This window comes from Papio anubis, chromosome 13 (assembly GCF_008728515.1).
Source record: "Papio anubis isolate 15944 chromosome 13, Panubis1.0, whole genome shotgun sequence".
Classification (NCBI taxonomy): Eukaryota; Metazoa; Chordata; class Mammalia; order Primates; family Cercopithecidae; genus Papio; species Papio anubis.
The window spans coordinates 65524870-65668397 of NC_044988.1; the positions used below are offsets into that span (position 1 = coordinate 65524870).

Sequence of the window (143528 nt, forward strand, 5' to 3'; positions counted from 1 at the left end):
CCGCGCCTCTCCGCGCGGGGGGCGGGGACACGCGGCTCGCGCACTGTGGGCGGTGCCCGGCTGGGGCCACGCCTTTTCCGGCCCGCCGCGCGGCCTAGGCTCCCGCGTGTTTAAAAGCGGGTTTGTGGCTACTGCTGTCTTAACTGCTGTGCTTGGTGGACAGACAGGCGAGATGGCGGCGGAGGTGTTGCCGAGTGCGAGGTGGCAGTATTGTGGGGCGCCCGATGGGAGCCAGAGAGCTGTACTGGGTAAAGACTGCAGAGCTGGAGCAGTGCTCCTCTAACCCTACCCCCTTCCGTCTCGGTATCTCAGCTGTCCCCTCGCACTCCGTTAGGCTTCTCCCCAGCGGGGCCAGGACGCCTGTAGTCTCCACCACTCTCCTGGGCTCGGTCGGGGCTGCCCTGTCCGTCTTTCTGTCACTACCGCCCAGCCGGATTGGGACATCCCACTCACCCGCTCCCCAGGGCTGTGTCCAGGACCCTGCTGTCCCCTCACCCACCAGGTCTCCCACCTCCCCCGTTTCCCTCTCTTCACTGGGCAGGGGTTCCTTCTGTCACTTTAGGTGTGGACCAGGCGTCTGCTGTCAGCCTCCTTCCGCGAGACATTCCCCCCTGTCACAGCCCCTCCCCAGGGTTCTCCCACCTCCCTAACCCCTCTTCTCAGCTGGCCCCGGATCTCCTCTAGTTCCCTTTGGGTCAGGACCCGAGCTTCCTTGCCATCCCCATTCTGACACTCACTCCCTCCCAGTGACAGTCTAGTCCCACCGTACATTGTGTGGCCTTCTGCTCTCACCTGATTCTTGGGCTGCACTCTTACAGTCCAGTTCTCCAACGGGAAGCTACAGAGTCCGGGCAACATGCGCTTTACCTTGTATGAGAACAAAGATTCCACCAACCCCAGGAAGAGGAATCAACGGATCCTGGTAAGTGAAGCAGTTGCCAGCTGTCTCCACTCTGCAGGGCTCAGAAGGCGCCTGGGAGTGGGTGGTGTGGGAGGGAGTGAGGGGAGAAACAGGAGAGTAGTAGCAAATGGACCTTTGAAGAACTCTGATGCCCAGCAACTTGGGATGTGAGGACAGGCTCCATCTTTCATTCATTTATTCTTTCAACAAGCATTTATGGAACTTCCTCTGTATCCCTGTGCTGCAAGCTTCTAGGAAAACAGCCAAATCAGGCCTAGCCCCACTCGGAGTTCATACTCTAGAACAGGGTTTCTTAACCTCAGGACTATTGACTTTTGGGGCCAATAATTCTTTGCTGTGGGGGCAGCATCCCTAGTCTCTACTCACTGGATGCCAGTAGCACCAGAGTGGATTTCCCTGGATTGAGAACCTCTGCTCTAGAGAGATGAGAACTGGCTGTGAGGGACACTTTTACACAAAGCTCTGAGGCCACGTGCGGAAGAGTACAGGGCAGAGTGAGCTCAGTGGGAGGAGAGGTCTCTGCCAGAATGCCTTCCTTGGGGAGGTCATGTTGGAGCTGAGCCTTGAAGGCTGGAACGAGGGTTTGGCAGTCAAGGTTTGGTGTTCTAAGTGAAAAGGATAGCGAGGACAAATGCAGAGAAGCAGGAAAGCTTGCTTATGATTGGGGAGTCAATCGGCCATGGTCCTGAGAGTATACAAAGAACAGTCATGGGAGAGATGGGCAAAGAAGGTGAAAAAGGGCTTGGACTTTGGGCCAAAGAGAGATTGCTTACAGAATCACTTTGTTGCATGCCTATAAGTGCTAGAAGCCCAGGGCCTCTCTCTCAAGTCTTGGGATAGAATTCCCCCAAGAGCTTTTCATACCATTTAGAAGCTAGCACCATCTGAGGCTTCTCTTCCAAAAGTTGTCTTGCTTCCCCCGCAGGGACACCCCATATTCCCTTAGAGAGAGTGGAGCTGGATCATCTGCCAGAGATGAACTAGTTCTAATCCATTGTGAGTCTGGATTCAAAAGCCTCAGCAAATGTAGAAAAGAGAGATGATGCTTAATACCTTTCAACATTGGTTGTAAATGGAGTTTCTCCTCTCTGCATTTTAGGCAGCTGAAACAGATAGACTTTCCTATGTGGGAAACAATTTTGGTACTGGAGCCCTCAAATGCAACACTTTGTGCAGGTAATGGCAGGGGAAGGGACAGCGGGAAGGGTGATGGGGTTGGGAGTGGTGGCAGCACTGGCACTGCTGTTTCCTGTCTGTTTTAAGGGCAGTAGGAGCCATCTAGAGCGGTTTACTAGGTGATTCCTGTGTTCCTATTAGACATAGAGCCCTTCCCCTCACCTGTAGACATTGCTGGAAAGGAAAGATAACTTGAATTTCCTAAAAACCTCATTTGTAACCTTGTTTGTTTATAGCTGTCTTATTCCAAAAGGCAGCTCTCTCCATTAATTTGGAATGTGTGACTAGTAGGTCAAAGCTTGCGTGAAGTTTACCTGGGAACTAACGATAGGTAAAGAACTTGGTAGTGTTGAAGGCTCTGGGCTGGGAAAGAGAAGCCTGGGATTCCCATCCCTCTGTGCTGCTGTTTGACTGAGTGGCTGGGTAACTCTGCCTATCACTGACCCCTAGTCTGTACAATGAAGATTGTCCAACCTCAACTATATCGCTCTCGGGGGCTGGCATGATGCAGACAGGGCCCTGTGATGGTACCCAACAATGAACTACAAACCAGGCCCTTTCTGAGCCTTACTGGACCATACTCCAATAGAGGTCAGATTGCTGTATAGGTGCTGAGAACTACTAACCCTGCACTCTCCCCTCTCAACGATGCCCTAGTTCCAACTGGTCTCCTTCCCGTTTACTTGATTTTGCCTCCATAAAACTGTTGTGCCATAAATTCTAGTGTAATTCTAGATTCCTACACCCCAAAAGAGTTTTCCATTATAGTACAGCAGCGAGCCCGAATGTGATCAACTACCAGAATCACCTGGTAGCTTTTTTCTTTGTTTTCCAGAACCTCATATCCTCCCATCCCATCCTATCCTTTCCTTTTCCCTCTCTATGCAGAGAATTGCTGTGGGGTAGGGGTAGAGGGAGATTATTGTTACCCATGAGTAGGTGATGCATTTCTCAGGTGTGTGGGCAGAGAGAAGGTTGAGAACTTTTATTTTATTTTTATTTTATTTATTTATTTATTTTTTTGAGACTGAGTCTTGCTCTGTCGCCCAGGCTGGAGTGCAGTGGCCGGATCTCAGCTCACTGCAAGCTCCGCCTCTGGAGTTTATGCCATTCTCCTGCCTCAGCCTCCTGAGTAGCTGGGACTACAGGCGCCCGCCCCCTCGCCTGGCTAGTTTTTTGTATTTTTTAGTAGAGATGGGGTTTCACCGTGTTAGCCAGGATGGTCTCGATCTCCTGACCTCGTGATCTGCCCGTCTCGGCCTCCCAAAGTGCTGGGATTACAGGCTTGAGCCACCGCGCCCGGCAAGGTTGAGAACTTTTAAACAGGAAAAAGGGCCAGGCGCGTGGCTCACAGCTGTAATCCCAGCACTTTGGGAGGCTGATAGGGGCAGGTCACCTGAGGTCAGGAGTTGGACCAACCTGGCCAGCGTGGTGAAACCCCATCTCTATTAAAAATACAAAAATTAGCCAGGCATGGTGGCATGTGCCTGTAATCCCGGCTACCCGACAGGCTGAGACAGGAGAATTGCTTGAACCCGGGAGGTGTTGTGAGGTTGCTGTGAGCCAAGATCACTCCACTCCAACCTGGGCGACAGCAAGACTCTGTCTCCAAAAAAAAAAAAAAAAGGAAGCTGTACAAATAATACTTTTGAATAATCCGTTATTACTTGTATTATTCCTTCTTTATTCAGGCATTTTGTGGGAATTTTGAACAAGACCTCTGGCCAAATGGAAGTATACGATGCTGAATTATTCAACATGCAGCCACTCTTTTCAGGTAGGTCCCAGTCATGAAAGCTGTCAGAAACAATGCATAGTTTGGGTTTGCTGGATGAGTTGGCTTGAGTTTTAGATTTACAAAACACATTTTGTAGTTACTTTTATTTATTCTGTTTTTTCTGCTTTGTCTATGTTGAGAAAATGGTTTTATATATGTATACTTTTTTTTTTTTTTGAGATGGAGTCCCACTCTGTCACCCAGGCTAGAGTGCAGTGGTGCAATCTCGGCTCACTACAACCTCCACCTCCCGGATTCAAGCAGTTCTTCTGCCTCAGCCTCCTGAGTAGCTGAGATCACAGGCGCACATCACCACACCTGGCTAATTTTTGTATTTTTAGTAGAGATGGGGTTTCACCATGTTGGCCAGGCTGGTCTCAAACTCTTGACCTCAGGTGATCCATCAGCCTTGGCCTCCCAAAGTGCTGGGATTACAGGTGTGAGCCACTGCGCCCAGCCTAGAGTTTTTATTCAGCACACACTTATTGATAACCTAATGTACCAGGCACCAAGCTGGGGCTGTGGATGTGGCAGTAAGCAAGACAGACACAGATCCTGTCCCCATAGTGTTTAGAGACTTGAGATCAGAGGTTCATAAAAGCAAGCTGAGCAGTGATCAGAGCAGAATATTAGAGGACATGTCTGATATAAAATCTTTTCCCTCAAAGAACTGCCTTAATTCTTTTTATTTTTTATTTTTGTAAATTATTTTATTTCTTCCTTGATGATTTCGAGGGTCTATCTTCAAACCAGTACAAATATTTCATACGTAATACCTGGCTATTTTCTAAACAATCGAATTTGTTGCACAAACAATTTGTTGCACAATAAGCTACCTCACATCTTTCAGCAAGAGGTACATTAAATTTGAATAGTAAAGACATTATATAATGAACTAGGACATAATTAAAATTTGCTTTAAATATTTGGGGGAGAGGACACTACACTTCTGCTCAATAAAGAGAAACATTTTTACAGTCCAGAGGTCTTTTATTTTTTAAACACCTATTATGCCATGAATTCATAGGGGATAGGTTCCAGCAGCTCAGGCTCCTTCCCATTGGTTCTCACAAAGTGTGCTTCTCTGGGTGGAGCAGGCTGGTGCTTCAGTTGAACCCAGGTACCTTTCTCTTTGGCTTCTTTCTTTTTCTAATCATCTTTCTTCACGTGTTTCAGGAAGCTTTCTCGCCTCTTAGAGTGCTTAATGTGCTGCATATTAATTCTCTTGGCAAGAATCTTGCCCTTAACTTGTTTGTTTACAACAATGCCAGCAGTGTGCTGGGGAACATTGTAGACTCTTCCAGTTTCGCCATGGTCACACTTGTGGGGCATTCCTTTTTGAACAGTACCCATTCCCTTGACATCTACAATAACACCTTTCTTATAGATTCACATATACGTGGCCAAAGGAACAACTCCATGTTTTCTAAAAGGCCTAGAGAACATGTATCGGGTTCCTCTCCTCTTTCCCTTTCTGTTCGTCATTTTGATGAATTACTGCAAGATGGTGGTTCTGGCTGAAAGGGATCTTTCTTAATTCTTAACTGTTATAGTTGGGGTAAAGAGGTTTTAGAATTTCTGGTAGACAAAGGAAATTGCTTATTAAGTTGTATAGTAACTTTCATGTTGAGGACAAGTCTCTGCACTAATTTGGGGAAGATCTATTTTTTTCCCCTAATCCAGTGGAAGAATTTACATTGCTTCTCTGCTTTGTCATCTTCAAATGCTCAGGGCTAGAGTGAGATCTTCCAAGGGGCTTCTGTTCAAGGGGCTTCTGTTCCTTAAATCTCAGAACTTGAATCTTAGTGATGCCCTTAAATACTGAGAACCATGGCAGGATAGGGTAGTAGACAAGAAAGTATCACTGGGAGCATAGTGAATCTGCCTGATACCTCAGGGGCATTAATTCCAGCTTTATTCCCTCAAAGCAGTTCTTCCATCCCTTTTGAGAATCTGATAAGGACCTGGACCTACTTCTGAGAAACATATGTAATACACAAATACATGGGGTTTTTTTTTAAATATGGAATTTCATATATATATATATATATATATATATATTTTTTTTTTTTTTTGAGACCCAGTCTCACTTTGTCACCCAGGCTGGAGTGCAGTGGTGCAATCTGGGCTTATGGAAGACTCTGCCTCCCGGGTTCAAGCGATTATCCTGCCTCAGCCTCTTGAGTAGCTGGGGTTATAGGTGTGTGCTACCACACTTGGCTAATTTTTGTATTTTTAGTACAGATGGGGTTTCACAACGTTGGCCAGGCTGGTCTCAAACTCCTGGCCTCAAGTGATTCACCCACCTTGGCCTCCCAAAGTGCTGGGATTACAGGTGTGAGCCACCGTGCCCGGCCAAATTGTACACATAATTTTTTTTTTTTTTTTTTTTTTTTTTAGACGGAGTCTCTCTCTGTCGCCCAGGCTGGAGTGCAGTGGCCGGATCTCAGCTCACTGCAAGCTCCGCCTTCTGGGTTTACGCCATTCTCCTGCCTCAGCCTCCTGAGTAGCTGGGACTACAGGCGCCCGCCCCCTCGCCCGGCTAGTTTTTTGTATTTTTTAGTAGAGATGGGGTTTCACCGTGTTAGCCAGGATGGTCTCGATCTCCTGACCTCGTGATCTGCCCGTCTTGGCCTCCCAAAGTGCTAGGATTGCAGGGAGCCACCGTGCCTGGCCCTACACGTAATTTTAAAGGACTCTTGAGTCCTGACACCCATCTGTGAATTTCCTAGGTGTCCCCCTGCTTTGCAAACATATATAACTATATTTAAGTCATCCTCCAACTGTTCTTGTAAAATCCAAGGAGGCAAGGAAAATTGTAATTTAACATGTTGATTAAACACATTTTTGTTTTTATATGTAAGAAATTAGTAAATATGAGTTTATTCTAGCTAGCACACACACAGAGATAACATTTAAGTCCTTACTGTATGCTAGTCACTGTTCCAAGCACTTTCCTTGCACACACCGACTTTCTGGAGTAAGTACTGTTGTTCTTTTTTTTTTTCTTTTTTACCAATGATGAAATTGGCACAGAGGTTAGATGACCTTATCAGGGGTGATGTCTGAGATAACAGGCAAGGCCACTCCAGAGCTTGTGCTGTTGTCAGGCACGGCAGAGCTTGTACTCCAGAGCTTGTGCTGTTGTCAGGCATGGCGGAGCTTGTATTCCAGAGCTTGTGCTGTTGTCTAGTAGGTTATACTGCCCCTTATTTGAGTACTTTGTAGATGATTAGAAAGCATCGTATAAGTAGCACATACCTCATGTTTATGCCTGCTTTTAGGTCTTTCACCAAGAAAGCAAAATTATTTCCTGGAAAGAGCCAAGGATTGTTTTCTAATCCTGTCTCTACCTGGTGAACTGACCTGGGGCAAGTCATTTCATCTGTGGGCTTTCTGTTTTTTAATTTCTAAAATGAAGGGGTTGGGCCAGATGACCCCTTGATTTGGCTCTCTAATTTATTCTCCAAGTTTTTTTAACTGTGTACTAAAGCTACATATTAAATATTCACAGTGTACACTCATGTTAGGCTCAGGGAAGTCCTATAGTAAAGAAATCTATTATTCTTAGAGAGACAAATGAATATTTATTACTATTTGTAGGCCTCCCAATTGACTTTTCTTTCTCTCTGTTTTTGTGTGTTTTGACAGATGTATCAGTTGAGAGTGAACTGGCACTAGACAGTCAGACCAAAACTTACAGAGAAAAGGTGAGTGTGATAGAATTAAGATGTGGGACCTTAAGCAAGTTCCTTCTACACCTTGGGTTTCTCCATCAGTGAAATGAGCTTGTTGAACACAAGGGTCTCCCTGGCTGCTCCCAACTCATTCAGTCTGTTTCTCTGGACAGTTAGTTTGTGCCTGCAGAAGCCTCCTTGGTCCCACAGAGAACAATCCTGCTGCCATCTCGGGCAGCTGAACACAGCTCTGTGCCAGTGTTTGGAGTCGGTTCTCTGGGCTGATACAAGTGTAGCATAATGCTTGTTTTTAGGATTTAGTCCAAGTTTTAGAATATATTGGTTGTAGCCTGAAAATATTCATGTTAAAACAAAGTAAACTTGAGGATTTTCAATGTAGAAGGTCCCTACAAAGGTCATCTCACCCCAAGATGGCAAATTGATTGAGTCTCTGGTGCTATGTGGAGCACTGTATTGAGAAGGGATGTGAGGCTACCTTTTGGCTCAGGGGAAAGAGTCAGTGATCTATTAGCCCTGTCTGTTACGGGTATAGGATGGGAGAATGGTAAATCTATTATCCCTGTCTGTTATGGGTATAGAATGGGAGAATGGTAAGCTGTGTGCTACAGATTTCCCAGCCCTAATCCTAGTCAAGTCTTTTTATCTTACTGATGGAGATGCTACTGATTGGCCAATCTGTTAATATCATTTGGTGCTTACAGCAGTCCTGTGAGGTAAATAGGTGCGATTCAGTCTTATTCACAGGTGAGGTAGTGATAGCTCTGGGATGCTGAGAGTGTCCCCATAGTGACACAGCTAGGAGGGGCAGCGCCTACCTGCCCTGTTCCCAGTAACCAGGTTTATCTCTTACACAGATGGATTCTTGTATTGAAGCCTTTGGTACCACCAAACAGAAGCGAGCTCTGAATGCCAGGAGAATGAACAGAGTTGGCAATGAATCTTTGAATCAGGCGGTGGCTAAAGCTGCAGAGACTATCATTGATACGAAGGGTGTGACTGGTAAGAAGTTGGAACTTGGGGTAAGAGTCTGCCCATAATGACAGCTTTCTCTTCTCTTGAGATCTTTTACCTATCCACAGATGGAATGCTGGGATCTAGGGCTGCATTCCTTTCTGCCTCTTGCTGAAGGCCTTCTCAGGGACAGGCTCTGAAAGTAGTAAGAAACATCCGACATGGCCTTGTCTTCTAGTGATCTCACAGTCAAGTACAGGGACAGACATGGAATGGATACGTGCCTGCCGAGGTCATGGCGCTGGGGTTACAGCCTACAGGGCACAGAGGAGGGAGAAGGCCTCAGGTCTCTCCTTGTGAGTTGCAGGGAAGCTTTGGTCAAAAAGGCTGATGTGTTGATGGAAGTGAGCCTCCAGAGGTGGCATTTCACTTTGGATCGGTGGCTCTGTTTCCGGTATTCAGCCCCTGGAGTATTTAATTGTATTATTTTAAAATGTATTTATTGTTCAAATTGAACATAAAAGCAAGTTTGTGTAAGAGCAGCTTTTCTTTTTACCAGTTTTGGAGATGAGGTCTTGCTGTGTTGCCCAGGCTGATCTTGAACTCTTGGCTTCAAGCAGTCCTCCCTCCTCAGCCTCCCAGGTAGCTAGGATTATAGGCACACACCACTGTGCCCTGGGCAGAGCAGTTTTTCTATTAAGAATGGAATTCTAGTAATTTTTGGAAAATCTTTCCATACCCTATGATTATATAGATTTCAACACTTTCACAAATTTATTTATTTATTTATTGGAGAAGGGGTCTTGCTCTATCACCCAGACTGGAGTGCAATGGTGCAGACATGGCTCACTGCAGCCATAACCTCCTGGGCTCAAGTGATCCTCCTACTTCAGCCTCCCAAGTGGCTGGGACCACACACATGTGTGCCACCACACTCAGCTAATTTTTTTAGTTTTAGTTTTTTGGAGAGACTGGGATCTTTCCATGTTGCCTGGGCTGGTCTCAAACTCCTGGGCTCAAGCCATCCTCCCACCTTCGCCTCCCAAAATGTTGGGGTTACAGGTGTGCGCCACCACACCTGGCCTCATAGTTATTCTTGTAGGACAGTTACAGTGTTATATTCTGAAAGTTTTGTTCCACCTACAATGTGTGGTAAATTTTTCTAGAAGTTAAGCCATTAAAGGCTATTTTGGACATCCCTCACTTTTAGTTTCTCTCATTTTGTATTACAAATGTTTCTGTATTAGCACAGCTGTCTGTCCTAACTCTATTTTAAGTTACCTGAGGGGAATCTTGCCACCTCCACCTTCTCCAGTGCCTAGCTCGTGTTTGTTCATGAGTGAACATGGCAGTCCTGAAGCAGTCAGCCTGATGGAGAGGCCAAGTCACTTTGGCAGAAGCATTCAGACTTGGGGTTTCTGGACTGTTGGTGGTCTCAAGTGTACAGACTGAAAAGAATGTTGGGGAACTGGAAACAAAGAGGGTGATACGTGGATTGTTTCTTTATTGAAAAGCTCTGGTCAGTGATGCTATCCACAATGACTTGCAAGATGACTCCCTCTACCTTCCTCCCTGCTATGATGATGCAACCAAGCCTGAAGACGTGTATAAATTTGAAGATCGTATCCTTCTTGCAGTAGAAAAGCTGCCTTATTTCACAAGTGGAGATGTTTGCATGTGAGTGCACAGTCAGGTTTTCTGAGGGTGTCTGTGTTCTGTGACATTCACAAGAGCTCCATCCAAACCTTTGCAGTTGCTCAGTGCTCTTGCCAGGAGGTTAACTTGGCTTCCTCACTAGCTGAGGGACCAGCCCCTGGGATTCAAATCCATTCCTCAGCAAAATGCCAAATGCCCACAGCTCAGACCTTTGGGGTCACTCTCCATGGATAGTCAAAATAAGACTTTTGAACCAGTCAAATGCCCAAAGTCTAGGGCAGACCACTTTTGTAAAAGGAAGGGTTGGAACTTAGAATGTCACCACTCAATGAGTCCAGTTAGAAGGAAAATGTCTGCAGTGGCTTTGTGATGAGAAAAGGCAGAAAAGCCTGGGCAGGGAATGGGCTCTGGGCTGGGAGTCTGAGAACTGAGTCGCCAAGCTCTGCCCCTATGTGATCTGCCCTGTGTGATCTTCGGCTCTCTGAGCCTCAGTTTACCTGTCTGTGACATGACGCTGCTATGAGATGATCTAGCTAGTTGGATGTTTCTATTTTGGTTGGATTATATTCTTGACCTGTAACTAGTTCTTTCCCCTGCTGAGTATGAAGCTCTTCAGAGCCCATCTGAAGCTTTCAGGAACGTCACATCAGAAGAAATACTGAAGATGATTGAGGAGAACAGGTACCCTTACTTAAGCAGATGGGGATTCTGGGGAGTGCTGTTGGGACACAACAGTAGTCAGACACTGTGCAGGTCCTTTGGGTGTCAGTCAGTGAGGAGGTATGTCTGTTCAGCATTTGAACATTAGTGAGCCAGTGTTTTCTTGAATGTTTGGGCTTCCAGGAGCTGTGGGTCACATTCAGGGGAGATGGTTGGTCTCTGAGTGCATGGGACCTGTGACAGGGCAAAGGGTGGTGAGGCCTTCTACTCTGGGGCTGGGAACCAGAGCTGGCCTGTGTCACCCAGTGTCATGCTGATGCTGATTGTCACTGACAGGGCCCAAATGCTGGCCTGGGAATGGGTGCTGTCCAAAGTGATGGTTTCTCTGTGACGATATGGTAGGCGAGCTTTTCTAACATTCAATTTATGTATTTAAAATATTGTATATTTTAAATAATTCAGAGATTATTTCCTTCTCCCTCCCCTTTCCCATTAAAACAGCTTCTTTTAGGATGATGGTGAGATTTTTTTTTGCTTTTGAGTTTTTTCTTTTAATAATTTGATTTTGATGAAGAGTTGTCAATCTGAGGTTTGTTCCTCCAATTTTTGTTTTTAAATTTTGCTTGTCATTGAAATCTAGCACCTTTCCAGTGCCTTGGAATTACTATTATTACTACTTTTTTTTTTCTTTTCTCTTCAAAGATATTTCCAAAAAAGAGCTCATTACTAGTTCATAGTTGTCTTAATGTGATTGTGACTCGGGCCGGTGCAGGAACGAACTCTGAGCAGGGAGTCTGAAAACTGAGTCCCCGAGCTCTGTCCTAATCTTCCCTTCTTGAAACCTCAGTTTTTCTGTCTGTAAAATGAGGCAGCTATGAGATGATCTTGAAGAGCCTTTTTATCTCTGTGAGTCCAGGGTCTTGCTAGCAGAACAGTGCCTGAAAATAATAGTGAGCATTGACTGAGCCTTAACATTATTGCCAAGCACTGTTCTAAGAGCTTTACTGGCATCATCTCTTAATCTAGAAAAAATCCTTAGGAGAAGAGTACCTGTACTATCATTGGCCCCAATTTATAGATGGAGAAACTAGGGTACCAGATGTCAAGAAACTTGCCTGGCTGGGCGTGGTGGCTCACGCCTGTAATCCCAGCACTTTGGGAGACCGAGGCAGGCGGATCACCTGAGGTCGGGAGTTGAAGACCAACCTGACCGATGTGGAGAAACCCCATCTCTACTAAAAATACAAAATTAGCCAGGCATGGTGGCACATGCCTGTAATCCCAGCTACTTGGGAGGCTGAGGCAGGAGAATTGCTTGAACCCAGGAAATGGAGGTTGCGGTGAGCCAAGATCATGCCATTGCATTCCAGCCTGGGTAACAGAGTGAGACTTAGTCTCAAAAAAAAAAAAAAAAAAGAAACTTGCCTAAGACATTAAATGGCAGAGAAAGGATTGAAACCCAGGCAGGCTGACTACAGAGTGTATGCTCCTGACTATAAAAACAGGTCAGCAAACTACGGCCCACATGCCAAGTCTGGCCTGCTGCCTGTGAGTAAGTAAAGTATAAATAAAGTTTTATTGGATCACAGCCCTGTTCATTTACTTAAGTAATATCTGTGGCTGCTTTTGCACTGCAATGGCAGAGTCAGGTAGTTGCAACAGAGGTTGTATGGCCTCCAAAGCCTAAAATATTTACTGTCTAGCCCTGTATTGATCCCTGCACTAAACCATGTTCCTCCTGTTACAAGGAGTGTTGAGCGTACTGGCCTTCATCAGCTGCTTTTGTTCATTTGTTTTTTTGTTTCTGAGATAGGGTCTCGCTCTGTTACCTAGGCTGGAGTACAGTGGCGCAGACAGCTCACTGGAGCCTTGACCTCCTGGGCTCAGGTGATCCTCCTGCCTCAGGCTCCCGAGTAGCTGGGTCCACAGGAGTGTGCCACCATGCTGGTTAAGTTTTTGTAGAGATGGGGTCTTGCCTTGTTGCCCAGGCTTTCATTAGCTGTTGAGTGTGTCAGGGGTGAGAGGTGCCTGCTGCTCTTGTTGTGAGAGGGAAATAGTTCCTGACAGAGCCCATCTTACCCTGACACAAGCCTCTCTTTCTTTTCCTTGTTTTAGCCATTGCACCTTTGTGATAGAAGCGTTGAAGTCTTTGCCATCAGACGTGGAGAGCCGAGACCGCCAGGCCCGATGCATATGGTTTCTGGATACCCTCATCAAATTTCGAGCTCAGAGGGTAGTTAAGCGGAAAAGTAAGTCTATGGTAAACATTTAATTCTAATTGTTTCCAGTTTATTTGTCTATAATTCTTAGATCAGTTCTAATGAGAGAAGAAAATCAATGTGTCTGTCCAAGTCTTTATTGTCAACTGTGAGATTCCTGCTGGTACTGCTGACATGTCGAGGGGACTTGCCAGACCCCTTTTTCTCTCTGGATCTCCCATTTTCTCATCTGAAAATTGGGGCCACGTTGGATTATATGAGAGTTCAGGGTCCTTCCAGAGCTAACATTTGCTACTTCTATTCTGCATTAGGCAAAGTAGAATATCCAGGTCAAATAAAATGAAAATTTTAAGGGACTGTTAGAACAAACATCAGCCGTGTGTGTGTGTGTGTGTGTGTGTGTGTGTGTGTGTGTAGAGAGCGCTTATGAGTTACACATATGTATCTTGAAAGCTTGTGGCAGGTTTGTGTTGTGTCAGCTTATTTCTAACAGGAGAGCGTCAATCTGATGGTAACCCAGTGTCACCTGTAGCCAGGACGCTTTGTGGGTCACACCCTCATACCTACCCAGAGTTGGAAACCGAGGAGGAGATGTCTGTGGTTTTAGGCACAAGGCGTATTTAGTTGTTGTTACTGTGATTGGGCATCCAATAGTCTATACTCCTGTTTTTCAGTATAGTCATGTGTCACTTAATGATGGGGATATGTTCTGAGAAATGTATCCTTAGGCAATTTTGTCATTGTACAAACATCACAGAGTATATTTGCATAAACCTAGATGGTATAGCCTACTACACACCTAGGCTATATGCTATAAGCTGCTGTTCCTAGGCTGCAAACCTATACAGCATGTTACTATGCTGAATATTATAGGCAATTGTAACACAACGGCATTTGTGTATCTAAATGTATCTAAACAGAAAAGGAATAGTAAAACTATGATATTATAATCTTTTGGGACCGGCTGGGCATGGTGGCTCATGCCTATATCTCAGCACTTTGAGAGGCCAAGGTGAGAGGATCACTTCAGGGCAGGAGTTTGAGACCAGCCTGGGCAACATACCAAGACACTGTCTCTACAAAAAAATAAAAATATTAGCTGGGGTGGTGCACGCCTGTACTCCCAGCTATTTGGGAGGCTGAGGCAGGAGGAGTGTTTGAGCCTAGGAGTTCAAGGTTACAGTGAGCTATGAATGCACCACTGCCTCAGTGACAGCAAGACCCTGTGTCAAACAAAATCTTACAGGACCATTGTCACATATGTGGCCTGTCATTGACCAAAAGAACGTAATGTGGGACATGACTGTATTTGCTTAGTCATGCTTTTTTTTTTTTGAGACAGGATCTCGCTCTGTCACCCAGGCTGGGGTGCAGTCCTATGATCTTGACTCAGTACAACCTCCATCTCCATCTCCTGGGTTCAAGCAGTTCTGCCTCAGCCTCCTGAGTAGCTGGGATTACAGGCGGGCGTCACCATGCCCAGCTAATTTTTGTGTTTTTAGTAGAGACAGGGTTTTTCCATGTTGGCCAGGCTGGTCTTGAACTCCTGACCTCAGGTGATCCACCCTCCTTGGGCTCCCACAGTGCTGGCTGGGATTACAGGTGTGAGCTACCGCACTCAGCTTGTATTTGCTTAGTTCTTTTTTTTTTTAGATGGAGTCTCGCTCTGTCACCCAAGCTGGAGTACAGTGGCTCGATCTCGGCTCCCTGCATCCTCCACCTCCTGGGTTCAAGGGATTCTGCCTCAGCCTCCCAAGTAGCTGGGGTTATAGGTGCCCGCCACCACACCTGGCTAATTTTTGTGTTTTTAGTAGAGACGGGGTTTCACCATGTTGGTCAGGCTGGTCTTGCACTCCTAACCTCATGATCTGCCCGCCTTGGCCTCCCAAAGTGCTGGGATTACAGGTGTGAGCCACCATGCCCAGCCAGTTTTTTTTTGTTTTGTTTCGTTTTGTTTTGTTTTGAGATGGAGTCTCACTCTATCGCCCAGGCTAGAGTGCAGTGGCGCAATCTCGTCTCACTGCAACCTCTGCCTCCCGGGTTCAAGCTGTTGTTCTGCCTCAGCCTCCCGAGTAGCTGGGATTACACCATACTCAGCTAATTTTTGTATTTTTAGTGGAGGTGGGGTTTCACTGTGTTGGCCAGGCTGGTCTTGAACTCCTGACCTCAGGTGTTCTGCCTGCCTTGGTCTCCCAAAGTGTTGGGATTACAGGTGTGAGCCACTGCTTCTGGCCACTTAGTTCTTATTTTCACATTCCAATTCCAGCTTTCCCCGTCTCTCCCTGAGCTTTCAGCACAATTTTTGTTTTCTAAGGTCATGTTAAATCTGCGTCCTTAGGCCTCCGGCTGTGTTTTCTTGTCACTGCCCCATCACCAGCATCTCTTGTGCAGGACAAGCTGCAGGCTGAAGCACACCAAGCATGTTTTCATTTCGATGTGGCCGTTCTGCTTTGTGGGCCCTGCTTCTCTTACCACCTGGTTCTGGTCATACAGTGGCTCAGCTCCTGGCTTTTCTCTCAACTCATGGTGGAGGTGTGGCCTGAGGGTTTTGAGAGAAAATGATCAAACTCAACTTTGTGTTGTAGGTGCCTTGGGACCTGGAGTTCCCCACATCATCAACACCAAACTGCTGAAGCACTTTACCTGCTTGACGTACAACAATGGCAGGTCAGGGGGTGGTTTCTGGGACTTTTCCTGTGCAGGAGAAAGTAGGTGAGGGTCGGGAGTGAGCAGCAGGGGCTTGGACTCAATTCCATGTCCACAGAGATGCAGTGCTGAAGAGACTGCTGCCATTTGGAAGGCTCCTGGGGCCCCAGTAAGTTTAGCAAACGCTAAATATGACATACTCTGTCCTTTTTGGAAAAGTATTACTTTTGGGGAATCTTAGAAGCTCTGGGAAGTCCTCCAATAAAGACTTGTTTTACTTCACATACTTTTGAAGAGCCCTTCCTGATGTCCCACAGAGCTGGTGTTCTGCGGAAAGGCAGTGTTGCAGAAAAGGGCAGCCCAACTCGGTGACTCAGGAAAGACCCGCAAGCGTTGCCCCGGGCTTCCTTCCTGCCATTTGCCTGGAGTATGTTTTCTGCTCTAGAGTGTGCTTGGAAGAATCAGCACAGCTGATTTCGGGATGATTGTTTTCCCAGCAGCCCTGCTGAGCAGGCGGGGACAGACTCAGCGCTAGCGGTGTCTAGGGAGAGTGTAGGCCCAGCCTTCTCTGTCTACCTCAGAGGGAAACATGGACTGGCCCACTGCTCCACTGTGCGCGAGGCCCAGGAACCTTGGAAGGGCAAAGAAGTCACCCACATTCCTTTTCCTTTCCTGAAGTTGGGAAGACATTCAGTGCATATGAGAATAGGGTTGGATGTTCTTATTTTGCTTTTGGAGAAATTGAGAGTTTAATTTTGTTTCTCCTTTATTGCCACTGATTTTCTAGATTACGGAACTTAATTTCGGATTCTATGAAGGCGAAGATTACTGCATATGTGATCATACTTGCCTTGCACATACATGACTTCCAAATTGACCTGACAATGTTACAGGGGGACTTGAAGCTCAGTGAGAAAAGGTGAGCACAACAGAATAAAGAGCTCCCTGCAGGGTGCCTTGATGTCTTATTTCTGGTACCACTGGAAAGCATGAGGCACCACCAAGGGGACTGAGGATGTTTAAATGTGGGAACAACTTGGAACTAGAGGACTATTTTCAGTGAATGAATCATTGACTGAATGAGTAACGAGACATTACTGAGTGCCTTCTCTGTGCTAGGCACGGTCTTAAATTATGTCATTATCTCACTGATTTCCCTAGAAAACAATTGAAAAATCAGGCTCAGAAAAGTACATGACTTTCTCAAGGTTACACAACCAAGAGGGGAGTAGTTGGCCTTGAGACCTGAGCCTTTCCATAACATTCTGTTCCTGAATAACCAGGCAGCCTCCATTCTCTGAATTGCTGTCACAGGGGAGCGGGATTCTGTATGGGTCTGAGGGGTGCAGCCCAGGGTGGAAGTTGTGGGACAACCCAATTTGAGCTTAGTAAGAAGAGCTTCCTCACAATCAGATGGAAGGATTTGCCAGGGGAGGTGTTCAAGGCCAGGTGGAACCTCCGTTTGGCAGGGATGTCATGTTTGCACTTCTCTGACCAGACTGGGAGAGCTGGTGGTGGAGGTGACCTTTTCGGCTCCGGCTGGCCTTGTAGAGGAGATTCAGACAGTAGGGGCAGAGCTGCCCAGGAACCGTGGGGTCAGCTGATCTTTGTCAGTGATTTAGGGGCATCTGACATCCGGGAACCCAGAGGGTGTCTAGGAGAGCCTGTGAACACACCTCTGTCTGGACTCTGTAGCAGTCCATGGAGGGACTGTTCTGAGGGCTGTCCACAAACTGTACCCACAGGCAGTGAGGCTGAAAAAAGAGAACAGGTACTTGGAACCTGTCAGATTCTACCAAGTGCTCAATCCTGGTTGCTAAAAGTTTGGTTATGGGAGGTAAAAAAAAACTTGCTCACAGGGCTCTGGATACCCTGGTTTTTCATCACCCATATGGATCTTTTTGAAGGGCAGCACATTAAAATGAAATTGGCTGATGGTTCCCAGTGGGTGAGGGGACCTTGCCTGCCTCTCTGCCAGGGGCTTTGCGCCTGCTGGCAACCTTTGGGATTCTGTCTTTATGGCCTGGAGCATGAATGTGTGCTACCTTTGGCCGAAGCCCCCTGAACAGTCACATTGAGGGGTCTCTCCAGTTGTTCTGTTTGTGTCTTCCTTAGGATGATGGAGATAGCCAAAGCCATGAGGCTGAAGATCTCCAAAAGAAGGGTGTTCGTATCACTGCAGTGAAGAAGATCACAACCGGGCACCCTGTCCTTCCATCGTCACCAGACCTCAGACCGTCTGGCAAAGCGGAGGAAGATTACCTAGATGCATACTTTCCAGACAGGGCATTTTGGCTGCATCATAGCCACTGGCTGGTCCTATTCATTTCCATTTTTATGTTTTTTTTTTTTTTTTTTTTTTTTTTTTTTTTGAGACTGAGTTCGGCTTGCAGCCCAGGCTGAGGTGCAGTGGCTTTATTCCTCAGCTCACTGCAAGCTCCCGGGCCTCCCGGGTTCACGCTTTACTCCTCCGCCTCAGCCTCCTAGTAGCTGGGACTACAGGCTCACCATCTCACTCGGCCATTTTTGTATTTTAGTAGAGACGGGTTTCACTGTGTTCGCCAGGATGAGTCTTATCTTCCTGGACTGCGATCTGCCCATCTCGGCCTCCCAAAGTGCTGGGATTACAGGCTTGAGCCACTGCGCCCGGCCCCATTTTTATGTTTTAAAAAGGAAAGGTGCAGGGATGGTGGCTCACACCTGAAATCCCAGCACTTTGGGAGGCTGAGGCGGGAAGATCACTTGAGCTCAGGAGTTTGAAACCAGTCTGGGCAACATAGGGAGACCCCATCCGTGGGGGGTGGGGGTGGGGGAATGTCAGGCCTGGTAGTATGTGCCTGTAATCCCAGCTACTCGGGAGCCTGAGGCAGGATGATTACTTGAGCTTGGGAAATCGAGGTTGCAGTGAGCTATGATTGCGTGGCCACACTCCAGCCTGGGTCACAGAGTGAGACCTTGTCTCAAAACAGTAACATAAGGAAAAAAGAAGCCTTGCTTTGGCACAGGTATGAAGCCAGAAGCGAGCATCTCAATTGTGCTTGTCTTATGCAGAAATATAAAGTGATGGCCAGGTTGGACTTCATCTCTCTCCTTTGGCATTACTGCTGTGATTATAAATGGCAGATGTTTCTCATGTTGGTTCACCTGTGTGGGGATTTGGGAGGATGGGGCTTGGGGGAAAGATCTCACCAGGCTGGGTCAAACCTAATGGATGAAGGTTTCCAAAGAGAAATGTGAAGTGGTGTTCCTAGGTCTGGAAAGGTCAGTGGAGCACGTGGTAAGGAAGGAGGATCTGGCTCAGCATGCCTGGGAAATGACACTTCAGGCTTTATCAGAAGGTAACTGGGTCACCAGTGTGATGGGGAGCTGCCACAGGCCAGTAGGATACAGCCTGTTGTAATGGGGTGGAGCCAAGTCAGAGGAAGTGGTGACCCAATTTCTCTGCCTGGCTGAGGCCACATAGAAGGCAGGGGTCAGCTCTGAAGGCCACACTTTGAAGAGAATGAATCAATCAGTGTTAAGTTCAGAAAGTCAATTGCTCTCGGTATCTTAAGAAGAAAGGATTTTAATGTACGGATAAGGTGCTGTAGAATCGTGAGAAGGGCCAGAAGACTGGGAATTGGAAGGTTGCCGTCGGGACTGCTGAATTCAAGAACACACTGCTGGGGCTGCCTTCGGGGACTCAGAAGCCACTTCTGCCCCATAACTGCTCCTGGAATTCATGAAGCTGAAGATTCACCACTGGGCTGCTGATTTCAGCTACCCATGCTTTCTTCTTTTTCTTTTTATGTTTTTGAAACAGAGTCTCGCTCTGGAGCCCAGGCTAGAGTGCAGTGGCACGATCTCACTCACTGCTACCTCTGCTCTCCGGGTCCCAGTTCAAGCAGTTCTCCTACCTCAACCTCCTGAGTAGCTAGGATTACAGGCATGTGCCACCATGCCCAGCTAATTTTTTTGTATTTTTAATAGAGATGGGGTTTCACCATGTTGGCCAGGCTGGTCTTGAACTCCTGACCTCGTGATCCACCCGCCTTGGCCTCCCAACATGCTGCGATTACAGGCCTGAGCCACCGCGCCCAGCCTACCTATGCTTTCAAAGGTCCTGTATTTCTACCACCTTGTCACCAGAGACAGCCAAAAGGTCAAGCAGCTGGCCTCCACCTTGCTTCCTTCTGGTGCGCATATGTAGGAGCCTGATTTGCATGTAGAATCCTAGCAGCAAGGGAGTCTTTGAAATAGGTTTCAGCTCGCCAGCCTCTAGTTACAGGAGGCATTCTGGAAGGACATGAATGGGTTATAACTGCCAACCAATTGTATGTGCCACTGAGGAGATGGAGAAGCTGTGTCCAGAGGGGTGCTATAAGGACCGGAGTGTGACACAGGAAGGCTTAGGTACGTGGCCTGGGCCCAGTCTCAGATCTCCAGGGTCCTGCTTCAAGTGGGAGCAGTTGAGATCTGTGATACTCAGCGCCTGGGAGGCCAGGTCAGTGAAGGAAGGGAGACAGAGCTCAGCTCCTCTGAGAGGAGAAGTTTACACAGCACCTGGGGCCCTCCATTTGGGAGTCACGGTGGAAAGGAGTCTTGGCTGAGTTTTGGGGCAGGTGCACCTTTTTTTCTTTGTGCTCTGGGATGCCCTCGGAGCCGTGCTCCTCTGCTTTGTCCCCAACCGCCTCTGGCCCTGGGTAGGAGGCACTTGGAGCATACTTTGTCTTCCTCCAGCAGAGGTGTGGGCAGGGAATCTACTTACCTCTTGTTTTTCTTTAAGCCGTTGTGAAAATCAAGTATGTGACTCTTCCTTGGAAAAAATAATCCCAGAAAAGGACTTCTAATACATCCTCAGGTTGTGATTAATTTTAAAATTCAGATGGGTTTGACACTTTGAGGCTGAATTTCTGGAAATGACTGGACAGAGCATGTGACTGGGACCCGCTGAACAACCTCTGACCTAGTGGAGAAGCAGGTGGTGTGACTGGTGGTATGGATAGGGAAAGACTCGGTGGGCAAATACTTGTCATGTTTGTCAACAGGTGTATCTTGCTAAATGTCGGGGACACATTCCCAGGGCTAAAAAGCAAATTTCTGTATATTAGGACATTGTGAATCCTTAGGAAAGGCTCAGAAGAGGGCTCTACCTAGCACAATACCTGACATAAAAGTGGTCAGTGTCTGCAGAATGAGTCAGACTTTCCTTGCAGGGTTATTAGGTAGAAAACACTTGCAGAATAATGGAATTGTACTAGGGTTTCTTCTGGCTGTAGAAGCCCATTTGTTTACTAATAGCTTCCCAGAAGATAACTTGATCTCACCAAGCTATTTGCCAGAATGTCTCCTGATGGCCTCCTCGAAGAAAGGGGGACTGTGAGCCAGATGCTGGTGCCCTGAAGATTTGTAATTTGTGGGATAGTCTTAACTTGCAGGGTTCGATTAACAGAATGAAGTCTGTTCCTTGGAGGGAAGTCTCTGCTTGCTGCCCTGACCTGTTGGACACTGTTAATTGGGATGGGGTCTAAGAAGGCATAGTTACCACATTTGCAGGAGACCCTAACCTGGAAATAGTGAATTACATAACATTCTTTCAAGTGTCTTCTCTTTTCAGAAAGTATTTTGGTACAGTTACACAGAGAAAACTTGCAAGAACTCTTGTATATCCTTTACCCAGATTCTCCAACTAGTAATACTTTGTCCCATTTACTATTTGCTTTAGATATTTTGAGATTTGTCTTTGAACTATTTGAGGAAAACATCCTACCCTTTTACCCATAAGTACCTTTCAGTGTATACATCCTGAGAATCAGGACTTTCTCTTCCATAACCACGGTCTACCAGATGCAGGGAATAAGACACTAATACAATACTATGACTTAGCCCACAGTTCATGTTCAAATTTCACCAATCACCATGCCTCTTTGGTCTTGCTCAATCTGAAACAGTTCAGATTTGTATTGGATTTTCTTGGCTTTGACATTTTGGAGAGTGAGGTGTTATTCTGTAGGTTGTCTGTCAGTTGACATTTGGGGCTTCCCTGTGATCGGATCAGGATTTCCATTTTTGGCAGGATAGCACAGAAGTGATGCTTCACCCAAGTGCATCACATTAGGGGCCCAGGATGTGGGGCTGTGCTTTCCTTGCTGCTGTTAACTTGTATTAGTTAAGGTGTTTTCCCCTTTGTGAAGTTACTGTTTTTCCTTTTAGTTCATAAGTAATTTGTGGAGGGATACTTTGAAACTAAGTATCCTGTTCCTCATCAAACTTTCACCTACTAGTTTCAGCCTCAATGGATGATTCTTGCTGAATGCATTCCCAAGATGGTTGCAAAATGGTGATTTTGTAAATTATCATTTCTTCTAATTATTGGCATGCTCTTATAAGGCAGAGCTTGTTTCTCGCCCTTAGAAGTTTTGTGTTCATTTGGTTATCGGCATAGACTCAAGAGTCTTGTGTTCTGTGTGGAGTCTGTTACTGTGATTCCTTGTGATGCCCGGATTGTACGTATTTGGCCAATCTTGAGTTCCTTCAGGAAACCTCCTGGATCCCATCATTTTAAGGGTGCTTCCTTTCTGACATAAGATATTCCAGGCCTACCTTGTACTTTCCCTGCTGCAGCCCTGGAGTCAGTCTTTTGTTTTGGTTTTGATTTTTAGAGACGGGGTCTTGCTCTGTCAGTCAGGCTGGAGAGCAGTGGTGCAGTCAGCTCACTGCACTCCTGCGCTCAAGCCATCCTCCTGCCTCAGCCTCCTGAGTAGCTAGGACTATAGGCATGTACCACCATGCCCAGCTTTGAATCAGTCTTTTATCCAAGGAGCTCTGGCCTTTTAGTGGAGAATAGCAGATGACATGAATGATGGGCCCAAAGCAGGAAGTGAAATGCAATCCTGACTGCCAGACAGATGGGATCTTCAGCTGCACTCAGGCAACAACTGGGCTCAGAGTAGAGGTGACAGCTCCGCGATGGGTAGCTCAGGCTGCACCAGGAGGCCATGCTAGCTTTGACTTCATTTTAAAAGCACACTAACCACAGCTGATAGGCTCAGGAGCTCCATGAAGGGCACCCTGCAGAGGTCTGGAGGGTAGTGAGAAGGTCCCAATGGGGCGAGCATGCCTGTGTCAGGAGGCTGATCAGGGTAGGAATAAGCCCAGCATGCCCCAGTGAGCTCACCATGAGGAAGCATTTGGAGAGAGCTTTCTCTGTGTTGTTGGAAGGGAGATTGAAGAAGGGGAGCCCAGGGGTGCTGTTGACAGTATAGGCTCATGTGCTGTTCCAAGGCCCAACTCTGGCTCTTGCCTGGTCTGGCCATACCACATCCACCATGTGCTGTACTTAGGACCGCCTTTGGACACCAGGGCAGTGGCCTCACCAAAACCAGGAGGCTTAGATGATGAAATCATACTGGTGTTTGCTGTGCTTATACATTCCCATCAGCAGACATCAGTGTTGGGGCCTGACTGACCAACAGGTAAGTCCAGGGAGGACACAGTATAAGCTGCTACTGTAGACCGAAAGCAAATGATTCCAAGGAAACACAGTACCTTAGAGAATTCTCTTTAGATCCATGAGTGCTGCCCATGGAGCTGGGCCATTCCTCCTAAGACGCAGGACAGGACTCCTCCATTTTGCCGCTTTGGGCTTTCCAAGACCTACCCAGGCCACTGGAATGAGTCTCGAGAAATGACCAGAGTGGTGAAGAGACACCCTGCAAACTGGCACATATGAGAGGAACCCAGGAGGGCAGCAGACCCCAGGGGGATGAGGGTGCTGCCTGCAAATATCTGAAGAGTTGTCACAGAACAGAGTGAAGAGATGTCCTTTGGGGGCCCCAGGAGGTAGAGATTCTAGGAATGAAGTTGGGTTTGTTTCCTCATTTGTCTGCTTGTCTGTGCACCCATCCATCCAACACTTAGTGAGCTTTGTGCTGGGCATAGAGAATCAACAGTGAACAAGATGGGCAAAATCCCTGCCCTAAACCAACAGACTGAAAATACAGAGGATTCTGTGCCATCTGCAGGTGGTGTGTGGCTGAGTGGGCACAGGAGCATGGAGAAGGAGCACTTAACTGATACTTGCAGAGACCGGGGAAGGTGTTCCACAGAAGTAGTGACTAAGGAGCTTCTGAAGGAGGGGTAGAATTTAGCCAGGGAGAGAGACTTTGGCTCAAGTAAACAGTTAGATGGGCTGGGTTTTCTTAGGTAGGTCTGACCTGTTGTGCAAAGCACTCTCACTCCCCGATTCTTCCCCAAATGCACAAGAGCCAAGGTGGGTGTTGTTCTTCCCACTTCTGCCTCCAAATGACCTGGAGGGAAATTGTGTCCCAGCTGTTCCCTTCCTTGCCACCTATGCCCCAGGTGATAGCCCTCCCCACACCTCTCCCCTACAAGCTCTTAACATCTGATAGGGAACTTGCCCCTACCAGGTCTCAGGAGCATCAGCACTCCCAGCCTCCAAAATGGGGACAATGACCTCGCCAAGTCAATGTTTAATATATTATTGACAGAACTTAAGATGATTGTAGGTGGCTCAGGAATGTAGCAAAGTACTCGTGTTCTGCCGGTTAGGCTAAGTTGCAGTGACAAATGACCCTCAAATGTCTGGTTTCAACAGAAGTTCATTTGCACATGTCTGTCAGCCAGCAGGCAGCTGGGGCCCTGCTCTGGCTTAGCTTCACCCCGGGACTCAGGCTGCCATGTCTGACACATGGCGGTCTAATGGCAGAGGGACACGCGATCGGGGCAAGTTCTGATGGCCCTTAAACTTCTGCCTGGAAGTGACCATTAACCACTTCTGCCCACATTCACTGGGCAAATCAGGTTACATGGCAACATGATAGGGCATGTTACTCTCCCTGAGGGGCAGCAAATATTAGTAACTACCAAAACAAGTGAATATTTTCATTTTAATAGTTTAATGTAATTTATATAAAAAGTCTTTTCAGTGTGTGAAAAAAAGACATGTTGTAGGATGGGATCCTGGAATGGAAAAAGGACATTAGGTAACAAACTAAAGAAATCTAAGGCCAGGCACAGTGGCTCATGCTTGTAATCCCAGCACTTTGGGGCATCAAGGCAGGCGGATCACTTGAGCCCAGGAATTTGAGACTGGGCTGGGCAACATGGCAAAACCCCATCTCTACAAAAAAATACAAAAATTAGCCAGGTGTGGTGGCGCATGCCTGTAGTCCCAGCTACTCAGGAGGCTGAGGTGGTAGGATCACCTGAGTGAGCCTGGGGAGGTCAAGGCTGCGGTGAACCATGATCACGCCACTGCACTCCAGCCTGGGCAACAGAGTGAGATCCCATTTCAAAAAGAAAGAAATCTGAATAAACTATGGACTTTAGTTAGTAATGTACCAGTACTAGTTTATGAATTTTTACAAATGTACACTGATAGCATAAGATGTTAATAACATGGAAAGCTGGGGGTGGCAAGGGTAGTATGGGAACTCTGTCGTAACCATCAATCTGCTCAATTTTTCTGCATATTTAAAAGTTCTAAAAATTAAGTAGATTTAAAGGAAAAAGTACTAACTTCTCAGGTGACATATGGATATAGCAAAAATTCTAAGATTCTAAGTGAAGTTGGAGAAGTGTGCTCCCGGGTCTGAGGTCCCTAAGCTGACGGTCCAGTGATCCACGGGGACAGCCTGTTTCTGTTGTCTTCACAGAGCCCACTGGGCAAGCAGGCAGGAGTGGAATTATAGCCCGATCGAGCCCCCCAGCTCTCTATCAGGAGCTGTCACAGGAACCAGCGGACCCAACAACATAGCCCCAGGACTCTCCTGTCTCCTCCAGAGGAAACAGTGCTGGACCTGGCCGTCTGGGAGCCCCAGGGTATGCCCAGACCAAGGAAAGGCTTCCCAAAGTGCCTCTTTTAAAATATAGAACTTTATTTTGGTTACTGAGGTTTTTGTTACTGTTGGTTCACAGAAAAGTCATTTCTTAGAAAATAGTAAAGGCAGCATTTTCTACAGCGACTCACATTGGGGCCACCAAACAAGTGCAAAGGAAGCGCCAGGGATAGAAGAGGCCAGCACTCTTGTGCCCAGTGTTCTCAGGGAGAACCCAGTGCTCCTGGCTCCCTCTCCCCTCTCCCATCCCACCCAACAGAGCAGCACCTAGGGCCAATAGAACCAGCCATGCAGCCATGTGCACGACAGTGACCCCAGCAGGCTGGTGAAGGCCCCATAGGAAAGGCCGAGTGGGAGGGGATTGTTCAGGCTGAGCTGGCCCTGCATCCAGCCCCCTTCCTCAAGCAGTGGGGTCTGAGCTCGCCTGGCTTTGGGACTTGGACATATTCACAGTACGGTTCAGTAAAGTCCTCTGGGAGCTGGCCTTCCTCTCCTCACTCAGGCCACTCATCCCACCCCAGCCCCAGGCTGAGATCTGGGGACACGGAGTCAGATGTGGCCCTACCTAAGGGAGCACACAGGTGAGTGGGGGGTCAGGCTATGGACCCAGATAGCTCAAGGACAAGGCAGAAAGTGCTCAGTACCCTGAGAGGGAGCAGAGAAGGCTACTGAGGCCGAGAGGGGGAAAGAGGGCGAGGAAAGCTATGTGGAGGTGGCAGTGTCTTGGCTAAACCTTGAGGAAAGGAGGACACGGAGATGGGGGAGAAGGGCATGCCAGGAGGAGGAAAAAGCATGAGCCAAGGCACAGAGTCGGGAGGCTCGGGAGGGTCAGTAAAGGCCAGTGCTCATCCATGAGAACACAGATGCAAACGAGAGGCCCAGGTTCCCCCATCTGGACAGCCTGGTGCCAAGAAGGGTGGCTGGTGTGGGCGCGCTGACGTGGGGTTTGAAACCTCCTGCATTTGGGAGCCTTTGGCGATGGAGTAGAGCCTTGTGCATCCCTGTCCACCCAGCCGAGCACCTGCCTGCACGCTGGAGCCCCACCTGTTTGTGTGTCCCTTTCTCATCCCTGGGCAGCCTTTCCGTGCGGCCTCCTGTTGCTCCCACGTCCTCCCTCCCTCCCAGGTCCATGTCCAAGTCCTCAAGTCAACCAAACTCAACTCCTCCAGCCTCCAGAGACAACTGGGAGGGTGTGGTAGGGTCGTTGGAGAGATTGAGAGGGACACAGGTCCAGCAAAGGGGAAAATTCTGGGGCAGTTGTCTCTCTCCACCTCACTAGAATCACTTCCCACCATCAGAAGTAAATCTGTTCTTTCCTGAGAAGAGTCTGGGTTTGGTGTGTGTAAAACACGGTTCCTTAGAACTCAAAGAAAATCCTGACCAAAAGCTTCAGCATTTGAGCTTCCCCAGCTCTTCACAATCTTTACAGACGTTGAGTGACTGGAAACCCACCAACTTCTATCCCTTCTTGAAAACCATTTCCCACTTCCTTCTTGTTACGGGATGTGGAGCTGAAGTGTTCTGGAGGATCTGTGTTTTGAAGGCCTGGGACCCATTTGTTGGTGGGGGGGAGGGGAGGGGCGGAGTCTTCTCAGGCACTATTTCCACCTTAGCTCCTCTGAGCACCCATCCAGGCTTGGCCCTAAAGCAGGTCTGGGTCCTCACAGGATGGTGCAGAAGACACTGCGGTTGCTGTGGTAACCACCTTCCACCCGGGCTGTGATCCTTGTTGCCATGGCCGTCACCTTCTGCCCATTGTGGGCTGCCGAGGGGCGTCTCAGAGAGGTTTCGAGGTGGGGCCGTGCTGGCGGGTTCACCAGGCACCACGTATCAGACCTGGAGGTGCAAAACAAAAGTCAGTGAACTTCTGAGGGGTCTGCAGTGCTGGCTGAATGCCCTGCACAATCTTAACTTTGGTTCCAGATTGGTGGATCCAGGTGTTTAAATCTGGATGTAGGTTTTATCTTCCAGTTTAGTGTTAGCCCCAAGAGGTGGGAGGATAAGAAACTAAGGGGCAAAAGCCCTGCATTCCACGTCCGGCTCTGCCTTCAACTCTGCATGTAGCCTTGGACAAGGTCCCCCCTACAGGCCTAAATTTTCCCACTTTTTTTTGAGACACAGTCTCACTCTGTTGCCCAGGCCGGGGTGCAGTGGCACAATCATGGCTCACTGTAGCCTCAACCTCCTGGGCTCAAGTGATCCTCCCACCTCAGCCTCCCAAAGTGCTGGGATTATAGGCTTGAGCCACTGCACCCAGCCGATTTCCCCTCTTTAAATAAGAATCTGGATAAGATCATAGGGTGGGTGTTGTGAGATAGGGTCTCATTATGTTGCCCAAGCTGGTCTTAAACTCCTGGGCTCAAGTGATCCTCTTGCCTCAGCCTCCCAAGTAGCTGGGATTACAAGTGTGTGCAACAGTGCCCAACTTTTCCTCTTTCATTTCTTTTCAGCTGTATGACCACAAATGTTTATAGAAGCTTTATTCATAATCACCAAAAACTGGAAACTACCTAAATACCCTTCAGCTGATGAGTGAATAAACTGTGCAGTACACCCATACAGGGGAAGACTACTCAGCAATCGAAAGGAATGAATGCCTTACATGCAACACCATGAGTGAATCTCCAGCATGTTAGGCTAAGTGAAAGAAGCCAGACTCAAAAGACTACATACTGCAGGATTTCTGGGTTTTATTTTTATTTTTTTTTTGAGACGGAGTCTCGCTCTGTTACCCAGGCTGGAGTGTAGTGGTGTGATCTGGGCTCATTGCAACCTCTTCCTCCCAGGTTCAAGTGATCCTCCTGGCTCAGCCTCCCAAGTAGCTGGGACCACCGTTGCGTGCCATCACGCCCAGCTAATTTTTGTATTTTTAGTAGAGACGGGGTTTCACCATGTTGGCCACGCTGGTCTCGAAATAACCGACCTCAGGTGATCCACCCGCCTCGGCCTCCCAAAGTGCTGGGATTACAGGCGTGAGCCACTGCACCCGGCCACAATTTCTTTTATATGACATCTGGGAAAATGTAAATCTACGGAGGATAGAATTTAGTGGGTTTCCAGTCACCCAAACTCTTGTAGAGAGTATGGAGGGCTGGGAAAAATAAAATGATAGTGAAGCTGTGGTCACAGTTTCTAATGCCTGAGTTACAAGGAACCAACTTTACACGCTAAATCTCCATTTGCTTAAGGCAACACGTTGTCTCATATGTATTTTTATGATAATGATGTTACAGTGAAAGGATTAGAAAGTTGTGGACGGAATCAGAGGTTGGTTACTAGCATGTGAGTAAAAAGGCCTAAGCATGTTGGGAGGACTGTGTATATTTGAGTTTGGCAGCAGGGGATCAGTACTGAAAAGGAGATGAAATGAGAGGCTGGAAAAGACAATTAGGACCTCAGGGTACACAGTGCACAGTACCAGCGCTGCCTCTGGCAAAGTCCGGGCTGTACCCTGTACCCTGGGGTCTCCAAAGGGGAGGAGGAGGTGGATCCCAGGGAGTCCACAATATAATCTGCTGGGATGTGGGAAGAAAATACTAGAATTTTGATTTTTTTTTAACTTTATACTTTAACATTTTCTATTTTGGAGACAGTTTATAATGTAAATAATATACTGCTAGAATAAACACATAGAAGTTATAAATAGGTATACCAGTGAGGCACGGTGGCTCACACCTGTAATCTCAGTACTTTGGGAGGCCAAGGCAGGTGGATTACCTGAGGTCAGGAGTTCGAGACCAGCTTGACCAACATGGTGAAACCCCATCTCTACTAAAAACACAAAAATCAGCCAGGAGTCATGGTGGGCGCCTGTAATCCCAGCTGCTCAGGAGGCTGAGGCAGGAGGATTGCTTGAACCTGGGAGGAAGAGGTTGCAGTCAGCCGAGATTGCACCACTGCACTACAGCCTGGGCAACACAGCGAGACTTGGTCTCTAAATAAATAAATAGGTATACCTACATCAGGGGGTTTCTTCAAAGAATATTTTTTCCTGAGTGTGTGTGTAATACAAAAAGTATGGAGATCATTACTACAGAACATGAAGATCCATGAGAGGTTTTTAACCATGGATACGATGTGACCAGAGCTCTCACTTAGAAAGATTAAGCTGGCGGGATACATGGGACAACTTCCAGAGTGGAGCAGGGGGTAGCCATGAGCAGGGAGACTGGCAGGAGGCTGCTGCGGGGGGATAGGTGACATTGGCAGTGCAGGAGTGATACCAACTACAGCAAATATCAATGTGATTTTACAACCAGAATGGGAAAGCAAAAGCACGGACCAATCAGAACACAGCCCGTGCAGAGGCAGCTGGAACAGCTGTGCACTGCAGTAATATAGGCGGTACAGGTTAGGGCAAGCGGTGCTGAGACCTGAAGTAGGGTGGCAGCAGTTGGGGAAGAGGAGGTGCCGGAAAAGGGAACATTTTAGAAGCAGAATCAACAAGACCTGGTGAGTGACTGGACATCTTCAGATTAGGGAGAAAAAGGGAGCAGAAGTTTTGTTGTGAGAACACTGGATGGTGATGTCGCTGAAATGGGGAACGTGAAAGGACAGAGAGGTCTGGGGAAGATGGGTGGCAGCAATTGTGATACACTGAGGCAGAGCGACTAAAGGACAGCAGCAGCAGCAACTAACATTTTTACAACCCCTCAGAGATTCAGACAGGTCGCATGATCTTATTAAATGGATTTTACTAAGGTTCAGAGATGTGAAGTAAGTTGCCCAAGGTCACACAGGCAGTAACCTGCAGAGCTGAGATTTGAAACCATGTACCCCTGACTCTTAAAAAGCTTGTTCCCTCCCGGCGAATCCTCAGCCCCGGCCTGACACAGAGCCAGGCACAGGCCTTTTTCTGACTGGAGTCGACAGCTGGCAGTGTTGCAGGGAGCCCGGGCAACCATAATCCCCGGGTGTGGGCCTGGCTGCTTCGGGGAGCTTACTGTGGCTCTAGAGGACTGGTTCAGGCAACCCCAGGCACTCACTTTTTCTTGAAGACCAGGAACTTGTTGTTTTGCATGACACATTCTCGGTTGTTTGAGATCTGCTGAAAGATGGTCTTATTTGTTTTGCCCTGGAAGATGATGTTTTCCTGCACCAGGGCCTTGGCACGGCCCCGCACTGCAATGCCATAGGCCCGGAATGAGTGGATCCGGTTCTTTATTACCTGGGAGAGGCAGCCAAAGATTGTCACACCTCAGGGACTCATAGACTGAGCAGGCAAGTGAATGATCAGTTCTAAAACCGAGGGGCAGGAACATGCTAGGCAGGTCAATGAAGAGCCTATGAGCTCAAAGAAGGGCACCAAGAACAGTCTGGGGGAGCCAGGGAAGGCTTCCTGGAAGAGGTGATAGTTAAGTTGTAGGCATTTATGAGATGCAGAACAGGGAGAGCTGTTGCAGAAGGAGAAACAATATGCAAAGGCCTGCAGAGAGGGGACGTAGTGTCAGAAGTCAGGGCCACTGACAACCCAGCTGAGACAAAAGTGTGTCCCTCTCTCCCTTCCTCTGCTCCCGCGGTACTCAGAGGCAAAGCCCCAGAATTCTTCACTCCCTGCCTAAAGTCACTAACCTATGAAGCTGCAGAACTGTAAAAAGGCTTTAGGCAACCCAGCAATCCCACTACTGGATGTCTACCTAAAGGAAAAAAAAAGTCATTATATGAAAAAGTCATATGCACATGCACGTTGATAGCAGGACAATTTACAATTGCAAAAATATGCATTCAACCTAACTGCCCATCAGCCAAAGAGTGGATAAAGAAATGTGATACAGGCTGGGTACAGCAGCTCGTGCCTGTAATCCCAGCACTTTGGGAGGCCAAGGCAGGTGGATCACCTGAGGTCAGGAGTTTGAGACCAGCTTGACCAACGTGGTGAAACCCTGTCTCTACTAAAAATACAAAATTAGCTGGGCATGGCGGCACATGACTGTAATCCCAGCTACTTGAGAGGCTGAGGCAGGAGAATGGCTTGAACCCAGGAGGTGGAGGTTGCAGTGAGCCGAGATCATGCCATTGCACTCCAGCCTGGGCAAGAAGAGTGAAACGCCATCTCCAAAAAAAAAAAAAAAAGAAATGTGGTATATATATGTATATATATATACACACACACACCACAGAATACTACTCAGCCATAAAACAGAATGAAATAACAACCTTTGCAGCAACTTGGATGGACTTGGAGGCCTTTATTCTAAGAGAAGTAACTCAGGAATGGAAAACCAAATATCCTATGTCCTTACTTGCTTACTACTTATAAGTGGGAGCTACACTATGAGGATGAAAAGGCATAAGAAAGATATAATGGACTTTGGTGACTCGGGGGGAAGGGTGGGAGCAGGGTGAGGGATAAAAGACTATATATGGGGTACAGTGTACACTGCTTGAGTGACAGGGGCACCAAAATCTCAGAATTCACTACTAAAGAACTTACCCATATAACCAAAAACCACCTGTACCCCCAAAACTGTTAAACTAAAAATAAAAATAGAGCCTTTGGGATCATAATTCCACAAGGGCAGGGACAAGGTCTGTTTGGCTCCACAGTGAAACAGGGCTCTGCATAGAAAGGTGCTCAGAGCTCAGTCTGGCGGGGAGACAAATAGGTAAAGGAAGAGATACCAAGCACTGTGGAGAGTGCTCTGTGAGGACCGAGCATAGTGGAGAGTGCTGTGAGGACCGAGCACGGCGGAGAGTGCTGTCAGGACTGAGCACAGTGGAGAGTGCTGTGAGGACCCAGCACGGCAGAGAGTGCTGTGAGGACCGAGCACGGTGGAGAGTGATATGTGAGGTAGGGGTGGGCAAAAGCACCAGACAAGGGGTACCTCAAACAGCCTCGGGTGGTAGGTGGGGGCTTAGGTACTCTTCCTGAACAGACACAGCTAAGCTGCAGGACTGTAGTGCAAGGGGGGCAGGGGATATGTGGGGTATATAGGGAAGAGTGTGTGCAAAGTCTCCAAGGCAGGATCTCTCTCCTCATTAAGCATCTACTGTACACCAGGCACTGTGCAAGATTCTGTTAAGGAAAGAGAGCTGAAATAGTCTGACCTTGACCTGGAGACCATGAAGATACCTCAGGAGGCTCCCAACGCCATGACAAGGTGACACCCCATCCCTGGCTTCCTGCTGGTGAGCCCTTGTTCATCCTTCAGGACTCGGTTTCTCTGTCCCCTCCTGTGGGAAGTCCCACCCACATTTCCCAGGCTGAGTCCTGGGAGGAGGGATACTGTCCCTTGTAGTGCTGAGTGATTACGGTTCTGTTCTCAGCAGAGGCCACGAGGACTGTCCCAGGGTTGTGCCCTGTGTGGGCACCACATGTCACACACACGCACACATACTCACTTTAGTGTCGGACCTAGGCAGCAGCTGCAGCCCGCTGCCCCGATTGCCAATGATATCGTTTTCAATGACGATGGTGCTGTCGCCCTTGGTGATAATGCCATGGCCTCTGTTGTCATAGATACCATTGCCCCGGAGCTCCACTTTGCACTGGGCCTCAACCTTGACCCCACTTTGCCGGTTGCAGGAGATGCTGTTGTTGGCCACTCGGGTGGGTTGGCTGCTCTGGGCCACAGTAATGCCTCTGTCCCCATTCGCGTGGATCACATTGGTGATGACATGCAGTGCCTCGCTGCTCTGGACATAGAGTCCTGAGGCTATGGGTGGAGGGGTTGGAAAGCACAGGGGGGGTCCCAGGGTCAGCCCTGACACCAGCAGTCAGGAAAAGCCTTCCCTGAATTGTGCACTCCAGGAGAACAGAGTGGAGAAGAGGCAGCAACACTCAGAACCACCCCTTGAGTTTGCATCTTCCAAGCTGATGAAACAGGAGGAAATCCAGGTGCATCAACAAAACTCTGGTTCTTCTGCATGAAGTCCTTATTCAGTGTAGCCGGGGAAACATGATGTGAGAAGGCTCCTCTGGCCTGAGCTCCCACCATGTGCTTGAATGCCTCCAGCACCACCGCCATCCTACTGCCACTTCCACCTCCCTGATGGGGTGCCCACTCCCCCTCTGGACAGGCAGATCTACTCGTTAGAAGGTTTTGCTTTGCTCTCCTTCCTACACTAAGCTGGAATCTGCCTCCCTACTGTTTGGGGAAATTTTCTTCTTAATGAAAATTCTGTAATTTTGGAGTAGAAAACTTACTAAGCGAAGAAATATGTGTCAAAAATGTGTTAGAAATTTGGGAAAGGGAAACTGATGCTTGGGGTTGTGTGTACTCAGAGACACTAGGTACATTAAGAGAAAAGCCCCAAGTCAGCAGGATTAGAGCCCCATGGCTTGCCAGGAAAAGACAGCAGGGCAGCCAGACCTGGGGACGAGGAGGGGAGGGCTCTGCGGTAGGTCCCTCTGCCCACCACTGCCCCAGCCCCTGTTGGGGCAGTGCTGGGGGAGGTCGTGTGCAGGATGACTGGGGTCCTGCAGCAGTGTGGAGCCACGAGCCTGCAAGCTCAAATCTCTTCGTGGCACCAGCCTTGTTGCTTCTCCTGGCTTGGTTGAGAACAACAAAAATAAGTATTTGTGAATGTAGGTGGCTTTGCCTGTCGTACCGGACAGACAGCATGGCCACATGGAGGAAACTGACCTGGGAGGGGACAGAACTCATTTTCCGAATAATTGGGTTAGGGCTGCTGGTTATCCATCTCCCTGTCCTCTACCACTACCACAGGCAAGTGCTTACCAGGCCCAGGAATCTTGTTTTGTTTTGTTATTTTTGTGACAGGGTCTTGCTTTATTGCCCAGGCAGTAGTGCAGTGGCACCATCATAGCTCACTGCAACTTCAAACTCTGAGTCCTGAGCTCAAGCATCCTCCCACCTCAGCCTCCCTAGTAGCTGGAACTACAGGTATGTACCACCACGCCCAGCTAATTTGAAAAAAAATTTTTCATCTCAGTAGAGATGGGGATCTCTGTGTTGCCTAGGCTGGTCTTGAACTCCTGAACTCAAGCGATCCTCTTGCCTTGGCCTCTCAAAGTGTTAGGGTTACAGGTGTGAGCTCTGCACCTGGCCCAGGAATCTGTTCTTAATAAGCCTTCCTCCAGTTCCCGACCCACCCATCCATCCTACCCTCCAACCCCCACCCCACAGTGATTTTGATAATCAGCTAGCTTTGGGAGCCCTGGAGTTAGATGAACTACACAGTAATTTTTTTTAATTCAAGAAATATCAAACATCTTCTAACATCTTTTTTTTTTTTTTTTCTTTAAAGACAGGATCTCACTCCTGTTGCCAGGCTAGAGTGCAGTGGTGCAGTCATACCTCACTGCAGCCTTGAGCTCCTGGGCTCAAGTGATCCTCCTGCCTCCTGAGTAGCTGGGACCACAGGCACATGCCACCAGATCCAGCTAATTTTTCTTTTTCTTCTTCTTCTTCTTCTTCTTTTTTTTTTTTTTAAAGAAACCAGGTCTTGTTATGTTGCCCAGGCGGGTCTTCAACACCTGGCCTCAAGCAATCCCCTCGTCTTGGCCTCCCAAAGTCCTGGGATTACAGGCGTGATCCCTGGCACCTGGCCTCCATTTTTCATCAGGTTTAGGATAACATAGATTTAAAACATTTTTATTTTCTGCCTAGGAAAGAAAACTCATTGCCGATTCAACCATGATATGCATCTCAGGAGAGGTGTTAAATTGTGAGAAATGTATCCTAGCATTGATTAAAAGTGTATGTGCCAGAGGTGGGATTTGGTACTGCAGGGACAGGGGCACTGAGCTGGGTGGACTTCAGTTCTTTGTCTCAAGTTCATGGCCTATCAGTGTTGATGGAACAGCCACAGAAATAAATACAGCCATAAGGCCCCATAACAAATGCCACTGGGGCTGGGGAGGGCCTGGTTCAAAGGAGGAAGGAATGAAGGGATACATTCACAGCAGGTTTTGAAGTTCACGTTAGTTTGGGACATGCGGATGGGAGAAACGGCATGAGTGAGCTCAGCAGGTTAGGAGGCAGGAAAGAATGGATTCAAGTTTAGTGAATAAATGCAGGGGGATTGGGGATCAGGCTGGAAGTGGCTGATGAGGCCTGAGGGCAAGTTGGGATCAGTCTGCAGAAGGCCCTGCCTGGCGGCTGCACCGTCTAAAAATTAAGGAGTGCCTCTGCTCAGCCACCCCACTGTCTGGGAAGTGAGGAGCGCCTCTGCTCAGCCACCCCACTGTCTGTGAAGTGAGGAGCGCCTCTGCCTGGCCCCCACACTGTCTGGGAAGTGAGGAGCACCTCTCCCTGGCCCCCACACTGTCTGTGAAGTGAGGAGCGCCTCTGCCTGGCCACCACACTGTCTGGGAAGTGAGGAGCGCCTCTGCCTGGCCCCCACACTGTCTGGGAAGTGAGGAGCGTCTATGCCTGGCCCCCACACTGTCTGGGAAGTGAGGAGCGCCTCTCCCTGGCCCCCACACTGTCTGGGAAGTGAGGAGCGCCTCTGCCTGGCCACCCCACTGTCTGGGAAGTGAGGAGCGCCTCTGCCTGGCCCCCACACTCTCTGTGAAGTGAGGAGCGCCTCTGCCTGGTCCCCGCACTGTCTGGGAAGTGAGGAGCGCCTCTGCCTGGCCCCCCCACTGTCTGGGAAGTGAGGAGTGCCTCTGCCTGGCCACTGTGCAACCCTCCAAGTGTGAAGTGGCGACCTTGTGTGTGATCTTTCTGCCCCCCCAAGTTTGCATTTTTGACATTAAAGTTTACTTTTAAATTAACATTAAATTAAAAGTTTTAAATTAAAATTAAATTAAGAGTTTTAAATTGGAAGAAAAAAAAAACAGTGGGGAGCCATGAAAGGTTCCTGAGCAAGGGCTGAGGGGGTACACTCACCTCCATTGTGATTAATACTGTTAGACTCAACAAGAGCTATGGTGATGGGCCGGCGCAGTGGGTCGTCCTCCTTCTCCAGCTCTGTCTCCCAGAGGATGGCGTCCCCATCCTCGCTGAAGTTCTCTTGAGCCCTATGGCCTCGAGGTAACTCGCTGGAGCCATCCTTCTGGCTAAACACTGCCACTCCATACAGGCCATTGTAGCTGACGTGGTTGCTGGTGACGTGGGGGAGGCTGGACGACATCATCCACACACCACAGCCCTTGTTAGCTGGAACAGTGAGAGGAGCTGGTCACCGACACTGAACTCAGGTGAAGCGGCACCTGAGTCTCCCTGAGAGGGGAAGCAAAAGCCACTGGCCTGGGAGAGAGTCCCTGACTTGCTAATGACCTCGGACAAGCCACTTGATGGCTCTAGCTGCAGACTTCACCTTCACACAAGAGGTCGTCAGGATCAGGTGAACCTTACAAGCTTGGCTCGTTCCGTACAGTGTGAAAGTGCTCTGAGGACTGTCAGGGCCACATGTCCACATCAGAAGCACATGAACCCATAGTGACAGTGCCAAGGGGGCACCAATCCTTCCCTGCATAGGAGGCAGCCTCAGTTGGAATCCCAGCCCTACCACTTGCCAGCTGTGAGACCCTGAGCAAGTTACCAAACCTTTCTCTGTCCCTCAGTTTTCTCATCTTTCAAATGGGGTTAACAACTGTGCCTCCTTCAGAAGGCAATCATGAGGATTAAATGTGATTGTGCATAGAAAGGGCCGAGCAGAGAGGTGAGCCTGAGTCACCTTTATTATCATCACTGTATTATTAGAGCTACAGTCCAGACAGATGAAGGCTCTGCCCAAAGTCACTGAGTGAGAATAGTTTTCTTCCTGTGATTATCTTGTTTTCCCATTATATTTTCAGTTCTCTGGATCAAAAGAAAGGATGAGAAGAGTTAGATGCACATGAGCCAGGGCTGAAATGGTCCTGTTCTTAAGACATGACACAACTCCTGTCTTTTGCTATTTTAAAAGGGGATAAAGCCTTCTGCTTTGCTAACGCCCAGGGTCAATCTGGACTACAACGTCATTTATAAGAGGCTCTTTGTTCTGAGAGGGCCTGGGTGACTGTGGCCTGAGAATGCCTGTTCAGATGAGGTCTTTGAGGCACGGGGAAAGGCAGTGACCTTCTCAGGACCCACAAGCTGGAGATGGAAACTGGGTTTCCTGCCTCCCTGGCCCGGTTGGGAACAAGCTCCTCACCGTAGATGGTATTTCCTTCTATGAGGCCTTTGCCTTCGTCTCCCACAACCACGCCATCTGAATAGCCAAAGCAGATGAGGTTACTCCTCAGAACCGGGATCCCTCCACGGCGGATGTCCACACCTCCCCACTGATTCTCACGGATGACATTTTCTATGGAGAGAAGCAGAAAAGAAGGTCAGTACCCAAGGGCCAGCTCCAGTGCTGGCAAATAGGACTTGAACAGTTTCGATCAAGGCCACTCCAGACGAGGAGGCCCTGGCCTTACCCTGCCAGCAATTAGCACTGTAAATCTTGTCTGCTGTCTGACGTTTCAGGGACTTATCTGCTGCCCCCCAAGGGCAAGGCTTGTGTCTATCTTGTGCACTCCTATCTCCCCGGCACCTACTTTACCCAATGGCCTTGAGGACTGATGATTAAAAATGAACTAGTTTTGGCCGGGCACGGTGGCTCATGCCTGTAATCCCAGCACTTTGGGAGGCCAAGGCGGGTAGATCATTTGAGCCCAGGAGTTCCAGACAATCCTGGGCAAAATGGTGAAACCCTGTCTCTACAAAAAAATTAGCCAGGTGTGGTGGTGTGCACCTGTAGTCCCAGCTTCTTGGGAGGCTGGGGTGGGAGGATCACTTGAACCCTGGAGGTCAGGGCTGCAGTGAGCTATGATCGCACCACTGCACTACAGCCTGGATGACAGACTGAGACCCTGCCTCAAAAAAAAGAATAAACTAGCTTTGGTGAGTGACACTGGTATCCAAAAAACCAACCAACCAAACAAAAAGGAAACGAAACAAAGAATAGGCTGGACATCTGTAACCCCAGCACTTTGGGAGGCTGAGGTGGGCGGATCACCTGAGGTCAGAAGTTCGAGACCAACCTGACCAACATGGAGAAACCCTGTCTCTACTAAAAATACAAAATTGGGCATGGTGGCACATGCCTGTAATCCCAGCTACTCGGGAGGCTGAGGCAGAAGAATCACTTGAACCTGGGAGGTAGAGAGGTTGCAGTGAGCCAAGACTCCGCCACTGCACTCCAGCCTGGGCAGCAAGAGTGAATGGAACTCTGTCTCAAAAAAAAAAAAAGAATAAACTGGCTTTAGAGCCCTCAGAGGCAGAATGTGGCCATCTACCCACAAGCCTGTGAGAAGGCGCTAGCCTCACCTGTCCTTCTCAGCCTCAGCTCTGACCACACCCATCCCCTCCTCCTCCTGGGAGCCACCATCTCTCAGGGGTAGGTGAAAGAGTCATGGGTCAGAAGGGTAGTCCATGACACTGCTGCTCCAACACTGGCAGGGAAGACGCAGCCTCTTGGGACTGAGGTGCAATGGTTCAGGAGCCTGTGTGACTGGCCTCTTCCTGTCTCCATGACCCCACTGCAGGCCCCTTGCGCACCACACTCCAGTCCCACAAGTGATGTCCACTCGGCCATGCTAAGTCTGTTCTCACAGGCGGCCCTACACGGAAGGTTCTTTCCCAGCTCCTCCAGCCACTCCCACTCAGGATCTGGCTTCCTTGTCACCTTCTCAGAAGGCTGCCCTGACCACACAATCCCAAATGCCCACCCAGTCCCTCTATTGCCTTAATTATCCATAGAGCACTTGTCACCCTCAGATAGGATGTTTTCTGCTCATATATGTAGGCTTTGATTTATTTATTCGCTTCTTCTCCTAAAATGTCAGTGGCTGAGAGCCTTGTTCACTGCTGCACCTGTAGCTTCTGGAATACGGCCTGTATGCAACACGTGCTCAATCTATGTCTGGTAAGTGCAGTCAACGGGATTCCCTGGACTAGCATTTGTGGAATCCCTTTCATACCCCAGGCCTAGCTCTGCTCTGTGCTGAGGCTACACTGATGTACCAGACAGACTTGACCCTCGCCTTGTGGAATTCACCGCTTTATAACAGAGGAGACGGACACCACAAACCACTAAGAAATTAAGTCAAAGGCCCTAGAGAGGAGGCATCCTGGGTATAGTGAGTGTATCTGTGTCCGATGGGGAAGTCAGGGAAGGTTTCCCTGAGGAAGTGACAATTAAGCTAAGTCCCAAAGTATAAGCAAGGGTTAGCCGGGTGGAGGTTTCCAGAGCAGGCAGAGGTCCGAACAAAGACCGAGGAGGGATTCAGATAGGTGGCTGGGCATTGGTGCTTCTGAAACATCTGTGAGGCACCTGGTGATGGCCTGTCGACTCTGGGCCTGGAAGGAGCAGACACCCACACTGTGCTAGGCCCTCCTGTAAGAAGCACGGCCACCATGCAGCTGGTGTCCCTGAGCTCCAGCCCACAGTCAGAGAAAGAGGCCGTCGTCTGTGGGGGTAAAGGAACAGTGTGAGGTCCTGAAGCTGGGAGGTGATGCCAGGGGACCTTGTCCTGGCTGCCAGGTGCCAGGCAGTTCCATCCATACCTGTGATGAGGCCTTTGCCGTTCTCATTCACTGCTATGCCGGCAGCACGGCCCTTGAAGATGTGGTTCCCGCTAAAGTGGAAGGAGAACAAAACAAAGAGGTGAGCCCAGGGCATCAATGTCATGCTTCCAGGAGACTGCCTTCTTTCGTGGAAACCCTGTCTCTACAAAAAATCCAAAAAATTAGCCAGGTGTGGTGGTGTGCACCTGTAGCCCCAGCTTCTTGGGAGGTTGGGGTGGAGGATCACTTCAGCCTCCCTATGGCTCAAGTCCACAGCGGCATAAAAGCATTTCCCAAAGTCCCTTTATAATCCAAGCATATAAAATGTTTAGTTGTCACTGGGACAGCTTGACCAAAAACTAAACCCCCAACTATGCTATACACGCACAATGATATCCAGTTCACTGTAGCCTCACCTGACTGTCATCTACATATATACCCATGCATATATATATATATATGTATATATATATATATATACACACACACACATATTTTTTGTTTTGTTTTGTTTTTGAGGTCTTGCTCTATTACCCACGCTGGAGTGCAGTGGCACAATCTCAGCTCACTGCAACCTCCACCTCCTGGGTTCAAGCGATGTTCGTGCCTCAGCCTGGATTACACGTGTGCAACACTACATCCAGCTAATTTTTTGTATGTTTTGTAGAGATGGGGTTTTGTTATGTTGCCCAGGCTGGTCTCGAACTCCTGGCCTCAAGTGATCCGTCCGCCTCAGCCTCTTAAAGTTCTGTGATTATAGGCATGAGCCTCCGCGCCTGGCCTTATATGTATTTTATCCAACCCTCAAATGTTTGAGCCAGAAAATGTTTACAATTTTTTTTTTAAGACATGGGTTCTCGCTATGTTGCTCAGGCTAGCCTCGACCTCTTGCACTCAAGTGATCCTCCCACCTCAGCCTCCCAAGTAGCTGGGACTACCGGCGTGAGTAACTGAGCCCTGGCGTATTTTTACTATAAATCTCACCTCCAGAAAGGATCCGTGGCCACTTGGAGAAACATGTATGTGTGTACATGGGGCAGGCAGAATAAAGATACAGGAGGGATGAGAAAACATTTAGAAGAAGCAGACAGATCAGCATACTAAGAGCCCGGGATGGGATATTAACTGCAGATGAGCACAATTTGAGTCCTGTGCTTCTCTGCATCCAAGGAAAAAAGAGAAACATAATAGGTTATGTAACTTTCTGTTGCAAAAATATATGCTATGGTTTGTCTCATCCAGGCCATTTCAGGGATCTTAAACTTCATTCTGTATCCTGCTCCAGACTCTTATCTCTCATTGCAAAGAAACAAAGGAAAAAAGCACAACTTATTCTCTCAAGATGACTATGTTTTATAAACCCAACACTGATCTGATTATGATGTTCCTCACCCAAAACTCTTTAATGGTTCCCCAGCATCTCCAAGGTAAAGCCCAGACTTTTCAGGTTGGTGTATTAGTTTCCTATTGTTACTATAACAAATTACCACAAATTTGGTGGCTTAAAACAATACAAATTTCTGTCTTTCAGTTCAGGAGGTCAGAAGTTGAAAAGGGGTTTCTCAGGGCTAAAATCAAAGTGTCAGCAGACCTGTGTTCTATCTGGAGGCTCCAGGGAGAATCCATTCCTCATCCCTTCCAGCTCCTAGAGGCCGCCTGCACTTCTTGGGCTGTGGCCTCATCACTCTGACCTCTGCTTCTGTCCTCACATCTCCTGCTCTCTTATTTATTTTACTTTATTTTATTTTATTTTATTTTTTTGAGATGGAGTCTTGCTCTTGTCACCCAGGCTGGAGTGCAGTGGCACGATCTCAGCTCACTGCAACCTCCACCTCCCGGGTTCAAACGATTCTCCTGCCTCAGCCTTCCGAGTAGCTGGGATTACAGGCACCTGCCACCACGCCTGGCTAATTTTTGTATTTTTAGTAGAGATGGGGTTTCACCGTGTTGGCCAGGCTGGTCTCAAACTCCTGACCTCAAGTGATCCGCCCTCCTTGGCCTCCCAAAGTGCTGGGATTACAGGCGTGAGCCACCGCGCCCCGCCCCTGCTCTCTTAACCTGATTCCCCTGCTTCCTTCTCATAAGGGCCTGTGGTTACACTGGGCCCACCTGTATCATCCAAAATAACCTCCCTTCATCTTTCTCCAAGGTCCTTCACTCAATCAAATCTGCAAAGTTCCTTCTGCCTTGTAAGGCAATATATGCACAGGGCTCAGGGACTAAGACATGGACATCCTTGGGGCCATTATTCTGCCTGTCACGCTTGGCATTCAAGGTCCTCTGCCATCCAGCAGCAGCCTGCCTTTGCACTATCCCTCTGGCATCTAGTGCCCGGACACACCACATTTCTCACCATTTTCTCAGACATACCCTGAATTTCACTGCCTCTGGCCCAGAATGCCTTTCCCTTGGCCATAAAATCCTATTTATCTTTGAAGCACAACTCAAATGTCAGCTCCCTGACATGCTCAGCTGAGATCACGGCTGAGCTCTTCAGGCAGTCTGCACGAACGCCTAGTAAAGTGCTCATTTTGGTGAGTCTTCTATCATGGCTGTGTGAGTGTGTGTCCGTCTCCAGCATGAGACTGTCAACTCCACGGGGCAGGGACTGTTCTTGTACATGTTGTGTATCACTGCCCCCTTATACAGGGTGGCTGGAATGTGTGTTCAGTGAATGGCACACATACATACAAATACTCTTCTGTTCAGGCAATAATGCAGAAGAAGGGAAAGAGCTCTATGACCACTAATTGTTTTTAGTAAGCTGTCTGTAACAGTGAAAAACAGGATTATATTCCATAATTTTTGAACCAGCAATTAGGTCTGGTTCAAAAATTATGGCATATCAAAATACTGGAATATGGTGAAACTTTCCAAGGTGATGAATATAAAGGCCATGCATGCAACAACATGGAAACAAACTACCTATGGAATAATGCAGGGGAGAAAGCGCTCTGAATATACTTGCTGCCCATTAATGCCAGCTATTCTCCTAAAGCACAGACATAACTGTGTGAGCCTTCTGCTCGGAGCCTTTAATGAGTCCCTGCTGTGTAGACAGAACAGGCTCCCCAGCCTCAGCCTGGTCTACGTAAGGCCTTCCTCATCTGGCCCAAGCCTTTCTTTCCATCATTCCTTTCCACTCTGCTGTGTAGCACAGATGGTCTGCCACAAGGACATCAAGGTCATGCTGCGGTGACCACAGGGCCCAAGATATTCTGGGACCATCCCAATTTAAAATATTCTATAGCACTGTCACACCATGTCAGATTTTTTCTCAAGCCACCACGAACAGTTTGCTAACCCCTGAATCTGCTGTGCCCTGCTGCCTTTGCTCATGCTGTTCCCGTTACTAGGAACATCCACCGACCCCTCCCTGCCCCCATCTGCATGAGTCAAGTCTTACCCATATTCCAAAGTCTGACTCTGATGCTACCTCCTAAATAAGGCCTTCCCACATCCTCCTAGTCAGAATGAGTCTCTCCTTCTGGTACCACTCTGACAGCATTTATCACAGTCTGCCCCATACTAGAGCTGCGACGGCAGACAGGGTCCCAGGACTGCCACTGCCGCCTCCCACCTATCACTTATATCAGTCCCTGACCATACATGCTTTCGTGCTGAGGCCAGGGCCAGCACCAGGATGTTGACACAGCTCCTCCAGTCACCACTAGCAACTAACTGAAATTGTTAGGTGAGCTGAAATCTATGTTCCATCCCTGCCTTGGGGTACTTCTGTGCCCATTTCTCCAGGCTAGAGTAAGCTCCCAGGGAGCAGACTCTGCCCATGTTGAAAGTGCTCAGTAGTGACTGCCAAATAGAACGCCTACACAGAGTTAACTGGAAGGGCACATAAACACAAAAGCAGCCGTGTTACTGGCGTGGGATGATGAGTGAAGTCTCTTCTGTGCTTGCATCTGTACAGTTGTTTCTGTACAGAGTGTTTTCAAATGGAGGAGAGACAGGGAGGAGGTTAACAAAGACGAAGGAGGGAAACAGCAGCACACACCTCACGACGGGGTTTCCGTGGTACAGGATGTAAATGCCAGCCTCCTTATTGGAAAAGATTTGATTGTTCCGGATGATGCCTTTCCCATTGCCAAGGACGACAATGCCAGAGCGAAGGCCATGGTGGATCTGGTTACACTGCAAGTGAAAATGAGACACCACAGAAGCCAGATCAGACATGCCGGTGAGAAGCAGAGTGCCCAATTGCCGCCCACATCTCCGCGGCGGGATGAACACAGTGGAAAAAATGACGTCACTGTAAGATCCCTAGCCCGTGACAAAGGGAACGGGTCGTGCTGCCACCATGCCCTTCCTGCACCAGTACACACATCAAAACCTGTAAGGGAGACTATGAAGATTGGAGTCTTCGCTGCCCAGCCTCTTAGGAGGGCTCTTGGTCTTCACCTGCAAGGCAGGCTACCGAAAGTTTCAGAGCCTCTAATGAGTTCCCCAAACACACAATCATTTGGCCAGGCCATAACTTCCAGGGTCCAGGGAGGCCATCTCTTGGGGAAGGGCAGCACCCCAGGGCAACCAAATGTTGGCCAAGTGCAGTCCTAAAGGGGCCACATCCACAGAGGGGTCAGAGTCATTTGACTTCTAGTCCTTTCTCATTTAGGAAGGGACAGGAGGTGCAGACACTGGGGTGCCAAGCTGTCCCATGGGGCATAAGGTCTTAGAAGGTGTATGAGCTACAGGATGCCAACAGATATCTTTCTGGTTTTTTTTGTTTTTTTTGGTAGAGACGGGGTTTTTGCTTTGTTGCCTAGGCTGGTCTTGAACTCCTGGCCTCCAGTGATCCTCCCATCTTGACCTCCCAAAGTGCTGGGATTACAGGTGTGAGCCACCACACCCAGCAAGATATTCATTTCTGATATCTCTGTGTGTGAATGGGAAAACAGGTACAGGATTATATAGTAAGTACATTTGTGGAAGAGCCAGATCTGAAGCCTAGTTTTTCTCTTTCCCATTCCAGTTAGTTTTTGCACAGTTAGCTTTTGCACAGTGACTTAATATTTTTAGATTAGAATAATAATACTATTGTCTCACTCTAATTGTTAATTTATAGTGGAAGGCCAATTCTATACTTTGCAAATTGGGAAGTTAGCTGTATCTCTTCCAAAACGATTTCACAGAAATAAAGTTCTAATTGGTTTTAAAGTGTTTCCTGTGCAAACTCTCCTTATTCTTACTCTTTCTGGATTTTTCCTGAAGGATTTGGTAGGCTCATCAGGGTAACCACTGCCTAAGGGAAGTCCCGCACAGGGCTGAAGAGCTCCGAAAGGAGTGCACAGTGGTGTTTCCATCCCCATACCCTTTTACACCACCAGGACTAAAATGTACCACTCCCTTCCCCCCTCCACCTGCTGTCCCTCTATCTCAGAAGGGCAAACCCCTCTCATCTCTCTAGCCAGAGGGGCAATAATTTCCTAAGCCAAGGCCATGCATCTACCACTAGCTGCGTGGCAGAAACACAGTGAGGGGAAGGGGTGGGCAGGAGACACTGGCTAGCTGGGTGTATTTTCTTTTTCTTTTTTTGAGACAGGGTCTCGCTCTGTTGCCCAGGCTGGAGTGCAGTGGCACAATCATGGCTCACTACCATGCCATAGTCATGGCAGCCACAACGTGCCAGACTCAGGCGATCCTCCCACCTCCCACCTCTGCCTCCCAAGTATCTGGGACTACAGGTGTGAGTTACCATGCCTGGCTAATTTTTAAAATTTTTTGTAGAGACAGGGTCTTGCTATGTTGCCCAGGCTGGTCTCAAACTCCTGGACTCAAGGGATCTTCCTGCCTTGACCTCCCATAGTGCTGAGATTACAGGCATGAGCCACTGTGCCCAGCCTTCTCTCTGTATCTTTATGGGCAGTCAAGATATAATGGGTTCAGACATCACCCTTGAGTCAGACTGCCTGGATTCAAATCCCAGCTCTGTCACTAGGTGTAGGACTTTGGGCAGGATCCTCTGCTCCTTTGTGCTCTATATCTTTACTACAAAATAGGGATAGTAATAATTCTTCACGGGGTTCTGTAAGCATTAAATGATAAGTAAATATCTACAAAGTGCTTAAAAAAGTATCTGGCATATAATAAGCATTATGCATTAACGGTGGCTATTATTTTTTCAAGCCCATAAAAAGTCTGTTACAGGCCGGGCGCGGTGGCTCAAGCCTGTAATCCCAGCACTTTGGGAGGCCGAGGCAGGCGGATCATGAGGTCAGGAGATCGAGACCATCCTGGCTAACACAGTGAGACCCCGTCTCTACTAAAAATACAAAAAAATTAGCCGGGCGAGGTGGCGGGCACCTGTAGTCCCAGCTACTCGGGAGGCTGAGGCAGGAGAATGGCGTGAACCCGGGAGGCGGAGCTTGCAGTGAGCCAAGATCGCGCCACTGCACTCCAGCCTGGGAGACAGAGCGAGACTCCATCTCAAAAAACAAAAAACAAAAAACAAAAAAAAACAAAAAAATTCTGTTACATTTCCCAACTTCTGGGAAATCTGTCTCTCAGTACACATGTAACAAAATTTCTCCCATACCCCATAAATCTGTGTAAAAACAAAACAAAAAACCCCTAAACCCCAAACTTGCCTCTTAGGAAGAGCCAGAGCAGAAAAGGAGCTGCTCTCATGTCATTGGCCACATACTCTAGGATTTTAAGTGGTTTTCACACTGGTAGAAAATCGAACTCAATATGGCCTCACAATAACCATGAAACAAATAATCTTCAGAACTAAATATCCAAAATGTGCTTTTATACAAATGAATAAACTAACTTGGTGGGGTTCGCTGCTGTTTGTTTTTGGATCCAAGTGTCTTTAAGGCAGACATCATTCTCTTTATCCTTATCAAACTCAAAGCCAACCACAGCATATGAGGGCTGAGGGCCCTGTGAAGTTTTCCTGTCTTTCTGGTCCTCCTCCTTATTCATGGGGAGATGACCAGAAAATGACTTGTCCAAAGTCACTGCTAATACACAAGGACACACAGAGCAGGAGCCACCTGCAAACAGGAAGCATGTAAATACAAGAGGGCCACGTGTATTTAAATATCCTCACAAAAGGTTTCTGAAAACCAAGAGTCACCCTGAATAGGGAACGAACACAAAGTACCAGTATGAGTGGGTTGGACTTTTTCCGGATGTCTACACCAGCCTCTGCATTGTGGTAAATGTTGTTGCCGGCAATCAAGCCACCGCCCTCCAAGCGAAGAAAGATGCCTGACGCTCGGCAGCGGTAAATGTCGTTCCTGAGCATGATGATCTAAGAAGAAAAGAGAAAGCCATTTATTTTCCTGTTACAAATATTTTCTTAAAAACCACTGGAGGAACACCTGAGTCTTTTCCTCACCACCTCATCCATGCCATTTACCCCATAGGCGAGAGAAACGCCTCAATGCTGGCACAGCCATGCTCCCGCTGTTTGCTCCCAGGACACAGCCATCTCCAGGCCCTGCCTGGCTTTGCCCTGCAGGCTCCTTAACAGTCTTCACATTGGTTTGTGTGTTTGTTGTTGTTTTTTTTTTTAAGACAGGGTCTTGCTCTGTTGCCCAGGCTGGAGTGCAGTGGCACAGTCTTGGCTCACTGCAACCTCCACCTCCCAGGCTCAAGTGATCCTCCCCACCTCAGCCTCCCAAATAGCTGGGACTACAGGCTAATTTTTGAATTTTTGTTTATTTTTATTGTTACTATGGATGTGGGCTGTAGTAATTTTGTTTTTAATTTTTCTATTTTTTGTAGAGATGGAATCTCCCTATGTTGCCCAGACTGGTCTGGAACTCTTGGGCTCAAGCGATCCTCCCACCGTGGCCTCCCAAACTGCTGGCATTACAGGCATGAGCCACCACACCTGGCCCACACTGGTTCTTTAACTAAAACCTGGACCAAAGCATGGCCCTGTGCTCCGTATTCAGAACCTGCAAGCAGCACAGTGGGATGATGGGATAGAAAGGACGCTTAGGGGAAGATGGGATTGAGTGGTCTTCAAACTCTACATGCACTAAGGTTGCATGAAGATTTCCCTAGGGGTCAAGGGTGCAGCTACTTTTTTTTTTTTTTTTTTTTTTTGAGACGGAGTCTCGCGCTGTGTCACCCAGGCTGGAGTGCAGCGGCGCGATCTCCGCTCACTGCAAGCTCCGCCTCCCAGGTTCACGCCATTCTCCTGCCTCAGCCTCCGAGTAGCTGGGACTACAGGCGCCCGCCACCACGCCCGGCTAGTTTTTTGTATTTTTAGTAGAGACGGGGTTTCACCATGTTAGCCAGGATGGTCTCGATCTCCTGACCTCGTGATCCACCCGCCTCGGCCTCCCAAAGTGCTGGGATTACAGGCTTGAGCCACCGCGCCCGGCCGGGTGCAGCTACTTTTAATGAAAAAAAGTTCCAGGTCCACCACTTCCAATGCACGTCCACTAAAATCCACCTGTCTGAGACAGCATGGACAGTAAGGTACCACACAGGTTCTCCGCTCCCACCTTCCCTTCCACTTTATAAAACAAAGACCTGTTCTTCCACATCCTAAATCTTTCATGGTGCATCACCCTGGGGTGGAAAACTACTGAGACTCCAAACCAAGAGATGATTAGAAATATTGGTATAACAAAGCCTCCTTCAAACAAGGTACCATAACCCAGCAACCTGCTAATAAAGGGATATATTTCCAATGACATTTTCTTTTTTTTTTTTTTGAGACGGAGTCTGGCTCTGTCGCCCAGGCTAGAGTGCAGTGGCCGGATCTCAGCTCACCGCAAGCTCCGCCTCCCGGGTTCACGCCATTCTCCTGCCTCAGCCTCCCAGACATTTTCTTTTTATATTTAATAAGCACAGTTGGCTCCCAATATCTGTGGGTTCCACATCCATGGATTCAACCAACTGTGGATTGAATATACATTATTAAAAATAATAAATAATAAAAATTATTAAAAAACAGGCCAGGTGTGGTAGCTCATGTCTGTAATCTCAGCACTTTGGGAGGGCGAGGTGGGCAGATCACTTGAGGTCAGGAGTTTGAGACCAGCCTGGCCAACATGGTGAAACCTCGTTTCTACTAAAAATACAAAAATTAGCCAGGCGTGGTGGCAGACACCTGTAGTCCCAGCTACTCAGGAGGCTAAGGCAGGAGAATCGCTTCAATCAAGGAGGCAGAGGTTGCAGTGAGCTGAGATTGCGCCGCTGTATTCCAGTCTGGGCAACAGAGTGAGACCCTTCTCAAAAATAAAATAAAACTGAATTAAAAAAAAAAAAAAAACAGTATAGGCCGGATGCGGTGGCTCATGCCTGTAATCCCAGCACTTTGGGAGGCTGAGGTGGGCGGATCACCTGAGGTCAGTTGTTTGACACCAGCCTGGCCAACATGGCGAAACCCCATCTCTGCTAAAAATACAAAAAATTAGCTGGGCATGGTGGCTCATGCCTGTAGTTCCAGCTACTTGGGAGGCTGGGGCAGGAGAATCGCTTGAACCCGGGAGGCGGAGGCTGCAGTGAGCTGAGATCGCACCACTGCACTCTACACAGTGGAGACTCCGTCTCAATTAAACAAAACAAAACAACAAAAAAAACCCAACCTACCAACAAACAAAAAAAAACCCAGTAGAAGATCTATTTACATAGCATTTGCATCGTATTGGGTATTATAAGTAATCTAGAGATGACTGAAGTGTGGGAGGATGTGTGCAGGTTATGTGCAAATACTACACCATTTTATATAAGGGATTTGAGCATCTGTGGATTTTAGTATCCTGGAACCAAGCCCCTACGGATACCAAAGCATGATAATATATAAAAAATCTGGAATACATCTATCTATGTTGTCTTAAACAATTATAGATTAATAATAAAATACATTATTATAAATTGTGTGCTACTAATAATATGTTGCATTAAGATAAAATTCTGCGAAGACTAAAGTAGAACAAGAGTATAAATTGTAAGGTTTCAGCTTCTGCTTAGGATGGAGAAAGTAGAAAGAAGATGATATACACAAACATAGCTTTTTTGGAACCCATCAGAGCTGAGGCTGCTGGACAACTAGCTAGCCTGAATGCTGCAAAAAGACAGGCGCCTCCAAGGAGACGAGGCCTGAGCACTTCCCTGCTGAATGCAGGGCTGCATGTGTCACACAAGCCAGTGAGGAGAACTCAGCTAACACTGTTAAAGGTCAGTTGTGAACTAGTGTGAGTGCAGAAACTCTCGGAGTAGCTGCACCTGTTCACTTTTCTGTGGCCTTCACTAGGTGCTCATGGAGAAAACTGGGGGCAGATGAGAGACTGGAGACAGAACCCTCCTGATGCAGGCTGGGGACGAAAGTGAGAGAGGCATTAAGCCCCCCATATGTTCTTTCCCCCTAATTTTCTTACAGAACAAACCTTTCGCATCAAGAAACAGGGGGAAAAACTCTATCTCTGGGGGTGTCGGGAGGAAAGCGACTTAGGCCAGATCATCAGAGGTCCCCTAGTGCTGGGGAGGAGCCAGGGTCACTGAAAAAGTCCTGCTCTCAAGACCACAGTCACAGCACCTACCTAGACTAAGGATGACCCAGGACAAGAGGGAAACCCTGCTATCATGCAGGGTGATAAATAATGGCAGTCTACTGCTGGGGGAGGGCGAGAGCAGCGAGAGATCACCTCTGAGGAGCGGGTGCAAAGGATGACCTGAAGTGGAGAAAACTAGCACGAGGTAATGCTGGAGACAGCTGAAGCCTACAGGAAGCCGAGGATAATCCTATCATCACCATAATTCAAATGGGCTCAGCTCCTAACTAGATAGACCCCCGAAAAGCCAGGCAAAAGAAGAGGTGTGCCCATTTCCAAACAAAGTATTACTGACCTCAGTCGCCACTGTCCTACACAAGCTATCTGACTTCCAACTAAAATTTATGACACATAAAGAAGAAAATCACAGTCAGTGACACTTTTCTTTTTTTTTTTTTTGGAGACGGAGTCTTGCTTTGTCACTCAGGTTGGAGTGCAATGGCGCGACCTTGGCTTTCACTGCATCCTCCACCTCCCAGGTTCAAGCAATTCTCCTGCCTCAGCCTCCGGAGTAGCTGGGACTACAGATGTCCACTGCCATGCCCAGCTATTTGTTTTTTTTTTTTTTTTTTTTTTTTTGTATTTTAGTAGAGATGGGGTTTCACCGTGTTGCCCAGGCTGGTCTTGAACTCCTGAGCTCAGGCAATCCGCCCGCCCTGGCCTCCCAAAGTGATAGGATTACAGGCCTGAGCCACAGCACCCGGCTGACACCTTTCTTCTCGGAGCCTCAAGCAATCAGGCTCCTCCTGCCAGCCTTTACCCTCCTGGGATGTTCTAGAGGACAGAGAGAGGTGACAGCCTTCTGCGGAGGAGCAAGGATCAAGGCCTTGCTTGAAAGGGTGAAAGGGTGTGTCTCCCCTCACTTCTGGGCCTTCACACACACCTCCTTTGCCTTGCATCTTCACCCTGCCAACTTTTTTTTTTTTTTTTTGAGACGGAGTCTCGCTCTGTTGCCCAGGCTGGAGTGCAGTAGCATGATCTTGGCTCACTGCAAGCTCCGCCTCCCGGGTTCATGCCATTCTCCTGCCTCAACCTCCTGAGTAGCTGGGACTACAGGTGCCCGCCACCATGCCCGGCTAATTTTTTTGCATTTTTAGTAGAGACAGGGTTTCACCGTGTTAGCCAGGATGGTCTCCATCTCCTGACCTCGTATTATGGCCGTCTTGGCCTCCCAAAGTGCTGGGATTACAGGCATGAGCCACCGCACCCGGCCCCTGCCAACTCTTATTCTTCTTTCAGGCAGCTCAGTCCAGGCACCATTCCTCCAAGAAACCATCTGTGGTTCCTCGAGGCTGGGTCAGGTACCCACTTTTCTGGGCTTTTATGCCACCCACGGTTTACCTCTATCATAGGGCCTCTCAAACTGGACTGCAGTAATCTTAAAAAAATAAGTCAATTAAAACATTTATCAAGCACTTGCTATATAACAGGCACACTGCTAAGCACTTCACATTTGTGACCTTAGCTAATCCTCATCACGTCCTGGAGAAAGGTAGTAACATTAGTCCACAGGACTTAAGGCGCAGAGCCAGAATTTAACTAGAAAGCCATATTCTCAATAACTATGCAAGGAAGAATGCCTTCCTTGAGGGCTTCAACCAGATCCTTTCATCATGGTACTCACGACAGCAAAGCTATCACCTTTCCCTTTTTATTTGGCCATTTTCTTTTATTCTGTGTACAGCAGTCTTGCATTATGCTTTCAAAGTAACATCACCTGAAATCCTCTTTGGAAGTGGGCTGGGGAAAACACAATTAAATTTAAATTAATTAAAATGCGATTGCTATGAACCATTTTAGAAGCCTGCAACACTCATGAGTGACCTTTGTACAATGTTCTTTAGTTTGAGTACTTCCGGCATGGGACCTCCAATAGCCAGTGAGAGGAGAAAAATAGGGATGCTTATTTCCATTTTACAGAAGTGAAGGTCATGTTTACAGCGAGTTAGTGGAGAAGTGAGACTCGAACCTAGGTGCTATGCCATGCTTTCTTCTGCATGGGCTGTCTTTCCCTTCGGAAGGCCTTCCTGTCATCAGCCATTTATAGGATTTGCAGATTGTCCTGTGGTGCCCTAAGTCCCAGCACATACAAGGTGCCGATTGCAGCAGTGGCTAGGACTGTTCTTAGCATAAGGTCCAAATGTCTTAAGGGGGATTCTAGACCTGGGTAAGGTAGTTTTTACTCACCCCCAGCTTCATCCTTCAACCTATCCCCACTGCATGGTTGAATTCAACCTCACACCCAGGCCCTGGCACAGGATGTTCCTGCTGCTGGGACACCCTCACTCTCCACCCCTTCTCATCACACGTCCAGTTTTCTCTGGACCTTGTACTCATTGCACCCAGCACACACGTTTCCTCTTCTGGGAAGCCTTCTCAACAACCCTACTCCAGTTTGGAGTGAAGGCAGTAATCATATCTCCCTGAATTTTCTCTTATTCAGGCCAAAGACTTTGTTTCTCCTACTCCGACATGGGTGAGATGTGTGACTTAGTGAAAAGAGGCAGGAGACCCGCATTTCTAGTCTCAATTCTGCCTAACTTGCTATGTAACCCTGAGTAAACCACGTTCTCTCTCTGGGCCTCTCTTTCTGTGAAATGAGAAAAATTGTTTCTGCCCTTTCCAAATCAGATGAAGGACATGACGTCAAGTGTGTGTGAATAAGTTTAAAGAAAATTATTTTTAAAATGCAAAATAGCCCCATCAAACCCTTCCTACATATAGCCCCAGGAGCCCCCGACCAATCTAAAGTCATGACAGCACCTTGCTATTATGTATACACCGCACTGCGTAAGTCAGGTTCCGGAAGATGTTTCCTTCCATCTTGGCTCTGCCGTGGGAGCAGACGAAGACGCCTCCCTTCCCATCCCGGAAGAGGCACTTGCGGATGAGGCAGCCCTGCACAGAGTTGGCCAGTGCCATGGCCTCCTTGTCCTTCTGCAGCTCCTGCTGCAGTGAGTTCAGCACTAGGCAGCTGGGCAGCTGAATGGATGCTCCTGGCAGAGGTGGGCCCAGAAATGAGCCCCCCAATACAGGGCGTGGGCCCTGCACTTGATAGGATAGTCTGTACATCAGCTGGTCCTCATCTTCATCCTCACCGCTGGGACTCAGGCCTCCATCGCTGCTGTCTGGGGTCTGGGCCACCCTTTCACCATCACTACCCACTTCTGCCTCCTGTGAGCCTGCCTTGGAGCCTGGCTTTGGGGAGCTAGAGGCTGGGCTGGTAGGGCTCTGGCTGCCCTCGATAACAATGTCACAGGTCTTTGGGCTCCAGGCCTGGTCCCGGCTCTCTAGGTCCAGGGACATTAAAAAGTCAGAGTCCTCTGTGGGGAGAAAAGTGGGTGAGGACTTGATAAGCCCTAGTAGATACTTGTAGGCCCAGTTCTTATCTGCAGATGGGTGACCCTCAACAGTCACAGAGTTGTTTTCGCTGCCCACAAATTCACAGTTTTCCAGGACACACAGGGGCACGTTGTGCAGGAAGATATGAGTGTTTTTGAAGGTACAGAACTTCACTTGGCAAGTACCCGGACCGTGGACCTGGATGTGCCCATTCTCAAAGTTGCAGTTGTCAAATTGGACATGACCTGATGTTGTCTGGGGAATGAAAAGAAGAAAATGGCTGTAAGGGGGATGAGATTTGTTTTGGACTCTAGCTGCCCTTTAAGGAGGGTAGAACATGGAAAGGCCATTTGTTCTGCTGATCATCTTCCCCTCCCCACTGGGGTCTGGACGTCAGCTGTCCCCAAAACGAACTGGGGAGCTGCTCTGCATCGGAGAGGGAGGGAAACTGGAGCTGCCTGCACCTCCATCCTTCTAATCTCAAAGGAAGGGAGACAAGTAGATGATGGCAGAGAAGTTCACACTGCATCATGACTCCTCCTAAAACCTCAAGTCTCAAGCCATGCGCCAGGGCTGGGACAGGCAGTGAGAGAGGCCTGGCCACATGTGCTGGCAAAGAGTTCTGTGTGGCAACTGATGCATGTGGTGCACAGCAAAATATGTCTCTAAAGAGAGGGGACAAAGTATACTGCCATCGCCAGGAAGCACTGAACAGTAGTTTAAAGCATGGGCTCTGCCAGGTGTGGTGGCTCATGCCTGTAGTTCCAGCACGTTGGAAGGCCAAGATGGGCAGATCACTTGAGGTCAGGAGTTCGAGACCTGCCTGGTCAACATGGTGAAACCTCATCTCCACTAAAAATACAAAAATTAGCCAAGCGTGGTGGCGTGTGCCTATAGTCCTAGCTACTTGGAAGGCTGAGGCATGAGAATAGCTTAAGCCTGGGAGGCAGAGGTTGCAGTGAGTCGAGATCGCGCCAGTGCACTCCAGCCTGGGCGACAGAGCAAGATTCAGTGTCAAAAAAAAAAAGCATGGGCTCTGGGGGTTGACTGCAAGTGTTATCTTGGACAAATGACTTCACCTCTTTAAGCCTCAGTTTCCTTGTCTGCAGCATGGGGCTCACTAGTTCACAAAGCACCATGCTAGGCACAAACTTGGCACTCAGTCAAAGTCAGTTATTATCATCTGGGGTCAGGGACACAAGGAGCAGAGTGTCCTCAAGAGTTTGGGGTGGAGATGGGGCAGTGCCAAACTCTCCTGCCTAATTCATTTGGGCCCCTTGGCTCTCTGGGCCCGACTGAGAAGCAGTCTTGGTGAGGCCCATTCACTCTCTATTCCTGAAAAAGACCTGTTTCTGGATTTCACACGTACTTCATCAGATGTATGTGAACCATCAAATGAGGGGACTATCTCATGATTCTATTTAATAATCCAGACGTACTTACCCCTTGAACAATTTTTAAAATTCTCTAGCAGTGATCTTTGATAGATTGTCCCAGAATTTAAGCCCCCTTAACTTCTCCAAGTTCTTCCTTATGGCTAACCTAATTTTTCCTTGCTATTTAAATCCATTTTCTCTCTAAAGATAAAAGCCAGCTCTCTGGAGATGCAGAGCCACTGCTAAGGTTCTCCTTAGAAGTCACTGAAAACTGCTGTGAAATCGCCTTGGCCTTTGCATTTTTCAGGCAAGACCATCCCAGGCCCCCGTGCCTCCTTTAGTTGAAAAACAATCACGGACTGAATACTAACTAACGTATGTTATATGCTAAGCACTAAGCCAGAGGGCAGGCTACGAACAAGTCTAATGCCAGGCCTCATCCCTTGAGGATCTATGGTTGTACTTCTGAGGGAGAAGTAGAGGCTGAAATCAAAATATTACTCTAAGAATAAATGCATTACAAAATGTGAAGGGTCTGGAACATTGTTTCTTTCCAGAAACAAACTCTCCTTCTGGGCCTGCAGAGCAGCACCGGGAAGTTCATCAGTTCTTCTGAAATACTCTAGGGCTAAAACACAGGCTTTTAAGCTTTTAGGTAACATAGCATGATGTAATTTTATAAGCATTTAGATGAGAAGGCCTAAATTTGGGATCTAACTTCCCTAATTACCCACTTGAGAAAGTTACTTACCATCTCTGACCTTCAGTAGCCCTCATTTGCAAAATAGGGATACTACATCTACTTCATCTACACACGTTTGCTGTGGGGGTCCAATGAGGTGACAGATGGAAAGTCACCTAGATTATGAATAGGCTTTGGATCTTACTAAGTCTGAGACCTTGATATGACACTTAATCTTGCTGAACCTCCATTTCCTCATCTATAAAATCAGATGACATTACCTATCTCATAGACATGTGGAGAGGAACCCATGAGACAATGGCTATAAGGCATATGGCATGCATATGACATATGTCTGTTATAAATGACCAGTGGTATAAGGATCATTACAAACATGAGAGACAATTGTTATTGGTAATAATGACAATATACTTAAAAAAATCTTATATATATATACACACACACACATATATATATACATATATATAGTTTTCTTTTTTTTTTTTTTTTTGAGACGGAGTCTTGCTCTGTTGCCCAGGCTGGAGTGCAGTGGCCAGTGACTCAGCTCACTGCAAGCTCTGCCTCCAAGGTTCACACCATTCTCCTGCCTCAACCTCCAGAGTAGCTGGGACTACAGACGCCCGCCACCACACCAGGCTAATTGTTTTCTGTATTTTTAGTAGAGATGGGTTTCACCGTGTTAGCCAGGATGGTCTCGATCTCCTGACCTCGTGATCCGCCCATCTCGGCCTCCCAAAGTGCTGGGATTACAGGCTTGAGCCACCGCGCCTGGCCGTTTTTTTTTTTTTGAGACGAAGTCTCACTCTTGTTCCCCAGGCTGGAGCGTGATGGCAGGATCTCAGCTCACTGCAACCTCGGCCTCCCGGGTTCAAGCGATTCTCCTGAGTTACTCTCCTGCTGCCACCATGCCCCGCTAATTTTGTATTTTTAGTAGAGACAGGGTTTCACCATGTTGGTCTCGAACTCCTGACCTCAGGTGATCCACCTGCCTTGGCCTCCCAAAGTGCTGAGATTACAGGTGTGAGCCACTGCGCCCGGCCAAAAATCTTTTATTTATTTATTTATTTATTTATTTATTTATTTATTTTTTTTTTGAGACGGAGTCTTGCTCTGTTACCCAGGCTGGAGTGCAGTGGCCGGATCTCAGCTCACTGCAAGCTCCGCCTCCCAGGTTCACGCCATTCTCCGGCCTCAGCCTCCCGAGTAGCTGGGACTACAGGCGCCTGCCACCTCGCCCGGCTAGTTTTTTGTATTTCTTAATAGAGACGGGGTTTCACCATGTTAGCCAGGATGGTCTCGATCTCCTGACCTTGTGATCCACCCGTCTCGGCCTCCCAAAGTGCTGGGATTACAGGCTTGAGCCACCGCACCCGGCCTCTTTTATTTTTTATGAGCAGGCAGGAAAGCGATGTAATTTTTATTGACTGCCTATATAATCCAAGTTTCTAGGCAATGTATAAGCTATAGACTGTTCTGCCAGGAACTACCAACACCTGGATACCTGCTTTACTTTGAACCATCTTCTGGCTCTGCGTTCACAGAAGGAATGTGTTGGACAAATATTTCCTGACCTTCTCACCATCGCCCTTGAGAATTAGCAAATCATGGTAAAAGCCTGCCCTCCCTTGATCCCATACAGGGTGTGGGGTTCATGTGCTGAAGGTGACTAGTCCTGTATAGCCTTTTTCCTCTGTGGCTCTCGCTCGGGCCTGCCTCCACGAGCAGCTAATGTGCTCTCTGCTTCCTGTCACTAAGTGGCATGCTCCCAGAACCCGGCTTTCCCGCCTAGCTGCTCCACTGGTGGCTCCAGTTGGTCCAGTTGGAAAGGGAAGAGGTGCAAAAGAATTTTGGTTCCAAGCCCAAGCCATTTTTAAATACAGCTTTACCAGGAATAAAGCAGAATTCTGAGCTCTACTGATCACTGTGCCTGTTTCTCAACTGGTTCAGCACTCAGAGGAGTATGAGTATAATAATAACTCCTAACTTTCAATTCCAACCAAAAAAAGGATTAAAAACCCAGAAAAGAGGCCAAGCCCCTGGGGTCAGGACTAGAAAGGCTGTCTACTGATGTGGACACCCACCTTATACATGATGGGTGAGAACCAGGCTGGCATGAAGACGAGGTTGCACAGGCGTGTGGTTGAGCAGTGCTGATCAATGCTGGCCAGCAGGGCCACTTCACCCAACTTCCCCTGCCCTACAATCTCCACGGGCACCTTCAGGATGATTTCACCTTGCTCTTCGTACACACCTGGGAAGAGCACAATTCGGTCATACAGGCTGGCCATGGCCAAGGCACTGCCCAGGCTGTCAAACTCATGGCCTGGCCCAACACTCAGGGTACGTCGTTCCCTCCTCCGGCGGAATAGAGAAAAGCAGACGGAAGACTCCAAGTCCAAGGCATTCTTGGTCCATGTCTTGGAGGCAAGGTAATGCTGCTTGAAGGCTTCTCTCCAAGACTCAGGCTCCACATCTGGCTGGTTGGGCCAATTGGGGTGGCGGCACTCGGTGCAACCCAGACATAGCTGCCGCCAGCGGGTGCTGTCGAGACTGAGGATCAGTTCATACCAGGCCCTGCATACCAGGCTGCAGCGGCCCAGGTCGGGAAGGTGCAAGTAGGCTAAGATCATGCGCCACAGCTCCAAGGGCAGGCCACCAGCCTCCATGGTCACCTAGGAGACAGACACAAAACAAAAGAGATCTCTGTCTACCCTACTTACCAGTCCCCCTTTTAAATTTTTTTTTTTTTAGATGGAGTTTCACTCTTGTTGCCCAGGCTGGAGTGTAGTGGCACGATCTCGGCCTCGCCACAACCTCCACCTCCCAGATTCAAGCGATTCTCCTGCCTCAGCCTCCCAAGTAGCTGGGGTTACAGGCATGCACTACCATGCCTGGCTAATTTTGTATTTTTAGTAGAGACTGGGTTTCTCCATGTTGGTCAGGCTGGTCTCAAACTCCCAACCTCAGGTGATCTGCCCAGCTTGGCCTCCCAAAATGCTGGGATTACAAGTGTGAGGCACCGTACCCGGCCTCCAGTACCTTTCTTAAAATACCCCCTGCTATCTCCTGAGCCCAAGGGTGAGCAAATAAACAAGGCCCAGCCAGTCAGAGGACCCATCCTTTCAATGTGAATCCTACTCTAGATTTTTCTACCAGGAATTAGCAAGGAAGACTCTCTTTTCTCTATGGTCAGATGTTATAAGGCTATGACTCCAGAACTGCCAGGTTCACCATCGTGTGGAGGAAACTTTGTGGTATAAAAGCCAAACAGAAATATGACACTTTAAAAAGAGGAAGAAAACAAGGTGAGCACGTGCGTGTGTGTGTCCTGATAGCACCGATTCCAGATTCTTAAAGATGTCTTAGAATCTACAGTTCTTCCTTCAATTTTGTAGGATATCCCAATGGCCTTCTACTAAATCCCCCTTTTGCTCAAGCTGGTTTGATTTGGGTTTCTATGACTTGCAACTAGAAGAGTCTGGACTCCTAAGAGGGAACACACCTTTGGCTGTTAGGCTCCTAGAGCTCTGGATCCCCTACACTCTCAGGGAAGAGACCTCTATCTCTTCATACTATTAGGAAAGAACTGAGGCAGTGACTGTCCATCTGTCTGTCTCTGCTCATTCCCAGATCAAGTAATTACTGTTTCCCCATGTGGGGCAGCCCCAGGAAAGACTACTGCTGAATCAGATGCTGTGGGTTTTGGTCCTGGCTCTGCCATTGGTTATCCTGAGCAGTTAATTGGTTATTCTGAACCCCTATGGGCTGGCTGCCCAGCCATCTACCTATTGCTTTTTCTGGAAAATCTTCTTCTCCCCTACCAGTGATTTAAATCACATGATTATAGAGGTAAGGCTCCCAGCAGATGTGTGTGTAGAACAAAGGATCCCCGACCCCTTGACTGCTACTGATTGGACTCTGGATGGTTCTAAAGGGGCCATCGAGACCTTTCCCAGGAGAACAGGAGTTGCAATTCTAGAATCAGGCTGGCCTCATTCCTGAATGGTGGGGAATGAGTGACCTCTTTCCTAAGCTATAAACTCAGGAATAGCCTCTGGTGATCATTTTCCCCAGGCTGGGGCATAGGAGGAGAAAAGACAGAAGAAGCTGATCTACATTGAGAGAAGAATAAATTAGAGACACAGAAAAAAGCAGAGAAAAGGGCAGAAGCAAGGGGCGTCCAGTTTTCTATAGCACTGCAGGTCATGGCTCTAGTCTATTCTCAAAGCCCAGCTTTATCCTTGCCCTTTGAATGCCATCAGATATCCCTGATGATGTAAGCTGGCTTCATTTACTTGTTTTTATACCTAGTTGAAAGTCTCTCATTTATGAGTGTCAATTTTCCCACTTAAAAAACAAGGGGACCGAGTAGATGACCTAGAGCAACTTCCAAGTCTGAAACCCAAGTCCCTAGACAACTAGAAAGTAGAAACTAGAAAAATGGCCGGACATGGTGGCTCATGCCTATAATCCCAGCACTTTGGGAGGCCAAGGTGGGTGGATTACCTGAGGTCAGGAGTTCCAGAATAGCCTGGCCAACGTGGTGAAAACTCGTCTCTACTAAAAAACACAAAAATTTGGCTGGGTGCAGTGGCTCGTGCCTGTAATCCCAGCACTTTGGGATGCCAAGGCAGGTGGATCACCTGAGGTCAGGAGTTCGAGACCAGCCTGGCCAAAATAGTGAAACCCTGCCTCTACTAAAAATACAAAAAAATTAGCCAGGCTTCGGGGCGTGTGCCTATAGTCCCAGCAACTCATGAGGCTAAGACAGGAGAATTGCCTGAACCCGGGAGGTGGAGGTTGTAGTGAGCAAAGATCGTGCCACTACACTCCAGCCCGGGCGACACAGCAGGACTCTGTCTCAAAACAAAACAAAAATTAGCTGGGCGTGGTCGTGGCCACCTGTAATCCCAGCTACTTGGGAGGCTGAAGCAGGAGAATCGTTTGGACCTAGGAGGCAGAGGTTGCAGTGAGCCAAGACTGCCTCACTACACTCCAGCCTGGGTGACAGAGTGAGACTCCATTTCATAGATAAATAAATAAATAAATAAATAAATAAAGTAGGACTAGAAACAACTGACCTTCATCAAATTGTTGACCTCTCTAGGGCCTTGGGTATCCTCTCAATTTTATGAAAATGCTAATCATACTTGTCAGTTATCTAAGCTCCAAGAAGGCTAGGAGCACAAATGTATGATTATGTCTAGAAGAAATGCTGAGCTTCCTCAAGACAGGCGTGGCTTTAATTCTGCAGATTCATACTGGAGCCCAGGTGAGTAGGTTCTTCTCTAATGATCACCAGTGAGACTTTACTAAGAGAGAAAAGTTGGCATCTGCCACTCCCCAAGATGGACACCAGTTTATTTATGGCAGCTTCTATGACACTGATGTTTCCTGTTCTTCATTTATTTCTTTAGTTATACATTCTCGGGCTTTTTTTCTTTTTTGGAGACAGAGTCTCGCTGTATCACCCAGGCCGGAGTGCAGTGGCGCGATCTCGGCTCACTGCAACATCTGCCTTCCAGGTTCAAGTGATTCTCCTGCCTCAGCCTCCTGAGTAGCTGTTGCTGGGATTACAGGTGTGCACCACCATGCCCGGCTAATTTTTTTGTATTTTTAGTAAAGATGGGGTTTCACCATTTTGGTCAGGCTGGTGTCGAACTCCTAACCTTGTGATCTAGCCCATCTTGGCCTCCCAAAGTGCTGGGATTACAGACATGAGCCTCATGCCTGGCCGTTCAGGCTTTTTAAGAGAAAATTGTTCCTCTACTCATTCTCTATCCACTTTGTAGCTGAGCAATTCACGTCCATTCCCTTGGCTTCAACTACCACTGGAAATGCATGACTACAAAATCCAAATGTCTAGCCCCAATCATCTTTCAAGCTCCACACGTGAATATCCAATTCTCTTTTGGACATTTCTACCTGGATGTTCCATAGATACCAAAAACTGAACATCATGTCCAAAATGGAACCCTCACTTCCACTTCAGGCCATGACAGAGTAACTGAAACTGGATATTCCCTTCCTGCCATAAACAACTATAAAGCTGGACAAAATATATGAGGCAAGTGAATATGTGTTTTCAGGCACTGAGCAGTAAGCTGCTCAAGACTGTGACTTTTGGCTGAGTGCGGGGGCTCACATCTGTAATCTCAGCACTTTGGGAGGCCGAGGTATGTGGACCACTTGAGGTCAGGAGTTCAAGAACAGCCTCACCAACATGGTGAAACCCTGTCTCTGCTAAAAATACAAAATTAGCCGGGTGTGGTGGTGCACACTTATAATCCCAGCTACTTAGGAGGTTGAGGCAGGAGAATCACTTGAACCCGGGAGGCGGAGGTTGCAGTGAGCTGAGATCACACCATCGCACTCCAGCCTGGACAAGAGCGAAACTCCATCTCAAAAAAAAAAAAAAGACTGAGTTTTGAAAGAAAGGAAACATAGGAGGTGAGTGCCAAGAACATCCTGGCGTTCATTCTGAGGCACTTTCTTACTATGGTGTAAAGAGATAGAGCCCAAGCAGAGTGGCAGTCCCACCAGGAAGGCAGATTTGAGTTCTGCGCTGCTGAAGAGGCTTGCATTTGTGAGGCGAGGTACCAGAATAGACTGAATAGCACAGAGGGGGTGGGGGAGGAGGGGCAGTTCCTAGGCTGAAGGCTGAGCTGCACATGTTCAAGGCAAGACTTCATCGGATGTAGTAGGGATCACCTGCTATGAAAATTATTCTAATTTTCCACTTAACTTCTGTGTTTAATTTTGTTCGTTCACTCATCCGACAGACATCTATTAAGCCTTATTATGTAACAGGTCCTAAGAGAAAATATTAATAAATCGGGATTAAGACATGGTCTCTGTGCTCAAGTTGCTGACAGTTTAATAAGAGGGGAGAAGACATAGTGAAAGACAAAACAAAACAAAGTTGGCAAAAGACCTTCACTAATAGGTTGACAAATCATGGAGTAACTCCTAGAGATGTCTTTTTCTTTTTTTTTGGATGCAGTGGCCATGATCTTTGCTCACTGCAGCCTCTGCCTCCCAGGTTCAAGCAATTCTCGTGCCTCAGCCTCCCAAGTAGCTGGGACTACAGGTGCGTGCCACCATGCCTGGCTAATTTTTGTATTTTTAGTAGAGACAGGGTTTCACCATATTGGCCAGGCGGGTCTCAAACTTCTGACCTCAAGTGATCCGCCTGCCTTGGCCTCCCAAAGTGCTGGGATTACAGGTGTGAGCCACCACGTCTGGCCTTAGAATCACTTTAGAAAAAGTGTTTCAGTTTCTTCTACAGTTAAATGCAGACCTATCCTATGACCCAGGAATTCCACTCCTAATTATTTATACAAGATAAATGAAAATAGGTGTTTACAAAGACTTAGACAAGAATGTTTACAGCAGCTGTATTCATAATAGTAAAACAAACAAACAAACTAGAAACAACCCAAATGTCCATCAACAGAAGTGTGGATAAACAAGTTCTGGTGTATTTGTACGACTGGGTACTATTCAGCAATAAAAAGGGATAAACCATTGATATAGACAAGAACATGTATGAACCTCAAAAATAATATGCTGGGGCTGGGCGCAGTGGCAGATGCCTGTAATCCCAGCACTTTGGGAGGTCCAGGTAGGTGGACTACTTGAGTTCGGGAGTTTGAGACCAGCTTAGGTAACATGCTGAGACCCCATCTCTAAAAACAAAACAAAACAAAAAACAAAAAATTAGCTGAGTGTTGTGACGCACACCTGTAGTTCCAGCTACTAGGGTGGTTGAGGTGGGAGGATCACTTAAGCCCAGGAAATCAAGGCTGCAGTGAAACAGGATTGAGCCACTGCACTTAAGCTTGGGTGACAGAGCAAGCCACTTATCTCAAAAAACAAAACAAAACAAACAAAAAAGACAAAACTAGCCTTGGTCATAAAAATTAAAATAGCGCTTAGGCCAGGCACAGTGGCTCACCCCTGTAATGCCAGCACTTTGGGAAGCTGAGGTGGGAGGACAGCTTGAGTCCGGTTTGAGATCAGCCTGGACAACATAGCAAGACTCTGTCTCTACAAAAAAGTTAAAAAAGTTTTGCCAGGCATGGTGGTGTCCACCTGTAGTCCCAGCTACTCAGGAGGCTGAGGTGGGAGAATCCCTTGAGTCTAGGAGTTTGAGGTTACAGTAAGCTGATGGTGTCACTGCACTCCAGCCTGGGCGACAGCAAAACCCTGTCTCAAAAAACAAACACAACAAAACAGTGCTTGCCAGCAAGGTGGAGATTAACTGGAAGGGGTTACAAGGGAACTTTAGGGTGAAGGAAATGTTTTATATCTTGACTGGTGTGTTAGTTATATGGGTGCATACATCAAAAAACCCTCACTGGAGGTTGGGTGCGGTGGCTCATGCCTGTAATCCCAGCACTTTCGGAGGCCAAGGCGGGTGGATCACCTGAGGTCATGAATTTGAGACCAGCCTGGCCAACATGGTGATACCCCGTTTCTACTAAAAACACAAAAATTATCCAGGCGTGATGGTGCGTGCCTGTAATCCCAGCTACTTGGTAGGCTGAGGCAGGAGAATCACTTGAACCTGGGAGCCAAGACTGTGCCACTGCACTCCAGCCTGGGTGACAGAGTGAGACTCCATCTCAAAAAATAAAAAATAAAAAACAGAAACCTCACTGGATTGTATGCTTCAGCTCTGTGCATATCATTGCATGTAAACATCATCTCCATTTTTTAAATAGTATATATTATCATCTCTCCCAATCCCTGCTCCGCCACCTGTACTATATTCCTGGGTTAATAATAACACCATCATTTTCCACCTAGCTGCCCAAGACAGAACTAGAGAAACCTCCTTGATTTCTTTTCTCCCTCTTTCCCTCCCTCTCTACGAAATATTCTCTGAAGTCCTGTGTTTTTGCCTCCTTAAGCAATCTCTCCTATCAATACTTTCTTCACTAACCTCCCTGTCCCTGCATTACTTCTTTGGTTTGGATTACTATTACAGTCTTCTTTTTTTTTTTTTTTTTTTTTTGAGACGGAGTCTCCCTCTGTTGCCCAGGCTGGAGTGCAGTGGTGCCATCTTGGCTCACTGAAACTTCTGCCTCCTGAGTTCAAGCGATTCTCCTGCCTCGGCCTCCTGGGTAGCTGAGACTACAGGCATGTGCCACCATGCCCGGCTCATTTTTTGTATTTTTAGTAGAAATGGGGTTTCACCATATTAGCCAGGATGGTCTTGATCTCCTGACCTCATGATCCGCCCGCCTCAGTCTCGCAAAGTGCTGGTGTTACAGGTGTGAGCCACTGCGCCCGGGGATCTTTCTAAAATACAAATCTGATCTTGTCACTTGTTGGCTTAAAATTCCTCAGTGGTTCCCCATGGAGTCCTGGGTCAAGCCTAGTACAGAAGATCAGTTGTGAGCTTGTCTTTCTCTAGCCTCATCTCTGATACTGCTCCCAACCTACCCTCACCTTTACAATAATACCTTTCAGAGGACCTTTCCTTATCCTCTCCCCTCAGAAATTAAGTGACTCCCCTGGGCTCCTATAGCACCCGGAGAACAGCTCTAGCCAACATTTTAAACGTGAAACAAAACACAGATCACACAAAGCAAATGTGTAGTTTAGGGAATCATTTTACAAGGCAAGTATCCTGTTCACCACCACCTGGATCAAACACAAAATGTTGCCAGCGCCCTAAAAGCCTCTCTGTGTCCCCCATTCCAACCCTTCCTCAAAAAGTAAGTTCAGTCTTGATTTGTGTAGAATTCACATCTGAGCATTTCTTTATGGTTTTATCACCTCATTATGCATCCTTAGAGGCCAGAGTTTTTAGTTTTGTCCTTAAGTTTGTGGCTTTTTTTCTTTTCTTTTTCTTTTTTTGAGAAGGAGTCTTGCTTTGTCGCCCAGGCTGGAGTGCAGTGGCGGGATCTTGGCTCACTGCAAGCTCTGCCTCCCGGGTTCACGCCATTGTCCTGCCTCAGCCTTCCGAGTAGCTGGGACTACAGGCGCCCACCACCAAGCCTGGCTAATTTTTTCACATTTTTAGTAGAGACGGGGTTTCACTGTGTTAGCCAGGATGGTCTCGAGCTCCTGACCTCGTAATCTGCCCACCTCAGCCTCCCAAAGTGCTGGGATTACAGGCGTGAGCCACCGCGCCCGGCCAAGTTTGTGGCTTTGATAGGTCTTTTGATTCTCATTTCATCTGCCGGTTCCCCTCTATCTTTTCTTTACAATTTATTTGTTGAAAACCCTGACTCGGCCGGGCGCGGTGGCTCAAGCCTGTAATCCCAGCACTTTGGGAGGCCGAGACGGGCGGATCATGAGGTCTGGAGATCGAGACTATCCTGGCTAACACGGTGAAACCCCATCTCTACTAAAAAATACAAAAAACTAGCCGGGCGAAGTGGCGGGCGCCTGTGGTCCCAGCATCTCGGGAGGCTGAGGCAGGAGAATGGCGTAAACCCGGGAGGCGGAGCTTGCAGTGAGCTGAGATCCGGCCACTGCACTCCAGCCTGGGCGACAGAGCCAGACTCAGTCTCAAAAAAAAAAAAAAAAAAAAAGAAAACCCTGACTCATCTGACCAGTTTCTCATGGTCTGAATTTTGCTGACAGTACGCATTACTTGAAGGAGAGTTCACTTGTTCCTGTCACCTGCACTTCCTGCATGCTGGCAGCTGGATCCAGAGGCTTGCTCAAACTCAGGCTCAACCCCTTTAGCAACACTACAAGTGGCATTGCACCTTTTTATTAGGAGCCACATTTCTGGTTGTCTCTTTTTTGATGTTAGTAGCCAGTGGTGCTCAATGCCTCTATCCAGCAATTCATTGGTGGTAACGAAATGTTAATACTCTTAATTCACCAAAGAACACCAAAAACAGTACAAAACAAAACAAAAACCAAGCCCAATCAAAACTCATTTGGCTTTGATTAGCTGAAATAATTTTATAAGGAGATTTTGTAATTCTATTCATCCACTATTTGGTTATCCAGTGGCACAGTACATACAGGAAGAGCCAGCTTGACGCTTTCCTTTTATTTCTCAGTTTTCTTCTTTTGTTTTGTTTCCGTTTTTTGGTGTTTTTTTTTTTTTTTTTTTTTTTTTTTTGAGACGGAGTCTCACTCTGTTGCCCAGGCTGGAGTGCAGAGGCATGATCTTGGCTCACTGCAACCTCCACCTCCCAGGTTCAAGTGATTGTCTCACCTCAGCCTCCTGAGTAGCTGGTATTACAGGCACCTGCCACAATGCATGGGTAATTTTTGTATTTTTAGTAGAGACGGGGTTTCATTGTGTTGGCCAGGCTGGTCTCAAACTCCTGACCTCAAGTGATTGGCCCAGCTCAGCCTCCTAAAGTGCTGGGATTACAGGCATAAGCCACTGTGCCCAGCCTCTTTTTTTTTTTTTTTTTTTGAGACAGAGTCTTGCTGTGTTGCCCAGGCTGGAGTGCAGTGGCGTGATCTTGGCTTCCAGGTTCACAGAAGGTTCAATGATCTCAGCCTTCCAGGTTCAAGCGATTCTCTGCCTCAGCCACCCAAGTTGCTGGGACTACAGGCGCCCACCACCATGCCCAGCTAATTTTTGTAGTTTTTGTAGAGATGGGGTTTACCCATGTTGGCCAGGTTGGTCTTGAATTCCTGGCCTCAAGTGATCCACCTACCTCGGCCTCCCAAAGTGCTGCGATTACAGGCATGAGGCACTGCATCCAGCCTATTTCTCAGTTTTCAAGATAACGAATGGGTTCCCTGTTGTTCTCTGAAAGTGATTGGCTCTCAAAATTCATGTCCTTCTCACATGCAAAGTGCATCCATCCCAATAGCCCCAAAAAGTCTTAACTTGTTCCAGCATCAATTTTAAAGTCTAAGTCCACAGTCTCATCTAAACCAGATATGGATGACAGTCAAGGCATGATTCATCCTAAGGCAAATTCCCCTCCAGCTGTGAGCCTGTAAAATCAAACAAGCTATGTGCTTCCAAAATACAATGGTGGGATAGCACAGGATAGACATTCCCACTGCAAGAGAGAAACAGACAAGAAGAAAAAAGTCACTGGTCCGAAGTAAGTCCAAAACAGGGCAAACAACACTAAATCTTAAGGCTGGAGAATAATCTTCTTTGACTCCATGTCCAACCTTCTGGACACAATGGGTTGGGGGCTGGGTCTCCAAGGCCCTGGAAGGCCCTGCCTCCACAGCATTGCTAGACATAGCCCACACAGCTCTGAAGGTTTGCAGTTAATACCTGTGGCTTTCCCAGGCTGGTGCTATGTGCTAGTGGCCCTGCTTCCAAGACTCCACTAGGTCACTCTAGTTGGAGCCCAAATAGGGGCTCCCTGCAGCATCCTTTGAAATCTAGGTAGAGGCACACATGACTCCACAGCTCTTGCACTCGGCAAGTCTACAGTTAGCCCCACGGGGATAGCACCAAGGTAGACTGCTTGTGCCCTGGGATCTGTAGCCCAGCCACACCTGGGCCTGCTTGAGCCACCAGTGGGGTGACCAGAGAACAGAGGCCTGAAACATCCCTAAGCAATGAGCTCCAAGGTTCCAAGAGTACCTTGGGCCTGTCCCTTTAAGCTGGTTTGCCCTCATAGCACTAGCATTCAAGGCCTGTGACGGCAGAAGCAGCCTTGAAAATCAAATGGTCACTTGGCCACACCCTTGGTTTTCTCTTCTAAACCATTTTAAAAATTCTTTACATAACCAGACTGAGAGTTTTTCAAATCTTTGTGTTCTGCTTCCCTTTTAATTATAAATTGTCTTTAAATCCTTTCTTCTCCCATTTTACTATAAGCAGTTAGAAGCAGTCTCGCAACATTGTGAATGTTTTGCTGCTTAGAGATTTCTTCTGCCAAATCACCTAGCTTTCCTAGCTTTCTCTTTTCTCCTTCTATAGGGTCCTAGGACACAGACATTGATTCAGCCAAATTCTTTGCCACCTTATAAGAAAGATAACCTTTCTTCCAGTTTCCAGTACCTTATTCCTCATTTCTGTCTGAGACCTCATCAGACTAGTCTTCACTGTTGCAACCACTCGAGTAATCTGTAAGAAGAATGAGGCTTCCCCTATATCCCTTCTTTTCCCAGGCTCTGGCCAGAACCACCCTTAATGTGGCGTTTATGTCAATGAAGTATTTTCCAGCATTTGCTTCAAAACTGTTCCAGCCTCTACCCATTATCTGTTTCCAAGTTGCTTCTACATTTTTAGGTGTTTGTTACAGCAACACCCCACTCCTCCAGTACCAATTTATGTCTTAGTCTGTTTAGTGCAACTGTGTCAGAATTCTTGAATCTGACTCATCTATAAAGAACAGACATTTATGGTCGGGCGCGGTGGCTCACACCTGTGATCCCAGCACTTTGGGAGGCTGAGGCAGGTGGATCACGAGGTCAGGAGATTGAGACCATCCTGGCTAACACGGTGAAATGCCATCTCTACTAAAAATACAAAAAAAAATAGCCAGGCGTGGTGGCGGGCGCCTGTAGTCCCAGCTACTCAGGAGGCTGAGGCAGGAGAATGGTGTGAACCCAGGAGGCAGAGCTGGCAGTGAGCCGAGATCACGCCACTGCACTCCGGCCTGGATGACACAGCAAGACTCCGTCTCAAAAAAAGAAAAAAACAAAACAAAACAAAACAGACATTTATTTCTCACAGTTCTGGTGCCTGGGAAGTCCAAGATCAAGGTGCTGGCACCTGGTGAGGACGTCCTCGCTCTGTTCTTAGATGGTGGAAGGTAGAAAAGCAAGAGGGATAAAAATCTGTGTCTGCACACTGCAGAAGAATGGAGAATGCATCCCCACAAACCCTTCCATTCATGAGGAAGAGCCCTTATGACCTTTTACCTCCCAACACTGTTGCATTGGGGATTAGGTTTCCAACACATCAATTTTGGGGGGACATATTCAGACCACAGCAGTGAACAATTCAGGAATTCAGGTTTTATATATATATATATATATATATATATATATTTTTTTTTTTTTTTTTTGGAGATGGATTCTTGCTCTGTCACCAGGCTGGAGTACAGTGGTACAATCTTGACTCACTGCAACCTCTGCCTCCTGGGTTCAAGCGATTCTCCTGACTCAGCCTCCCGAGTAGCTGGGACTACAGGCATGGGGCACCATGCCCAGCTAATTTTTGTATTTTTGGTAGAGACAGGGTTTCATCATGTTGGCCAGGATGGTCTCGATCTCTTGACCTCATGATCCACCTGCCTCAGCCTCCCAAAGTGCTGGGATTACAGGAGTGAGCCACTGCGCCTGGCCAAGTGTATGTTTTTAAACTATTATTATGAAGTCATGGACTAAAACATACTTTATGAGTTTCAAGTCTTTGAAATCCCTACTTTTATTAAAATTCAAACGAAGCTATCTTTGGCCCCACATTGGTTTCTCAGTCCTTCTGGCACAACCCCTGTACCCTTTGATAGCTTCCTTGCTATGTGGTATGTCAAGATAGCATAACAGCTTCTTTAAGAAGCTGTCTTTAAAAAAATGTTCATTGAGAAAATTGTAGATTCACATGCAGTTATAAGAAACAATAGAGATCCTTTGCATTCTTTGCTTGGTTTACCCCAATGGTAACCTTTTGCAAATCTATAGTATAATATCACACTAGCATAGTGACATTGATATAGTCCAACATCTAATTTAGATTTCTCCAGTTTTACTTGTACTCACTTGTGCATGTGTATTAAGTTCTATACAAGTTTATCACCTGTGTAACTTTGTGTATCTACTACCAGTAAAGACGGTGAATGGTTCCAACACCATATGGATCCCTTGTGTTGCCCTTTTGTAACTATACACATCTCATCCTGCCTCCTCTCTTCTGTCCCTAACAGAATTAATTAATGGCAACCATTAATCTGTCCTCCAGTTCTAAAATTGTATCATTTCAAAAATGTTATATAAGTGGAATTATACAGTGTGTCACCTATTGAGACTGGCTTTTCTTCATTCAATGTAATTCAGTGGAGGCTCATCCTACTTGTGGTGTGCATCAAAAGTTTGTTTATGATGCTGAGGACTATTCCGTGCTATGGATGTACCATAGTGTGTATTTGCAGAACTGACAAATGCATTCGTATGTGCAATACAACTCCCTATCAAGAAATGGAATACCCTAGAAAGTTCTCTCATCACTCTTCTGTCAAGTTCCAACCCCAACCCCAAGAGGCAACCACTGTTTTTTTTTCTCTTATCTCCTCAAATTCCTATTATCATGATTTTCTACTACGATTAGTTTTGTCTGTTCTAGAATTGCATATAAATGGGATCATGCAGTATGTATTCTTCTGTGTAAGGCTCCTTTCGTTCAGCATAATATTTTGAGAGTCACTCATTTCATTGCATGTAGTTCACTTTTTTTTTTTTTTTTTTTGAGACGGAGTCTCGCTCTGTCGCCCAGGCTGGAGTGCAGTGGCCGGATCTCAGCTCACTGCAAGCTCTGCCTCCCGGGTTCACGCCATTCTCCGGCCTCAGCCTCCCGAGTAGCTGGGACTACAGGCGCCCGCCACCTCGCCCGGCTAGTTTTTTGTATTTCTTAATAGAGACGAGGTTTCACCGTGTTAGCCAGGATGGTCTCGATCTCCTGACCTCGTGATCCGCCCGTCTTGGCCTCCCAAAGTGCTGGGATTACAGGCTTGAGCCACCGCGCCCAGCCTGTAGTTCACTTTTTAACTGCTCAGTAGTATTTCATTGTATTAAGTGTTAATATACAACAGTTTTAAAAAAATTAATTCTCCTTGATGGAAACCTGAATTACTTTCAGTTTGGGGTTATTATGGATAATGCTGCTGTGAATATTCTTGTGCAAGTGTTTTTGTGGACATGTTTTAATTTTTCTTGAGTCAGTACTTAGGAATGGAATTCCTAGGTTCTTTTCCCAGAGAGGCTATACTATTTTACACTCCTACCAAGAAAGAATAAGAAGCACAGTTGCTCCACATTTGTTGTGGTGTTTTTTGTTTGTTTTTTGCAGGGTCTCACTTTGTCACCCAGGCTGGAGTGCTGTGTTGTGATCATAGTTCACTGCAACCTCGAATTCCCAGGCTCAAGTGATCCTGCTGCCTCGGCATCCCAAAGTGCTGGGATTATAGGAGCAAACCAACATGCCCAGCTGTTGCTGGTTTTTAAAATTTTATCATTCTGGTGGGTATGTAATGGTATATCATTTTGATTTTAATTTGCGTTTTCTTCATAACACATGATGTTGAGATATTTTGCATGTGATTATTGGCCACTCATATATCTCCTTTTTGAAGTACTTGTTCAAATGTTTTGTCTATTTTTTTTTTCAGACGGAGTTTCGCTCTTGTCACCCCGGCTACAGTACAGTGGTGCAATCTGGGCTCACCGCAACCTCCAACCTCTGCCTCCCAGGTTCAAGTGATTCTCCTGCCTCAGCCTCCCGAGTAATTGGGATTACAGGTGCCCACCACCATGCCTGGCTAATTTTTGTATTTTTAGTAGAGATGGGGTTTCATCATGTTGGCCAGGCTGGTCTCAAACTCCTGACCTCAGGTGATCCTCCCACCTTGGCCTCCGAAAGTGCTGGGATTACAGGTGTGAGCCACTGAGCCCGGTCCTTTTGTCTATTTTTAATTTTTTTTTTTTATATTTAATTATAGGACTTCTTTATACGTCCTTTGCCAGATACATGTTCTTTGAATATTTTCTTCCAATCTGTGGTTTGCCTTTTCATTGTCTTAATGGAATCTTTTGGTGAGAAGTTTTTAATTTTAATGAAGTCTAACTTACCATTTCTTTCCTTTTATGATTATTTTCTTCTCTCTGAGAAAGCTTTGTTAATTCCCAAGTCATGGATATACTCTCTTGTCTAAAAGCTTTGTGGTTTTGACTTTTACATACTGTTCTATGATCCATCATGAATTAATTTTTGTCATGGTATGAGGTAGTGGTTGAGGTTCCTTCTTTTTCTATGTGGATATCAAGTTATTCTAGCACCATTTGTTGAAAACAGTCTCCTTTCCTTATTGGGTTGCTTTGGTGCCTTTTTAAAAAAAAAAATCAAACAATGGTAGTGTGGGATTATTTCTGGACTATTTATTGTTTCATTGATCTATTTGTCAATCCTTACACCAGCACCACAGTATCACCACGTTTTACCTTTTTTTCCTTTTATAAATTATGCTTTTGGTGTCAAGTCTAAGAACTTGTTACCTAGCTCTGGATCTTAAAGATTTTTTTCCTGGCCAGGCGCAGTGGCTCACACCTGTAATCTCAGCACTTTGGGAGGCCGAGGTGGGCGGATCACGAAGTCAGGAGATTGAGACCATCCTGGCTAACACGATGAAAGTCTCTATTCAAAATACAAAAAATTAGCCAGTCGTGGTGGTAGGCACCTGTAGTCCCAGCTACTCAGGAGGCTGAGGCAGGATAATGGCGTGAACCCAGGAGGTGGAGCTTTCAGTGAGCCGAGATCGCGCCACTGCACTCCAGCCTGGGCGACAGAGTGAGACTCCATCTCAAAAAAAAAAAAAAGATTTTTTCCTGTCTTTTTTAATAAAAGTTTTCTAGTTTACACTTTATACTTAAGCCTGTGTCCATCTTGAGTTAATTTCTTATTGAAGTGTAAAGTTTATGTTGAAGTTTTTCTTTTTAACCTATGGCTATCCAACTGTCCCAGGACCATTTGTTAAAAAGGTTATCCTTTCTCTGTTGAATTGCTTTTGTATTGTCAAAAAATAAGTCGGTTGAAGATATTTTTGTTTTGTTTGTTTGTTTGTTTGTTTGTTTTTTACAGGCATGTGCCACCACGCCTGGCTAATTTTTGTATTTTTAGTAGAGATGGGGGTTTCACCATGTTGGCCAGGCTGGTCTTGAGCTCCTGACCTCAGGTGATCCGTCCGTCTCGGCCTCCCAAAGTGCTGGGATTACAGGTGTGAGCCACCACACCCGGCCTGTTCTGTATTCTTTAATGGAATATGTCAAAACCACAACGGGGATATTAGAGATGCTTTTTCTACTGGCTTGGTCATTGTTTCTAAGCCTTCTGCGTCCTCCACTGGATTGTTTACAATAGGGACTGGGTACTTTTCTTTCTGAAGACTCAATACCTGGTGTTGACTCCTTTCTCTATTACAACTACTCAGGGCAACAGAAAAGATAAGGAGAGCATTCTTAGCTACGGGGTGCCTAGATTATTCCAATACTGGGTCTACGTGTCCATGCACTATGAGAGTAGGATTCTGATTTTTTCCCAGGCTATGGGTTCTTTCAGGCAATGATGCCAATAAGTGATTACTTATGATTACCTACAACTGATCTGACCATCATCACAAGAGAGCAGTACCTCTGGCAGCTCAAATGAACCCTTTTATATTGAACTCTCACATAACTCACTCTTTCCTTCACAACTTCATATCCTTGCACTCTACATCCCTTCTGAACCTTACCCCAGACCTCTTTACCCCTTCGGAGGCCTTGGATGGCTCTGCCTCTAATTACTTAATTTGAATGTTGCTTTTCTCCTCACAAAGTAATTCTCATAAGGAAGGAGCTCTGCCAGGACCCCTGAGTGGGGTAGATGCAGCTCAGCCTCAGTTAGGCCCTCTCCTCCAACCATGTTCTTGGCTTGCCTCACTTGAGAAGTAATTTTAAAATGTTATTTTGCTGTCTTTCCATAAAGTTTTGGTGACCTATGCATGGTTCTCTGAATTCAATTACTTCACATATTACATTTCATCTAGCTGGCCTTGACTGTTCACAAAATCCATTTCTAGCTAGCTCAGATAATCTCCCTCCCACATAACAGTTTACATACTATGTCCCCACACCATTTACATTTATCTTTCTACATTTCTTATCTATCTCCCTATAAAGACGGGCTCATCTATAATACTTTTCTAGTTGTCCTGGTTTCATTTCTTCTTTCCTTATTATTTAGCCACTTCAATTTAAAACCACCAAAAGGACACCATTATCCCCATTTTCATAACGTTCCATATCAAAGTATGCTAACCATCAGCTACCCAAACTTTTCCTCCCAGTGGGCGATCTCATCTTAACCAGGACCAACTGCTGCATCTGAAAGGAGTATCTTTAATCACTGCTAAGAGCTTTGACCTACTTGTTAGGCTCTGTGTTCTCATAATCCCCAGTCTGCTTTTGATTTCTCGGCTCTTCTGAGTATAACCATATACTCTTCTTTCAGGGAGCACCATACTCTGCGCTTTCTGAGATGCTTTATCCATGATGTTCTTTCCTTCTACAAGCGGCAACTCTGACAGGTGTTCAAGAGTGAAATCAGCTAACACTAAAGGAACCTAACCTACACAGCCTTCCAGGTGAGAGGCTTCCATATGGTCTTTTTGCAGGACTTTCCATTAGGGTTCTCCTGGAATTTATTGCTAATGGTCAGTATTCTAAGTCTCAGGAGGGATTATAAGAGAGACCCAAATCGCAACCACCAACCCTCATAAATGCATCTCTGCTTCCCTGTCAACTCGAGCCTGGTTTACTTTACTCTATAAGTGTTCAACCCAGTCAATGCGTCGTGTGCCCCATGTGACATCCCATAGTACCCAGCACTGACAATTTCTGTTCCAGATGGGTTTGCCACGTTTCCCATAGTAGCTCATCAATAAGGAATACCCTAGGCTACCATAGTTATAGAGAATATAGCAAGAACCCCACATACCATCCAATATGCAGCACAAAGTACATGCTTAATAACAGTGTTTTTAAGTAAATGAATAAGCAGAAAGGAGCCCCCATCATGCCCCCACCTCAAATTTTAGGTGAATAATTAATGTATTGCCCATTAGGTGATAGCAACCATTTGCTGTCACAGCTGATAACAATGTGAGACAGAAAGAATTAAGCACTATTGCAGCTTATAGAGATCAAGAAAAAAGAATTCTTTTTTTTTAAGATGGAGTTTCGCTCTTGTTGCCCAGGCTTGAGTGCAATGGCATGATCTTGGCTCACTGCAACCTCCGCCTCCTGGGTTCAAGCAATTCTCCTGCCTCAGCCTCCTGAGTAGCTGGGATTACAGGTGCGCATCACCACGCCTGGCTAATTTTTTGTATTTTTAGTAGAGACGGGGTTTCACCATGGCTAGGCTGCTCTTCAACTCCTGACCTCAGGTGATCCACCTGCCTTGGCCTCCCAGAATGCTGGGATTACAGGCGTGAGCCACGACACCTGGCCGAAAAAAGAAACTCTTTAAGCCAGACTTAGTAGGATCTCCCATAGCAGAGATTCTTTAATTGTGGCTCTTCAACCATCACCTAAGAATCACCTGGGGCCTATTCCTAGCTCCATTTCAGACCTCCAGAATCAGAATCTCTGGAGTGGAACCAATTATGTGCATTTTTAACAAGCTCCCTGGTGATTGTGATAAAGGGCCCCACCCCACACTTTGATGCAGCATCCTTCTTCCTCAGCTTCAACCCTTTCAGTGATGCGGCTCTCTCTGTATCATGGAAAGACCAATCATTTCAAAGCCAGAAGACCTGGGGTCCAGTTGCAGGTGACCTTGAATGAGTCACTTAACCTCTCTGGCCTCAGGTTCCTCACATATAAATTGGGGTCCTTGATAGCACCCCAAAGCCTTGCTGTGATGATTAAAAAATCCAACGCACATTGTATTGTGAATCAATGCTCTTCATCAACTACTTCCAGTTTTCCTTCCTTCTGGGCACACGACAAGATTGTATATCTGATCCCTCCTGAGGTCAGATGGGGCCACAAGGCTAGTACTAGCCAATGGGTTTTGAGTAGAAGAGATGTGCATTACTTCTCAACTAGAGCACTTCATTGCCTATGCAAGATCATCCAGAGCTTGCTTTTCTCTGTGGCACAGCAACTGGCAACATTTGAGATGACAGTTACTCTAGGAACCTGGATCCTTACATGATTAGAGTAAGCAGAGACCCCGACCAAGCCAAGATGGACATACACCATGCATGAAAAATACACCTTTGTTTGGGTTAAGGTACTAAGAACTTGCAGATTGTTTGTTATCATAGCAGAGCCCAGCCATTTCTGGCTGAAAGAGCATGTGAAACTCTAAAGGGCATTATTATAAAGCCCTTGGGCACCTTGAGATTCACTGCACTACTCTTCCCCGGGTGGTATCAGTTCTGACCCCTTGGAGCCACTGGTGCTCTACCCTCTTACACAAGCTGCACGATGGGAAAGCCCTTGAATGCCAGACTAAGAAGCTTGTACTTGTCTATTATAGATTCCTCAGAAGGGAAGTGGCCTGACCAGAGCTATACTTTAAGGAGATCCATCCAGGAGAGGTATTTAGGTGGAAGAGTGAGGGCAGGAACTCACAATTTTGCAAATATTAATTATAATTTCTTTCCCTTAGGATGACGTGAGGGTGTCTGGGGGATTTTGGGCCAAGCCACCTGAGGTAGAAACTACTGGAGCTTCCGTTTTCTTGGGGTTCCAAGAAGCCCACCTATAGTAGGAAGTACATGGTTTAGTCACTGGCCTCTCAGGGGAAGGGGGATTTCCTAGCAGGTTACTGTCTACCCTTCAGCACTTGCTTTCCCCCAGACTTGCCTGTGTACCCAACTCCAGGGCTCTGAATCTACAATGAAGCCAACAATTGCTCCCTCTGGACTCCGAGCACACAAGCACATTCCCTGTCATTCCATTTGGCTTTATTTACTATATCTTTACGCTAATCCATGGATATCCATGAAGCAACAGGGATTTCTTAGAACAAGGTGACACTTTTTTTTTTTTTTAATGCATTCAAGTTTTGCCCTTCCTTTTTACCACTGGGGCCTCTGCATGTGGAATTAAAAGTAACAAATGTCCCCAGAGCCTGTGCACCTGGAGCATGATGCCTGTGAAGAACTGGAAAAACAATGATGGGAGCCTGTCTGGGATGGAGGGAGCACGGTCTGAAGTAGGCCCCAAGTGGTTCCGTTTTTTGATGTAAAAAATCTTTTTTTTTTTAAGAAATGAGGTCTCTCTGTGTTGCCCGGGCTGGAGTACAGTGGCATGAGCATAGCTCACTGCAGCCTCGAACTCCTGGCCACAAGTGATCCTCCCACCTTAGCCTCTCAAAATACTGTGATTACAAGCGTGAGTTACCATGCCCAGCCTGGTTCCATTTTTTATGGTCCCAAGAGTGTTCGAACTCAGAGTTTCTGTGTAGCACTCTCCTAACCTCCCACTGGAGGTATCCACATGCCTCTGGGCCACCTGGTGTCCCAGCCTCAGCAGGAGAGGCAGAGGCCACCCTCTCAGGAGGCAAGTCCCATAAGACTCGGCTGTCAACAAGCAGGCTCTTGCTGCTGCCTCGCCCTGTGACTTCAGCATGTCCTTGAACCTTTCTGAACCTATTTCCTTGCCTCTAAACTGAGGCTGACAATGGCTGGCCTGATACACCTCATGAAGATTTTGAGAATTTCCAGAGAAAAAAAATCATTTGTTCAACCAACATTCGTTGATTGCCTACTATGTGCCAGGCATTGTTCCAAGAACTGAAAAACAGTAAATGAGAGAAAGTCCCTACCTTCAGAGACAGACAATAAACGAAAAAGATATTAACATAAATGCTACAAAGAGAAATAAAGCAGGTTAAGGGGGTATATATGCACGCATGTGCTATTTCAGACAGCGTTGTCAAGGAAGGTCTCTGAGGAAGTGATGTTTGAATAGAGACCTGAATGATATTTAAAGCCATGGCATGGACTGAGATCACTAGTGAAGGAGTTGAGAGAGAGAAGTGGTCTGATGAACAAGCCCTCAGCCAGTCTAACATCTAAAGGGATGAAATGGAAACACATCTGTAAAGGGGAAAGTGGGTACAACCTCCCTCATAGCACTGTCCAGAGCTCTGCACCTGTGGGGCACTGGAAGGAAGGCTGCTGCTTTGTTCATTTGCCATCTGGACTCCCACTGCTTCCGGGAAGGGTGGGCTCCATGTGCCATTCACCAGGCACCAAGACGGGCAGGCAGGCTGGGGTCAGGAATAAAAACATGCCTCAGGGAGCTGCACTTGGGAACTGTGTGGTGGGAGGAAGTGGCAACAGGGGAACTCTTTGGTACTAACAGTTGAGTATAAAGTGAAGCCCTTGTTTTGGCTCCCCACAAGCTCTCTAATAATGTCTCCGTTGCTCACGAATGCTTTTATGTGAGTGGATCTGTGAGGAGGCAGAGGGGACACAGGAAGTGCTGAGTTATTCCACAGGGATGAACCATGGGAAAAAGGAAACACACCTGTGGACCCAGGGCGCCGGGTGACAGAGCCTGGGCACCTCTAGGAGGAAATTCACTGTGGAATTAAATGCTTTTCTTCATTTATTGTCTGTCTCCCCTGAGTAAAATGTAAGCTCCTGAAGGGCAGAAACTTTGTATCACTGCTTCGTACTATGCTCAGAACTACGCCTGGCCCATAGCAGGTGCTCTACAATCATTTACTGAATAAATAATCACCCTCATCATTATCTGGTATATTAGCAGAGCTGAGACTACTCAAATCATTAGCTATAGATTCTCTGCTGCCACACAGATCCCCGTGGAATAAAAAAAGAAGTAAATAAGAACCCATGTATGTATTCAACACTTGCTGTGTGTAAGACCAAGTGGCTAGCACCTTGTGAGTCAGTGGGAATCAGATAAAGACCCTGCTCTCAAGTCTGGCAAAACAAAGATATGTCTACCAAAAAACACCCGAAAGACAAAAAGAAAACCAAAGAAACCCCACAATTCAAGGGGAAAAATGCTTAGTACCTGATATGGTTTGGCTGTGTCCCCACCCAAAATCTCATCCAGAATGATACTCCCCAAAATCCCCATGTGTCAGGGGTGTGACCAAGTAGAGGTAATCGGATCATGAAGGCGGTTCCCCCAGGCTGTTCTCGTGATAGTGAGTGAGTCTCCCGAGATCTGATGGTTTTATAAGCATCTGGCATTTCCCCTGCTTGCACTCATTCACAATCCTGCCATGTCTTCTGCCATGATTGTAAGTTTTCTGAGGCTTCCCCAGACATGTGGAACTGTGAGTCAATTAAACCTCTTTTCTGTATAAATTACCTAGTTGTGGGTATTTCTTCATAGCAGCATGAAAACAGACTAATACAGTAAATTGGTACCACAGAGAGTGGGGAGCTGCTGTAAAGATACCTGAAAATGTGGAAGCGACTTTGGAGCTGGGTAACAGGCAGAGGCTGGAATGGTTTGGAGGGCTCAGAAGAAGATAGGAAAATGTGGGAAATTCTGGAACTTCTAGAGACTTAGAGGGCTCAGAAGACAAGAAGATGTGGAAAGTTTGGAACTGCTTAGGGACTTGTTGAATGGCTTTGATCAAAATGCTGATAGTGATATGGACAACGAAGTCCAGGCTGAGGTGGTCTCAGATGGCGATAAGGAACTTTTTGGGAACTGGAGTAAAGGTAACTCTTGCTATGCAAAGAGACTTGCAGCATTTTGTCCCTCCCCTAGAGAGCTGTGGAACTTTGAACTTGAGAGAGATGATTTAGTGTATCTGGCAGAAGAAACTTCTAAATGGCAAAGCATTCAAGACAAAGCAGAGCATAAAAGTTTGGAAAATTTGCAGGAGATCATTTTGGAACTTTAAGGTTTAATGACTGGCCTATTGGATGTGACAGAAAAGAAAACCCCATTTTCTGGGCAGAAATTCAAGCCCAATACATAAATTTGCACAAGTAATGAGGAATGTTAATCACCAAGATAAAAAATGTCTGCAGGGTATGTCAGAGACCTTCAAGGCAGCCCCTCCCATCACAGGCCTGAGGCCTAGGAGGGAAAAATGGTTTCATGGGCCTGGGCCAGGCATAGAGACCCCCTGCTCTGTGCAGCCTTGGGACATGGTGCCTTGCATCCCAGCTGCTTCAGCTGCAGCCGTGGCTAAAAGGGGCCAAGGTAGAGCTCAGGCTATTGCTTCAGAGAGTGCAAGCCCTACTCCTTGGTGGCTTCCACGTGGTGTTGAGCCTGTGGGTGCACAGAAGTCAAGAATTGAGGTATAGAAACTTCCACTTAGATTTTAGAGCATGTCTAGAAACACCTGGATGTCCAGGAAGAAGTTTGCTCCAGGGGCAGAGCCCTCATGGAGAACCTCTGCTTGGGCAATATAGAAGGGAAATGTGGGGTCGGGGCCCCCACACAGAGTCTCCACTGGGGCACTGCCCAGTGGAGCTGTGAGAAGAAGGCCACCATCCTCCAGACCCCACAATGGCAGATCCACCGAGAGCTTGAATCATGTGCCTGCAAAAGCTGCAGACACTCAACACCAGCCTGTGAAAGCAGCCAGGAGGTGGGCTGTACCCTGCAAAGCTACAGGGGTGGAGCTGCCCAAGGCTGGGAGCCCATCTCTTGCATCAGCATAAACTGCATGGGAGACATGCAGTCAAAGGAGATCATTTTGGAGCGCTGAGGTTTAATAACTAACCTATTGGATTTTGGACTTGCATAGGGCCTGTAGCCCCTTTGGCCAATTTCTCCCATTTGGAATGGGTGTATTTACCCAATGCCTGTACCTCCACTGTATTTAGGAAGTAACTAGCTTGCTTTTGATTTTACAGGCTCATAGGCAGAAGGGATAGGCCTTGTCTCGGATGAGACTTTGGACCTGGACTTTTGGGTTAATGCTGGAATGAGTTAAGACTTTGTGGGGACTGTTGGAAAGGCATGATTGTGTTTTGAAATATGAAGACATGAAATTTGGGAGGGGCCAGGGGCAGAATGATATGGTTGTGTCCCTGCCCAGAACATCATCTTGAATTATAATTCCCACAACCCCCATGTGTCAGGGGAGGGACCAGGTAGAAGTAACTGGATCCTGGGGGGTGGTTTCCCCCATGCTGTTCCCGTGATAGTGAGTCCCATGAGATCTGATGCTTTTACAAGTCTCTGGAATTTCCCCTGCTTGCACTCATTCTCTCCTGCCACCCTGTGAAGAGGTGCCTTCCACCATGATTGTAAGTTTCCTAAGGCCTCCCCAGCCACGTTGAACTGTGAGTCAATTAAACGTCTTTTCTTTATAAATTAGTCTCAGATATTTCTTCACAGCAGTGTGAGCACAGACTAATACAGTGCCATAAAAAAGGGAAAGTCCTTGTTTAAAGAATAAAAATGTGACCTCCAGCTAGGGAAATCAACCAATAATAATGGAAGACAACAAAAACAGCAGCAGGTACCTTTTACTAAGTACTGCTATTTGAGGGGCACAATGTTGAATGCTTTTCATGCATTATTTCATCTTATTCCCTGAAGAACTCTTCAAGCCTTACAACTCAAAATGTGCTCCTAGGAGCTTGTTAGAAGTGACAGGCATTGGGCACCACCCTATACTTCCTGGATCAGATTTGGCATTTTAACAACATCACCAGGGAACCTATGTGCACCCTAAATTTGAGAAGCAATGACTGAAATTAACATTGTCTTCATTTTTCAGTTCAAGAAACTAAGCCCAAGAGAACTTACGTGACAAATGACTTGCCCCAATCACTCGTTAGAGAGGTACAGAGCTGCTGAAGCCCAGCCTGACCCCAAAGACTCTGTTTTTAACCACTAAGCCAAGCTTCATGGAGGAGCTGGTATCTGAACTGGACTCTGAAATTTGCATAGGCCTGGGACATTCAGAGGAGGAAGAAAGGGGTCTGTAGCAGAGCAAACAGCATCAGCAAAAGCCCCCAAGGTAGAAAACCTTCAGCTGGGCTTAGGACATGTTGGGAGGTTCAGTCTGGCTGCAGCTCCAGGAGTCTGAAGGGATCAGTGAGAAAGGCCAGTTGTATCAGTTCACATGGAACACCCTTAGCCAAAGGTAAACAGTTTCTAGTTAATTTGGGGGACCATGGGGAGCTGCCTTGAGTCCCAGCACAAAAGGCCCTATGCGTGCGGAAATGACTCAGACGAAAGGGACCCAACAGGCTTCATTCACACTCTAGTTTGGGCTCTGCCTCTCCCTTGCAGACTAATCTTGAGGGCAGGTGACTTAACTCTTGTTTCATGTCCCACGTTTGTTTAACAAGGGAAACACACTTTCTACCCACGGAGGACCATATTAGTATCAAAGTGTTGGAATTTAGTTTCTAATAAAAAGGTAAGATTAGCCGGGCATAGTGGTGGGCACCTGTAATCCCAGCTACTTGTGAGGCTGAGGCAGGAGAATCGCTTGAACCTGGGAAGTGGTGGTTGCGGTGAGCTGAGATCACGCCACTGCACTCCAGCTTGGACAACAAAGCGAGACTCTGTCTCAAAAAAAAAAAGTGGAAAAAAAATAAATCAAGGGCTGCTCAGAACTCTATTTAGTATTGACAGGAAACGAAAAAATTTCTCTTCCAACATTATGAAGCACACAAGCACCAGTGTAAATAACTACAAACTGCATTAACTGAGCAACTGTAATGGATTAATGACTTAAAATCTTTCTTCAAATCAAAGTAAATGTCCTTAGTTTGTGGAGTAAACTGTTTTAAAGTAATAGTAAAATATTATAACCCCAAAGAACCCTGTACACACACCTACACACACCATTGAAAATGAGACAAAACCTAAGTTTGAAGATGAGAAAAACTTCAGCTGGGCTTGTCATCATTTCTTCAAACCATAGCTCTCTTTAGCTTGAGAAATAACCATCTGTTTCTTATTTTCAGCTTTGAAATTTGATGACATAAACCAGAAAGCTGTGTTCTGATAGTGCTTTCTGAGTGGGCTTGGAGCCACAAGGACCCTCTCTCCTTTCAATGCACTGCCTGTTCATTTTGGTTTACCTAGGAGACAGAAGGGGAGTTGTAGGGGGGGTCCCCAGATCTGGGTTTTAGTACTGATTCTCACATAAATTTATTGCATGTCCTTGAAGGGGCAGACAAGGGTGTTTTGAGGGCTTACTAAATGCCAGGTGTTTTTTATATGTCTTTTTTGTTTTGTTTTGTTTTTGAGACAAGGTCTTGCTCTGTCATCCAGATTGGAGTGCAGTGATGTGATCTTGGCTTACTACAGCCTCAATCTCCCGGGCTCAAGTGATTCTCCAGCCTCAGACTCCTGAGTAGCTGGGACTATGGGCAGCCGCTACCACACCCAGCTAATTTTTTTTTTTTTTTTTTTGTAGAGATGAGGTGTCACTCACTATGTTGCCTAGGCTGGTCTCAAACTCCTGGGCTCAAGTGATCCTCCTGCCTCAGCCTCCCAAAGTGCTGGGATTATAGGCGTGAACCACGATGCCCAGCCTTACACGTCATCTTAATGAGCAGTTATAACAACCAAAATGTAGTATGTTTATCCTCAATTCCTGAGTAAACATTTATTGTGTAGTGATATTTTAGTGCATAACAACTGCAGGATCAAATTCATTCTTATTTCATGATCTATGAGTTTATAGATATGTGATGGTGAGGCTAGAAGTTCGTATATCATCACTTCACAAGTTAGGAACCCCAGTACTCCAAGAAAGGAACTAGGAGGCACCACACCTAGCTAATTTTTGTATTTTTTAGTAGAGACAGGGTTTCACCATGTTGGCCAGGCTGGTCTTGAACTCCTGACCTCAGGTGATCCACCTGCCTCGGCCTCCCAAAGTGCTGCAATTCCAGGCACAAGCCACTGTACCTGGCCTTAGCTATGTCTGCCCAGCATCTTCCCTCTTCTGCATCATCAGGGAAACCCTGCTTCCACTCTATTTAGTCCTGCTGGGGCTGCCACTGAGAGTGGTGCAGTCCTCTGCCTCACAGGATGGATACTTGACCCAAAGAAGACAGTAAGAATCCCCCATCCCCTTGCAAGGAATGGGGCAACTCGAAAGAGTCCATGTGAGGAATGAAGCCAGACTCAGACAATCAAGGTGAGAGACTACGAGAGATGAAAGGGCCAGGGACACAGAAACATTTTCTTTTTAAAGCCAGCTGATAATCTTTTTCAAGTTCAGATAGTTTAAGCTGATCACCTACAAGCAAACAAATCCTGACAAATATACAGTTTTCTCAAGTAAATTATTATTATTATTATTGAGATGGAGTCTTGCTCTGTTGCCCAGGCTGGAGTACAATGGTGTGATCTCGGCTCACTGCAACCTTCGCCTCCAGGATTCACGTGATTCTCCTGCCTCAGCTTCTCGGGTAGCTGGAATTACAGCCGCCTGCTACCACGCCCCGCTAATTTTTGTATTTTTAGTAGAGATGGGGTTTCACCATGCTGGCCAGGCTGGTCTCGAACTCCCAACCTCAGGCGATTAGCCCACCTGAGCCTCCTAAAGTACTGGGATTACAGGTGTGAGCCACTGGCACACCCCTGCCCCTCCCCCACCCCCCGCCCAATTTACTTTGTTGATTAGGTGAATTCTTTACTCACTTCCTTTTTCTCTCTGTTGGCTAGTAAGACTCTAATCAAGGTTGATACATTGTATTTACATCTCATCTACCCTAAGGTGGAAAAAGGATAAATGCAGTTCATGTGGTCTAAGGTTGCTGTCCTATCTGTCCAAAAAAGTAAGGATATTCACCACTTATAACCGAAATCTATCAACTTTGGTCAAATTGAAATTTCGAGCATAACCATTAAGAAAACGTGTATCACATCCACATTAGTAGAAAAAAAAAAAAGTGAATGATGAAAAATAGCTCCAAAGAAGGGAAGACAGCTATAATGAAATGGAGAACTGTCAGGACAAACAGATTGAAAGCATAAAATAAGGCAGACCTAAACAAAAATACATCAGTGGTGCTATTAACGAAAATGGACTAAATGTTCTAACTAAAAAACAAAGAAAGTGAGGGTTTTCCCTTATAAATTTTCCTTATAAGTTTTCCCAAGGTTTAAAAAACCAAAACCCAAAAACTTCCTTTTAAGTTTTCCCAGGGTTTAAAAAACCAAAACCCAATTATAAGAGACTTACCTAAAACACAGTTACAGAAAAGATAAAAGTAATGGAAAAAATATACCTTGTGTAGATTTTTAAAAAGATGGCATAGCTATACTGTCAGATAAAGTATAAGGCAAAAAAAAAGTATTAGAAACAAAAAAGGCAGCTTCATAATGATAAAAATTAATTCACCAAGAAAATAAAACAACTTTATGTTTGTATGTACCTGATAATATGGCCTTACAGATATAAAGCAAAAATAAATAAATAAATAAATAAAAATAAAAAATTAAAAGATGAAGTAGACAAATTCATAATTATAGTTAGATATTTAAACACATCTCTCTATAATACATAGGAAAAAAAAATCACTCAGTAAGGATAAAGAAGATTTGAACACCATTAATAAACTTGATCTAACGGCAGTTCATTGGACATTGAATCCAGTAACTGTAGAATACACATTACTTTCAAATACACATGGAACATTTATAAAAACTGACCATAAACACAGCCCTAACAGAAGTATCAAGAAATTTCAAAGGATTAAAATTATACAGCATCGAGCACAGTGGCTCACACCTGTAGTCCTCCCAGCTACTTGGGGAGGCTGAGGCAGGAGGATTGCTTGAGCCAGGAGTTCAAGGCTGCAGTTAGCTATGATCACACCACTGTACTCCAATGTGGGAGACAGTGAGGCTGTCTCAAAAACAAACAAAAAACAGAACAAGCTCACTGACCACAGTTGATTAATAAAGGATAATTAGAAAATGTTAGTATGTTTGGAAATTACAAAACACATTTCTCAAATATAATACCTATTGGTTAAAGAAAGAATTACAATGGAAATTAGAATATTTTTAGAAATAAACAACTAAGAAGGCTCATGCCTGTAATCCCAGCACTTTGGGAGGCCAAGGCGGGTGGATCACCTGAGGTGAGGAGTTCGAGACCAGCCTGAGCAACATGGTAAAACCCTGTCTCTACTAAAATACAAAAATACCTTAGCTGGGCATGGTGGTGCATGCCTGTAATCCCAGCTACTTGGGAGGCTGAGGAGGCAGGAGAATCACTTGAACCCAGGAGGCAGAGGTTGCAGTGAGCCGAGATTGTGCCACTGCCCTCCAGCCTGGGCAACAAGAGTGAAAGTCTGTCTCAGAAGAAAAGAAGAAAAGAAATAAACAACAAATATACCATATATCAAAACTTGTGAACTCCTGCTGAAACAGAATTTGGAAAAAAATGTATAACCTTAAATAGAAAGAATCAAAAAGATAAAAATTAATGAAACTAAACATCAATTTCAAGAAGTCAGAAAAAGAACAAAATATATCCAAGGAAAATAGAAGAGAAAAATAAAGAACAGAGCAGAACTTAGGAAACAGAAAACAAATTTATTATGAAGACTATCACTGATGATCAAAGCAGGTTCTCTGAAAAGAACCTCTACTAAAACCAACGAAGAAGGAAAAAAAAAAAAAAAAGCATTAAAATGAAATCAGAATGGAAGAGGGGATATCCCTACAGATGTTGTACACCAAAGGATAAGAAAATATTATAAACGGCCGGGTGCAGTGGCTCACACCTGTAATCCCAGCACTTTGGGAGGCCGAGGTGGGCAAATCACAAGGTCAAGAGATCGAGACCATCCAGGCCAATGTGGTAAAACCCCGTCTCTACTAAAAATACAAAAAATTAGCTGGGTGTGGTGGTGCGTGCCTGTAATCCCAGCTACTCAGGAGGCTGAGGCAGGAGAATTGCTTGAACCCGGAAGGCGGAGGTTGCAGTGAGCTGAGATCGCGCCACTGTACTCCAGCTTGGCGACAGGGCGAGACTCCGTCTCGAAAAAAGAAAATATTATAAACAACTTTATGTAAATAAATATGAAGGGATAAACTCCCAGGAAAATATTACTTAGTTAAGAAATATAAAAACAAAATCACCCTGGAACCATTAAAGACATTGAATCTGTGGTCAAAAATAAGATTGCAAAGAAAATACACTTCACACCTCCAAGCCCAGGTGGCTTCATCACCAAGGTCTATCATACATTCAAGGCTCAAAGGAGGGGAAACTAAAATGGATGGTGGAAGAGGATGATACGGGCATTTGTTAGATTTCTGGACCAACGGTTGTAATTTGTCTCACTTACCTTCCTCTTATAAGTTTTCCCAGGATTTGTGATTAACCTAAATCCTGGAGAAGCTGTACCTGGATAGAGTGAACTTAATGTAAGAAGCAAGCCTATCTGTATGGTGCAAGAAGTGGACTGTGGAGAATACTACTGGTTCCACCCAGATCCTCTTTACTGGCTAGCACACCTGTCACTCAGATGTGGTATCAGCTGAGAACAACTCACAGATGTCCCTTTCTCCAGAGAACTGCAACTGCCCCCTCACCAGGCTGTGCCTCTCCTCCCCCAATCCAGCTTTCCTCATACTCCTCTTCCTGAGCGCTTCTCCCACAGTCCCACTTGAACAAGAATCCCTATTTTAATAATGCCCTGCTTCTACAGAATGGGATCTAAGATATCACCATTTCAGAGGGTGAAAAGAGAGCCATACAGTATAAGAAGATACATTTAAAATGTACAACGGACAGGGGGGCCACTAACCAAAATATGTAAAGGATAGATATTTCCTTTATTGAAAAAAAAAATAAAGGAAATAGATTTCCTTTATATATTTCCTTATTGAAAAATCAATTTAAAAAATTTAAAAATGGCAAGAGACAATAGACAGTTCACGAAAGAGGCAATCCAATTAACCAACAAAAAACTACTCAAGGGCTGGGCATAGCTCACACCTATAATCTCAGCACTTGGGGAGGCTGATGTGGAAGACCAGTTTGAGTCCAGGAGTTTGAGACCAGCCTGGGAAACATGGCAAGACCTGGTCTCTAAAAAAAAAAAAAATTAAAATAATTATCCAGCTGTCCCAGCTGCTCAGGGGGCTGACGTGGGAGAGATCGCTTGAGCCTAGGAGGTTGAGGTTACAGTAAGCCATGATTATGCCACTGCACTCCAGCCTGGGTGACAAAGCAAGACCCTGTTTCCAAAAAAAAAAAAAGAAAAGAAAAGAAAAGAAAAGAAAAAAGTGCTCAACCTCAAGAGTAAGCAATGAGAGCAAGTTAAAACCACAAGAAAATCATGATACACACATGAAATAGTTAAAACATTAAAACCAATAAAACCAACTATTTGCCAGGATATGAAGCAACTGGAACTCTCATATACTCCTGGTGGGAAAGTAAACTGTCTGACACTATCTAGTAAAGCAATTCTACTCTAACATATATAACCTAAAGAAACTTGTTCAAATACAACAGAAAATATCTAAGGATGTACTTGGCAGTCAGAAACTATAAGTAACTCAAGTATCCATTAACCACAGGATGAATACATCTATTGTGACACAGTCATACCATGAAACACTGTTAGCAATGAAAATAAGTGAGGTCGCCACATGGATGCATCTCACAAACAAGTTGAGCAAAAGAAGCAAAACACAAAATGCAAACAGTATGATTCTATATGTGTGATGTTAAAAAACTTAAACTATATTGTTTAGGGATATATACATAGGTGATATAATTACAAAGAAAAGCAAAAAAAATGATTATCACAAAAGTCAAGATGATTTCTTCTGGGGCAGGAAATTATGATTTGGAAGCAGGTACTGAGTATTGGCAATGTTCTGGTTCTTGACACGTTGGTGATTACATGCGTATTTCCTTTATAGTTATTTGCTAAACTATATATTTGTGGTTTTTTAATGCATATTTGCTGTATTTCATATTCAAAAAGTTTAAGACAAATAAATGAAATAAATATACTGATTATTGTTTCTTAGAAAAATTGATAAAACTAAAATCCTTTATTTTTAAATTAAAAACTGGCCTGCAAAATCCCTAACGGGGTACACGCCAAGTAAATTTTTCAGAATGCCTAAATCTATATTGCTTAGGGTGACCTGAGGACCCCACTTTACATATGGAAAAGTAGGGTGAGTAGGCACCCAAAGTCCTGGGGTAGATACCTTGTTGAAGGCTGTCATTCCTGAGAATCCTTGGTAGGCAGAACCCGGGAGAGTATGCGGAACCAATTTGCCAAAGGGATTTGGGTTAAGGTTAGGAAGAGAAGGGATTAAGCCCGCAAACTCTGATAAGAAGTTGGAAAACAGAGACATCTCTTGGGTGGTCTAGATGACCATGACCAAGGCTGCTAGCAGGAAGGGCCCCAAATGCCCTAAAAGAGAACTCTCCAGGAGAGCAGGGGAACCCAGCCTGGTGAAAAGCTCAACAAAAAGCCCAGAGTGAGGTGCTTTGGGGAGAATGGCTGAGCACGCAAGCATAAATAAAACAAGCTCTAACCTTGGAAACCAAGCATGGAATCATGCTAGCAGAGATTTAGTCCAATAAGGGCGTTGGACAGCAGTGATCACACATTCGTGGACTGTGTAGGACAGCTCAACAGTGATGCCATATAGCAGTGTCAGGAATGACAATGTGTGTGGACTCCTCAGACAATGCAGTTCTCTCTCCTCTGGAGAGTGACAGTAAGACTGACCACTTTGGAATGTATAAGCCCCAGAGAGCTTGGAGAAGGAGACATTGGAATTCTCACTAATAAGGGCATTACAGAGGACTTGGGAGTCTACTTAGAAAAAATAAGGAAATATGAGTGAATTTAAACCCAACCTGTGAAATGAGACATATATGTTAAACATCTAAACTGAAATAGACAAAAATCTTAATCAAATGTCTCTTTATATACATTCCTTTATGTATACAATATCAAACATTTTAGACGACTGGGAAACTAATAATCACTAAACTAACAGAAAGAGGGTAATGAGAGAAACTAGCAGACATTTCAAACAAAAGCCAGGACAGGTAACTCAAGAATAGGTTCATTCATTAAGGCAAACTGAAAGAATAAAGCTTGTTTCATCTATTTCCTGACTGAAGCAGGTAAAAGGAATTTGTTTATTTCACATCATCCTGTGAAAAGCAAGTGATGTCTTCTTGGTTGCCCAGGACACCATCCCTCCCATCTCTGAGAGCTCTTGCTGACTCCCTATCTACATCATTAGAGCCCCCACTAATCTGCCCTCAGTTTTATCCCTGCCAAAGAATCTGAGGTCCCTAAGGCCAAAGTCTACGTATGTTTTTATCTATTTCTACTCACTCCCACTCCTCTTGGCACTGCCACCAATGCAAGTTTATTGAAGGAAAAAAGGAGGGAGGGAAGGAATAGTGTAACTGCACTGCAACTGAAACAAACCAGAGAACGGAAACTCATGGTGAACTGGTGACTGCTTGACCATTTATTGCTTAACAGCTACTTGTGCGATCACAAAAATACAATTCCCCTGATAACCACGGCAACCAAAATGAAGGCACTATGGTGAAGTCGGCTCTTTTCAGAAATCTAAAAACAATAAGAGGCCTGAAACCAGAAATACAAAGAAATCCAAGTGCTCCAGGGCAGAAGGAAATCCTTTCTTAAAAGCCCTGACAGAGCAGCTTTTTCTCCAGTCTCTCAAATCTCACCAGGCTCCAACAAGGGCTCTGGAACTGGTGTGAGGGATCCTGAAATAATTCAGGTCTCTCTGTGTGCTCCTATCCCTGGAGGCCAGCTGCTATGAGGTAAGCTCACTGCGAGCTGCAGCTTATTGTTATTTTAAAATGTAATGAGAATGGGCAGGGAGATGGATATATATATATATAACATTATATAACCTCAAACTAACACAGCTAGCTCTAGAAAAAGCCCCTTGAGGACAGGGACCATGTGTGTCTTGTTCACTGCTCTATGTCCAGATCCTAGTAGGTGTACAAGACACAGTAGGGGTTCCATATAGCTGCTGAATAAACGCAGAATGAGATTAGAACTGAGGGAAAGCACAGCGCCTGGTAAAAGGTCCGTCCTCTCCACTACCCATTGCCAACACTCTGTTGGGTCCTGAGCAAAATCAAAGTCCTGTCGTCCTTCTGGGTCCAGTCTCTCCATTTGCAAAGGAGACAGCTGGATTAGATGGTTTCCCAGGCATCCTCCAGCTCTGACAGTCAATCACTGTACTGTGGTTTTTTTTGGTGGCAACACATGCCTGGCACTTTTCTCTCCCCTCAGAGGGAATCTGATACCCATCTGCTCAAGTAAATTGACGTTCCCATCCAGCCTGACTCATATAGTAGGAACAACAGGTTCATATGCCAATTGTAAAAGAGAAGGCAAAGGGGGCCCAGAATGAGAAAAAGGGAAGAGGTCTTAAAACCAAAACGGCAGTTTTCAGGACTAAAAATATAGAAACAAAAGTGATTATTCTGCTAAAAACAAAACAAAACAAAAACCAAAAAAACCCTTACGTGGGGCAATCTCTAGCTTACTAATAATGCTTATATTAACAGCATTATCTACTGAGGCTTTTGTGCCAGACACTGTGTGCTAAACCCTTTACAATTAATCCTCCCAGCAACCTATGAGCTTATTACCTCCTTTTAACAGATGAGGAATCAATCTGGCTCAAGGTCACAAAGCCAATAAGTGGCAGAACTGGGATCTGAACCCACAGCTGACTCGAGTTCTGGCTCCTCAAATGACTTTCCCCTCTGTTCTTCACTGCAGTCCTAAGAGCGAGGCAGGACAGGCATTATCACTTTTTGTTTAAAGATGAAGAAACCGTCTCTGAGAGGCTTGCGATTTGCATAAAACACACAGTGGATGCCCAGCCCCATATTTGCCCCTGCGTTCCTAGGTGAAGGTTCTTCCCCATCCCAAGAGTCAGTTTGTTCTTCGACTTCACTTACACACTCGAAAAATCTCAGGGCTGGAGGCACCGCTGAGATACATCCTCGGCGTCCGGTAGTTTTACGGGAGGGGAAACCAAGGCACAGCTCTCCGTCGGGGTGCCTGAGCCTCCGGGTGCCGGGAGAGCGCGGAGCCGCAGGCGGCCTGAGGGCACCCCTCACGTTTCTGCCAGACCCCTGATGCCCGAAGCCCGACCAGACGCTCAGTCTCGGCCAGGACCGAACGGCGTTTCCTGGGTCGGTTGCCTGGGGAAGCGCCCCGGGTCCCCTCCCCCGACCGCCCAAGTTCGCCCGCAGCCTCTGCGCACCGGCCGCTTACCTCGCAGGGCGCTCGCCCACCACGGAGTCCGGGCCGCGGCCGCCCGTGCCCTGGAAGCCACCCGCCACCCGCCCCGGAGTCGCAGCAGCCGGTAGGATTGCTGCGTGCGGCCAGCCCCGCCCGGGGGCGGACAGCTGCCTGGGGATCGTGCGGGGCCGCGGCCGTCATGTGACGCGCAAGGCGGCGAAGGATGCCGGGAGCAGCTGGCTAGCCGGGGCTGGGCTTCCCGACCACCGCGCAGAAAAGCTGTATCTGCAGGAGGGGCACCGGGAGGTGGGAGGAATGGAGACCAGGAGGGGGCGCGTGGGTCTTCGGGTACTGCAAAGGCGAGCTTGCGGAAGGACGATTCAGGCTCGTGTTGCGTGGCCCCAGAAGGGGCAGAAATAGAACCAGTGGGTAGAAACTGCAGGGAGACATGCTAAGGCCAATATGGTGTAAATAAGATTCCTGCGAGCACCAGTTATCTAACAGTATAAGGAGCAGTTTCCAGGGGTGCTAGGCTCCCTGTAGGTGAGCATGTAGGGGCTGGGTTCATTCATTGAACAACCCGACCATTGGCTACGTCCAGACAATATACTAGGAGTACATATTAAATTAGTTGTATGTATGGCGCTTAGCATAATGCCTGCCACAAAGTAAATGCTGTATGTTTGTTGCTGCTGGTGCCGTTACTATTACGAGCACAAAACTGAACAAAGCAGGTATGGTTCCTATTCTCCTTAAGTTAATTCTGTAGTGGAGAAAGTAGACAGTAATCAAGCGTCATTTAAACCAATATGTCTTTAAAATTGTAGAAAGTGTACGGAAGGAACTGTAATTTATAAATAGGGGCCAGGTGTGGTGGTTCATGCCTGTAATCCCAGCGCTTTTGGAGGCCGAGGCTGGAGGAAAGATCGCTTGAGCCCAGGAGTTCGAGGTTAACAGTGAGCCATGATCATGCCACTGCACTCCAGCCTGGGTGACAGGGTGAGCCTCTTGTTTCAAAAATAAAACTAAATAAATTAGGGACCAAGGAAGGGTAGTCAAGGAAGACCTCTCAGAGTAAGATAAAGAGCCAAATGGAAGCCGGGCAGGGTAAGCCCTGTGAAAGCTCTTGGGCCAAGTGGATTGGGCTGAAGGAGAAAAGATTGCTCTTTGTGGAAATGGAAAACGTCTAGCTTCTCTGAAGCTTTTTAACGGGGAGAAGTGAGATCAGAAAGGTAGGCAGGGGCCAGATCATGCAGCACTTAGTAGGCCATGAGAAGGATTTTAAAATTGTATGTAACAGGAAGCCACTGAAGGGGTGGAGGATTTGATACCTTTTAAAACAGTATGTCAGCTACTATGTGAAGACAGGAGTTAAGAGTGGAAGCAGAGATTGGTAGCTTAACCTACTTACTGGGCCTATGGAGGTGATATTTATTGAAATGGGAACTATTGTAAGGGGAACATATTTGGAAGTGGGGGCAGATCAAGAACTCCCATTTGAACTTGTTAAATTTGACACTGTCAGTTAGAATGGCTATTAACAAAAAGACAAAAAAAAATAACAAATGCTGGTGAGGACATGGAGAAAAGGGAACTCTCATACACTGAATTATACAGCCATTATAGAAAAATGTATGGAGGTTTCTCAAAAAACTAAAACTAGAACTGTCATATGATCCAGCAGTCCCACTGCTGGATATTTATCCAGAATGTAAATCAGTATATCAAAGGTATGCCTGGATCCCCGTGTTTATTGTAGCACTATTCACAATAGCCAAGATATGGAAGCAACCTAAGTATTCATCAACAGATGAATGGATAAAAAGAATGTGGCATATATACACAACAGAATACTATTCAGCCTGTCATTTGCAGCAACACAGATGGAACTAGACGTCATTATGTAAAGTGAAATAAGCCATGCATAGAAAGACAAATATTGAATGTTGTCACTCATACGTGGGAGCTAAAAAGTTGATCTCATGGAGTTGGCAAGTAGAATGACAGTTACCAGAGGGGAAGGGGATAGAGAGAGGTTGGTTAATGGGTACAGAAGTGGAAAGAAGGAATAAATTTTAGCATTCGATAGCACAGTTATGTGACTGTGACTATAGTTAACAATAATTTATTGTATATTTCAAAATAGCTAAAAGATTTAAATGTTTCCAATACAAATAAATGATACATTTTTGAGATGGATATCCTAAATACCCTGATTTGATCATTACACATTGTATGCATGAGTCAAATATCACATGCACCCCATAAATATATATAATTATCAATTAAAAATAATTTTGAGATGCCTGTGTGTCATCCAAGTGGAGTGATTTAAAAGTATTTCAGTCGATGGAACACACACTCATCCGCCACTTTTGGGAGGTTGATGATGAATCATGAGATCAGAGTTTGGCGCATCAGCCTGACAACATGGTGAAACCCCGTCTCTCACTAAAAACACAAAATTAGCTGGGTGTGGCGCAGTTTATAATTCCAGCACCAGGAGTGCTGAGGCAGGAGAATCGCTAAACCTGAGTTGGTTGCCGCGGTGAGCCAAGATTGTGCGCCATTGCAGCCCAAAGCCTGGGTTAGAGTGAGACCCGTCTCCAAAAAAAAAAAAAAAAAAAAAAAAAAAAAAAAAGCAGTTCACAGGTAATCCCAGCTACTCAGGAGGCTGATGCAGGAGGCAGGAGGATCACTTGAACTCAGGAGTTTGAGACCAACCTGGGCAACAAAGCAACACCTGTCTCTTGGGAAAAAGCAGTTGGATATAGACCTCTGGAATTTACGAGAGAATATCAGCTACAGAAACATAATTTACCAAGAATACTATGAAAAAGAAATTATTACACCAAATTGTGGACTGAAATAACTGGACCCCGTTGTCCTACTGACCTTTTTCAGTCCCTGGTTCTATAGAATATATTCCATAAAAATGTATTCCATCTATTATTACCATATGATGAATGTGGTATGATTCTAGGTGAGGTCTAAGTTACCATGTAGTGTTCTCTTTTATAAATGGGAAAACCAAACACTAAAACCTAAAGCCAACAATTTATTTTAGGACACAAAGTTGTGCAGTAGCTAGGTAGAGTAGAAAGACCACAGGGGTAGTCTCACACTGCAATGAGCCTGATGATATACCTTGCTGACTGGAATAGCTATGCCATATTTAATCCTTTGAAAAGTATCCTACTCCATGAAACTGGCAGTTCAGATATGATGGTCAATAAACAATCAAAAGCTTGAGTTTCTGGATTTGTGCCAGTTAACATTATCATTTTGGTGTTTCTATAAAACAGCTGACTTTCAAAGTGCTACAGCAGCGTCCTACAAGAGCAATATGTCCTCCTTATTAGTGGTGCAAGCATCACATGCCACATGGGAATTTTGTTTGTTTGTTTTGAGATGGGGTTTCGCTCTTGTCCCCCAGACTGGAGTGCAATGGCGCAATCCTGGCTCACCGCAACCTCTGCCTCCCAGGTTCAAGCGATTCTCCTGCTTTAGCCTCCCAAGTAGCTGGTATTACAGGCACCAGCCACTAGGCCCAGCTAATTTTTGTATTTTTAGTAGAGACAGGGTTTCACCATGTTGGCCAGGCTGGTCTTGAACTCCTGACCTCAGGTGATTCGCCTGCCTCAGCCTCCCAAAGCTCTGGGATTATAGGTGTGAGTCACCGCACCTGGCCAGGGATTTTTTTTTTTAGATGGAGTCTCACTCTGCCGCCCAGACTGGAGGTGCAGTGGCGTTGATCTTGGCTCACTGCAAGCTCTGCCTCCCAAGTTCACACCACTCTCCTGCCTCAGCCTCCCGAGTAGCTGGGACTACAGGCACTCCCCACTATGCCCGGCTAATTTTTTGTATTTTTTTAAATGAGACGGAGTCTCACTCTGTTGCCCAGGCTGGAGAGCAGTGGCTTGATCTCAGCTCACGGCAACCTCCGCCTCCTGGGTTCAAGCAATTCTTCTGTCTCAGCCTCCCGAGTAGCTGGGACTACAGGCTTTTGCATTTTTAGTAGAGATGGGGTTTCACCATATTGGTTAGGCTGGTCTCAAACTCCTGACCTCAGGTGATACACCTGCCTCGGCCTCCCAAAGTGCTGGGATTACAGGTGTAAGCCAACGCGCCTGGCCAAAAATATAACTACTTAAATATAAGAACATCATTCATAAACTACAGTTGAGCCTTCTCTTCTTTCTGCCCTTATCTCATTTCTGCATGCCTCTGTCCTACCATTAGACTCAAGAGGAAACTTACTCATCCCTGGCACCTGGTTGGTGTTTACTGGCAAATGAGTAAATGAACACACACAATCTCCTCAACCATGGGAGCTTTAATTACTCTGCTTTCCAGAAAAAGTAGGGCTCACACAGAGTGGTGTCCATGGTCAACATAGTGGACATGCCATGCTTTTTGGCTGCCCAGGATCTGAGGTCCTTTCCTACACTTGGGAATTCCTTGTTTATGAGTTTGCTGGGAAGCAGAACGTGCCTTTCACTATAGAAGTGGAAATTCCGCATATTTTATCTGCTTCTCCTTGTGATCCTATAATGCTACAAATTACTCTCGATTTTGAATTAGCAACTAGAGACACAGTAAAGTCTCTGGAACAATTTTCTCTGGGACCATGGCAAGTGCGGCAAGTTCTTAGAGCAACACTGGTGGCCATGATCCAGGGTTCTGTGCATGTGGCTTTGGCAAAGTAAGCGGTGGCACCTAATGTTCAGCAGAAATGGTGTCCTCACTGCCCTAGCTCTGTGGAGTATGACCAAGGAACAAAGGGTGATGTTCCAGTTGCCTACTCTCCAAGCCTGATTCTTTAGGCCTCCTGGTGATGCTGAACTCCCTATTATCCTTTTAATAAAATACTTTTCTTTTTCTGTCAAAATTTTTTTGGTGTTTGCAACTAAAAAATCTGACTCACACAGTCACATAAAAAATAGCAGAGCTGAAACTATAATCTAGGACTTTGAAATCCTAATTCTAGTGTTCTTTCCATGTAGACAGATCTCTACTTGTCAACAACCCACAATTTCTACGTTACATATTGATATCCCTAAATCATTTTGTTCACCGAATTTATACTTGGATATGTAATCTGATTAGTGAACATTTCAAGTGACTGTATGGTGAGGCAGCTGCCTGTGGAACATTTAGTTTCAATTGCAGTAGTATCTTTGTACATCTGTTTATCTAATAGTTTCTTTCTTTTTTGCATTTTTGGCCTCTGTAGACTTAAGTAGAAATGAAAATACACTGCACTTGAACAAACGTGGGAGTTAGGGGCCCCGACACCTGCACAGTCACAAATCTGCATGTAACTTTGACTCCCCGAAAACTTACAGAAACCTTACCAATAACATAAAAAATAGATTAACACATATTTTGTATCACTATCTATTATATACTGTATTCTTACAACACAGTAAGCTAGAGAAAATGTTAAAATTACAAAGAGAAAAAGCACTGACAGTACTATACTGTATTTATTTAGATTGTAAGTTTAGGTTGTCTGTTTACAAGATTAGTCTTGTCTGAAATCGGAGCAACTACTGCTACAGACCTCAATTTATAGTACATATCAAGAATTCAACTTTTTCCTGTAATGTAATGACTTTTCTCTGCTTCCTGGGAGCACTTCCAGCATCACTAGTTGCACTGTGTATGGATCTCATGGAGTTATTAAAGGTTTTATGGTATGGCATTAAACACAAAAAATACGCAAGAACAGGGAGGGATCACTTTTACTTTGATTCGCAATATACTGGAGAGAGGAACTGCTCATGCAGAGATGAGTGTCACATGGCATTTTAAGTGGACACCTACAACACTTGAGCTCCCTGCAGTGGCAACAAGAGGTGGCTATGGATTTACTGTAGTACACTATTACAAAAGAAAATTTTATGCGGTTATGATTTAATACTGCATCTTTCTCTTGACCTCAAATCATGCTATATATGGTCTGTTTGTGTACATAAGTTTTGATAAATCTTCACTTTTTATAATAGATGTATGCATTTTATGGCAGTAATAGACTGTGATCTACATATTTTTATGCATTCATGGCATACTTTTTCTTAATTTTTTTCAATATTTCTAGGCTACATATGTGTGCTTTTTTTTCCCAAATTATTGCAAATCTCCAATTTTTCAATGTATTTATTGAAAAAAATCTGCATGTAAGTGGACCTGTGCACTTCACATCTGTGTCGTTCGAGGGTCAACTCTATTACTAACGTGACTGAGAAAAAGATGAAAAACTATTAGACATGCTTAAAGTAGATCTTTTTAGCCTTATAATGACTGTTGGACTAAAACCAGCTATGTTGTATTTCTGAAGGAAAGAAACAATTTAAGAACACATTTCCTAACTCTGAAAATATTTCATATGTTTAAAAGACAAAGTGCATAAATGATTTTGTAATGTTTTACATCTCAGTAACAAGTACATTCAACTTTTATATATGTGATTTCTATGTTTTGTGTACTTATACTAAAGTAGGCAACTGGCACCACATATGCATATCTGTAATACTGAGCGCACACAAGTAGCACGTAAGTAACAACTGTTCACTGTCTCCTGGGTAATGTCCATAACATGGAGTAAGGAAAAGGTCTTGTGTTTTCTCTCAAATTTATTATGACAAATTTCAAGAAATACGTTATTAAAGGTTGTTCTTGTGTAGTGGAATTTGGAACTGCAGTATATAAAATAGCCAGCAGATGTCAGAATGGAATCTCTTAAGACTCAAGTATGAAAACACAATAAATAACAGGAGTTTCTGGAAGGACTGAGGCTTTCTTGCACTGTGCACAACACACTTCACACTAGTCTTTCTTCCTCAAATACATCTGCTTTAACACTTTTTCAAAGACTCCCCACTCTATCTGGCCAATTCCTATTCACCCAAACCTTACTTTATGTGTCTCTTCCTAAGGAAGTCCTCCCTACTGCCTCCCAGGCTCAAAATTGAACCCATTATTTTCCCCTTGAAACTTGTTCCTTACTTCAGCAAATGGCACCATCAACCCCGCTGCTTAAATATTGCTTAAATATTGAAACCCCGTCTCTACTAAAAATACAAAAAATTAGCCGGGCGTGGTGGTGCGTTCCTGTAGTCTTCTTTGATGCCTTTCTTTCCTCACTACACATATCTAAATAAACGCTGAGCTGCTCATTTACCCCTCTGACCTCTCCTTCTAATACAGTACCCATATTGCATCCAATATTGTTTTAAGTGGACAATTCTGAACTCCCCACCTTGATCAACATGATCTTTGCCTGACTCTCCCTTTACCTATTCCCCCTAGATAACCTGAACTTAACCCTTCAGGTTCCTTTAAATGTCATGTTTTCAGGGAAATTCTCTCTGAGCCTCCAGCAAGGTTTTCAGGTCTTTGAGATATTTACTCACATGGCATCTTATGGCATATTATAGACCTCAAAAAGGCAGTCCCCCTGCCCATCCATATCCTCAACTCTTAGCACAGTGCCTGGCACATAGCAGGAACTCAATAACGCTGATGAATGAATTTGTAATCTCAGCGCTTTGATCTACGATAGAATGAAATCTTTAAAGTAATAAAACAGTGATTTGGTGACCATTTCACACTTAGCCAAATTGTGCTCTTTACTTTAGATGTCCTGTAGGACAAATCTGGTCAGCCATCTTTTCTGTAAATAAAGTTTTACTGGGACACAGCCACACCCACGCATTTACATATTGTCCGTGGCTGCTTTCATACTACCAACCGCAGTTGGCAGAGTTAAGAGATCATAAGAGCCCGCAAAGCCTAAAATATTTACCATTTGACCCTAACAGAAAGCTTGCCAACCCCTGCTTTAGCGGCTTGAGGACAGCTACATACAGAATTTATGACACGATCAAGCTATAAAAGCAAAATAGAGTAAAAAGACTGGTGCCTGGATCTTATAAGAGACAAGCTTAGCTCAAGCAAAGAGGGGGAAGAGAAAAAGAAGTCCTGATTCCTGTACTTGTTCTTCATTCCAAATGTAGGCCCAAATTTTCCAGCCTGTGAACTGCTGAACACATTGTTAATTGTAATGCTAACTTACTTCACAGAAGAACTATAAAGAGCAATGATAAAGCAGTTTTTGGGTTTTTTTTTAATGTTGCACTGACAGCAGGAAGAACACTACCTTAATTTAGGAGCAACATTCCTACTAAGCTGGTAACCTGTTTGTGGAGAATAAACATTTTTCATTATCCCCATTTCTTTCAATGCAACCCTTTCAAGAGTTTACCAAATTCAGATTTGCTATGGTTCTTTCTTATTTCACATTACATATTCAAACAAACTGTATATATCTCTCCAACTGTTTCTTACTATAGTATTTCAGAACTGTTTATTCCAAGTATTGAACCCCTCTGTGGAGTTGATGGCCTAAATGTTAAAAAGTTGGCCATAAAAACTCAACCATCACATCTTCTCTTACTCCAGCCTGAACATACACTGGAATCCAGGGTAACAATTACACTATTTTCCTCCAAGAAAAGCACGTAAAGATGGGGTACAATGAATAAATAAACATTAAAAGTCCCCTGGATAAGCACAGACTGACTAGAAATAATTTTTTTTAATGAAAAAAAAAAAAAAAAGTCCCCTAAGCCTTGGCCAGCTGTTACTCATTGGCCACTGAAACTTCCAGTCTCAACCTCTCCATTTGTAAAATGGCTTTAATATTGATTGGTTAAGGCTATTTTTAGATAATGAACTTAAGTGTTTGGTAAGTTTGAAGTTTGTACACAATTAGAGGATGAGTATGCTATCTCAGAGCATCTGTAAACAACAATGAGATCTATCTATGCCATGAATGCCAGCACAAATCACTTCTAAATGCCTTATACCAAAGACTAGCCATTAATAACATTTACCAAATGTCAAGCAATTGTGCCAACTGCTCTACTTGCATTTTTTCACTTAATCCTTATGACACTTTGAAGTAGAGATTTCTATTATCCTACTTTTATCGTTAAAGAAAATGAGATTCAGCCGGGCGCGGTGGCTCACGCCTGTAATCCCAGCACTTTGGGAGGCCAAGGCGGGCGGATCACGAGGTCAGGAGATCGAGACCATCCTGGCTAACAAGGTGAAACCCCGTCTCTAGTAAAAATACAAAAAATTAGCCGGGCGTGGTGGTGCGTTCCTGTAGTCCCAGCTACTCGGAGTCTGAGAATGGCGTGAATGCAGGAGACGGAGCTTGCAGTGAGCCGAGATGGTGCCACTGCACTCCAGCCTGGGCGACAAAGCGAGACTCCCTCTCAAAAAAAATAAAAATAAAGAAAATGAGATTCAGAGAGGCTCACTTGCTGAAAATCACCCATCTCGTAAGTATTGGAGCCAACACTCAATCAAATCTGCCTGTCTTTAGAGCCAGGATTCATATGACCACAGTGCCACACACTACACCTTAATTTAAGAAATAAATGCAGAACCACAGAATTAAAATACGTGCTTTCCAGGTAAAGATGGTAGATTAAGCACATGTATCTACCTCCACTCCCTCCCAAAAATCCCATTAAATGACAGTAAAAGTTTTGTCTTGGCCGGGCGCGGTGGCTCAAGCCTGTAATCCCAGCACTTTGGGAGGCCGAGACGGGCGGATCACGAGGTCAGGAGATCGAGACCATCCTGGCTAACACGGTGAAACCCCGTCTCTATTAAGAAATACAAAAATCTAGCCGGGCGAGGTGGCGGGCGCCTGTAGTCCCAGCTACTCGGGAGGCTGAGGCCAGAGAATGGCGTGAACCCGGGAGGCGGAGCTTGCAGTGAGCTGAGATCCGGCCACTGCACTCCAGCCTGGGTGACAGAGCGAGACTCCGTCTCAAAAAAAAAAAAAAAAAGTTTTGTCTTAAGATATAAACCTAAAAGGATGGAAGAAAAGAGGAAACAGGAATAAAATGTTAGAAGCTGGAAAACAGGTAGATCAACAGTAAGTAATGTAGTAGACTGAAAAACTGAATTCTGAGCCAGCAGTAGGAAAAGAAAAAAAAAACCCACAGGAACCCGCAAACAACAAAAAACTCACAACCTAATTTATATCATGGAATCCCTAAAAGGTTCAGAAACTGGTGGCTTCAGGTGCCTCTAGAAATAAGGGGTAGAAGGGTACACATTAAAATAAGACTTGGTGCAAGGTTTAAGTAATCAGATGCTCTCTGCAACTCTATGCAGCTGAACAGCCTCCATTACACAGTGCCCTCTCAAAATTACAAGTTTTTTTTCTGGCCAGGCAGTGGCTCACGCCTGTAATCCCAGCACTTTGGGAAGCTGAGATGGGCAGATCACCTAAGGCCAGCAGTTCGAGACCAGCCTGGCCAACATGATGAAACATGGTCTCTATTAAAAATACAAATATTAGCCAGGCATGGTGGTGTGCGCCTGTAATCCCAGCTACTCAGGTGGCTAAGGCACAAGAATCATTTGAGTCAGGGAGGCAGAGGTTGCAGTGAGCCGAGATCATGCACTGCACTCCAGCCTGGAGCAAAACTCTGTCTCCAAAAAATAAAAAGTTTATTTTCTGAAAAGGGTAAAATAGAAGGTCTCTAGATTACGGGATGCCAAGTAGTTTGGGCAGAGTTATTATACTCAAAAGAGAGACACAGTGAGCAAATGCATACTGGATACTGAAACACATACGCACACCTCTCTCTCCTGAGCCTCACCACAGCCCCATTCCTTTGAATCCCAGAACATTGGCACGGCCTCATTCAGCACTTGGGAGATTGGAAGAGTCTTTGTTCTCTGAGGAATGACCAGCTCAATAGGGAATAACTAAAGATACAGACACAAAAAGTTTTCTCAACAAAAATGGCCCAATAGATGGCCCTTTGGCAAAGTTCAACATCAACAAGCTCTACTCCGAGCCTTTAATCCATGTTGGTTCCCAATTTTTTAATGTGAGCAGACAACCAACGGAAGCATCTAATATGAAACAAACAAACAAAAAAAGAAAAGTAATTATAGATAAAATAGACTATAAAGGAAAAAGAAAACATTAAAAGTACTATCATTCTAAAAAGAGAGCAGAAGGAAAAAGAAGGAGAGGAAATCAATAAAAACCTACAAGCATTCATTGGTGGGAGGTACTCAACTCATGGAGACAGAGTAGAATGATGGTTACTAGAGGCTGGGAAAGGTTAGAAGAGGAATACAGATGGCTAATGGGTGCAAAAATATAGTTAGATGTAATGAATAAGTTCTAGTATTTGATAGCATAATGGGTGATTACAGTCAATAATTACTGTATATCTAAAAATATCTAAAAGTATAACTGGAATGTTTGTAATACAAAGAAATTATAAATGAGGTGACAGATAATCCCTTTATCCTGATGTGATTATTATGCATTGTATGCCTGTATCAAAATATCTCATACACCCCATAAATATATACTTACGTTCCCATAAAAAATAATAAAATTATTTTAAAACCTACAAAATTTGAGAACTAAAAGATACAAGTCTCAAGTTTAAATAGGTTCACCAAGTGCCCACCACAGTAAATTAAAATAAACACACACTAAGCGATGTCATCATGGAACACAAGCATACTAGGAACAAAGATCCTTGTTTCTCAGGACGAAAAATTTAGTCCCACAAAAAAATCAGGAATCAGAATGATTTCAGATTTCTCAGCAGTAACACTGAAAGCTAGACGTTTTGCTTTAAAATTCTCAAGGAAAATGATTGCTCATCTAGAACCCTATATTCAGCAAACTATAGAATAAAGACATTTTTAAGGCCAGGCATGGTGGCTCAAACCTGTAATCTCAGCACTTTGGGAGGCTGAGGTGGGCAGATTACCTGAGGTCAGGAATTCGAGACTAGCCTAGCCAACATGGCAAAACCCTGTCTCTACTAAAAATACAAAAATTAGCCAGGTGTGGTGGCACGTGCCTGTAATCCCAGCTACTTGGGAGGCTGAGGCAGGAAAATCGTTTGAACTGACCTGGGAGGTGGAGGTTGCAGTGAGCCAAGATCACGCCACTGTACTCCAGCCTGGTTGACAGATCAAGTCTCTGTGTCAAAAAAAAAATAGAGACATTTTTAGACCAGCAAGGTCATTCACCTCCTATGTCACCTTTCTCAGGAAGACACTGCTAGAGAAAAAAATGCTCCATCAAACAATGGAGTAAACCAAGACACTAGGTAACAGAAAACATGAGATACAATAAGAGAGAAGAAAAAGAATTCCCGGACAATAGTGAAGGGAGTTCCCAGAATACAGCCACACATCAGGCATAGAAGGCTATCAGTCCAGTCAGGGGCAGGTCAGAAGACTCCAGGAAAGGCTTACTCAGGAAAATGAAACAGAGTACCTAATAAAGCTGATTGCTGTGAATGATTTAGATAAATGGCAAAAAGTTTAGTTGATTTAGTGGAGATTCCATAGAAAAACCAAGTCTAGAAAAAAACCAAAAGGATATACAGCAAAAGAAAACCAGGCACTATACTCAGAATCATTCCTAATGATACTGACCTACTCAAATCACACTATGTTATCTGAAGGGGTGGCCTGCCCCTCCACACCTGTGGGCGTTTCTCCTTAGGTGGAACGAGAGACTTGAGAAAAGAAATGAGACACAGAGACAAAGTATAGAGAAAGAAAAAGTGGGCCCAGGGGACCCACGCTCAGCATACAGAGGACCCATGCCTGCCCGGTCTCTGAGTTCCCTCAGTATTTATTGATCATTATCTTTACCATCTGAGAAAAAGGGAAGTGGCAGGATAATAGGATCATCGTAGGGAGAAGGTCAGCAGTAAGACATATGAATAAAGATCTCTGTGACTGAAGTTTAAGGAAAAGTGCTGTGACTTGATATGCATATGTAAACATCTCCATAAATCTTTTTTAGTGCACAAAGAGCAGCATTGCACTAGCAAGTCCCACCTTCCGCCCTAAGGCGGTTTTCTCCTTTCTCAGTAAACAGAACATACAATCGGTTTTACACTGAGATGTTCCATTGCCCAGGGACCTGCAGGAGACAGATGCTTTTCTCTATCTCAATTGCCAAGAGGCCTTCTTTCCTCTTACACTAGTCCTCCTCAGCACAGACCCTTCACAGGTGTCAGGCTGGGGGACAATCAGGTCTTTCCCTTCCCACGAGGCCTTATTTCAGACTATCACATGGGGAGAAACCTTGGACAATACCTAGCTTTCCTAGGCAGAGGTCCCTGCGACCTTCCTTTGGCAGTGTAAGTGTCCCTGGGTACTTGAGATTAAGAGAATGGTGATGACTTTTAACCAGCAAGCTGCCTTCAGGCACCTTTTTAACAAAGCACACCCTGCACAGCCCAAAATCCTTTAAACCTTGAGTCACCACAGCACAAGTCTCTTGCAAGGACAAGGTTGGGGGTAGGGTCACAGATTAACAGCATCTCAAATACAGAACAAAATGGAGTCTCTTATGTCTACTTCTGTCTATATAGACACAGTAACAGTCTGATCTCTCTTTCTTTTCCCCACAGTTATCCTTTGAAAGGAAGAGATGACAAGATATGTGAGTGATGGAGCTAAAGAGAGGAAAGACACCTAAATCCCAATCATGACCATCACATTATTTAGAGACAAAAAGGTAAATACCAATAAAATCAGCTAAAAAAAGGTGTATGTAGTTGCTCCTGGGGAGAAGGTTAAGGACTATCCCCCCACCGACACAACAAACTTGGAGAACTATTTGGCTTAAAAATATAGTACTTTTTTCCTTTGGTAGTACTAATATTTCATATACTCAGCATCAAGCAGTAATGCTACCTTTCATTAAGACTGCCTGGCAATAAAACACAATGACGCTTCATCAGGATTGGCAAATTCTCTAGTCCAAAATAAGACGAACTTACTGAAGCTTGCAATAATCTCAATATTATAATAGTCTCACTAGTGATTGCAGCAAAAAGTAGGATAAGAAAAATAGAAACCCAATTTTTCTTAATTGATATGTTTATTAAAAACATAGACTAATGATCCTGTGCTTAAAAGTCGTTGTGGTTATGTGTTGATTTCCACGAAACATAACTATTAAGAGACTCTTCACAAATATACTCTGGGCAGAAAAGGTAAACAGAAATGACTGACAAGACAGTGCCATTTCAGACACAGCTCCCTCAATACTTGCTAGAAAATGGAGTTTGACATTATTTACAATTATACCAGTATTGTCAGAGGCGAAATGTCACAGGGATAAGGGTACACCAGATCATGAGACATCGTTTCATACTTCCCAAATAGTTTTAAATTTTAGCTTTGAACGTCAGTTACCAGAGCCAAACTTGTTCTTAACAAGCAGAACTTTATGTCCATTCAAAGAGTCTCTTACACCTTTCTGGGCCTATTCACTTGCAGAGAGGAGTCGAAACTGTAACCAGGCTCTTCATATCGTGCATTCATATGAGATGTCCAGTCTTCATATGCTGTCCAATTTCTTTAAGATAAATGGAGCTGAAAGAAAAATAAATCTAAAATTAGTTTTCAAATCTATTAGTCCATAGGCTACATTATAGAATTATAAGACTGGGGAAGGAAACCTTATAGGTTTATTCAACATGTTTTTGAAAATAACTCCAAGTGATGGTCAAGCATCTGCCTGTACAACCCAGCAAAAGGGACTCATTGCCTTCCACAGCAGCCCATTCTACTGTCATTCAGCTATTACTGTAAATTTCATTCTTATACTATGTAAAACCTTTTCTCCAGATAGGCTGCCCCTTAGGATGATAAAGTATAAATCCAATTCTTTTTCAAATGGCAATCCTTTACTCTGGCGATTTATTTTAACTGTAAAAGGAACTCTAGAGGAAACAAATGGGTATTTTTCACCTTTAAAAACTCATTTGAAAGGCAGAAGTTATGGGAAAACACTGGACTAGAGAACCAGAAGAGCTGGACACTGCTGGAGAAAAAAGGAGGAAAATATATTTTGGGTCTCTTACTGATTAGCTCTGTATCACTTACATACTCTAATCACATCTGATACAGTCCTACCTCAGTCATTAAGAGGGTCTAATAAGATCATGTACATAGAAATGTCTAGAAAAGTAAGTGTCAACATATAGATCTAAAGAAGTGATATTACTGTTCGGTGTAAAAGTGTTGTGACCAAAAAAAAGTTACTCAAATCACCTTCTTTCTCAATACTCACACAAATAGAACACTTTGTTATTATTATTTTTTTTTCAGTCCCCCGAGTAGTTGGGACTATAGGCACATGCCACCATGCCTGGCTAATTTTTGTATTTTTTTAAAAGACGGGGTCGCCATGTTGCCAAGGCTGGTCTTGAACTCCTGAGCTCAAGCAACCTGCCCTCCTCAGCCCCGCAAAGTGCTGAAATTACAGGCATTGAGCCGCTGCACTCAGCTCAATTTGTTAATATTAAACTGAAGACACTGAGATCTGTCAGAAGCTGATAAAGTCAGCAGTATATCCAACCTTTTCTACTAATTCTTAACGACAGAAAAAAATCCGTGAAATAATCAATGGATAAGCAAAATGTGATATATCCTTCCAATGGAAACTTATTTAGCCATCAAAATGAAGTTCTGACACATGCTACAACATGGATGAATCTTGAAAACCTTATGCTAAGTGAAATAAGCCAGACACAAAAGGCCATGCATTTGACAATTTCATTTAAATGAAATATCCAGGGCCAGGTGTGGTGGCCCACACCTGTAATCCCAACACACTGGAAGGTGGAAATGAGAAGGATTGATAGAGCCCAGTAGTTCGAGACCGACCTGGGCAACAAAATGAAACCTCGTGTCTACAAAAATTAGCAGGGCGTGCTGGCGTGTGCCTGCAGTTTTAGTTACTCAGGAGGCTGAAAGTAGTTGGATCACTTGAGCCCAGGAGGTTGAGGTTGCTGTGAGTCACGATCACCGCAGCCTCCACCTCTGCCCTCTAGCTTGGGCAACAGAGCAAGACCCTGTCTCAAAAAAAAAAAAAAAAAATCCAGAATAGACAAATCCATAGAGAAAAAGTAGATTAGTAGCTGTGAAAGGCTGTAGAAAAGGGAAAATGGGGTAACAATGAACGCATATGGTGTTTCTTCTAGGGGGAAAGAAAATATTGTCAAATTGTGATGGCTGCACAACTGACTTTGCTAAAAACCACTAAATTGTACACTTTAAATGGGTATATTGTATAATGTACAAATTATATTTCAACTTAAAAGTGAAAATAAACAATTCATATCAAATACAAAGATCACTGAGAAGCAGCAAATATTTTACTGGCAGCTAGATCAATGAAAAAGGCAGGAGGCAGGAAATAAGTAAATTTGGGAGTTGCAAGAAGCTGTTGAAGTAGGATGACATGGGTGTTTCTGTTCCCCAAGACTTGATCTCCTGTGAAAGCAGAGTAATACCACAGACAGTGAAAGAGACACACAATAAGGGAGATCTCGGCCTAGGCCCAACATGAGCCTTCAATAGGATGACCTTGGTATGGCCTTCATTTATTTGAACCATCCCTGCCACTCCATCCAGACTGGCTGGCCAATAATATACAGCAAGGAACAATGGAAAGCATACTGAATTGAGAATGAGAAGGCAGGGCATTCGAGAACTGATCATAAAGCTGCTTCCAGTTCTTATGTTCAGTGTTCCTATAACTCTGATACCGTCCTTCCTTGCTAAGTCCCCTCTGAAAATCAAGTTTTCATATGTAAAATGATATAAAGAATCTTAGGCCCTGCCTCCCTCAAAGGTCCACTGTCAAGACTATATAATGGGAGTAACTTCCTGTCAATTGTAAAATATAGAAAAAAAAAACCCTCAAATATTTGCATTAATCCTATAGATTCATATTCTTTTTTCCCATTTCTTCCAAAAAAGTAATCATTTACTTCACCCTCTATACAAAGAAACAGAAATGAAGCAAAACTTTTTGGATTTCAAAGGTCAGCACTTTTGAATGGGAAGGAACCTGGCCGCTGGTTCACGCCTGTAATCCCAGCACTTTGGGAGGCCCAGGCAGGCGGATCACCTGAGGTCAAGAGTTCGAGACCAGCCTGGCCAACATGGTGAAACACCCATCTCTACTAAAAAAAAAATATTAGCCGGGCGTGGTGGCACACGCCTATAATCTCAGCTACTCGGGAGGTTGAGGTAGTAGAATGACTTGAACTCTAGAGGCAGAGGATGCACTGGGCCGAGATTGCGCCACTGCACTCCAGCCTGGGCAACAGGCGAGACTGTCTCGAGAAAAAATAAATAAATAAATAAATAAATAAATAAATAAATAAATAAAAGAAAAGAGAGGGAAGAAACCTGGTATTGAGTTAAGAGTTCTGGATTTTAGGTCAAGATCATTCACTGAATCGCTGAGTGACCTTCCCTACTCTGGTTCCGTTTCTCTGTCTGCAAAACGAGGGAGTTCCTCTAGGGATCATTACTTAAGCTCTTTCAGATCAAACATTCTTTTTTTTTGAGATGGAGTCTTGTTCTGTCACCCAAGCTGGAGTGCAGTGTCGCGATCTCGGCTCACTGCAACCTCCGCCTCCTGGGTTCAAGCAATCCTCCCACCTTAGTCTCCCGAGGAGCTGGGATTACAGAAGCCAGCCACCACGAACTCCTGACCCCAAATGATCCGCCCGCCTCGGCCTCACAAAGTGCTGGGTAGGATTACAGGCGTAAGCCAACGCGCCCGGCAGCTCAAACATTCTTAAAGCTGGGAGAACCAGGATGATTAACCACGCGCGCCGGGCCACCACGTGCACTTCAGTGCCCCGACCCTGACCCGCTGACCTCAAACCGCGCATATGCCCGTCGCCCTCAACGCGTACCCTCCTTGCTCCCCGCTACCGTTCAGCTCAGTTCAAGGGCCCCGATGGCCTGTATGATTAGAGTTAAGGGGTGACCGCCGGTGAGCTCCCCGCTAGTCTCACAGTCACAGCCCGGGAGACACTCACTGACTCGCAGCAGGGCCACGTAGATGAGAAAGTTCCGTATGGAGGAGATCACATCCTCGCGCATCTTCCGTTTCATCTCCTCCGGGTCCAGCTTCGGCGCGAGGCCCTCAATCCGGAACATCGCGGCTCTGACTTTGCAGTTTCCAGATGCCGCGCTCTCCTCTTCCCAGTGGCCGCCTCGCGCCCGGAACTGGGCCTATCCCACTTCCTGTTCCCGCCCCCCCCGTTGCCACACTGGACGATGGATGCCTGCAAGGGACATTCCACGTCCCGACCCAGCGGATCTGAAGTGCGGTCTGAGGCGGGCGGCAGCAATCTCAGCAACGCAGACTTGGGTTTCTCCACGCTGTCTTTAATAACATCTGTCTTATACAAAAATCAGCCCGACTCGGTGGCGCGTGCCTATAATCCCAGCTACTCGGGAGGCTGAGGCAGGCAAATCGCTTGAACCCAGGAGGCGGAGGTTGCAGTGGGCCGAGATCGCGCCACTGCACTCCAGCCTGGGCGACAGAGCGAGACTCCGTCTCAAAATAATAATAATAATAATAATAATAACAACAACAACAACAACAACAATAACATCTGTCTTGAACCTGGAGCGCTGCGCTGCAAAGTGCTTTTACGCCCTGGAGGGGGCTGTGCACATAAGGTACCACTGTAAACAGTGATAACTAACATTTATTGAATATTCAATATAATTGTCACCTGTGAATTCGATATTATAATCGTCATTTCCTAGATTAGAAAATTGAAGCACAGAGATCTTTAAAACAATTTGCTCAAATGTGCTTTGATTTTTATTTATTTTTTATTGCTAATTGTTGTTGAGACTGATCTGGAACTCCTGGGTTCCAGGATCCAAGCGATCCTCCCGCCCCGGCCTCCCAAAGTGCTGGGATTACAGGCGTGAGCTACCGCGCCCGGCCCCCAAATGTGCTTAAAAATACCTCAGAGGGGAAAAAGTATTGAGAGAGATAAATGATGTCAGCAAAATATTAAAAACTGGTGACTTCATATTAGTTAATTATTCTAGTCTTTCTTGACTGTGTTTGAAATTTTACATAAGTTAAAACAAAGAGACAAAGATGAAACTTTTTTTTCTTTTGGATACAGAGTCTCGCTCTGCCGCCCAGGCCGGAGTACAGTGGCGCGATTTCAGCTCACTGCAACCTCTGCTTCCCAGGTTCAAGTGATTCTCCTGCCTCAGCCTCCTGAGTAGCTGGGATTACAGGTAGGCACCACCATGCCTGGCTAAATTTTGTAGTTTTTGTAGAAACGGGGATTCACCATGTGGCCAGGCTGGTCTTAAACTCCTGACCTCAGGTGATCTGCCCACCTCGGCCTCCAAAAGTGCCGTGATTACAGGCATGAACCACTGCACCTGGCCTTTTTACAGATTATTGAAGCACAGAGGTCTTTAAAATACTGTTAGCCAAGTAGTAACACAATATGTATAAAGCAAGTTCAAATCTGATCAGCATTTTACAGATGAGTAGAAGGAGGCTCAGAAACCAAGTCCAGCTTTGGTGTGAGCCCCTTGATCTGGAACATCGCAGCTGAAGTCTAAAGTGCACTAAAGTCTGAAGTCATTCTGCTGGTGATGCACAGGACAGGGTTCTAATGCAGAAAATTATCATGTCAAGTTGAATTATCTTTCCCCTGCACCCTACTGCTCATCTGTTAGTCTTTAACAGTGCCCACATGAATGGACATCGCTGGAGTTAGGAGTTTGATGCAACCAGATTTCCTGTCACAGAAGCATCCAAACCGAGTGAGTAGGCTGCTGCCCCAAGTTACACAAGCCGACTAGCCATATCTACTTCTTACACACAAGCCCAGATGACTGAATTGCTCACATAATTCAAAACCAGAATGTTCCTTCTTGATTGCATATTGCATAGCAGCAATGGACTTTGGATAAATCAGGACAATAATTTACTATGAGAGCAACTAAAAACTATAAGCGCAGTCACCTTTCTGGTTGACAGAATGTAAGACACTGGGGCAAGAAAGAAAACTCATCTGCTTATTCCAGCTTTAGCAACCTTTTGCATCTGTAATTCATGCAGTGGAATAGCAGAGGCAGCTCTGGAATGGGAGTGGCTGACTCCCAAGGAATAGCCTCCAGCCAACCCTTCGTGAGTGTTTAGAAAGCCTACAGTGATGCTGAAAGCAGCAAGGACTGTGGAAAGAACATGAACACTGGAGACATGGACACTAGATCTGGCACTGCTGCCAACTAGCGGTGTGATGAGGGATGAGTATCTGATTTCACTGCAACTCCATTTCTTTCTTCTTATTTATTTATTTATTTTAGACTGAGTCTTGCTCTGTCGCCCAGGCTGGAGTGCAGAGGCACGATCTTGGCTCACTGCAACCTCTGCCTCCCAGGTTCAAATGATTCTCCTGCCTCAGTCTTCCGAGTAGCTGGGACTACAGGTGTGTGCCACCAGGCCTGGCTAGTTTTCTTTTTTATTTTTTAAGAGATGAAGTTTTGCTCTGCCACCCAGGTTGGAGTGCAGTGGTGTGATCATAGCTCACGGCAGCCTCACACTCCTGGGCTCAAGCAGTCCTCCTCCTGCCTTAGCTTCCTGAGTGGTTGGGACTATAGGCACGTGCCACTACACCTGCTTATTTTTTTCTATTTTGTTAGAAATAGGGTCTTGCTGTGTTCCCAGGCTGGTCTCAAACTCCTGGGCTCAAGTAATCCTCTTGCCTCAGTCTCCTGACCGAAGCATGAACCACCACACCCAGTTCTTCCATTTCTTTAGTTGGAAAGGGAAGGCATATACTGAGATGCTTTTGAAAGTTTCTTCCAGTTCTAGCAGTCTATGCATTTTTTAAAACAACCTATGCGTCTTGAATTTTATTGTCATCTTGAACTTTCTGGTATGGAGCACCTGACTATGAAAATGTCATCGAATGTGGTCAGAAATATTTCTATTTCTAACAAAGTAGAAAAAAATAACCAGGTGTAGTGACACATGGCTGTAGTCCCAACTACTGAGGAAGCTAAGGCAGCGGGAGGACTGCTTGAGCCCAGGACTGTGAGGCTGCCGTGTGCTATGATCACAGCACTGCACTCCAACCTGGGTGGCAGAGCAAAACTTCATCTGTTAAAAAATAAGAGTGTGTGTTCCACAATAGGATGGATGTAACAATAAGGCATATCTCATCCATCCGAATAGTGAGGCAAAGTGATTGGGAAGGGATGAGATCTTGTTACGTGGTTCCAGTAACTTCAACCCCTAATGCTGACCTTTATTTTCTAAGTTTAGAAAAATAGCTTACATATGAAACTATCAATTAATTTATTTTCTCTGCAGAGATGCTTTTGAGTAACTTTCAAAAGAAATGAAAGATGGGATAAATTAGCAGAAATCATGCTTCTTGGTGAAAAGAACAGATTTTAAGCATTTGAATTTTATTTCCTAAATTAAAGCACTACTTTCTTAAATTATTTTTTTGAGGCAGGGTCTTGCTATGTTGCCCAGGCTAGTCTCAAACTCCTGGGCTCGAGGGATCCTCTTGCCTCAGCCTCCCAAGTAGCTGGGGTACAGGCAACCGCCACCATGCCCAGCTAAAGCAGCACCTTTACACCTGGTAGGTGATATGGTAGCAAATGGCTAGCCTGTTAAAGGGCAATATTATTTTCATAACAATTTTCTTAGGTCTGGTGCTTGCATACCTGTAGAGACAGAAGTAGGTAGGGGATAGAAATACGGAGTAGCTAGATCTTGGAGTGAAGAATTGGTGTTGGATACAGTCTAAGAGGATGACCCATTCCTGTCTCAGATACATTCCTCCTGGTGAACTCAGTTTTCCGCTTGCATGGTTCATCTAGTTGTAATGAAGGAAACTCATGAAAAGAGATTCGCTTCTCTTTTTTGGCTTTTTAAAAAAGTGCTTATTTATTTGGCATGTAGGTGGTGGTATTGTCCAATGACAGTGGGTTTAGGTGAGGCAAATTGAGAAAATATGCTTCAGGAAGTCAACATTGGATGGAGCTATTTCACATCTTGGACCCCTCATTTTTCCTCAATGATGGGATGATGAGAGGTTGGGACTAATCTTTAAAGTTGCCTGTAGCTCTAAAGATGCTGTAATTCTGTGTTCATTTTTCCTGTTCTTCCTACATAACCTTGAACTAAAAGCTAAGAGCAAAGGATTCACTGTGATTTGCCGTGGAAGGCAAAAATAAAAAGTATGCACGCATAATTTAATATTGATATTTGTATTATTTAGTCTGATCGCAGAGGAAATGGGAGCTGATGTCACAGCCTGTCTTGTTTTCCATATAGATCCCAGGAGGGATTAAAGAGCCATTTCCTTTGCCTCAACTTCCCAGACAGTACAGTACACACCATTCAGAGTGTGCAACCTACTCATAAGAGAATTAAGTGCTTTAATTTCCATCATTGGTGAGGAAGTTGTATTTGCAAAGTCAGAGACTGACTGATGACTCATGATTGGGGAATAAATCCAACATAAAATCACAGGAAGCTTGTGATTCCTAATTTATAGGGAGCTATATAGGCTTTGAGTATTGAACAATTCAACCCCTTCATTTGGCAAATGGGGAAACTGAGACCCAAAGGGATGCTAGTTAGAACTGGCTTGGACTAGGATAGGTCTCTGGGCTCCCAGTTTAGCACCTTTCCCCATTGCACCTTGTTGGTTTCGATACTTTAACTGTGAATATTCTCATTGACAATCCTCCCCTCAGAGGTAACGATGAAAAGAATGGAGTGTTGTTAAACCCGGGCTTGGGAGGGACAGGATAAGAGGTTGCTGTTACTCATCAAGAGACTAAAGGCAGCCCTTCTTACCTCACCCATCACCAGTTGTTAATCTGGACTGTGTTATTATCCAGCCCCACACCTCTCCTTCCTCATTCCTTCAGGAGGTGAACATGGCCTGGAATTCCTAAAATAAACTTGACTTTAAAGTTCACTCTGGACCCAAGATGAATGAAATAAGGGTCAGGACAAAGAAAGGACCCTGGGCTCTCAGTAAGGGTTGTTTTGTGATAGATGCTAACCAGAGTCCTCACCTAGCAGAGAGGATAACTTACTTCTAGAAATTTCTGCTCACTAAGAGACAGATGCCTCTTCAGGAAGAGGGGCCCTTTGAACCTTAAAGGAGAGGTAGAATATTGATAACCTTCACCTCACTGGCATTTGCTTTCTATGACACCCCGTTCTCAGTTCTAACCTTTAGGGCTTTGTTGTCTGGATAATTCATGAATATTTGATCTCTTGCCATGTAGACTGTAAGCACCTCAAGTACAGGGAACATGTCATTGCTCATTCTATCATCCTCCAAGCAACTGAGGATAAATACAGATATTTACATGGTAGAAACTCAGTAAGTACCCCCAAGTGAATGAGTGAATGAATGCATTTCATATCTACTAGTGTTTAGAATTTAAAAATTGGTGGCTTTGTATATTAGATTGAAAGGAAATTGTCCCCAAAAGAAATTTCCCCCAAATCCTACTAGTATTATTATTATTTTGAGACAGAGTCTTGTTCTGTTGCCCAGGTTGGAGTGCAGTGGCATAATCTCGGCTCACTGCAACCTCTGCCTTCTGAGTTCAAGCAATTATCCTGCCTTAGCCTCCTGAGTAGCTGGGATTACAAGTGTGCACCACCACGCCTTGCTAATTTTTGTATTTTTAGGAGAGATGGGGTTTCACCATGTTGGCCAGGCTGGTCTCGAACACCTGACCTCAAGTGATCCACCTACCTTGGCCTCCCAAAGTGCTGGGATTACAGGCATGAGCCTCCATACCCGACCCTACATATTATTTTTATATAGTTACTTATTTCTCACTCTTTTAGAACAGGTTGTTTTTGACTAAATAAAAATCAATTAAATAATTTTAGTCTGTCATAGGCAGAGTTATAGAATGAACTTTAAAATGTATTTGCTTGTATTTATTTATAGCAATATAATTATATAAACCCTTATCAAACTTCAAATAACTTGCTTTTTTTTTTTTTTACAAAAAAAGTGAGTTTACTATAATAAAATTTAGACAATACAGAATTAAAGAAAAAAAAGTAATTCCCCATGATACTACAGCCACTCACATTGGTGGTAATTCTTTTGGCCTTTCTTCTATCATATACATGTATAGCTCTTGCTCTTTCTTGTGTGTGTGTGCAGGCATATATATATATATATCTCCATAACCATTTGTATCTGTGTATTTTTACAAAAATAGAACATTTAGTATATGCTATTTTTACTTGCATTTTTCATTAAGTGATATTGACTATTTTCCTATATCTTTAAATATTCCTCTGAACATCATTAATGATGGCTGTATGGCATTCCAGTATATGGATTTACCATAATTTATTTACTAAATCTCTTCCTTTGGGTATTCAGTTGCTTCCATATTTTCTGTCTAAATAATACTTCAGTGAACATCCTTGTAGCACTAATTTTGTGCAAACTTAAAAATTTCCCTGATCATTAGAATTACTACCTTAAATTCAGAGTTCTCAGTGTTTCCTAGTGACCCTCTTTTTTCTGGCCCAAGGGTGTAGCTGTCAGGTCTCCAGGCCTTTAGAACTACAAACAAGGGAATGGAAGATTTTGTTTTTAGGAGAGGTTTGCTTTCTTGTGCTAGAAGTTATTTTGCAGCAGGAAAAGTAAAATGTACTGAGGGCTTAGTTTGCATTGACATCATTTAGAGCACATACTAATTTATAGCCATCTCCCTGCAGAAGTTAGAGCTGATTTTGCCATCATTTCCATCCCATCCCTATTACACAAAGGATACATGCATATGTTATGAAAATGTGCTTATACAGCTGGGTATAGTTCCTTGCCTTTCCATAAAAATGCAGTGCCTGTAATATAGTAGGTACTCAATTAATATTTATCAAGTGAAAGAAAGAGACAGAAGAAAAGGATCTTTTACTGATTTAGTGCTTATAGATCTTCCTCTTATTCTGTTAGGCTTGCTGTAACCCCCTGTCAAGAGCCCTTTGAGAAAGTAGGAAATGAACTCCTTATTTCTAATCTCCATGAGAAACAAGGGTAAGGCTACCAGTATCCATTGTCCACACTCTGTCCCTGACATTATCAGGATGACAGGGTTATCTATTGGCTAAAAATACCAGTAGATAACCACTCGTCTCATCTTAGAAAAGACACAGAGCTTCCTAAAGGTAGGAAGACATTTTTTCTTTCTTATCAAAGTTAAATTGCTATACATTGTTTGTATAGATTGCGAATAAAGGAACATGTCAATCTTCCCATTACATAATATTTAGAATTCATTTGGGGAGAATAAAGGCCAGGACTTCATATGTGAAACCTTGTCTTAACCATTTTCTTCAGAGTGCCTCTCAAAATCTCAGATCCAGGATAGTCTAAAATGCCATCCAAGCCTTCTTTAATGCTTGGCTCCTAACTTCCACACCCCTGCTTTGATTTGACTATCTCTAGTCACACGAAACACCACTTTGTGGCGCAGTTCTGTCCACCCTTAGATGGGCAACTCTTCTTATTAGATGGGCAACTCTTCTTATTAGAGTCAAACCTGCCTTTCCATACCACGTCCCCACTGGCCCCAGTTATGTCCTCCAGAGTTTCAAATGCAAGGCTTATCCTTCTTCCTCATTTCAGCTTGAGTCTTCCTTGACACTTGTTTTCTCCAGGTGAAAAACAATTTTTGCAAAATTCTCATAAAATTTTGCAATTTTCCCATACTCACACCTCCACTTTTCTAGTTAACAATGATTGATTTACTCTGAGCTCTCTGGCTCTACCTCCTCTCATGTACATGCACAAGCCTCCCCCCACCTTCCCAAAAAAACCCCCCCAAAGGGACATATTGAGTCCCCCGCAAGGAGCTCTGGGATTCAAAGCCAGAGACTGTTTATTCCTTACTCAGAGATTGTCTTTGAACAAAAAGTGTGTGTCTGGGTTATCCATCTCTTCCCTCAGGTCTCTCACAGTGGTGGGTGAAATTCCTGGCCCCTGCTTAGTGCTTGTGTTTTGCACTGTGAAATGAAGGCCAGCTGTAGGAAGTATTTAGGAGAGGTAATACAGTTGCAGTAGAAAAAGCATGGGCTTTGGAGTGAAGGTTAGGTTTAAGTTCCAGCTCCTCTATGAGGTTGTTTTGAGACCTTGTGCCATATGCTTAACTTGTCTGGGCTTTAGTTTCTTCAACTGTAACAGAAGGATATAGTAGCTACTTCAAAGTGTTGTTTAAAGAGTGAAATAAAACAATGTACATAATGTGCCTGGCTTATGGTGGACACTTTATAAATGGTAGTAGCTACTACTAACAACAAGACATAATTTTTCAATAGAAAAATTATGAATTAAGCATACTCTAAATGGAGAAGGTGTTTTTTATTTTTATTTTATTTTATTTATTTATTTATTTATTTACCACAACAGTATCTAAAAGGCTGGGCATGGTGGCTCATGCCCGTAATCCCAGCACTTTGGGAGGCTGAGGCGGGAGGATCACTTGAGCTCAGGAGTTTGAGACCAGCCTGAGCAACAAAGTGAGACGCCATCTCTACCCAAAAAAAAAAAAAAGATTAGTTGGTCATGGTGGTGGCACACACCTGTGGTTCCAGCTATTCCAGAGGCTGTGGTGGGAGGATCATGTGAGCCTGGGAGATACAGGCTGCAGTGAGCCATGATCGTGCCACTACATGCCAGCCTGAGTGACAAAGCAAGACCCTGTCAAACCCAAACCAAAAAACTCCCAGTATCTACTATCATTTGCCAGTCCCATTTAAAGTATCTCTGGCCTCTGATTCACAGTGAATCTTCTTTAAAAAGTTGCAGAGCACCCACAGTCCTCTTTTCCTCACCTCCTATTTATTCTTTTTTTTTCATTGAGATGGAGACTCTCTCTGTTGTCCAGGCTGGAGTGCAGTAGCACTATCTCGGCTCACTGCAGCCTCCACCTCTTGGGTTCAGGTGATTCTCTTGCTTCAGTCTCCTAAGTAGCTAGGACTACAGGTGCATGCCACCATGCCTGGTTAATTTTTTTTTTTTTTTTTTTTTTTTTTTTAGTAGAGACGCGGTTTTGTCATGTTGACCAGGCTGGTCTCAAACTCCTGACCTCAAGTAATCTGCCCGCCTCGGCCTCCCAAAGTGCTAGGATTACAGACGTGAGCCACTATGCCCACCCACCTCCTATTTATTCTGCAGCCTAAGGACAGGTTGGGTTTCTGGCCCCATCTGTTCTCTGAAACTCCTCCGTTGAGAGAAGTCCTTATTCCCAAATCCAGGAGATTCTTGTGGGCCTCAAACCCTCTGCAGCATTTGACACTATTGGCCATGTGGCCTTTTTAGGAAAGGCCTCCCCTCTTAGCGTCAGGGATACCACATTCTTCTAGCTTTCTTTTCACCTCTCTAGATGCTCCATAGCCTCCTTCCACACTCTTCCTTGGGTCACACTTAAATGGCAACATTCTTTAAGGACCTCTCCTGGATCCCCTTCTCTTCTGTACTCACGTGTGATCTCGCCTGGCCTCAAATGCCGTATTTAGGCTAATGATTTACCACATATGTCTCCAGCTCACTTCTCTCCAGAAACACAGAGTTGTATATCCAACCAACCTCCTAACTTCACTGTCTTCTCGGATGTCCCGTGGGTACACACTTCACCTGTTCAAGGCAGAACCAATCCTCTTCCCATCTGTCTTAATGCATTTGGGGCTGCTGTTACAGAATATCTGAGACTGGGTAATTTATGAAGAAGAGAAGTTTATTTTCTTTCAGTTATAGAGACTGGGAAGTCCAGGATCAAGGTGGTGGCATCTGGTCCGGTGAGGGCCTTCTTGCTGTATCCTCACATGGCAAAAGGTGGGAGGGGAAGAGAATGCCCATTCCTGAAAGCCCTTTCATAAGAGCATTAATCCATTCGAGAGAGTGGAGCCCTCATGACCTAAATCTCCCATTAGATTCCACCTCCTAATACTGTTGCATTGGGGATTAAATTTTCAACACAAGAATTTTTGGTGACATATTCAAACCATAGCACTCTTCTAATCCATCTTAACTCTTGTGCTGTCTAGCCCAATGACTGGCACTACCATCCATTCCCTCTGGTTGTTAAAGCCAGAAATCTGGGAGTCGACTTGACTCTTGCCCCACCCATAGGCCCTACCTTGAATTAACCACTAAGTTTCATTGATTCTATCTCCTTAATATCTCTAAAAGTCATTATATTCTTTCTGTTCCCACTACTACCACTTTTGCTCAGGCCACCCATTAATTGGTCTTCTTTATTCTGTCTTATCCTCGCTAGTGCATTTTCTACCCTGCAGCCTGAGTGATCTTTCTAAATATACATTTTATAGTGCAAAGACCCAAAGCAAAGAGTTTGGTGAGTTCAGGGAACATCCAGCAGATGTGGAGATAGAGGTGGGAGATTGAGTGGGAAAAGAGGAGAAGAGAAGAAGAGTGAAGAAGAGTCAACAGGTTGAGGAAGAGAGTAAAAAGGGATGATGTTGGTGAGGAAGATAGGTCTTTGTACATGAATTCTTTCTGATTAAAATTCCTTTTCCTGGCCAGGTGTGGTGGCTCACACCTGTGATCCCAGCACTTTGGGAGGCCGAGGCGGGTGGATCACCTGAGGTCAGGAGTTCGAGACCAGCCTGGCCAACATGGTGAAACCCTGCCCCTAGTAGAAATAGAAAAAAATAGCCGGGAGTCATAGCAGAAGCCTGTAATTCCAGCTACTGGGAGGCTGAGGCAGGAGAATTGCTTGAACCCTGGAGGCGGAAGTTGCAGTGAGCCAAGATTGAGCCACTGCCCTCCAGTCTGGGCAACAAGAGTGAAACTCTGTCTCAAAAATAAATAAATAAATAAATAAATGAAAGAAATCACCTTAGATATCACCTTTTCCAAAAAGTCTTTACTAGTTTAGTGAATGGTTACATGCCAGTGCTGGTTCCTTAGTTGTAACAATGGTACCACTGTAATATAGGATGTTAATACTGGGGAGACCAGGGTGAGAAGTATATGGAATTCTCTGCATTATCTTTGCAACTTTGCTATAAATCTTAAATTATTCTAAATAAAAAGGTCATGAAAAAATTCCACTAGCCCTCCTGTGCTGGCTCAGCTGCTGCTTCTGCATGTCTGTGAGACCTGTGCCTACTCTTGTCCAAGCGTCAAAACACTTAGCATAACATCTTACCATTGTCTATGCATCTTTCTCTTCCACCAAAATAAGGGTGGGAATCACGTCTTCTCATTTTTGTATCTCTGATGCTAACACAGTGCCTAGCAAATGACAGCTGTTTGGTTATCTCCTAAGTAAATGTTTATTGTAAATAAGTTTATTTTAGGGGACACTACCAAAGCTCTTATTGCAGGGTAACCTGAAATTATAGGAAGAAAGAACTTAACAGTCTCAGATATTAGAAATGACTTGTAAGCTCTGTTTGCTTCCCAGCATGGCAGGCTTGGCAGACCTGTGGTGATGGATGTACTTGAACATCCTGTGCATCCCCACACAATATTTATGTTTCCGGGAGAGCCACGTGATCCTTGTTCCTCTGCAGGTAGAGTCCCAGGCCAGCTGAGCTGGGTTAGTTCACTCCAGGTGAGCCTCACAGGCTGCTGCCAAATCCCAGGAGGGTGTGGACTGTGTGTGAGTGCAGGAAAGCCAACTAGGGCAGAGGGCAAAAGAACCAGTTGGAAGAAGAATGACACCACAGGGAGATGAATCTCCAGTTAAGCAATTCTAGTCCCAGCTCTTGCATTAATGAGCTGCGTGACCCTGGCCAAGTGTCTATCTCTTAGTTGCTCCAGAGTCCATATCTGTAAAATGAGGGCTTGGATTGGCCGGTCTCTACAGTCTCTTCCAGGATTGATGCTGGGATTTGGTGATCAGTGTGAAGACTGTGGACACTGGTGGAAGGAAGGAGGTAAGTGTGTGTTAGGAGCATATGGCAACTGACCATTGGTTCAGGTCAGCAGACATCGTTAGCAAAAAAACAAACAAAACCAAAAAAAAAACGAACTAGGTCAGAGATGTGTTTAAGTCATCCTGGAAGTAGAGACTTCTGGGACACAATAGTTCAACTGTTGTGTCTTAAGGATTTAACCCAGATCCATCAGAAGGAAACATTCCTAAGGACTGGAGTAGGGGAGGTGGGTGGCAGAGCAGTGGTGATTTATACTTAATAGAATGATCACATTTCGGGAGGTTTTTATGTTTATTGACTAATAAGTTTTTTGTTTTGTTTTGTTTTTGAGACGGAGTTTTGCTCTTGTCATCCAGGCAGGGGTACAATGGCGTGATCTCAGCTCACTGCAACCTCAGCCTCCTGGGTTCAAATGATTCTCCTTCCTCAGCCTCCCATGTAGCTGGGCTTACAGGTGCATGCCACCACGCCTGGCTAATTTTTTGTATTTTTAGTAGAGACGGGGTTTCTCCATTTTGGCCAGGTTGGTCTTGAACTCCTGACCTCAGGTGATCTGCCCACCTTGGCCTCCCAAAGTGCTGGGGTTACAGGAGTGAGCCACTGCGCCTGGCCTAATAGTTTTTATTATTTGCTTTTCACTGAAATTATCTATAATTTAAGTGTTGGAGATGATACAAAGGGTACCACCTGGAACTTGGCTAGGGCAAGCATGGCAGCAATGCAGTGTTTTTGAATGCAGCTGTTAAGTGTGTGAATTAAAATTATTTGGAGTTTGAGGCTATGAACTATAAAATTATAAAAATTCAGAATTTTCTTAATCTAAGTGAAAAATATCCAGTTTATTTCAAAGCTTACCTTTCTTGACTAGTTCGTAGTGGCTTTGGTGATTATATTAAAGATTTCTTGGGAAGCACAAAGAAAAGTGTCCATTTGCCTAATTGAATAAATATAACCAATCATTACTAGTTAAGATGATCTAGTACCTGGTAGAGAACTTAGGGTGAGTAGAGAAGAAATAACAGCCTGATTGTTAAAAATCCTGAGAAGATTCTTTTTGTTCAGTGGTATCAGAATTTCTGAGAGGTGGGTGGAAACGCCCACTTTTGTCCCTGAAAGAACTGGAAATATGTAGTCACAAGGTATGCTTAGAAACAGGGGCTTCTGGCTCAGAGCAACTCCTTCCAAATCTGGTCCTCCTTCTGTGTGGACCAAGTTTTCTTTCCTTCTTAGAAAAATAGTTATGTAATGATTCACTTGTGTTCAGGGATGGTAGATAATTGCTTAACCTCATAAAGGTTTCAGATTTAAATCCTGATGAACAAGGCACCAGCCAAATGTTAGCGTGAAGATGTGTGTCCTTGGTCCTCAGCATTGCCAGGAGCAAAGAAAAGACCCTCCTGAAAAATGGGGGAACCAGCCAGAACCAGGGAGAATGAAGGGAAGTGGGCCAAGCATTAGGGCCGCAGGAAGAGGAGCCAAAACCCCAAAATAGTAATAGTTAGCATTATTGAGCATCTCTGCTGTGCCAAGCATGGTTCTAAATCATTGTGTGTAATTCTCACATCAACCCTCTGAGGCAGGCTCTATTATTTCCACTTTACAAATGGAAAAGTCAGGCGTAGAGAGGTTAAATATTCACCCAGGGATAATCAGATAGTACATTGTGGAGCTGGAATACAAACCGACTGTGGAGTTGTTGCTGTTAGTCACTGTGCTTCACTGCATATATAACCTTTCATTGTTGTATATGACTTTCAGGCTGTGCTTCCAGTACCCAGCCTGGGGCTGGGAAGGTAATGGACTTTGTTGGATGTTCCTGAACTGAATGGAACCCAGCAGACTCAGCCTGTGCCCAAACCTGGTACCTGGAGTCTGTGGGAGGCTCTCTTCGGCTCAGCACAATCCTTGGGAGATGCAGAATGCTAGCCAGTCCCTGAGGGCTGGCAACAAAGCCCACCCCAGCCAGCTGACAGATCATGGCAGGACTCTCCTTCACTGCATTGAAAGGGGAAGGAAAAACATGGGCACTCAAAAACCCAGAGGTGATGGAGATGAGAAAGCAGCCTGGTCATTCCATAGCACATACTGAGAACTCACTCTACACCAGCCCCTGCTCTGGGCACTAGCCACCGTGAATATAGAATTAGATTGTGCATATTCTGTGCCTTAGAGGAGCTCCCTGCTAATGGCGAGAAAGGCCACCTATCTGATAGGACTGTGGAAATTGCCTTACACCTCTGTCCCGGTTTATATAGCAGATAAGACTAATTCTAAATTGTATTGTCACTCTGGTGGAATTTTATTTATTTATTTATTTGTTTATTTACTTACTTACTTACTTACTTACTTACTTACTTACTTAATGAGACAAGGTCTTACTCTGTTACCCAGGCTGAAGTGCAGTGGCATGATCATAGCTCACCACAACCTCAAATTCTTGGGCTGAAGGGATCCTCCCACCTCAGCCTCCTGAGTAGCTGGGACTACAGGTGCATGCCTAGCTAGTTGTTAAATTTTATGTAGAAGCAGGGTCTCACTTTGTTGCCCAGGCCAGTCTTGAACTCCTGGGCTCAAATGATCCTTCCACCTCAGCCTCCCACATAGCTGGGATTGCAGGCATGAACCGCTACACTCAGCCTTATGGAATTTTAAATATTCAGCTCACTGCCCACTAACTGAATTCAGGAGATGTGTTGTATAATCTTTAGACCCCTGGATGAACTTTTTGGAGCAAGGATGTAGGCTAAGGTTATGGCAGGTCTGGTTAGACAGAATCTGCGACAGGACTCTGTAATTAAAATGGCAGTAGAGATGGTTGGATAAGAGAAAGGAGAAGGAAAGAAACCTGCTGTTGTATTCTTAAAACAGTAGGGCATATTTATCCTGGTGGAAGAGGGCATTTATTCTGTGTGCTAGCCATGGAACCGTCTATTGGACCAAGCCTCTTGAGCAATGAAAAAATTGTTGTAGACTAGGGACTTATTTGGTGATGAAAGTGATGTCTGATTTGCTTGTTGTACTGGTGGCATTCTTTGTATTGCTTTGTTTCACTCTCAGCAGTATTCTGGGTTGGATGACAAACTTTATGGCCACACTGCCCATGGGAAAAAAGACACCTGTATTTTTCTGGTGGCCCTGAGTTCAAATTTTAAAGCCAAAGGGAGGTTGGTGTATAAAGCACCGCTTGCTAAATAGCATTTTCTTCTGTCACGACGATGCTGAATATGCATAAAACTTTCCTTTTCCCTCTTAGCTTTGCTGGAAATATAAAACTAAAATTTACTTTAAAATTAATAGAAAACAAAAATGATTCCCTTTAAAACAGAAAAACAGATACAGGATAGGAATTTATTAAGTTCTTGCCACAGATCAGCTTGACTGGCTCAGTTCAGAATGATCAGTTCTTGGATTGTTTAGCTCTCCTCCACCCAGGGTTCTGGGACACACAGCCAGAGAGAGGCTGGAGTAGGGGTGTCCACACGGAACCGGAGATGTAAGGGAGCCCTTGGCCCCTCACATGTCCTTCTGGGTTATGAGACCCTGAGGGGTTAGTCTTTGACTCCTGGGAGAAGGGAGAAGGGTTTTGTTTTATTTTTATTTTTTCACATGAAGCCACTGCTTGAAGCATAGTAACCGTGAATATAGAAATCATTAGAAACATGGTTGGGCACAGTGGCTGATGCCTATAATCCCAGCACTTTGGGAGGCCGAGGCAGGTGGATCATTGAGGTCAGGAGTTCGAGACCAGCCTGGCCAACATGGTGAAATCTCGTCTCTATTATAAATACAAAAATTAGCCAAGCATGGTGGCGCGTGCCGTAATCCCAGCTGCTCGGGAGGCTGAGGCAGGAGAATCACTTGAACCCGGGAGGCGGAGGTTGCAGGGAGCCGGAGGTTGCAGGGAGCCAGGATCGCACCATTGCACTCCTGCCTGGGTGACAAAGTAGGACTCCATCTAAAAAAAAAAAAAGAAAAAAAATCATTAGAAACAAAAGAATCAGGGGAAAGAAATGAAAGTGGTGTTTCATGAGGTTTAATTGAGCAATGACCTCCTCATTAGCGGCAGTCAGTTCAGTTTACATGGCCTCATTTAAAGACGGAAGAAAAATAAGGATTAGGGGAAAAAGCGCCTCCTTCGTGTTACTATTCCTTCTCTCTCTCACCGGTGCGTCCATCTGTATCCGTGTGGTTGTGTTACCATTGCTAAATTCATCAAACAAGATCTGTGATTATATGTGACCTTTGTCATCTATTTGTTACACAAGCAGTTTTGGACTGTTTGAACCACTTCAACATCTCCTTCCTTTGCATATAAATGGAGATTAGGAGGGTTCTTATTAGGTAGTTATTGAGCATCAAGCCTGTCGTAGATATTAAGGAGAATTACAGAGTCAAGGATTTATAGTCAAAATTCAAAGAGAAGTGAAAATAATGAGAAACCTCATTGTTTAGGTTTTGATGTTAGAAGCTCGCTGCTTCAAAGATCTAGAAATGTGTAATAAAACCATACCAGCTCTCGTTTCTACTTCCCCGACATAAAACAGCTAAAGAACACTGAATAAATTAATAGACGATAGCGAGGGTGTGCTTCCTCCAGGGAAGTTCCTCTGAGAAGCTTGCTATTTCAGGAAGACATGGGTCGTGGCTTTTGTGAATCAATTTTAAAAGGAGCCATATAAACTTGTGGCCAGAGATAACATCTACAGCTATTGAAGGCGAGATGGGGTAGTCAGTTCTCATGCTTCATTCCATTTAAACCCTGTGTCACCAAGGCTACATGAACAGGCTGGGAATGTCTTCCCCACAGGGTCCTTGCTGGTATTCAATTTCTCCTGATAAACTGCCTCATCCTCCATGTCAAACCCTTTTCAAAGCTTGACTATTTTTAATTCTGGGTTGATGAAGTAACATACTGATTATTTAAGAAACATGGCATAACTTATAAGGACTAGGATGAATGCCCAACTCTTCAGAGTTTTAAACTCTGGGGCCTAGAAACCAATTCCAAAGGCACTGACTACTTTCTTTCTTTCTCCTCTTTCTTTCTTTTCCTTTCTTCCTTCCTTCCTTTCTTTTTTTCTTTTCTTTTCTTTCTTTCTTTCTCTTTCTTTCTTTCTTTCTTTCCTTTCTTTCCTTCTTCCTTTCTTTTTCTTTCTTTCTCTTTCTTTTCTTTCTTTCTCTCTTTCTTTCTTTCCTTTCTTCATTTCTTCCTTTCTTTCTCTTTCTCTCTTTGTTCTTTCTCTCTCTCTTTCTTTTTTCTTTCTTTTCTTCCCTCCCTCCCTCCCTTCCTTCCTTCCTTCCTTCCTTCCTTCCTTCCTTCCTTCCTTCCTTCCTCCCTTCTTTTCTTCCACTATATTTCTTCCTTCCTGAGATGGGAGGAGGGTAGTTGGTCTCACTATGTTGCCCAGGCTGGACTTGGACTCCTGGGTTCAAGTGATCCTCCTATCTCAGCCTCTCAAGTAGCTGGAACTATAGGCACTTGCCACTGTGCCTGGCAAGACTTAGTTTTCTTTTGCAAATCATTCCTGGGAATTGACACAGAAACAACTTATTAATCTTAAAAGCAACCATATTCATAACTTCATAGTAATGATAAAAATACTATTTAAATTTCAATAAGAACAATAGCTGAAATGTATTGGGGGCATATTGTGTGCTAGGCCCTGTGTACACTGAAAGTTTTACATGGATTGTCTTGTTTAATCCTCCCAATAATAAGTATTATTATGTAGGTATTATTATATTATCCCAGTTTTACAGATGAATATTATTACAGTCCAACCATGCTCCAGAATTCCTGACCAAACATCCAACTGTCCACTCAACATCTCTGTTTGGATGTTTAATAGGCATCTCAGGCCAGGCGCGGTGGCTCACGCCTGTAATCCCAGCCCTATGGGAGGCCGAGGCAGGCAGATCACCTGAGGTCGGGAGTTTGAGACCAGCCTGACCAACATGGAGAAACCCCATCTCTACTAAAAATACAAAAAATTAGCCAGGCATGGTGGCATATGCCTGTAATCCCAGCTACTGGGGAGGCTGAGGCAGGAGAATCGCTTGAACCCATGGGTGCAATTTGTGGTGAGCTGAGATCACGCCATTGCACTCCAGCCTGGGCAACAAGAGCGAAACTCCGTCAAAAAAAAAAAAAAAAGAAAGAAAAAAGGCATCTCAAGTTTAAAACGTCTAAAACTTGGCTCCTAATATTTCCTTCTCGTTCCTCTGCCCCCAAGAAACTTCCTCCCCTTCAGTTTTCCTCATCCCAGGTGGTGGCAACTCCAGCCTTCAGGTTGCTGAGGCCCAAAACCTTGGAGTCATCTTTGACTCCTCTCTTGCTGTCACACCCTACATCCAATCTGGTCAGCAAATCCTGTTGCTGCACCTTCATAAAGCATATCCAGAATCAGAGTACTTCTCACTCCTCCACTGTTACGTCCCTGCTTCAAACCACCATCCCCTTTCACCCGGATGATTGCAGTAACCTTCCACCCTCACCTCCTTCAAGTCTGTTCTCATCACGGTAACTAAAGTGCTCCTATTAAAATGCAAGTTCAAAACCTTTCAGCGGCTTCCCATCTGACTCAGAGTGGAAATCAAAGCCCTTACAGTGGCTACAGAGGCTCCACAGGGGCCCGTGTCTTCTCTCACTGGCTGTCCTTCCCCCAGCCTTCCTCACTAGCTTCCTGGGCCCCAGCCTCCTTGCTCTTCCTCAGGAAAGCCAAGCCCACTCAGGGCCCCAGAGTCTTGGCCCTGATTCTTCCCTCTGCCTGGACTGCTTTCCCCACCACCCTAGCCACAGGGTTTGGAGCTGCCTCACTTTCAGGTCCAATGTCACTTTCCCAGAAAGGCCTGCCCTGAAGCCCCATTTAGTTTACAACTCCCCCCGGCCAGGAGTCCTCATGTTTCTTCCCAACTTTAGTTTCTTCCCAGCACTTGCCACCATTGAACATACTACATAGTTTTCTTAATTTGTTGTCTCTCTCCTCACAACAGAATGTCAGCTCCATGAATGTGGAGATTTTTTTTGAGTTTTAAATCATTATGGATACATAATAGTTGTACATAGTTATGGGGTACATGTGATATTTTGATGCAAGCATACAGTGTATAATGATCAAATCAGAGTCATTGGGATATCCATCCCTCAAGCAAGGGCAGAGATTTTTGTCTCTTTTTTTTTTTTTTTTACTGCGGTATCTTTAGTGGCCAGAACAGTGTCTAGCACATAAGAGACACTCCATTTGAATAAATGAGGAAAGTGAGGCTTAGGACTTGCTTGACTTTATTTTATTTTATTTTTTTAGAGACGGAGTTTCACTGTGTCAAAACAACAACAACAACAAAAAATGGTATACTGTTTACACTGTCCTATATCTCTCTTTTTTCATTTATTGTATCATATATGTTAGAGATTGTGTTATATCAGTACATTAATAACTTTCATATTCTTTTTTTTTTTTTGAGACAGTGTTTCTCTCTTGTTGCCCAGGCTGGAGTGCAATGGTGTGATCTTGGCTCACTGCAACCTCCGCCTCCTGGGTTCAAGAGATCCTCCTGCCTCAGCCTCCTGAGTAGCTGGGATTACAGGCATGCACCATCACACCTGGCTAATTTTGTATTTTTTTTGAGCAGAGATGGGGTTTCTCCATGTTGGTCAGACTGGTCTCGAACTCCCGACCTCAGGTGATCTGCCCTCCTCAGCTTCCTGAAGTGCTGGGATTACAGGCATGAGCCACCACAGCCCAGCCTCACATTCTTTTTTTAAAACAAAGATACATTGTATTCTGTGTATAGACATTCTAAAATTTATTTAACTAAAATTTATTTAACCAGTCCCCTATTGATGAACAAATGCCCTCCGATCTAGCACTTGTAATTTTGATAGCTATTGCCAAATTTCCCTTCTTGACCTTTGTAAAAATTTATATTCTCATCAGCAATGTATGTGAGAGGTTAGAGGTTCTTAACCTTGAGTTCACAGACCCTGAAATTGTATAAGCAGTTTTTTTGTGCTTATGCAAATCTACATGTTCTTCTGGGGACAGCCCGTGGGGCTGTCACCAGATTCTCAAAGGACTCGAAATTTCCCAACAGGTTAAGAATCATTGCTTGCAGGAAGCCTTAGTCTTGAAGATCTAATATAAAGAAGGGATTTCTTCAAATTATGAAATGATTTTGAAAGGATTCTGATTTTCAAAGGGAATCACTAAAAATGTCTTGTGCATTTACGATACAATGAAATTGATGAAATCAAAGATGTGCACTTATTTTATTTGGTAGACTCTTTTTTTGCCCAAGTGTATTGGTTCTAAGAGGATTTGGAGCAAATCCTACTACAATAAAATCTATGTGTAACAAAAAGATATTTGAGCCTCCAGGTAATACACCCTTTATTTCAAATAATATTAAACCTGTATGCATAGCTTTGAGTCTGTTATGTTTAAGGTGCTGTATTTGGAAACATTTTTGACATATGTTAGTGCACAGAGCTTACTGCAGAGCTTGGCACACAGTAAGCCTTCAATGTCTATCTTCTGTTTTCTTTTTTCCCTTTACTCCTTATCTTAGAATGTGCAGCATTTCACAGATCTGGTTATAGTGACATTGGACCTACAGTGATTCTGTCAGCCTAGGAGAGAGGCCAGTGGCGATTCCCAATGGATCAGCCTGGATATAGGCTCTTGATTTCCTGAGCCCTCAGCTCAGTGGTTCTCTCCTCCACTCAGGCCCCAGCACGTATGCAAAATACACTTAAGCCCTTATCTTCTGCTTCATTTCCTCGACCATTTATAGGCCTAGAAACCCTGACCTATATCCCAGGGGTGTGATGTGGATTGACCAGTAAACCATTATTAATTGTGAAGTAAACATTCATTATTGCTAGCACTGTTTCCGGTCTGGGTTCCTGACCTGGAGAGAGAACCTGCTTGCCCAGTGGCTCTCTGTGAGAGTTCAGAACACCCACAAACCTATGAGGGCTGTGTCCTCCTTTGAAGTATGCTAGGAGTACTTCAAAGTTTTTTTTGTTTTGTTTTGTTTTTTTGAGACGGAGTCTTGCTCTCTTGCCCAGGCTGGAGTGCGGTGACATGATCTCAGCTCACTGCAACCTCTGCTTCCCGGGTTCCAGCAATTCTCCTGCCTCAGCTTCCTGAGTAGCTGAGATGATAGGCATGTGCCCCCATGCCCAGCTAATTTTTTTTTCCTTTTTTTTTTTTTTTTTTTTTTTTTTGAGACTTAGTCTTGCTCTGTTGCCAGGCTGGAGTGCAGTAGCACGATCTCAGCTCACTGCAACGTCTGCCTCCTGGGTTCAAGCGATTCCCCTGCCTCAGCCTCCCAAGTAGCTGGGATAATTTTTGTATTTTTAGTAGAGATGGAGTTTCACTGCATTGGCCAGGCTGGTCTCCAACTCCTGACCTCAGGTGATCCGTGTGCCTTGGCCTCCCAAAGTGTTGGGATTATAGGCGTGAGCCACTGTGCCCAGCCTACTTCAAAGTATTTTAAAGGATTTGAGTTCACACTGGAGAGATGTCCTGTTTTTAAGTGACTACGAGAACCTGGTCACTGTTCCCAATATCAGAAGGGCTGCCACGGGGCAGAGGATGAGGAGTTGTCCTTCATGGGTCCAGAGGAGAGAACTAGGACCAGTAGGGAGGTAGATGTTAACCTGAGAATGGGAGGAACTTTAATAGCTAGAGCAGTTCAACTAGCACCAACTGCCTGAAAAAGCAAGAAGTTCTTTCCAGTCATGAAAACGTTCAAGCAAAGGCAAGGTGATTTTTCATTTTCAAATAACTTATTGATTGATTACCTACCATGTGCAGGACATTGTCCTAAGTGCTAGAGGAGCCCAAATGTGAACTAGGCAAGTAGTGTGCTCCTGGTGTAAGAGGGAAGATAAAATTCATCTATCCATCCATCCATTCACTTGGTGAATATATACTGAGCACCTACTATGTATGTGACAGGCATCATAGCACTGCAGATGCAACAGATAACAAAACAAAGATTTTTGTACCTTACAGGTGGTAGATGAGATTGACAATAAGATTCCCTAAAGCATGAAGTTAATGTTACCCTTTGAGAATGAAATTAGGAAAAGTTAATGTGAAACAAACCAACAAAATCAATTGGCTAATAGGAATGTAATTATAACTAAGAGAGCTTAAATACAACAAATCATGTGATACTTTGCTGGCTGTTTGTGTAAAGGGGATAGTCTGCTTGGAGCTAGAAAACAGAGGGGCAGAGGAAAAATGTTTTTAAATTTGTTCCTAGCATTATCTGAAGACAGGGTAGTCAACCAGGGACTGAAAACATCAGGCTGCCACAGCTCAGTGACGCTGGCCACTGAGATCATTCAACTCATACTCTTTCAAGCACCTTCTCTTCTCTTGGCTCCTATGTACCTGCAGGTTTAACTTAAAGATAACTTTTCTGGAAAGCCACTTCTGTACTCTCAGAGAACTATGTACCATGTACTGCTTCATGGCACTTATTACAGCCATAATTTATTAACTGTTTATTTATTTAGTGTATGTCATCTCTCACTAGACTGGAAACTGCAATGAGGGCAGAAGCCCTGTCCATCTTATCCACCCTTGCCTCCTACCGCTTGGCACATAGAGGCACTCAGGAAATATCTGTCAAATGACTGAATAAATAAATGAAAGACTGAATGAATCTGACTTCCCAGGAAGATTTTCTTACAAGGGAAAAATGCTGTCAGCAGAGAGGGGACTTTATTTCTGAGATTCTTAGAGACATTTTATGGCATCACTCTAACATAGGTAGAAAATGCAAGTGAACAGGAATGATCTATGGGACTTCAGAGATGGGGTAGCAATCATGGAAGTGGTTGTGGAAGAGTGGACACCTAGCCCAAGTCTTGAATCAAAGATGGGATTTGGCATACGGGACTAAGGGGTAGAGGGAAAAAGATTATTCTAGGCAGAAATAGACAACACAGGCAAAGACACCAAGTCTGGAATTCAGAGTGCATATAGAGAAGAATTGGGAAATAACATGGGGAAGGCAGGCTGGGACCCCAATGAGACAGGCAGGATGAAGAATATGGGCTTATTCGTATTCATCTGTTGGTAGGCTTTGCCATAGAGGGAATCCCTGCATTGCACGGGGGAGTCAGTTCCTTCTGTAGCGTTTCAAAAGGAATGGTGTGGGCAATGAAATTGACTGAATGACTCCAGGGAAAGGCCAGCTGAAACGTTTCCCAAAAAACCTTCACGGTGGGGCATTACCTTAATGAGCTGGCAGGGTCCAGGTTCTGTCCCTTTGCCCCTGAGGTTAAGAAGTCTAATTTGTCAGCACTCAAGGGTGTCTAGGCTCACAAGGCTACTGTACATAACCAGGACGCTAGCTTATTAATTTACAAGGAAAACTAGAATTGCTGAAGGTTTCAAATGTTCAAGGCCTAAGACTAGAGCATTCTAGCCAATTAAGTAGGCCACATGAGAAGTCATATTATAATCAGGTGTCAGTTTATTAACTCATGGTAAGAAATACAATTGCCAAGGGATGCCTAAGTCCAATGGCTAATGAATTTATTTCTTGTAGGTGGATCTACATGAGAAGCTAAACTATAATTAGATTGCTTGATAAGTTTGGAATTAAAATAAGGGGAAAAAAATTAAAAGAATGTTTAGAGGCATCTGGCCTAGACCTCTATAATAGGGAGATACTTGTCATTAGAATTACCCAAATCTCCTTCTTAACCAGAGCCCCTCTGCCCTGGATGGTATTAGGTGAACATTGCCAAGACTTGCTTGTCTGACCTTGCAGGGTTGCTCCCTTTTCTAGTCTTTTCTTTTCTTTCTTTTCTTTCTTTCTCTCTCTCTCTCTTTCTTTCTTTCTTTCTTCCTTTCTTGGTGACACAGGGGTCTCACTCTGTCACCCAGGTTGGAGTGCAGTGGCGTGATCTCGGCTCTCTGCAACCTCGGCTTCCCAGGCTCAAGTGATCCTCCCATCTCAGCCTCCTGAGTAGCTGGGACCACAGGCATACCATGCCTGGCTAATTTTTTTGTATTTTTTGGTAGAGATGGGGTTTAGTTGTGTTGCCCAGGCTGGTCTCAAACTCCTGAGCTCAGGTGATCTACCCACCTCGGCCTTCCAAAGTGCTGGGATTACAGGCGTGAGCCACTGCACCGGTTTCTAGCGTTTTCTTAGCTCATCAACCTCCCTTCTGATTGAGCTTTTATTCTTTATCTGTATTACTATTTTCAATGAGATTTCATCAAGCTTTCCTGGTCTGAGGACCATTCTGTTTCTTTAAGGTGACTTAGCAAATCTCTAATGCATTATGTGTTGATGTCCTACTTTAATTCTCAGAGGACAATCTCATTTCTAATTCTTTCAAGATCACTCACTGTTGCCCTTAGTACTGACAACACTTTACAGCCTCAAGATTCTAGGGTACCCCAAGCCCCAGATGGCTTAAAGCAATCTTATTTAACATTTCCAGGATTTCCCAAACTAGATAAAACCTCAGTGATAATAACTCCCTCCTTCCATTCCATTCATGTGTTTCTTTGTCATCAAAACACATGAACACATCTGTTCTGGTTTTTTTTTTTTTTGAGACCGAGTCTCCCTCTGTCGCCCAGGCTGGAGTGCAATGGCGCGATCTCGGCTCACTGCAAGCTCCATCTCCCAGGTTCAAGTGATTCTTGTGCCTGAGCCTCCCAAGTAGCTGAGATTACAGGCACCCACCATCATGCCTAGCTAGTTTTTTTTGTGTATTTTTAGTAAAGACGGGGTTTCACCATGTTGGTCAGGCTGGTCTCGAACTCCTGACCTCAAGTGATCCACCCGCCTTGGCCTCCCAAAGTGCTGGGATTATAGGTGTGAGCCACCGCACCCGGCGCACGTCTGTTCTTTTATTCCATCATCCTAAGAACTCTTGAGGGAAAGGGCAGGGATTGGAGTTGCTCATGGTCACACAGTTAATAAGAGGTAGAGACAGAGCTCAGAGAGACAGGCCACTTTCTATTGCATCCTGCTGTTGCACCATGAAAAAGAACAGAGTTTTCTTATAAATTTCACCTGCACTGAGAAGAAATAACAGATAATACTATTGTTAGATTTACCCACTTGAAGGTCAAGCACAGAAGTCAGATGTTGAGGTTTAGCATGAAACCATGATTGAAAATTCTAGTATCAGAAGTAGGGCTTGATTCGCAGTACTGTAGATGGGTCTGGTCCCTCTGTATCTCTAGGAGATAGAACAGCAGGATTAGACAGACCCCTCAGGGCAGAGTTGGCAGGAACAAAGACCAAATCATAGACTGGAAGGCACAACAGTTATCCTAGAGTTAGAATAAAGGGGGCTGATGTTCCTGGGGGATATTACCACCAAGCTACAGGAAACATAGGGTTGAACGATCCCTCTTAGACTCAGAAGTCTTTTCCTCTAAACACTGCTGGATGTAGAAGGACCCATTCTTATGCATTGCTTGCTTTCTGCAGACTGCACACAGACCACGATAAGAGTCATTATTGAGCACCCACACTATGCCAGGCTCAGGTCTAGGTATGTGATTTTGCTCTTAATCTCTATCCTACGCCCAAGAAACTGTAACCTTTAGAGGCTAAGTAAGTTGCCCAAGATCACTAATATGATGGAAATGTGTTTCTAAGAAGTTCTGTTTGGCTGCAGAACTAAGCTTTTCCCTTTATGCCGTGACGACAAACCTTCATATCTCAGAATGAGATGTTACAATTCAGGCCTCTTCTGTCCTCCAGTTCTGCTGGCCAGAGTGATGAGAACAAGAGACACTCTGACCTCAGAAAGGTGGGAGAGTGTTGCATTCAGCACATGCCAGAGCCAGACTGCCTGGTTTCAAATTCAGACTTTACCACTTGCCCACTGTGTGACTTAGGATAAGTCTTACTGGCTCTGTGCCTGTTTCCTCACTTGTAAAATGGAGAAATGATAGCATTCACTTTATAGAATTATTGTGAGGATTAAATATGCTAATGTAGATCCAGTGCTTAGAAAAGTATCCGGCACATAGTAAATGCTCAGTAAAATTAGCCATTATTATCTTTTGATTAAATCGAGATCATGATCCCAATCCAATCTGACCACTTGACTGGATTCGGGAGACACTGTGTCCTCATTAATTCCATAATTCTAAGCCATCTCTTGCGGTGGATTGCTTTCTAAATGGGTCATCTTAAGCATTTTTAAGGATCCCTACTGATGTAATTATCAAACCTCATCTGGAATCCTTGTGTCACACTCTGGGCGGTCCCTACAGTTTGCCCCTGTTGTACTTTCCTCCCTACTTTCCTAACAAGGCCTGCCTAAAGTGACTCTTGACTTCACTGGACAGCTGCCCTTTGGTGGGTCCCAGCAGCCCTCTGGTCTTTAGAACTCCCCATGAGGGCCCATTCTTTGCATGCTTCGGAGATCAGCAGGCTTCCTGAGTCTTCTCAGTTAGTGATGTTCAGATGACTGAGCTTGTAGGAAAGGGTGGGGCAGCCCCAGCTGACTCCAGAAAGGATACGAAGTCTGTCCACACAGACAATCACAGACCAATTAAAATGGTGCATGAGGTAATTAAGGACTGCAAATGAGGTGCAACTGCTCTGAGGTGCCACATAACTGCTAGATAATGATAGTCTTTGGCAGGGATGTAGTGTGACTTGGAATTGAATGACTTTTATGACAGGATTAAAACAAAAAGGACAAGACATCTGCAAGACATAAATTCATACTTTCAAATCGAATCTTTAATACAGTTCAGTCTCACAAATATGTATGGAACAGGGGGGAGCAGTGCTGGCTATTACAGGGGACACATGAATAGGTGACACTCAGTCCCTGACCCAAGAGTGGCACTTCTCCATCTCCGCTGCTACTTCTCACCAGCATCTCCACTGCCACTTCCCCAAATGGGAAGCATTTTTGAGTGGGAAATAGCCTACATATTAAGTATCAATACCTTACAAGTATTGAAAGCCCCCACAGATTGGTCCAAATTAACCTTTCCAGGTTTTTTTCTTCCAATCATACACCTCTCCCTGACCATATACCCTATATGCCAGCCTCACTGGTTTACTGCAGTTCCTTCAAACACCCTGTCTCTTTCTTTCCCCTTCTTCTTGCCTTCTCTGAATCTGTTACAAAGCATCGTCTGTCTTTCGGTCTCTGACTAGAGAAATCTTGCTCACCTTTCAAAGCTCCTCTCAAATGCCACTTCTTCCCTAAAGCACTCCATGGCATTTGCCTCCTTTAGTGGGAGGAGGCAAATCTGTGTCCATGTCATCCTCTGTTGCACTTGGTTTATCCTTCTGTTGCATAGCTTTCCTCCTGTGAGCTCCCTGCTGAGCCAGTCCTGGGATTGACTTTATCATTTTCCTCTCCCACAGCACAGCCTAGCACAGGATTTATGTGGAGTGAATTATACTGAATGGAATGGAGGAGATAAACCCAGCCCCAAGTGACTAATGTAAGCCAACATGCCATAGGGTTCTATGACAGAGCTCTAAAGTGGAATAGAATTTAGGTTGCAGCAGGGATAAAATGTTTTCCAAACAGGGAAGACTTGGGAACGTTTCCATTTTTTTTTCCATGTAAACCTTTCCTGACATCTCCTCTGTGACATGCGTGCCTCCAGTACCTGTCCCCCATTGTGATATTCACAACCCAGGACTATAACTGGAAAATCCTTGAGGTCAGAGATCTTTGTTATTTCCTTGTACCTAGTTCAGGGGTTGGCACATAGCAAATGCTCAACAAATGTTTGTGGGAGAAAGGTAAAGAAGGTCAGAGGGAGAAAAAGAGAGCTGTATTCATGCAGAAATGGAGGAGGGCAAAAGCTGCAGGGAAATTGAATCAAGGTTGGTGCAGTGGCTCATGCCTGAAATCCCAGCACTTTGGGAGGCCAAGGTGGGTAGATCACCTGAGGTCAGGAGTTTGAGACCAGCCTGGCCAACAGAGCAAAACCGTATCTCTACTAAAAGTATAAAAATTAGAAAGGTGTGGTGGCAGGCACCTATAATCCCAGCTACTTGGGAGGCTGAGGCAGAAGAATCAGTTGAACCCGGGAGTTGGAAGTTGCAGTGAGCTGAGATTGTGCCACTGAACTCCAGCCTGGGCGACAGAGTGATACTCCCATCTCAGAAAAAGCAAAACAAAAAAAAAAAAAAAGAAATTAAACCTAAAAAGGTTTAGTCATATATTACTTGGGACCTGCCATGTAGTCTTGGTGGGTTCGCTTGATATAGTGAAGGTGCTTACTAGCTGCATACTGCTTTTCATAGGTGCCAATTGACAGTGAGTAGATGGGAAAAAAAAAACCCTGTATTCTCAGATTCATTTGTCCCCGTCCTCCCCCACATCCTGGAGTTGGTGCTGTGATACATTCCTCAATAGGAGATTACTGGGAGGCAGTTGGCAGCTGCATTCCATCCTTACCCTGTAACAGAGGGTCACTGTGATCGCTAGAAGTTTCACTAACACAAAGAACAGTCCAAAGCCCGCTTAAGTCAAGGTAGCTCTTAAAAACACAAAAACCAAAGACTTCCAGATGAGGCTAGAATTCCATTTTGCCCTTCATTTCTACACAAATAGGCAAAATTAGAAGTGGAACACTCATGTTTATCTGCCTCCAGGTCAGAGCATCATAGGGGAGTAGAAGGAGCAGTGGCTTGGGATTGCTGAGAACAAAAAATAATGAGCAGTTTCGCCACTGACAAGGCATACAACTTGAGGCAGGTGCCTTCATTACCAAGGCTCATTTTCCTCATCTATAAAATGGGAATAAATAGCATATTCTTCACAGGGCTGCTGTGAGAATTAAATGACATGCACCGTAAATCACTTAGTCCAGCACCGTGCATAGAGAAGGCCCTAAGTAAATGGTTGCTATTGATCATCATGATTTTTTTTTTTTTTAAACTATTTGGGGTAATGTTCAAGGGCTTAGCATAGTAGACAGCTGTTATATGATATTTCTGAAATCCTGTTTGATGTCCCAGCTGTCTGGTGGAGCAGTCTTGGAGCACTGGGTCTTCGTTTCAACTCCTGTTTTCATTGTATCCTTTTCATGCGTCTGTATTTATATGCTATAGAAAGTATGGCACAGTTTTTTTTTTTTTAAACAATAATGAAATATCTTCTGGCCCTTGTTTATTTTCATCTTGTTTCCTACTATTCCAGGCACTGTGTACTAGGAAGAGATGATAAAGCACCTTCTTTACTGTAATATTTTAGTGGTGTGTATTTGCAACAGCATTTTGAAGAACCTAATTCCCAAGAGTCAGCCTTCAATGCTTTCTGTTAAAGAAAAGTGCTAGGCTCATAAGATGACTTGACATCCAATATTTTCATTATTTATTGTAGTTTTAATTTAATTCTTTTCAGTTTGCATGTTACCTATTTTTGTTTAGAAAATAAAAAGATTTTCTCACATGTATCCAAAATGATAGCCAGAAATTGGTGGAGAGGGAAGAAGGGATAAAGAGAGAAGGAGTGACTGACTGATTCTTCATCACAATATTTCATATCAGGAAGGCAAAGAATGAGTAAGTGAGGAGGATAAAGGAGGCAGGGGACAGGAAAGGCCTGCACTAGGGTGGACCTTCATTAATTGTTCACTGAATAAAGGAGTGAATTGTAACAGGATTTTAGACTAGAAATTTCCACAGAGAATTCAGACACAGCTATCAGATACCCAAAGTAATGGGACAGACCACCCAGAGTGGTTAAAACAGGATTTAGCAGAAAGTGGTTACATGACTCTTGCACCGTCATCCTCACCAAGGGTCGAAGGATAGAATGACTGGAGGCTTCTGAAGAGGATTTCTTTGGATATCATATAATAGCTGTCTACTATGCTAAGCCCTTGAACATTACCCCAAATAGTTTTTTTTAAAAAAAAAATCATGATGATCAGTAGCAACCATTTACTTAGGGCCTTCTCTATGCACGGTGCTGGACTAAGTGATTTATGGTGCATGTTATTTAATTCTCACAGCAGCCCTGTGAAGAATATGCTATTTATTCCCATTTTATAGATGAAGAAAATGAGCCTTGGTAATGAAGGCACCTGCCTCAAGTTGTATGCCTTGTCAGTGGTGAAACTGCTCATTATTTTTTGTTCTCAGCAATGCCAAGCCACTGCTCCTTCTACTCCCCTATGATGCTCTGATAAGAGCATGGTGTGCTAAGTGCCGCTCGTGGGCCCAGGGGATAAGGAAGGGGTGTGTGGGTGCCTATCTCACCTCACTTCAGCGGGACCACTCAGAGCTTGAGCTGTGTCTCCTGCAGTTGGGGCCCCAGGGGACTGGGTCTGACTCCCGCCCTGGAAATTTACAGGAAAAGAGCAGGGCTGGCTAATGCTTTGGCTGCGGAGCAAGGAGTAGCAGCTGCTTCAGGATTGGCCAACACTCCCAGAATTTGTTCAGGCAAAGAATGCTTCAGGGAGCAGATATGGGCCCCAGTAGGGGAGAGCCAGTGTGGGAAGCACCTTAGATGCATTTACGAGGGAGTGAATAGGCTCCAGCAGATGAGAAGCTGGGTGAGGGCTGCTGGGATTTGTAGGGCCTGGGGAGAAATCTCCTGAACAGGATACTTTTGCTCAGGTCGAGGGGTCCTCAAGCGAGAGCTCACAATAGTACCACATAAGAGGAAGTCAGTTTGACACAACTGCTCAAAACCTCAGCCAGTTGTTCTGCTGAGAATGCATTCATACTCAGGTGTAAATCAGTTGCAGAGTTGGCTATATGCTTGCTTCCGGGGACGTTTTTGCTTTAACACTAAAAGTGCCTGAGTTTAAAGGAGTAATGCTTTCATGGTGGATTATGGGTATCTGAAGCAGGCAAATGCCACGGGAGATTTCCTTAGAAGGAGCTGCCCAGCTCCCTGGTCGCCATATTGGGTATGCCCCTGAGTTCTGGGCACATGGGTGGCGGCTGCTTATCTTGCCTGAGACAGTGAATCGAATGCATGTTGTTAACTATAAGATGCTGTGCAAATGTAAGCCAGCATTGTTATCATTTTGCTTTAATAGCTGCAAAGAATTACCAACAGAAGTGTAAACTCTTAAAATGCTAATTACACATACAGATACTTCTGCTGTCCTTATCAGATTATCTCATTAGAACTGGAATTTCTTGAGCATCCCAGAGGGTCAGAAGCAATCTTCACACATCAGAGAGACAAAGTTCTAAAAACCGAATGTTTAGTCCCTCACAGGGCATTTCTTCTTTTTCCCTGTCTGCTGCCACCTGTCCGGAAGCATTTCTGCTCCAGATCCTATCAGTCCCACCTTGCAACTGAGGCAGAAACTCCAGCCTGGCCTGAGCTTTTTTTGTGTTAGAAATGATAAGAAACAGCTGTCCTCGGATTAATGCCATCATCTCTGTTATGATTCAGCCATTCAGCTTGTGGCAGCAATTGCGTGTTAGATGAATGTCTTTCTAAATTCAATCACCCCAAAATAAATACATTGCAGTAGTCTCATTAAACAAAATTGGATGCAAGGAGAGGATGGGACTGACTGATAGGAAATGAGAAAGAAGTAGGATATTTCAAAGCTGCAAGCAGCCAATTGCCCTTCAGAAACCTCATCTAGGCCCTTGTTCAGCTTTAGCACATTTAGTTAAAAAGGAAAAAAAAAAAAAAAAGAGATGCTTATGTATGTGGTAATACTTTCTCCAAAGAGTGATCTTTTAAAAAATGACATATGATAAAATAATATATATTCATATGAATATATATTATACAAAATAGGCAGATATGCAGATCTCACATACGACATTTAGTATAGATTAACCTGCTGTTCAGTAGATCATTGGAATATTTTAAAGTCTGACCACATGGTAGACACTGTGTTGGGTGATGAGAGGATGTTGCATTCATTGATGCAGTCATTCGTGGAGGTATGTGTGCTGAGACCACTGTGTGCTGTGTCCTGTTCTTATTGTTATGGGTACCACCACGAATGAGACAGCCTCTGGTTGGGAAAGGTGCCTGGAATGGGATATGAAAGAGGATGGACAAAGATAACTGTATGTGTTGAGAAGTTCAACGTCTTAAGTGCCATAAGAAAGAAACACAAAAGACTCATGGGAGTGTAGAAGAAAAAGCAGTTGTTTATCTCTTTAAGGAAACAGACATTCTTCAGGCAAGGGGCAGCCTTTATGCTGAACCTTGAAGTCTGTGAAGAGTTTCAAAGTAAAGGCCCTTCTAGGCTAAGGAAACTGTGAACAAAAATGAAGATTATACATTTTGGCAAGGGGCTGGGGACTAGAGAGCACAGAAGACAGAGGGGAGTCACAGATATGGCTGGACACACCAGTGACAGCCCTGCATGCTGGGCCAAGGAGTTTGAACCCTATCCCTTATTCATTTGAGAGCCATTGCAGAAATGATATGATTAAAATTGTGCACCAAGAAGCTTAATGCTGTAGCAGGCTATAGACAGAATTGATTGAAGGTAGGAGGCTTTAGAGACGGGAGTCTACTAAGACCATCGTAAAAGTTCAGGCCAGGGATAAACAAGGGCCCAAGGTAGGATTATGACAGATAAGCACTGGAGAAACAAACATTAATTATTAAAAGGGAAAAAAATCAATGAATTTATGACTGTGGACATTTTAGGATCACTATGTTCCTCGGGGTATTAGATTTATTTTTGCAGATTAGGGTGATGTGGGAGAGGTGCGTATGGTTTGGGGCCCCAGCGGGAAGACAGGATCTAGCTGAGGTGATTCAAGAGATGGTAATGAAGGCACTGCTTGCAGAGGTGTGGACCAGGTCAAGGGAACCAAGAGTGGGAAGCTGTTAACATCCCTAAGGGAAAAGGCAAGGAAGGAGT

At 45.1% G+C, this 143528-nt stretch overlaps 3 protein-coding genes across 5 annotated transcripts; 1 reads left to right on the top strand and 2 right to left on the bottom strand.

The window, feature by feature from the left end:
- Nucleotides 1-59: 59 nt before the first annotated feature.
- On the top strand, nucleotides 60-18067 carry POLR1E (RNA polymerase I subunit E). Its single transcript, XM_003911485.5, has 12 exons — nucleotides 60-248; nucleotides 819-922; nucleotides 2022-2098; nucleotides 3790-3875; nucleotides 7527-7585; nucleotides 8428-8572; nucleotides 10039-10146; nucleotides 10765-10861; nucleotides 12956-13089; nucleotides 15645-15726; nucleotides 16493-16624; nucleotides 17821-18067. Exons 1-12 carry the CDS (start codon nucleotides 173-175, stop codon nucleotides 17888-17890), a joined length of 1170 nt encoding a protein of 389 aa, XP_003911534.2. The 5' UTR covers nucleotides 60-172; the 3' UTR covers nucleotides 17891-18067.
- A 7492-nt stretch (nucleotides 18068-25559) lies between these two features.
- Nucleotides 25560-94436, bottom strand: FBXO10 (F-box protein 10). 3 transcript variants are annotated; one of them, XM_009188481.4, is made up of 11 exons: nucleotides 92865-94436; nucleotides 58023-58613; nucleotides 53284-54117; nucleotides 47109-47258; nucleotides 43998-44134; nucleotides 39989-40059; nucleotides 37590-37742; nucleotides 36341-36610; nucleotides 32886-33199; nucleotides 30530-30711; nucleotides 25560-27380 (listed from the first exon to the last, which is right to left on the bottom strand). In XM_009188481.4, exons 1-11 carry the CDS (start codon nucleotides 93030-93032, stop codon nucleotides 27206-27208), a joined length of 3045 nt encoding a protein of 1014 aa, XP_009186745.3. In that variant the 5' UTR covers nucleotides 93033-94436; the 3' UTR covers nucleotides 25560-27205. The 3 variants fall into 3 exon arrangements, 2 of the variants coding, with proteins under 2 accessions (XP_009186745.3, XP_009186746.1); XM_009188482.4 differs by lacking the exon at nucleotides 92865-94436 and adding an exon at nucleotides 92546-92830; XR_002517516.2 differs by lacking the exon at nucleotides 32886-33199.
- Nucleotides 94437-106781: 12345 nt separating this feature from the next.
- Nucleotides 106782-110970, bottom strand: TOMM5 (translocase of outer mitochondrial membrane 5). The gene is made up of 2 exons (XM_009188480.4): nucleotides 110768-110970; nucleotides 106782-107297 (listed from the first exon to the last, which is right to left on the bottom strand). Exons 1-2 carry the CDS (start codon nucleotides 110886-110888, stop codon nucleotides 107263-107265), a joined length of 156 nt encoding a protein of 51 aa, XP_009186744.2. The 5' UTR covers nucleotides 110889-110970; the 3' UTR covers nucleotides 106782-107262.
- Between the last annotated feature and the right edge of the window lie 32558 nt (nucleotides 110971-143528).

Bases quoted from the DNA above. Each gene is read 5' to 3' on its own strand.
- FBXO10 (XM_009188481.4), bottom strand. From the start codon at position 93,032: ATGACGGCCGCGGCCCCGCACGATCCCCAGGCAGCTGTCCGCCCCCGG. The intron at 37,743-39,988 runs GTATGGATGGAA...TTCTCTCCATAG, and splicing joins CGGCAAAGGCCTCATCACAG to AAAATGTCATCCGTGAGAAT. The intron at 36,611-37,589 runs GTGAGGAGCTTG...TCACTGTTCCAG, and splicing joins AGAAGGAAATACCATCTACG to CTAACAAGGGCTGTGGTGTG.
- POLR1E (XM_003911485.5), top strand. From the start codon at position 173: ATGGCGGCGGAGGTGTTGCCGAGTGCGAGGTGGCAGTATTGTGGGGCG. The intron at 923-2,021 runs GTAAGTGAAGCA...TCTGCATTTTAG, and splicing joins AGAGGAATCAACGGATCCTG to GCAGCTGAAACAGATAGACT. The intron at 15,727-16,492 runs GTCAGGGGGTGG...CTGATTTTCTAG, and splicing joins TTGACGTACAACAATGGCAG to ATTACGGAACTTAATTTCGG.
- TOMM5 (XM_009188480.4), bottom strand. From the start codon at position 110,888: ATGTTCCGGATTGAGGGCCTCGCGCCGAAGCTGGACCCGGAGGAGATG. The intron at 107,298-110,767 runs GTGAGTGTCTCC...TTTTTCTTTCAG, and splicing joins CGTGGCCCTGCTGCGAGTCA to CTCCATTTATCTTAAAGAAA.